A 125,410-nucleotide genomic window follows, 5' to 3' on the forward strand; every position below is an offset into this window, starting at 1 on the left:
ACAGACTCTGTACAGTTATGGCAGTTTTGGCACTAAGTCTTTCTGGTACTGTTAACTACAGCGTATGTTAGGAACTGCAGTATGACTGTGGGTGCCAGCACCACATCCATCATTCTTAATACAATGCTACTCTCGGTTTTGACCTGCCCTACAAGAGCTGTCTTGGCTAATAAGGGTATTGGGAAGTAAAGCAAAAGGAGGTTATTTCCTTACATTGTGAAAGGATATGTGATAAAGAGGTATGGACAGAGGCAAGCAGCCTTTCCAGCTTGCTGCTATTTTCATCTGGCTATGAATAGCCTGGTGAGATCAGTATTATCTGTTCCGGGTTTTGTTATGGTTTGAGTAGAGATGTTTTCATATCTTTATTACATGGACCTATGTGCAGCTCCAGGTCTTAAAGGGTGAGGTGGGTCTGGATGTTCCTATGCTGACCTAGGTGATGAAATTGGAGTGTTAAATACTGTCATCATTAGTGGGTCCTGACTACCAAATTGGCAGGTTAAGGTTCCTAAATTCATCCTCTAGTCAACGAAATCTGCTTGGCCTGTGGTGTATATTATTAACCTGTGCACATCCAAGCGCTGAGGAAGACGTGCAGCATTGGCAAGGAAAGATGCGTGCTGAGAAATCAGAACCGAGACTAGAGTGTCCTAAAGATGGTCTATAGATAGTTCATGTCTGTAGGCAGGCGACAGCAAGAGCACTGAGCTGGTACTGTGCATCTGAGCAGTTTGTGCTCAGGTTACTTACGAAGAGCATTAACATAGTTCTGTTTTGAGCTGGAGCTGAGTTAAACCTCCCAGAAATAAAATGAAAATGCAGCACAAAGGTGGCAGCAGTCCCTTCGGCATCTGCCTTTCCAAAAGGGGAGATGTTTCATGCCTGCTAGGCTAAGCAAGCACTTAATTTTCACTTGATAAAACGAAGGAAAGTTATTTAAAAAAAGCTCCCAAAACAACACCCTTCTCCACTGTAATATAAAGAAAAAACTGCGAGAGAGAGGATATATTAATTGAGGCAAGAGGTCTGTAACATAGCTTCTTTCATAAATAGCTCTTACTGCTGCAGAAATCCTTCATGGGATTAGTCAAACTATTTATTTTGGAAAGCGCTCCAGAACTACACCTTCTCAAGTTTTTCCTTGAGGGCGCAGCTGCGTGCCCATGACCTGCGTGGCCAGGAGACTCTGACTGAGAGGAGGCAGGACCGTCAGCACAGGTAATTCAGTTGGTTTTGATCACACGTGCGGGGACGCGCTGCAGAGCGCCGAGGAATGAAGAAATGAGCATTGTCCAGGCTGCGGGCTGCCCGAACGCACTTTCACTCGGTGTGCCCCAACGCAGGTATGCTCCCTGCGAGAGGATGTTGCACTCTGCTGAAAAAGGTTGGTGTTTATTTGCCCCTTCACTTTTCGGGGTTGGATATTGGGTTGGTGCAAGGGGAACACGTGTTACACCGCCGCTTGATGCTTTGCTGAAGGGGGAAAGGGACGGTTTTGAATGGGTCACAAATTTCCATGTCTTGGCTGCTGCAAAGGGGAGTCTCCCTGGATCCACTCTCAGCACCTGGCTTTTTCCTGGCTGCCAGCTCCGAAACATGTGGGACTGCTGTTCTTCCTGCGTGGCACTGCTCTTTGCTGGTGCATAGTCCAAGCAGCTGACAGTGGGAAGGTTTATCCCTTTTATTAGTATCCTCCTTAGTTTTTCTGCCGGTGATCAGAGCTCTCCTCCCTCCAAGGGGTGGCAGAGCCATTAGCTGTGCCCCTTTGAAGCCTGGCACTGCCTGTCTCCCTCCTGGCTGCGGAGCTGCAGCCGGGCACGGCTTACACCGCCGCTGCTGGCACTGCAAAACCAGTCTCGCAAGTGAAGATACCAGTGGTTGCAGCTATTGGGAAAAGCCTTTTTGCACCTAAACACTGCTAAGCGGTTCTGTAGTAAGCTAGATGGGGGGCAGAGAAGGGTGTGAGGAATGATCGAAGTTCCCCGAGTAACACCTGGAATGAGCAAACAACAAACTTCTTTCCTCTGGAAGAGAAACCGTGGCTGTGACACAGGTTTGCAAAATGACCGTAATCCTTACTGGGTTTTCTAATAAAATGCCTGGGTATATTAAACTAAGCAAGCAAGTGGCGGGTCAAAACAAAACGAGGGCAGATACTTTTGCATTTAAAGCATAATGAGGCCGTGGGACTGTGGGGCTTTGAGGGTACTACAAATGCTTAAAATTAATGTGAGTTCAGAAAGTAATTAGAAAAATCTGTGAAAATGCAGAGACATTCTGCCTGTTCTGGGGAGTCCCTGCCCTGTACCTTGCAGGAAGCTGGAGCACAGGACGGCTCGCTGTACTCTCCTGTAGCCCTGTGCTTCAGCCCTTCTTGAAGGTAAACTAGTGTGTTACAGGGACCCCCAGTTTAGCCGTGTGTGGCCTTTCCTGTATTGTTAAACTGGACGCTGAAAATCTGTTGGGAGATAAGATGCGCGCACCCCAGTGTCATGTTTAACAGAACAGGCCTCGCTCCTCTGCCCGTGCTTGGGCTCTGGGTTTGACAAGCTGCACAGCGGCTTAGCACACCGTCACGGATCTTAACCGGTGACCAGAGCATTTGCTGCTTCTTGGAGTGGCAGCCGCAAGAAGTCAAAAGCTATCACAGTAAGAGATGCAGCCAGTTATGCCACATGATAGATCGTACTTCTGCTTGTTTCCACAGCCCCTGCACACCCAGCATTTGTCAACACAGCTGGGCTTGCGAGTTGATCTCTTTGTGCTGTTGTCTTCCTCAGAAGAGCAGTTAGAGGGAAGAAAGTCTTCTGAACATCCAGTCTGCTCCTCTGCTCAGATTTATGGTCTTTCCTGTAGCCGTGATAACCCATGTTGCCCATCTGCCTTCTGTGACAAGTGGCAGGACGCAGCGAGGCTGCTCCTCCTGCACTGGGCCATTGTGGTGGTGCAGCACCTGAGAGCAGCCTGTTTGCTCTGCATGGTGTACGCCGGTCTTTAAGCAGACGCTGCTAATCTGGACGCAAACGATTTGCTCTTTCATGACTTTCCATCTTGCTCCTGTTGCCAGAGAGCAGTCCTGACCTAGGAGGGGTCTCCTACCCGCAGCAGGGAAGGAGAATACAGCTTTCTTTTTGCTTGTAACAGTTTGTCCAAAACTTAAGTGCCTGCACTTAAGAAGTCCTACTCCAGGGTAAAATCTGCCCCGGCGCTGCCCGGTGACTCCCATCATTGCCCTACGAACTTGCAAGGCTTTTGTGTTTCCCTTCCCTGCTGCTTGCAGAGGTGGTGAGGCGAGGGCTGGGCAGGACGCACAGAAAGTGGCCCTGTCTGAGAGACCCACGGGGGTCCTGACTTTCTTACGGATCTGTCGATTCATGTGTTTGTACGGAATCATCCCTGTGGATTTCGAGCTGTTCATTAACAAGGCTTTGAGAGGGGAGAGGTTTATGTGCCATCTAACAAAGCAAATCGAAGCTGCGTGGTGCTGCTTAAGGAGCGTAAAGCCTGAGCTCTAGGATTAAGCAATCTGGGGGAGCGGATGGTGGTTAGGTACAGCACAGTGTCCCTGCCTGATAACATACTGTACATGTCAGTGGATTTTTATCCCTCATCTATTGTGCTTGCAAACCCAAGCAAACGATAACACACTCCCCCTTACCACTGTGTACCCGGGTGGTTAATGGTGGGGTTCTCCTGCTTCAAGCCTCCGCAATGTCCAAGACACGGCAGCATGGTGCACCCATCAGAGGCTGCAGTGGCTCAAGTCACACTGGGGACAGCCCCGTGGCCATGGCACCTATAGAGATAATTTCCCAGCCTTGTTTTCTCCTGCAGGTCTGGGTTGACAGCTTTGCAGCTCCTGAGGCTGCCAGTAAAACCTCCAGGTGGAGCGGTCTCCTGGAGCAGCTCGCTTTCCCACAGCCACTGCATTAAGTGGTTTGATTTTTAACTATTTAAAACAAAAGAAGGAGTTGGCTGTTTGGTTTCTGTTAACCTTTTCCTTCTAATGTAACTACCCCAGTCAGATAAAACGTTCTCAGGGAAAAAAAGGCTATTTACAAAGAGGTAGCTTTTATTCTTTTTCTAGTTGGCTACCATACTGATGAATAAGTATTTTGCTGAAAATGTTTCCTGAAGTGCTTTCAGCCCACATGTCATGGGTTTGTTAAAAATAAATAAAAATTCTAGAGAAGCAAATACTGTGAAAACTGTGTCCCTAGATACTTCTTTAAAAATAAAATCTGTCCCAGAAATTTCTGTAAATGTCTTTGTAGAAGTAGGATTGTGCCTGACAGCCAGAGAGAGTAGATCATTGGAACCAAGCATGGAAGAGCCATGCCAAGCTGGATGAAACATAGGTTTAAGCAGTAGAGATTCATCAGGACTTTTTATTACTGCTTCTGTTTTAACTATTTAGAGTGGTATTGATAGTTTCTCAGATGATAAAGGCTGTAATTGTAGTGTGACAAGCACAGCCTTACTTGCCTCAAAGAAATATGAAATGTTGTTCCCTTCCCTCCAAACATTTTTTCCAAATAATTAGAGTTTTTATGACAATGCTCATTCCTTCTACGAGCCTTTTTATGCGGTGTTCTGAGGTAATTTTTCGTAAGCTTTAAGGTCAGATACCTATTCTGTCTTCTAACATGTTACACCATTATGAAAAAGGTGAACATTTGGGAATGTATCATCCATAAAATAATGTAAATCAGTGAAATGCTGTCAAATGAGCAAAGTGCAGCTGAAATACTTGTGCTCAACTTTGGATATGCCAGTTGAAGGAAGAGGTGCACCATGTGGAGACTGTCCAAAGAAGAGTGACAAAAGTGATGAAAACCCGAGCTCTGAGGAACCTGAAGGAGCCGGGGTTGGTTAATGTGGAGGCTGAAGTGTAAAATCCTGTGAGGATGGCTGCAAAGGGAGCACCCCATGGCGGATAGGACGGGCTGACATCCACCAGGGAGATCTGGGGCAGGCAATAGGAAGCAGTTGGTTACTGACAGTCAGCTAAGCACTGAAATAGGTGGCCCGGGAGGGCTGCGGCTGCCATCCTCAAAGGGGTGGATTCGACAGACAAACTAGGGGTGATACAAGCCCTGAGGTTAGGGGATGGACCCGATGACCTTCAGATCATGTCTGCTGTGAAAGCTGGGATTTATTAATTTTTAATGACCCGACTCCCAAGGCTGTGGCTTTGGGAGAAAAAGCCAAGTATGATGAAACCCACAGTCAGCTGACGGGCCTTGAAACGGTGGAAAAAGCCCATCTGGTGAGCCAGAAAATGCCTATATGGACATGAGCAGAACTTGTGCTCCTTCAGAGGTGTGCCTTACTGCCCTCAAGTTGGCCAGGAGAGAGGAAAAGGAATGAAGTAGCAAAGCAACGCATGATTTACTCTTTCTCTACGCCCTGCAGCCTCTGGCCATTTTCAGTGTCTGTTGAAACACTAAGTGATCTGCACCTGTACTGTTTGAATCGCAAATATCAGTGCAACATAAAGCAAAATGCACACATATTAGAAAATAAGCAGCCTCTGGTATTTTATAGCATAACGTGCAGCAATAACGCTTGCAGGTTGCTGTTCCGTCATTTTCCAATTGCTTTGCAAAGGTTGGCTGCTTTTCCTTGGTCTCCTTTAGGATAGAAAGAAGTGAGGAAAAGAAGAATGGAGGTAAAAAGCAAGCAAGCAGTTTGGTAATTTATATGCATATTTTGCTTGTAGCATGCTGAGTCAACTGTTTACCTGTTAGTAGGGAAGCGGCTAAAATAAAATATTGTCTTGGTTAGGTTAGTACCGCGTGAGGAGCTGTAGGACAAGGAGGAAAGTAGGGCAGCTTGTTTTGGAACTTGTGCTGAAGAACAAATACAAACCTCCAATGTACACATTCGGTTACCATATGTCGCGCTTATCATAAAAGGCATCTCTGTGTTATTTCTTTGCAGGGATGCTTGAACTCCACGGAGGCAGACTTTCCTGCTGAAGAAAGCGCATGCCAGAGGTGCTGGGGTTGCTGGTGGTGAGACGAGCTTTCGTGCCTGCTGAGGCAGCTAAGGCGGGTGGCAAGCTCTCTCCTTCCCGTGCTTGCCTGTTTGATTGACGTTGGCTTCCAAATTGCTGCGACTGTGCCTGAAGAAAAGCGAAGGAGCATAATTTTGCTCAGAGAATTTTCCTGGCAGGGGAAGGCATGCAGCGCAGAGAAACGTGCCAGCAAAGAGCCTGGAAGCGCAAGTCCAGGTGCTAACACAACTTCCACCCAAGCTGTGCTGTTGTGAAGTCCTTTTTCTCCAGCCGCGTCTTGCTCAGCACACCAGGGCAGGCTGCACAGGGCTGCCCATGGCATTGCGGCAGTCTGGGCTGGATTAGCTCCTGGTGTGTCATTGCTTCAGCTGTTTGAAGAACTGAAGAAGATTGCAGGGAAAATGTTGGACTTGAGCTTCCTGACCGAGGAGGAGTATGAGAAGCTGATGAAGGTTCTGCAGAGAGATGCAGAGCTGAAGAAGAAGGATGGGGATCGCATCAGGTGAGAGAGCGTGCGGTAACAGCAGGATGTGAGCTTCCCGGGCGGGGATTTTTTTACTTTTAGAGAGGAGTGTGAGTGTGTGTGTGTGCACAAGGAGAGATGTAGGCTGCGGCAGTGCTGTCCCTTCTTGCTCAGATCGTGACAGATCTTTTCATTGCACCTCCTGCTTTCTCAGATGTCCTGCTGTTGCTGCTGTCCTCCCTCTGCAGGTTTGCAGGGCTGGACTCTCCTTTTAAGTTAATCAGCAGCCCTCAGAGACTCCATGGGAAATCATCCCTTTCCTGCTCTGGGGAGGAAGATGCTGATTTCTCGGTGTCAGAGGTCTGAGCAGGGGAGTAGCTACTACCTTGTTTTCCTCACTTGGTAGCACAGAAATTTCGTAGAGTGTTTTTAAATGAGACTTTCCATCCCCATCTCTGCTTTGTGTCCCTCCAGTGCTCTTTGAGGTGGGTATGCATGTATGCAGCATCCACTGCGCAGGCAGAGAGGGGCAGTGAGAGGCTACACGATCTCCCAAAGGTTTGCGGGGAGCTACTGCAGAGCCAGGAATCGCTCTCAGTTCAGCTTACTTGCCACTGGCCATCCTGGAGCTCAGGTCTGGCTGACTGGGCTTGCTTGTTGCTGCTGTCACTTTTTAAATGCCAGCCATTAGACCATCTGGGTTGACAGTATGCCCCGGGCTCAGGAAGCTGGCACCAAACTCTCCCTGGCAAGAAATGAGTAGCCAGTTTACCCCTGCTAAGGATGTGAGTCTTCGACTTGCTGTTGAGCCAAAAAAGAGTAAGCCCCATGTAGGAGGGATGCTCAAGGCTCGAAGGGGGAGTGGGTAGCTTTGCAGCAGGCTCCGGGGAGCCTGTGTGCCCTGGCCTCTGCTTGGGACTGCGAGCTGTGGAGACAGAACTGGTGGTGGCACGCAAGGAGCTTGGGCTTAGGGTCTATGTGTCTGTGCGCTCTTGTATCTGTCCTGAATTGAAACGAGGTTTCAAAAAGGTTTTCTCTTTTTTTTTCTTTTTTTTCTTTTTTTTGTTTTTTCTGAAATGCAGTAAAATTTCTGCTCTGCAATGGAGGTTTGGGAAAAAGAGTGGATTATTTCAATTTTGTTTCAGGTCTCTTTGGAAGCTGTTGCACAAAAGGCTTTGATTTGGGAGCAAAGTGAGTTAGATCCCACCTGGGGTGGTGCCAGGTGCCCCTTGCCGTCAGTATGGCTATATGCACCTTTGGTGCAAGTATGGACATGTTTGGCTCCAACACAACCTGCCTGCTGGGCGAAATGAAGTCAATGCCATTAAACTGATCTGGCGTCAACAAGATTAAAATATGTTCCTACATCTCCTCTGTCCCAGCACCTCGAGACCCTCACGGGGGCAGATGTAGCCCTGAGCTCAACGGGAGCTGTGCAGCTCCCTGGCTGGCAGTCCTGCTGGGCACCCCAGCGCTGCCTGCGGAGGCTTGATCCCGCTTTCCCGTACCTGCTCCCTTCTGGCACACTGGCCTTTAGGCAGGCAAATGTGACCCTTCGAGGATCCATGGTTATCTGAGGTTTTGCCCCCTTTTCCTGCTGAGAACTGGATTGAGTGGGAGTTTCCTCTGGCCTCTCGGGTCTCACCGGGACCCTGAATTGTGGTGAGCTGTGGGAGGCAGTGCCAGCTGCAAGGCAGCTACATCAGCAAGCTGCGGTGTAAAAACAAAATAACTGCAGGAGGGTTAAAACTACAGGCTAGCAAACAGAACACTGACAGGTTTAGGTGCCAAAAACCAGCCCTGGGTGTGCCCGAGTGAGTTGCAGTAGGAGAAGCTGTGCTCAGGAAGGAGAGCTAACTGTTTGAGTGCCAAAATCAGCATGGCAGGAGGAGCAGGGAGAGGAGCAGCGTCCGGGGAGAATGCTGCAGGGACAGGTTGCTCCCCTAAAAAACATGATATATTTCCATGGTTTGCATCACATTTGATCCAAAAGGCTTTGCTGCTTATAAAGAGATTAATAGACAAATAAAACGAAGTGCAAGACCTGCAAACAGCCCCATCCTTTCCCAAACGCTCAGCACTGCAAAGCAAATGGACAAAATCTCCGTGCCAGGTGACTCTGATTTTGATTTCTAAAATTTGGAAGAGGTGATAGCCTGTGTTTACAAGGTGCTGCTCCCATTTCAGATAAAGAATAAATCAACTTTTGTCTTAATGCTGGTTTGGTCCTTGTGATTGCCGAGTATAATCTCTGGATCCTTCGTAGTACCAGATAGGTGAACCATACAGACAATTGCTATGAAGGTAACTCAGGGAGAGTCAAAACCTTGAAGATCTCTTTGGTGTGTAATGTTCTCATTGACTTTCAGGCGAATACAAGGCTCCATCAAGGATGAAAAGAAGAAGAAGTTTGTGACAGGTGAATGGTTTTCAGAAGTGAAGGCAAAACGGTTTCAGGAAGATTTAGAGGGGCCGGATCTACTTCGGGCATCGATTAGAAGGAAAAAGGGCAAACTAGAAAGTAAGTATGTTAGTGTGCATCTTAAGAAAAGAAATTGATGGACCAAAAGAAAGTGGTCAAGTATTCTCCCTGTATTGGGAGCCTGTTGGGGACCAGCCTCTGTGTTGGGATAAGGGGATTTTCAGCTAAGCTTTCAGTACTAGAAAAAAATACCTGATATCAAAATGAGGGCCCAAAGAAAAAGTTACAGTGTGGCAGAGGACCAAGGCAAAAGCTGTTCACCAGCTACACACAGTTAAGTGCTTTTTCCCCACTTCAGCTTCTTTCTTCCGAAATGGCTGTTTGTCAGATGTCACTGGTATCATTTCTTGTCATAGAAGCAAAAAATCGGGCAATTTCTGGCATCAAACTGGTATGTGTGGGTCAACCCCCCCCCCCCCAATTCCTAGATTGGTCTGACAAAAACAGACAGCCGGCTGCTCTCGCAGGCTGCTGGGGTGGTGGGGTCAGTCACATCTCTGCAAAGGGAGGGGGTCCCTCTCTTCTCCTGGCAAATATTTGCCCACTTGAGAGGGTCCAGGCCTAGCTTTTTACATCAGAATAATTTCAAGGCACAATGTGGTTTTCAAAGTAAAAAGGGCTTTGGGGCCAAGTGTGAATGGTCCCCAGGCTGCTGGGGGATTCAAAGCAGATGTATTGCGTGTTGTTTGACGTGCTGATGACCTCTCATGGCGGTATGTAAACCAGATCAAATCAGATTTGTCAGCTCAGGGCACTGAAGAGAAGAGATGAGCCTCGTGTGAAACAAGCAGGACTGTGTTTTTGAGTCCAAATGTAACCAGCCTGGATCTGGCACTTCGTGCTGAACATTTGTGCAAAAGCAGAACTGGGGATGATTCACATCCAGTCCACAAGATGAAGAGAGGCCAACCGGTGCCGCAGCAGGACTGTGGGACTGCAGCCCAGTCTCACACAACCTCCTTGATTATCTGTCAGGGTGGGTAATCGCAGATACTCAGAGATGGCTGGTGAGTTACTGGCTGATGCTGCTCTTGGAAAACCATAGCCCGGATAGACAGCTCTAAGCAAAGTCTGCCACGGTCCCTAATATAAGGACCCTATAACTGGGCCCTGTTCTTTTGCGGTAAAGGCTACTGTTAGACAAAGGGTTATATTCCATCTGTCCAAAACTCGGTCATCCCCACCAGTTCAGTTCAGCGCTCTTTCCTAGGCCCAGCTGCCCATTCCTGCTATGGGATAGCAGCAGTATAGATCACTCCTTTGTTTGGTGGGCCTTCTTGGCCAGGAAATCTCAGTAATGTTAATTGCCTGGGTTTAGTATATCCCTCTTAGCTCCACATTACTTTCCCAAAGCCAAATGGTGGCTAGGGACTTCGCTAACTGAGAGCCTCATTTCTTTCTGCTTTTTACTTATCCCTGACAGCTCTCATAACTTAGCACAGATTCATTGGGCCCTCTGATGCAGAACTGGCCCATCATATTTCATATGAAGTTGCTTTTATCCTTGGTATTAAGGATTCATGATGTCATTAAATTTACTATTTTATCATCCCTCCAGAATGCTAAAACACGTAAAATCTTTTCCAGCTTGACAGAGCTGCCTGGCCATTTCTGCAGAGTATGCTCTCTGCTTTTTGAGGATGTGCATTTGTGCTCGCACCCTCTTTGCATGACAGACACTTCAGCAGCCCCTCTGCTGGGGCCCAGGTCAGACAAATGCTCTGTCGTCTGCAGCCCAGCTGGTAGCCAGCAATGAATTGTATTCAACTGCCTGTTGCCTTGCCAGAGGCATCTGCACCCTTAGCTTGCAGCCCATTTCAGTAAAGCAAAATTTGAATGGTTTTAGATTCAACTTTTACTGCTGTTGTGCACACATGAGATATGGTCTCAGGATATAATCTAAAATAATCTCCTTATTATAGCAGTAATATGCACGTTATGTCTTTGCATGTGCGTTACTTGACTAATGCTGTTTTAAGAAGGAAGAAGCAAATGTATTTTAGTAATGTAAATTTAGTAATTTAGTAATTATGTTTAGATTTAGCCCTCTATTTTTTTTCCAACTTTTTTTCTTCCTTTTCTTTCTCTTTTTCTATTCTCAGATTTATTTTGGTAAAGCAGATATAATGCAACTTTATTTCTTCCTCTTACTTTTCCCACTGCCATTTTACAGCACTGGTTGAAGGTCAAGGTTCTGCAGCTAATATTTTCACCTCGCCGTTGGCTATTGCGTGCTCAGCTCCTGCAGTGGTTACCATACAGATTGCCTCCCTTCACACATGAGGGCAAGCACTCCTCTCACTGACTTGTTCAGCAAGAGTATTGCACCGGTGAGAGCAACGCTTGGCCCATTGGGGAGCAAGGATGAGGCCCCTTTACAAACGGTTTGTCCATGCAGCTCACGTTCAATCCGCAGTAGATGAGATAAGGGCCTTTGCTTGCCATCTTGACACCTTTTTTTCTTCTCCTGGAAAGATCAGAGTCATTCACCTTCTGTTGGCTTTCAAGGTGATGTCCATTTAGCCAAATCAGTGTAACATGTTCATGACTCCAGGTCTCTTAATCCTGATTTAAGTCTCTGATGACTGTGTTAGGGAGTGAAATGAGAAAATTCCTGCATGGAAAAGCCCTGCTGAGATAATTGCTGGCATCCTCTTTGCATGGTAAACGGGCTGAGGCGGGGTGGAAGTTCGTGCCTGCATAAGAAAATGTCCAGTGACCTTTTCTGGAGGAGAATTTTAACCTTCAGAAGGGAGGGCTGCATGGTCCCTAAGGGTCTTCACAATTGGTATTGATTATAATAGAAAACACTAGTAATCAGCAATAATATAAACCTATAAAATAGATAGATACCCTGTATTTAAACTACAGCCTGCAGAACAGCACAGATGGATGAATTTGGTGCTAACTTCTCCTTGAGCTTGTGTACAATGGATGAGAGCTAAAAATCATCTAGGAGAGAGACCATTTTATCCACCTGCCAAGGCAGGTCAGCCCTGATGGCACGGTTAGCCGTGCTTTCCCCAAGCGTTGAGTGTCTATGTTTTAGAGTGATAGGAAATGAGTGAAGCAGCTAAAGTGTTAGAGCAGGAGTGACTGTATGCATACGTATATAAATATATGTATGGACAAGTTAAACTGGTCAGGCCACTACTAATTTCTGTTGGAATTTGCTTCTTATTCTGTCTCATCCTAAAGTTATCAAGGGCATTTTACTTGTCTTAATGGATTATAACACACTAATAACCTATTTGTTTGTGGTTATAGAAGCCAGGTATAGCTGTGTCAGGGGCTGAGCCATTTGAAGGGCAGCGATTTGGATGGGAGGAAGCGAACGCCTCTGGCTGCCTCTGCCAGCCAGGAGCGGGGAGCTTTGTCTGAGGGGGAAGTGTCAGGGAAAAGCAAGTATGATGCAATGCCTTTGGAAGTGGAAGTGAGGCGAGACATGAATGCAGTCGTCGGTTGTCAAGGTCTTTTCAAACATGACAGGCAGAGAGAAAACGTGGGAGCTATGTGCTTGATTCCTCTACTTCCCAAGCAGCTACCTGCTGGCGTTTCCCTCGGGTCTGGGGCAGAAGAGGAGGACGTGGCTCACTGTATAAATAAACGCTCCTCAGTGTGCCTTCCCGTGCCTGCACATGACGTGGCCTGCACGTGCCACCAGCCATGCCACAGCTTGTCTCTCCCAAAACGATGTTCAGTGATGCGTTTTGCCCATCAACCTTTACATGGACAAAACGCAGTCCCTCTCTCAGAAAAATGCTCTCTAAAACCAGCTTGTTCTTACACAATCAGACTCCTGTCTTCCAGCAGGAGCGACTCCCCGACGTCCTGCTGCTGCAGAAACCACGGGGCCGCCCAGCTGCCATCTCATGCGTGTGCCAGACACCGGGTCCTAACGCAGATGTCCCCGAGCAGCGCCTGCCGTGGTCCCCTGCACCGCAGGGCCAGGCGCAGGGCGGGGAGGAAGACTTGGGACTGCAGCATTTTTCTCCATGGGGATGCACAGGCAAGGGGCAATGAAGCTCCATCATGGGATATCCCTGTTACCTGCAGGCTGGCTGTGCTGATGCTGGATGGCAGCGCACGGGCAGCACCAGCGTGACATTGATACCGCAGCCCATCCGTAGGACCGATCTGCTCTTGGGCTTAGTGCGGTTTTCTAACTAGATAACGAGCGAGGTTGTATTATTTAATGTCACATCTGAATCCTTTGAGCCTCTGATTCTATTGTATTGTGTAATGAAATATATCCTAAAGAGATTTGGCAGTTTATGTGACAGGTAGATTTACTCTTTAAAATAGAGCGAGCTGCCTGTGAATAAATATGTGCAGATCTTGTTGACGAGACTACTTTTTCATCACTGTTTGAGAGTTTAATCCCTTTGGTTTTGCAGTAGCAAGAAAGCCTGTTTGCCAGCAAAATGTCTAATGCAACTTTATACCCTGGCAGGCTGCTCTAAAGGTTACCGTCTTCTATTGTTTTTTCTTTAGGGTCTTTGAGAGCTTAGAAGACATAGCTGAGCCTTGTGCCAGGAAAAATAACAGGGATCTCCTCATTAACTGTATTGGCCTCCTCCTTTGTTTGCCAAGATCGGATGACTTTGAGTCAAAACAGGAAATGGCTGAATTTAAATCCTGGTACGGATTAACTTTATTGACAGTCGTGGCAGTGTCCTGCGAAGGTTTCCAGCGATGCGACAGCTCCTGGCGTGAGTCAGGCCTTGGGCAGCTCGCCTTGGCCTCTTGGACCCGTGGAGCCTGGAGGTGCCTTTGCCGCGTAGGGAGCACGGGCGATGCTGCCCTGGGGCCTCCCCCACCTCCTGTCAGCCGTCTCCTGTTAAATCCCATGGGTTTGTGCTGGTGGGACTCATTTAACAAGCCTTTTCTTTCCCCAAACAAAACGCACCTACCATTACAAGCTTAATAAAGTCATTTCTCAGTTGTCTCTGTTATACTACAGATGAGGCCAACGAGCACATCCGGACGGGTCTGGAAAGCAAAGCTGCGCCGAGTCCTGCCTTCCCTGAGCACGCTGCTGGCGCGGGAGAGGAGAGGTAACCGCCGCTGCTCGTGCAATGCTCTGGCTGCTGCTCTTACTTCTAATGAAAATTGAATGCTACCTCTTAAATCCTGGTCTTTAACTGCGTTTCCAAGACTGAATAAGTAATAGGTTATATAGGATATTTTTAAAATCCTTTTTCCAGGAATTGTCAGAATACTAATCCTCCCGTAATAACTAAATGCTAATGTGCTTATCCCAGAAAGGTCTTTTCCTGCATGATTTGATAAGGGGTCACTAAAATGGAAGGTGTCTTTAATGTCAGGATATTCTGGTTAGTTTTTCAAAGTAATTATGGTTTTATTTGTTTAATTTTTGCCATGGAGCAACACTAACAAAATGAACTGTTTGAGGAAACTGCTCATTTCCTGCTAGTGCCAACCTCTGTGTCCAGTGCTTACCATTCTCCATCAAGGCTTGGTAGGATTTCACGTTGTGCTGACTGAGCAGAAACACCCATTAAAAGCGCGCCAACAAGCAAATCAGTGACCTCACTCAGTATTCATGGACTATGGAGAAGCCATTAAAATATTCACATATTCATTTACTGTTGCTCCCATCTCATTTGCATTTTTTTGTCAGCAGAATGAGGAATTGTTCTTCACAGGTGGCAATTGCTCCAGTTAAATATTCAATATGGGCCTTGACAACACTTCCAGATCTCTTGCAGCTGGTCATTGGGTGTTGCTTAATGAAGGATCCAGAGTCAACAAGCCTGAGATGCTCCTGCTTTACCAGCACAGCAATGGTCCTAATGTTTTTTTGGGGGGGTTGATTAAATCCTGAAAAACTTGCTTTGTTTTTCTCATTCATCCCTGGGCACAAAACATCCCCGTTTGAAATCTCACCAGCTTGACTGCTGTTCTCCATCTGGAGAGCAGTCACCGTTAGACACTCCCAAAGATGGTGCAAACAGTCAAGTAAACTGCCTGTGATACGTGTTTCTTCCATTTATTTACCGGGCAGTTAGTAATTAACTTACATTCCAAACATGAAGATTTATATCCTGCACTATAGTTTTGCCCGAACTGTTGTCGTAGTCATTCCCATAATTTCTAAATCCTTCATCAATCTGGTTATGCCTTTGGCCTGAACTGGGAGGTGTGGCCTGTTCCTTCCTGGGCCATAGCATGGAAATTATATCCCTCCTGCATGGCTCTTGGGCCCTGCTGCTTCCTGTGCTTTTCCCTACGGTTTTCTCCCAGAAGGAGAGAAAATAAACCTGGAAGTTGACACCCTTGTTTTTACTGAGCTAGTTCTGTACTGACTGCTAGTTCTGTACTGACTACTCATCCTTACCCCAAGTTCAGGCCATTTAACATGTTCCCCAGTCCTTCCAAGCAGTAACAGAGAAAATAAATGAAAGCGCCAGCTCTGGGCAGCCCTATATTGGGCTGGGTCCGTAGATAAAAGCGGCAAAGTAGCTGAGCAGAACTGAGGTGATGGTGAAGACTGCCTGATCACCCTCCCAGGCACACCACTACCACTGATCTCCTTGCTCAGGTGTTTCCCCTCTCCCACAGATCCAGCACATCTGCTCTTCACACCACAGAGGAACGTAAAATCTTGCCAAAACCAAAGCCAAGACTGCCTGTTCCGCTGTCTGCATCGCACAAGGTAGTATAGGCACAGCCTCTGCACTTTGTTTTGTTACTCCTTGGACCTTCATGCAGTCTGTACCTACTGTCAGGGGCTCCACAGGCTGCCTGCCCTGGTGTCTGTGCTCAAATAAAATACATTTTTTCCAGTCTTGCCAGTTTATATACACTGATAGTGGTTTGTTTTCCATTCAGAGGTCCAGTATACGTGATGTCTCTTCCTCAGAGAGTGACACTGGAACCAGCCCGTTTGTGGCTGCAGCAAACAGCTTGCATTTCTCTAGAAAAGGTAAGATTTTTGTTCAGTAGGCCATTGGCGTGTTTGTTATTCAACATCAAACACCAAGAAACAAGATGCTTTTTTGTGTATGTACAAATGAATAACAAAGAGTATTTCTTACCTTGGCTGTAAGAATGGGCTGCCAACATTTGTATGAATTATGCCCAAGGCAGCAGGGACCAAGGGAAAAAAATCCAATGACTAAAACTTCTCCTGGCTCTCAGAACATTTAAACTGAGTGCTTGGCTCACAACTCCTTAATCCACAGATGCGAGTTACCTTCTCTTTCCTGCCTTGCATGTACAGTATATTTTTGGTACATAGCAAATAGCCAGTAGGAAAGCTGTCAAACTGAAAGGAAAGCTGCAAACAAATCCCCAACTCACAGCAACAATTTAGAGCTCAGTGGATTTTTTCCGTGTCCTGTCTCTTCCTTCTGGAGAGAAGGGCTGGGGTTTTCGGGGCTTTCTTCAGATGGAAGGGGACTTGCTAGAGTCTCAAAATGGGGAAGAATTAGCAACATATTGATGGTTTCTGGGAACTCCCCCTGGCTTCCCTTTGAGAAGCTGCATCCCAGATCTTCCAGGGAAATACGAATGTGACGTGGCAGGACAGGCTGTGAGCATTTGTTGTTGTTGTAGGTCATGGAGTATCTCCGTTGCCCACCAAGATTTCAGAGGATGCTGTGCCTCAGCCTAGCAGTGTGGCTGGAGGAGAAGCTGTTGATGGGGCCACTGGCTCCACAGTGGGGCCAAAAACTCCACCTGAAGAAACTTATGCTCCCAGCAAGATACCAGTTAAGAGGAGACCAAGCAGAACTTTCCCCAGATCCAAGCAGTTTGTGAATCACGTGGGGCTGGCAGAGAACAGCCTTGCAAAGAGGGAGTTGTTGGCAAGCCCCAAACCACTGACCACAGAAGGGGAAAGCAGCCAGGCTGTGAAGCAAGGCGTGAACTATACGATTTCATCAATGAGTAACAAAGAGGAGGGTATCGGCCTCGATCGTGAACACTTCAAGAACTTGAAGAACTTCTGGGAGAAGGGAGCAGACTCTGTGACGGTGGGAAACGTGCCGGAGGAGCCGAGCTGGGTGGAGGCAGATGGCAGGCATTTCAAGCTGTGCCGCTCACTCTCTGCGCAGTCTGGGCAAGGCCAGAACAGTGAAGAAAAACCTGGCATCTTCACCAAAACAAGAACCCCCTACAAAAGGACAATAACCTTGTCTTCTAGCGAGGAAGAACCAAGCTGTGTAGCCCCTGCAAGGAAGGGCTTGGTTTCTGTCATTCCTAGGTCCACGTACGCCAAGAGCAAAGGCGGCCAGCTTACAAGAAATGACTCGATGAGTGAAAGCAATGGGAAGCCGCCGGTGCCAGAGGAAGAGAAGGTGGCACAGCGCTGCTCCAAGAATTCCAGATTGCCTGTGCGAGCACTTTCCGTCAAAATCGAGTCGCCTACCAAAGAAGTGTCTGGCAGCACGTTTGAGCCAGAGACGCCTACAGACGAGTTTATCGTGGCAGAAGAGCGCAAGAACGCAGCAAATTCCCTGGCGAGCAGGGTGCAGATACTGATCGAGCCTGTGCTTACAGATGGTGAAAACGATGATGACAAAGAGGAAGTATCTGATTTGGGCACTCATGACAACATGGAAATAAATGGAGAGCTACCTGAGGAAAAAACGTGTGAGTCTTCAGACAAGCCAACACCTGGTGAAGCAGCCGGAGAGAGAGAAGCCATTCAGGGAACGGACTCGGCTGTTTACTCAGGTACTGAGGACTGTAACTGCACCCTCTGAAATCTGTTTTCTTCCCTAGCTCTTTTGCATTTTGCGCATTTTCTTCGTTTGTCCATTTATTTTATATTGCAATTTGTGCAGGTTAGCATGTGTGGAATGCATTTAGCCATCAGCTCTGGAAAAAAATCTTGTGTAGCGCAGCGCGAGTGTAAAAGGGGGCAGCGCCGTGTTCCCTTGCCTTCCTCCCTGCTACCAGCCCTCGTGCCTCACCTGCAAGCACCTCAGCTCGGGACAGCCCTCCATTTCTTTAGCGCTCCGCTAGCGTCGCGGGAACTTACTTTATTTCACTCACTGGAAAGACTGTACTTTCTTCAAATGTGGGGCTAGAGGAATTCCTTCTGGTGGTAGAGATAAGTGTGACACAAACAGAAGAAATAAAACGTGAAGCAAAATGTTTAATAAATACATGGGCTGTTAGGCTACCTTGATATAGCAGCTGGCTGTCAGTGTTTAAATGACATATCGGGTCTTTTGGGAATCCACAAGTGAATTTGGATATTAAATTGCAACCGAAGTGGACTGAACAAGGAGCCTGATCTTTCTGGGTTCTGATACCATGTTCTCAACCGTGATGGTGTCAATAGTATCACCACTTTATTGGCCTCTTCCTCTGGATTTGATGGGCTCTTGTAGTGGCTGTTACTATGAGCAACAGTTATTGTTAATTGCAATTCATTTTACATGTGGTCCCTGATTGCCCACAGCTCGGCTCTCTGCTAGGCAAAGACCTAGGAAGAGAGCGCGTCTTATCTCCTTTTTCCAAATTTCCTGTCCTCATGTACCTGGGTAAGACCCGTTTAAGAGGATTTTCCATAGACTCACCTGATTTTGATTTTTAACTGTGTCATTTCTTGGCTTGTTTCCTACCTCGTGTAACATGTGTATGAAAATCTTGAGTTTCACTTCAGGTAAATATAAATATTTCCTTTCTATACCAAATCATTCTTACATTTCTCAGGATTTTTGCTTTATTACATTCATTTCAGGATGGTATTGGCAGATGGCTGTGTTGCACTGGAAGCTCTTTGCGAGTGCTGGTCTGTTTTAGGGGCTGGGTTAATCCAGTATTTACATTTCCCATCATAGTGTGAAGAGTTATTCTCAGGGAGAGACATAAAAGCACCCTGACAATTTGAAAGCAGCCCTGCATAATGTAACTGTGCTCTAAGCAGAGTGAATGAGCCAGGAGAGGCACACACACGCATACTTGTTGACACACTGCCCATTTTGTTTATTTATTTACCATATTGATTTGGCTTTTCATGTATTCCAGAGGAAGATGGGGATCATTCTCCCGCCGCTCAGGCATTGGCCCGAGCAAATAGCATTAATCTTGCAAAGAGCATGGTGAACATTTACACAACCACCGAGAGTGAGTAACATCTTTCTCTCTCCTTTTTGGTTTACATTCCCTGAAGGTAATATATTATGCCTGAGTTCTGCATCCCGCATGCTTCTGTGCATGTACCAGGCAGAGAAAATGACATACTGTTTCATCATCAAATTAGAGAGCTTATAGTGCTTAAAATTAAATTCAGAGCCAGGAAATTGCAGATAGATTGATGGTACGTTACTCAGTGTCTTCAGCAAAAAACCACAAGGGCTTCAAAGGGTTGGCAAGAAGCTTGTACCCGTCTCTCCTCTTCCCACACCGAGTACTGTGGGAGCTACGTGGCAGCCTGCGCAGTGGATTAATCAGAGGTGCCAGAACTCGCGTCCAGCGTGCGAGTTGTGCCACAGACTCCTGTCACACACTCACTGGGCTTGCAGTGCCCAGCCTGGGCCTCTCACCTCAGCCAGAACAGACCCGGTTTGCTGGACGGATCTCCCCAGCTACCAGCTGGGACGTATGTTATGGTGGCAGTTTCTCACTGAGAAACCAAGAGAAGCTAAGGAGAAGGCAACCAGGAAAGCAGCAGCAAAGCTGAAGAAACCCATGGCCAAGAAGCTTGTCTGTGCCACCAAAAAGCCCAAGAAAGCTGCAGCTGAGGAAGGGGGACTGAAGGAAGGCAGCAGCAGCCTCTGTGGCCAAGAAAGCCAATAAAAGTTGCCAAAAGGTGAAAACTGGCAGACCCAAGAGGACAGCTAAGAGCTTGCGTGAAAGCGAAGCGGTAAGGCCAAGGCTGCCAGGACTGAGGTGAGAGGGCTGGGAAGTCAATGCCCGAGGAAGGGTAAAGCCGCTTAGAGGAAATGATTAAGCCCGTTTAAGTAAACCCAAGCCCTGGTTATGGGAGGGAGGAGAGTCCCCTTCGGGGCCGTGTTGAAGGCAGCCTGTGGGTGGGACACGCTGCATCGCCCTGTGACCGTGCCCACCCTGTCCCATAGCCTCGTGCCAAGCGTGTGCCCTGTTGTATGGTGCAGCAACGTACATCACACGGCACGGTGGCTTGAAGCTTCAGGTCCCACGTGCATTGCCGTTCAGTGACGTGCTCTTCACACAGACCGATAAGATTTTAGCCTCCTCTTATTAAAGCCTGTTTAGAGCCACAGAATTCATCCTCGGAAACCCTCCTCTACAGAGTTGCACTGACTTGTTTGCAGTATAACAAGTAGTCTGTGGAGAGGGCTAGATTTAATGCTTGGCTCATGTTTGGAAATAAAAATAGTAAATGTCAAATGAATGGTAAATCATATAAAAGGAAAATACCAAAGAAGCTCTTGGGCATTTTGAGCACTGAAGAATGTATCATCATGGCTAACATGCTAAACAAGCGTGTACATGCGCATGCGTCTTTATGCACATATAGCTTCTATAAACAAGTTCTTCTGGGATGAAGAGAGTCATCTTCAAGGAGGTTATTGAGAAAAGATAAAGATAGAACAAATGCATTTTATTTAGACGTTTAAGCAGTCCAGTAACCACCTTTCTAAGTTGATATGAAGTTTTCTGGCTTTTTTTCTTTTAGATATCAGGCTATTGTCCACCTCTTTGTCTAACAAGAGTATTTGAGAGGTATATGCAATGGTGAAACTGTAGATATAAATACTTTACAGCTCTTTTGTACAGGGTAACATGCTATGAGATGAAAATGTGTGCATGTTTGGTGTCTTTGACAAGGGGGCAGATCTGTATGGTTTTAGTCTAAATTAAATCTACACAGAGAAAGTGGTGCAAAGATGATGCGCATCGCTAGGCTAGTACGTGGATTAAATTAGCCACTAGAGGGAGTGTGCACTCTCCCACACATTGAACGAAAACACTTTGAAAATAGCTTTAAGATGCCAGCTAGCAGTTTTTGTCTTGGGGAGGGTCACCTTCAGTGGCAGATGACAGATGTGGGGCAAGTGGGTGGTACTCTGGTGCCTCTCACAAGCTTTTCCTCTTGCCCTTAAGCAAAAATGTGACTTTCTTTCCTGACTCTGACAAGATATCTTGATGTTTTGTTTGTACCTGCAGCATACAATAAACCTCATTTGATACCCCATCAGGTTCTTGAACCTGAAAGAGTCAAAGAGCTGAGCAGATCCTCTCCTCTCCTGTTGTCTGAGGTAGGCTAGATGCCAGAAATGGCTGGAATAATGTTCACAGCATCCCCTGAATGGCAATCAGTTTCACGAGACTGTTTCTCCTGGACACCAACAGTACTTGCTCTAGAGCATGCCTTGGTCATGTCATCAATAAATGAGAAAAGCCTTAAGAAAAAAGCACCCCCCCCAGCCCAGCCCAACCCTTCTAATCCTGGAGGAGTTTTAGTGTTTCCCTCTGTCTCAAACCACGCTATTCCGTGCCCTTCCCGAGAGCCCAGGCGGTTGCATGCAGCTCTGTGTGGAGGCAGTTAATGATGACGTTCGCCGCCGGTCGGAGCGAATGCCTCTGGGGAGACTCCCTGCACTCTCCTCCACTCTCCTAACCTGATCGCTGCTTAATGGGACTCTGCTGAGCTATTGGTTTTTCTCTGTAGTGTTGCAAAGTGCTCATACAGCAGGGCTTAAAGATGCTTGTTATTTTCTGAACAGACTGAATCGGACACGGCTTCGGAAATCAGCTTCCAGTTTAACAAGCACAAAAAGACGCCTAGCATTGGCAGCCACTCGTCCGACATGGCATCTGTCTCCTCGGTAGGTATTTAACGCGTACATCTCGCTAGATAGGGTTTCTCAGTCGGATGTGGTCACACTGCATTTAGGCTGATACTGATGATGTGGCCTCCGGAGTATCCTGCTGGTTTCTGCATGGTGCATTACTAAAAGAATGGTGGTGGTTAATTACTTACTTGGGTTAAAGGAGTGTTTCCAGGTACCATCTCAAATTAGAGACCCACTGAGTCATTGTCAGACAAATTCACAGTAAGCGATAGCCCCCGCTCCAAAATGCGGATGCTCTGAAGCAGCGTGGAGGAGCAGGGGGGCTTTTTCTAGGTGGGGAAGTGAGGCACACAGCTATTAGGTGACATGTTTGTGGTCCAGCTCCTGGAGTGCTGGGACTGCAGATGGGTGCCCTCTGCAAGCTTATCCTTCACTTTAATCAGCAAATTTGGGGGAACTTGGAGCTGGACAGCAAAAGCGTGGTTTAGAACTTCAACTTCAAAGGAAAGCTGAAAAGAGCTGAGTGTGATTAGTTGAGCATTTTTAAAAGATTCCTTAGAGACAGTGTTTTGTGGGTGGCTGCTTAAAAGTACTTGGATTTGCTATATCACTGTTAGAGGTATCTCCAAGGTGAGATTTAAAGAATATATGTGAAACAAAGCTGGTAGGGAGGGGTCATGAATGTTAAATATGAATGATAAATATGATAAAATATGTTATATGATAAATATGTTTAAAAAACCCTTGAACTTTGGGGCACATGAGTCCTCCTCCTAGTCTGGAGAGCCAGGGAGCCATAAATGAGCCTTTTGTGTCCAAGTCACACAGGTGTTCTTGAAAATCTCACTCAGGATTCTCTGCCGGGGTGAGTATCCTGATGGGATGGTAAATGCAGCTTCAGGGACTGAGGAAATGTTTAGCAGGTTCTTGTAGCTTATAACAGAATGACATTCAGAACCAGAGGAAGTAGGGGAAGACAGAGAAGAATTGGGTTAATTACTAGGAAAGTTTTTTTGGTAAATGTTCATGACTGTACCACAGAGAAGTGCCAAGAGGGTTAATTATTTGCTTTGTAAACAGCATTAGCTTTTATATTATCCCGTCAGCAATCATGAGTGATTGGTGCAATAGAAAATTCTCTCATCTTTCTGGAGCTGTGTTTTGTTTCTGCTTCATCACTTTCTACCAGTGAAAGACAAAGCCTTGAAAAAAGAACCCCAAGGCCTATGGGCAAATGCAGTTTGTTCTGAGCGCGCATTGTGAGCAAGCAACAAGATAGTAATAGTTTTTCCTATATTTTTAGTCTGACATGGATCTTACTAGCCTGTTTTAAAATGGATTGACGATTGTGTGACTATATCTACCAGAAATAGTAAGTTCAGGTACAGATAGTTCAAGTTCTCTCGATGTATTTCTTTCGTAGTGATGAGACTGGGTCAGGATAGCAGCTGTTTATACTATAAGCGTAGGGAAAAGTTAGAGACTTGTGTGCCTCCCCCCCAGTAATATTTGACTCCATTTCCCAAAGTTTGGGGATTTAGAGGTGAAAAATCTTCTGCATTTATTGAGCTTTCAGGACAATAGTGCTTCTAAGTCCTGGTCTAGGATAGCAGGTCCTTGTGGGAGCCTTGTTCGGGTTCCCCAACCCTTGCTCGTTTGAGCACAGCTGCAGATGTGTACCATTTCTGTGTCAAGGACACAATACTACACGAGGACAGAAATTGCAGATTATTTCTCTGGAAATGCACTTTTCAGACTATTGTCTTTGTCCAGACACCAAGTCAGGAAGGTGCCAATTTCACTGTCCCTGACCTTGTTCTTCCACCTGGTAGGTGAGTGGCAGTGTGCTCAGTGTCTACAGTGGCGATTTTGGGAGTGTGGATGCCCAAGGTACTGTGGAATTTGCTCTAGACTATGATGAGAAGAACCGGGAGTTCCAGGTTCATGTGTCCCAGTGCAAGGACTTGGCTGTCGTGGATGAGAAGAAAGGCAGATCTGACCCGTGAGTGACGCTTTGGTGCCTTGTGACTTCTACATTGCTGAATTTTGTGTTCTGGAGGATTTTTTTTTCTTTGTTTTCTCTTTTTAAATGTCATGGTTTCTTCCGTCCTTCAGACTTCTGGTGCATGCTTACTGCTGGGACTTTCCTAGCTGATGGTTCTGGAGCCATCGGCATCAGTAAATATGTTGCCACAGACTTAAATTTGAACAGATTGAGAAAGCTTTGATCGCTACAACAACAGTTCCTGTTATCATTGGAATATGTTCTCTCTGCATCTCTAGTTTGAAAGATGATGAAAAGGAGCTTGGATTTGAATGCTGAGAGAGAGTCTTAAAGAAATTCCACCTCTTTCTTCCTCTGTAATTTCACCATGATTTTGAATGCACAGAGGTGCTATAGTTAGGGGCATTTCAGAAAATGGATATATGGCCTTGCTGGCTTCCTGTATTGCCTGGACAGCTGCCTGTTCTGACTGTTGGTGGCATCCCCCCATCTCCAGTGAGATTTATAACTTCACATGCAAACCAAGTTAATATGGTAGCAGGTCTCTTAATTAGTTTTGCCTTCAAAGAGTCAATTCCAAGTCTTTTGTTCCTATGTCACGGTTCACAAGTGTTGCCTGCTTATTAGAGCTTGGCAACACAGAACAATATCCAGCTGGAGTTTGTTTTCTTTTCCAGATATGTTAAAACTTACCTGCTCCCAGACAAAGCTAGAATGGGTAAAAGGAAAACTTCAGTGAAGAAGAGGACAGTGAATCCCATTTATAATGAGGTGTTACAGGTAAGAACAAATACATGCTCTGAAAACCTGTGTTGTAGCAGGCACCCATACCAGGTCAGATCTGCAAACATCCTGCCTTCCTGGCCAGGCTTCTTCACCTGCCTCCCATCAATGTTGCACTGCTCTTCCCTTGAGTTTGTGAGGGCAGAGATGTTAAAGGTTTCTCTGCACCCGTCTGTGTGGCACCCAAGATTTCTGTGTCAAAACTGCATAGTGAACTCTGGATGAGGTAGGGACCTGCAGCCTGTGCTGTCTTCAGCCAGAGCAAGGGCTGTTCTTCTTCCCTTCCCTGGCACGCAGTCACGAGGCGTGGGACTCAAAAGGTCTTCAGTATGTGATCTTACTCATCAAAACCTAGAGGATTATTAAACAATGCCCGGGCCTGTGTTAATTCTTGAGAGAATATTGGGTTTGCCCTGTGATGAATGTAGCGCTAGGTTCCCCTGTGCTCAGCAGAAAAGCTTTGTCAGGGTAGTAGTATTGCTGCAGGAAAAAGAGATGTTCAGAGCGGGGCCAGTCCATTAGTGCGTGTGTGGAGTGGGTTTGAGTGTCTCAGAGCTTATTCAAGCTTTTGAGTAGTTTATTCCTGATTGTGAAAGAAACAGAAGAAAAATTTGAACAACCTGACTCCTTTTTCTTCCTCTAGTATAAAATAGAGAAAATGGTATTGCTGATCCAAAAATTAAATCTCTCCGTTTGGCACAATGACCCACTGGGACGTAACAGTTTCTTGGGAGAGATTGAAATAGACTTGGCCAGCTGGGACTGGAGCAACAGGAAACTCAACTGGTACCCTCTGAAGCCCCGAGTAAGTGCGTCTCAGCTGCAATCCCACTTCCTAGCCCAGCCCTGAAGCTTTTAGGGGTTGAAGAAGTCCTTCCTGACTCCTCTGAGGTCTTTGGGTAGTGTGGTGGAGCAGAACAACCAGAACTGTACCTGGGGAAGTGCAGTAAAACACCCACAAGCCCTGGACACGTTAGTGCAATATTCAGCGCTCTGAACACAGGCCTTCTCAGATCTGGTGACTGATCTGTAGGGACACTTTCATAAATGTGATCTGACCCTAATCAACAGAAACTTTGACATGACTTTGCCTCTCTCTCTACTCACATAAAGACCATTCCTTAAAAATAGGCAGCAGAGTACTCTGTGATGCAGTTGAACATGCCTTGCGAGGTAGATATTCAGGTGCCACTTTTTGTAAAGCCTGTACAGCTTCCTGCGTGCTTCTGGGTTCAGAGGTCTGATTTGAGATCTCTTTTCAGTAAATAAAGGACATTTGTCTTTCAGAACCAAGATGCTTAATTACATCCAGCTGGACATGTCTGGAAGGGGCAGCCTTGCTCTGAATCCTCAGGCCTTTGGTTCTGAGGGACTGAGTTTGAGAACAAAGCCACAAAAAAAGGAGCTGCCCGAGAATGGGCTGGCCCAGCCATGCAAAATCAGAGTTTGTCCATTTGTGCCCTTCCACTGAACTCAAAAGCTGTTTTCCTTGCTGTGTTTACACAATCCCTCATTTAGTCAATCATAACTCTTTCTGTTTCAGAGCCTTTCTGCTGTTAATGGTGTGGATCATCGAGGAGTGATGAATTTGTCTATTAAGTATGTCCCTCCAGGAAGCCTAGGTAAAATGTGTTCCATGCATTAAGAAGCACTGCCTGCATGCAGGCATGCAACGCCTTATCTGTTTAAGGGCTGGTTAAAGAGTAATCTCATTAGAGCAAGATCTTAGAGATCAGCACAAAGGCACAACCAGCAGTGCTTGATAGCACTGTCTGCAGCCTACATCGGACTTTCGCATCTGGGTTTATAGGAAAGTGTTGGGGAGAGAGGAAGGGCTCAACAACCTCAGGCTCATCAGCTCTTCTGAGCACTGTGGGCACTGTAGGGTGCTGTGATGTGGTAGCAGCAACACACAGCCCCTCTTGCTGTGGGGCAGGCACATGGCTGGGTTTGCCCAGCAGTTCCTTCTCCTTTTGTGTTTGAAAGCAGCACCAGCATGTTGTGCCAGGAGCCCTCTGCAGCTGCAAGTCTGGCCGGCTGGTGGTAGTGCTGTGGCACCCAGGCAGAGGCATGCAGAGCTCACGAGGGAGTGAGTACGCAGAGAAGTCCTGTAGCTGCTCCTTCAGGTCCCTGGAGAGGAAGCCTGTCATTTTGCTGGCTGTTGTAAGGACTGGTGTGACAGTTTATCTCTTCTAAATGGCAGGTCCCAAGAATCCTCCCTCTGGTGAGGTCCACATTTGGGTCAAAGACGTCAAGGACCTGCTGCAGTTGCGTCCTTCTGGAGTTGACTCCTTTGTGAAATGGTAAGTGCATGACCATGGTCTTGACCTTGATCCTGGGTCTGTGCCTCCCCAAAGCCGTATGTTTTCTCCCCTTTTCTCAGGCTCACCTAGCTGTGCCTCCATACTGTAAAGCCTTTGTGTTGCTCTGGGCTCTGTAGGAGAGAATTGTCCTTGTTATTCACTTGTGGCCAAATTAGGAAAATCCTAGCTGTGCTAAAGCTCTTGGTCAATCACTGTTTGTGACTTAGTGATTTGCCTCAATGACATGTGAGTGAAAGCAATACATGGGCCCTGCACCTTGGCCCAGAGTGTTCCCATGAAGTTGTGAATTTTGCTTTGGTACAGGTGTGTGTGCAGAATTTGGGAATTTGTTAGGGACTCACCAGAACTGACATACAGACAGTTGGATCCTGCTTTGATCTTCTCTAGAATTTAGTATGTGCATGTTTTCTGCAGCCTGCAACATCAGGTCTCCCGTTATGTGGGGAAAGGTGCTGCAAATATTCCAGAAAATTAAAAATCTTTTAAGGAGATTTCAAGATCTTTTCAGCACTTTGAAGTGCTCACCATGTTTTTTGTATACTTCAAATCCTTACAGAGTTCTCCTGCAGAAAGATTTGCTGCTTCTTGAGGTCCCTAGCTGCCCATTTTGAAATGGCCTCTTGGGCATCTAAGTGATGAGAATTCATGAAAATAGAAATATGTGAGAATAATGTCCATTTTTTAATGTAAAATGTCCGTTTGCAAAAAAATTTGCCAAAGGCAGGAAATTTTAAGCAAATACCCTCTTTTCTGAAAATGTTTGCTTTTAAAATGGATCTTCTTGGCAAAAAAAAAAAAGGTTTTATCTGGGAATTATGAACATTTCCCATTAAATCTACTGAGATTTCTTATGTTGAGACCCAACTACTCCTTTCTTCAGAACTACGGCATGTTTAGACTGAGGAACTTTGTGGGAACTATTCAAATCTCAGGTGATATTCTGTACTACATGTTGTATTTTTTTCTCCTCTCAAAGCTATGTGCTTCCAGATACCAGTAAGAAGAGTTACCAAAAGACCCGAGTCATAAAAAGAGACACAAACCCTGTTTTCAATCACACTATTGTATATGATGGCTTTCGTACAGAGGATCTAAAGGATGCTTGTGTTGAACTGACCGTGTGGGACCATGAAAAGCTTACCAACCATTTCCTTGGCGGAATCAGGCTGGGCCTTGGGACAGGTGAGCAATTTCCTTTACTTTAAATGAATAGTTACCCCACTGCTGAGCCACAAGATACAATGGGAAGTTGCAGAGCATTTTCCTGTTGGGGAGAAACCAGGAACGGGGACTCTCAGGAACTGGTGAGAGGCTTGGTACTTGCACTGTGTCTGGGATGGAGGAGGGCTCTGGTACCGTGATAGCAACCCTCTATTCCCACGTTTTCCGTCAACATCAGCTCTGAGGTCTGGCAAAATTCAAGAATCTCCTTGGGTCCATCAGAGAGTTTTCCTGCTGCTACAGGAAAACAAACTGCATTACAAGTCAACATTATATTGCTGCTCCTCCCAGGGAAGAGTGCTCAGAGATGAAGACAACTTGACTGCCATGTGGGACAGCACCACCTGGTGACTCTGTCCACATCACCGCCTCCCGTGAAATGCTTTAGTAGCAGGAATAATATTTGAAGAACAGGGCATGCTATGCTACTTGATCTGGTAGGTGATCAATACTGAGAGTACATCAGTACAGTAAATCACAAATTGGAAGAATGGAGTTGTCCGGGTGTAGACTAAGGTGGTGTTATTGGTTTTTTTGTTTTGTTTTTATTTGGGCAATGTAATGCTGAAAGACCTCAGCAGAGGTTGCCATTTGCTCCACTGGGACACAGTCATTGTCTCTGGGAGTTGATGGCAGGAAGTTCCAGTTCGGAGAAGGATTTAGACCTGTGCTTAGCTGGAAGTGTTTTACTTCAGTGGGGTTACTCATCCCTGAAGTGAGGAAAATTCCAATGTTTTTAAGCCAAGGTTATAAAGAGCAAATGGGATTATCTCCCATTGTCCAGCTGTCCGTCATGGAGGTTTGTCCCTCCCTAAACATCCTCTCCTAGCTTTCAGTGTGCCCCGTATCTAGGCTTTAACAGATAGCATGTTCATCATGTATTTTTGTAAGTGGGACATCTAAGGTTTTCTAAACTGTTTATTGTTAAGCAAGAGAGCTCTCTGAGGGATGAAAGGCAAACAGAAGATTTCAGAATGTTGCAATAAAGGATAACTGTTCCTTGAGGGTATCAAGAAAAGGTTTGTAATAGCTGGAAGGTTTGCCTCGCACATGCACTTATGTTTATTGGATTTGCTTGTGTGTTCTCTGTTTTCAGTCTCAAACATGTCACCAGGAGGGTTGTAAACTATTCATTGGGAAGTGGCAACCAGAATAAGCTCAGCAGGTCCAGAGAAGGGCCGCAAAAGTGATCAGAGGGATGGAACATCTCTCCTATGGGGACAGGCTGAGAGAGTTGGAGAAGAGAAGGCTCCAGGGAGACCTTACTGCAGCCTTCCAGTACTTAAAGGGGGCTTATAAGAAAGATGGGGACAGACTTTTTAGCAGGGCCTGTTGCAATAGGACAAGAGGTAATGGCTTTAAACCAAAAGAGTAGATTTCAACTAGATATAAGGAAGAAATTTTTCACAATGAGGTTGATGAAACACTGGTGCAGAGAGGTGGTAGATGCCCCATTCGTGGCAATGTTCAAGGTCACGTTGGACGAGGCTCTGAGCAACCTGATTGAGTTGAAGATGACCCTGCTCACTGCAGGGGGGTTGCGCTAGGTGACCTTTTAAGGTCCCTTCCAACCCAAACTATTCTGTGATTCTGTGTAAAAATACCAACCCCAAGATAAGTTGTGATCCATATTTAGACCTTCATCTCTGACAAGTAGTTGGCACATGAAAATTTGCTTGAGTAATTGACTTGGAATTAATGTACGCACTTTTCCGCTATCGTATGTTTGATTCCCATACAAATGAAATGTAGAGCAAGAGAATCTTGACAAATACTCCACCCTGTCCACAAGAAAATCTTTTAAGGGGAAACCCAAGCCTTTTCGACCTTCTTTACCATTCCAGAAGATGCAGAAAGGGCTTGAGCCCAATATTATTTTCCTTGGCAGGTTATGTTTAGGGTTCTTGCATTTTGTGGCTTTTACATTGACTTCATTCTGAACTCTGGTGTAAAATGGAGGTCATTGGCAGAAGAACAGGAGGTGCTTAGGGTGCAACTTGCTGAGGGGAAGTCAGCACCTTTTGTGTTAAGGCACTGCCTGCAACAGTTACATCCTGTTGAGTATTTTTGTGTGGAGTAGAAACTCTGTGTAGCTCCCAACATTGTAGTTTTCTTATTCTTTACAGGTTTGAGCTATGGCATCTCCGTGGACTGGATGGACTCCACGCAAGAGGAGGTGGCCTTTTGGCAGGAGATGGTGTCAGCTGCCAATGAATGGATTGAGGGATTGCTGCCACTGCGCTCACTGGCAGGGAGGAAAAAACTGAAATAACCTTCCATTTGTGCCATGGGAAGGCTGATTGTGTTCATTAGAATTAGGAAACCTCCTGCACCGAGACCATCCACAGGGCTGGCAAATGTCAGGTTAATAAGGCAATTGATGGACAGCACTTTGGAGATGTTAAGTGTTAAGTACTAATTAATTCCCTGACAGAGGACATGGAAGGTGCCAAACTGATGCTATACTTGATTTTGACTGAGAAGAAACTTCATTTGCCTTTTTATTTAATGATTTCTATTCAGTATCTTTGAATTCCATTGAGCTCTGGGAACGAAGGAAAAGGAGATATAGTTTTTGGGGTTTTTTTTACTGTTTCTGGTGCCATTTTTTTTTTTCCTGTGCAGAGATGTAGTTGTACTAAAGCAGCAGCATGGTATTATTCATATTCCCCTGCAAGTGGTACACTTTGTACTTGGTGTAGAATTGCTCCAAGTCACCAGCAGCACAGTCTGAGAATTGGAGCTTTGCATTTGTCGCTGGTGATAACACATCTGTAATGTGAGGAAAATTGAGATCCAAGGTGAATCTAAAGAAAGAGGGGACTATTTGAAGCAGAAAACGAAGCAACCTGGGGAGTATAGCAATGAGGGATTCAATATATTAGTTTCTTCCTGCTTTAATAAGAAAGAGGGAACTGATGGTCCTGCTTTAATAAGAAAGAGGGAACTGATGGTCCTGCAGCTAGTGGGATTTTGCAATGCGGGGCTCTTTTCCCTGCTTTCCCACAGACTTCCTCAGTGACCTCAGGCAAGCTTCTCTGTGAAAGGACAGTTTCAGTGCAATATAAACTAAAGTGCTTGCCCAAATGTAAGATAGGGTTATGTTGCTAATGGGCTTAATAGCACGCTTGAAATGCCTTGTGTGCGAAACATTTCAATACGAAATAATGATGCAGGAAACAGTCTCATGTTAGCCTGGTGTGACAGGTCAGGAAAGGAAGGTCGAAACCAGACGGGAACGCAGGAGGTGTTGGGAGCCGGTGGGAGAGGTAAGTAAGGAGCAAACGAATGCGAAGGGTAGCTGTGGTAGTTGCCTGGGGTGGTCTCCTGCCTCTGCTTCCCCTGCTGCCCTGCTAGTCTTCCTTTCACCTGCCAGCGAGTTGTCCGAGGCTGGAATTTCCTTTTTGCCAGTAGCTTGCAAGAACTTTGCATCTGGCACGCTGACCGCGGTAGAGTGGCGTTGTGAATGCATTTTCGAATGCAGCTTTGTAATTTCTATTTTGGATGTACATATTGTGATTAAATAGAATGTTTTTTTCTTTAGTCATCAACTGGTCTCCTTGCACCTATTTTTAGCATGGTCTGGGTAACAAAAAATCAAGCAAAAGGGGTGTTAAATTTCGTTGTGTCAAAATGAAACATTTTTGCCCAAGGGCAAGTGAAATGTAATGGAGAAACATTTCTTGTAGCTATCCTACCCTAGATTTTGGCTCTGTGAATATTTTGATATTCTTCTTTAATGTATTGATTTTATTTAATTGGAGCTTAGCGTGAATTTTCAGCTTAGCAAATAAATGAATGGGAAAATGTATGCTTAAAATAACAAGACTTTTTCATTAAATAAAGACATTTGGGAGATAATCATCACCTTTCAAGGGAAAAAATCAAGGAAAAAGATGGTTTTGCAATTGGAACAAGATAATACATGGAAATGTACCAGTCGTAGTACTGAAAGCACTAAGAGAGTCCACAGAGCAGCAGAATTAAATAATGACTATCTAATGAAGGACCCGATATATATATAGCATGTCAGCCCAAAGATACTTTGTATGGGCTCCAGCCTGGCATGTTTTGTTCACCAAGGTTTGGTCATTTATTAACTTAGTCAGATAAAATAATATTGGGCCTAAGATGAGTTTTTATATTATCATCTTTACCTGTTTAGGTGCTGAGCATGTGAATATTTATGCACACATATAACTTACCTGCTACAAGGAGCCCTGCTCATCGGAGCGCTGGCCCGTTGCAGTGAAGGTACCCGCAGGACCTTGTCCCGCAAGGCGCTCCCGGCGCGGGGGGAATTTCTGCCGTGGCTGTGAAAGCGGTTGTAACGCCGGGGGGCTTCGGCTCGGGCAGGTCTGGGTCTCTTCCTGGAGGGTTCAGCTGACTTCTCTCCATCGCAAAAATGGAGTCATCCCGCTGCCTCCTCTTCCTCCTCCTCCTCACGTGCCGTGTGAGCACATGCGGTTGTGACGATGTTGCCAAAACTGCTGCTTGCGTCAATGGAATGCTGGAAATGTTTGAGTTGGTGTTTCAGAAAATATCTTTTTCATCGGTGGTGCCAATAAGGGGAGAAAAAGGGTGTCAGTGGGCCAGTTTCATCCCAGGGCAGTTGCTTCTGTGAGCATGGCCCAGCTTTGTGAACAGGCTGGTTTTGCATTCAGATTCCATTGAGGATTTATGTTAATCTTTTGGTGGCTTGTTTATTTAAATTAAGCCCTGATTAGCTTAAGAAGCTTTCTTTGGCATTTAATAGTTTATCAGAGTAAAAGATTACACTGCCGAACCACACTCGCGTTTGTAACGCAGCCGTATCCGAGGCAGTAAGATCTGCCATGCCGTATCTGTTTCACTTTACTGCGCAGAAAGCACTTTATCAGAAAAAGATTTAAGGCGCTTCTATTGTCATATGGAGGAGTAGAGAGGCTTGTGAGTGCAAGGTTAACCATCTGTTTGCATGTGGCTTATGATGTTGACATTTGTTCTCTGTGAACGCTACGCGTAACAGAGACGCAGACCCGTAGGCATGTGCCGATGATAACCTGAGTTGGGTGGCAACTGGTAAGGAAAACCAGATGGAAAGTTTTCTGACTGTATCTACTAGTTCGTTGTAGAATGGGTTGCGCTCAGTTCCGTAAGAAGGTAAGACTCCGTGCATGCAGTAGATGTGGTTTACATCTCTCGTTTCCCTGAAGATGAGTGTGCAGGTACCAGTGACGCAGCGGGAGCTGACTGCGGTCACTGAGCTCTTGCTGGCTACAGAAGTGACCCCAGGGACTGAGCAGGCCTATGAAATGCCAGGTTACCCGCCGGGACCCTTAGGCACTATCCTCTTAGTGTAAAATACAAACCTCAGTGTCTACAGTAGAGCTGGGCAACTGCTTTCCGTGAGTGTTCTGCGTTTGCGAGTGAATGTGCTTTGAGTATACGCCTTATTTATGTAACTTCATATGGGGAACCTTAACAAGCAAAAAAAAAAAAAGAGAGAAATCAAGAGACCAGAAAGTATTTCTGCCCCATCAGGCATATATAATCTGTGGCCTATGTCCATTCAAAACTGTTCACATTACAGGTATCAGAAACTACTGAAAATAGTTTAGAAGCTAACTAAAGAAAAGAAAGAATTGTTGAATCTTGAACAACATCCAGCGAATGAGTGTCTCAGAGGAGATGAAAAAGAAGTGGTTGAATTAATTATCCATTACTAAATATTTGCTCAGCTTTATCCTTCACCAAGACAGGGAAAAAAAAATTGAAGTACTATGGAGATTCGGGGAGAAAATTATGCTGCCTAAATAAACCCATGTAATAGCGCGATCTATAGAAATAAGAAATGCTGTATTTTTGCAGGCTTGTTAAGTCAAAAAATTTATCAAATAGGTATATCAAAAACTGAATAAATAACCACACTTCGTTCTTGATAACTAAGAGCGAGCATATTCAGCACCAGCTTTGGCTGGTTGGTGTAGTTGGCTGTTTTGTACTTTAATCTTTCATGGCTTGTTTTCCACCTGCCTACTTTCTGCCCCTCAGGTGTCCTGGTTGTCTGCCGTTACTGTTAAGACGGATGCCTGGGAGGAGATGTCCCTCCGAGTCGCAAAAGGTTGTTGGAAGACATTAGGAAGCTCCCTGTAAAGCACCATGCAAAAGCATGTTTGCAAAGACGCTGTAAGGTACGTGTTGGTGGAGCCGTGCTGCTCTCGGCAGCATCGCTACTGCGCAAAGTCCTACTGACCTGTGGAAAGCTCTTGAAACAGAAATCCCTTCCCCTGGGATCGGCCAGGAGCAGTCACTTTTTCCCAGGAGCTGCACTTTTTGGGAGGCTCCTTGTAACGGGTGGCTCTGCAAGGAGGAGCGGCTCTCCCAGTGAAGGTCAGGGTGAAGTTTGTGGGGCCACAGGAGGACTCTGAGTGTGTTTTGGTACTGCAGTACCAGCTCCTGGCCGACCGTGAGCAGGAGATGGCTGATTTGTAGCAATGAGGTTTGAGCAAGAGCAGGCATCTCCAGGGTGGCCATTCCCACTGCTGGGGCGTTTGCCAGCTTCTCCCATCCTTCTGAACATGTTGGTTGGTTGGAGGGTGCTGGGTCAGCTTACAGCAGCACAAAACCAGCATCGGTCTCCAGAGGCCCATGGAGAAATTGCTATTAATGGCTTGTATGAGATCTCTTTCTTCTGAGAGTGGGATGGGCATGGTGGAGAGCTGGAAATGTCTCCTCCAGGGGCCCTACAAGTAGTTCAGCAGCCCTAGACCAAGCTCCTTTTGGTTTTGCATTAATTTCCCATTCACTCAGCTGAAACGCCTCATGTCAGATAGTAAAATCTGAGTGAAGCTGGGTGAAGATAGCAGCAGGCAGCAGCATCCTAGGAGTGGAGAGACGCAAACAGGACCAGGGTCTGAGCTTGCCAGGTTTGCTGGTCACACCAGGTTCCTGCCCGAGGGCTCCGGTTAGCATTCCCGCTGGAGGGGAGTGGGTGGTGGTACAGTCATGGCCCTGCAGGTGACCTGAAATGGGTGCTCGCTGAAGCAGGCAGATACTTGCTTTTGAAAATGCTGTAAAATCATATTATGGCTGGACTTGTCTCTGGGCTGTGGCAATCCAGCCTCCCTTGTAGACCCAAACTAGCTAAACCAGCCCTGCTTTAATGCAATGTTTTAGGAGGAAAGGAAGGAATGTCTGAAGGCATTTCTGATGGTCAGTTTTCCTTTTTTTTTTTTTTTTTTTCCTCCAGGACTGCAGTCAGGGTTTAGCGAATTACTTGGAAAGTATACAACACCACAGAGCCACAGCCCTACCCCCTGCAGCACCTTAAAGACCCCCACAATTAGTCCTCAACAGGCGTTGCAGCTTCTGATAAAAAGGCATGTGTTTAGTGGTGTTGAACCGAGCAAACGCAAGTATATTTTGCCTTTCCTCATTCTACAGACCTGCCCGTGCTGCTGCTAAACTTGAGACGCTACCAACAGGAACAGAAATCAGATTTCATGCATTTAACAACCTGTAATGCCATCCTGCTGGTTATTAGCAATCCAAAGTAGCTCTTGAGCTGCGAGGAAGCAGTCTGAGCTCTGGACTCGGAGTGGAAGCTAGGGACCTGTTTTCTGGCGATGTGAGTAGCTCAGATACCCGCTCTGTAGGAAGAAAAATCACAATAACCTCTTTTCCTCTCCTCCTCCTCTCTCTCCCACTCACCATTACTAATTCATCCCGATTGTAATGGCTCCTATTTGCTCTAAGCAGATCCTGTTCCCTTCCTGGGAAGATGTGAACAGCTTCAAGGACATAATATTCCCAGTAGAGGATCTGTTCTTGGATTCAGGCGGATTCGGGCAGATACAATGATCTCTTGATGGGAGCCCCCCTTTTTCCACCGGCCAACCCATGACCGTTTTAATGTGATCGTAGTCTGAAATAAGACACGGAGCTGCATCTGGAGTAAGCCATCCCACGGTAATGAGCTGACGTTTAATTTATTGTCACAGGGAAATGTGCAAATGTTTTACATCTCTTCAAAAACCCAGCTGACTCTGGCTCCATGCGCAAGCCGGTGGGGCTGGAGGCGACGTGTGTGTGTGTGCGTGGCACCAGTGTGTGGCCCTGCCACTGCCAGGGATGCGGGGACAAGCTTATCCTCCGTGCGCATCCACCCGTGTGGATCACACTGTAGGAGAGTTCAATCTTCCCTGTCTGTTCAGGTTGCAAAGCAAATGCTAACGCTGCCCTGGAGCACTGCTATTGACTCAGAAGGCCTCTCTGGTTATTTCAGAAGTTCCTCTGCAGTTGTGTTTCTCCTGCATTCTCCCAGCGGCATGGATCCTGGCTGGCTTTGCAGCCCTTTGTGGTGGTGTTAAGCTCCTTTGGAGGAGGCAGAGCCTCCTGCTCAGGGGATGGGGCCATTCATGCTGTCTAAGGCAATTCACATCTGCTCTGTGCTTGGCCCTTTGTTCCTCTACGGCCAAAGAAGAGAGCAGTGGTGGTGGAGGACGGTTCTTCCCATCAAGCTGAGTGGGATAATCTAAAGATGTTCCTGCCTCTCTCTGTTGGCTACAGGAGTCTGGACACCTAATGTAGGAGTCACGTAGGTAATGTGTTCCTGTCTTAATGGGGGATCGTTAATGGGACAGCCAGCATCACTCGGCCATGACTATATTCATCAAGCCTGTGTCTGCTGTACTGCTTTTGACTTGATCCCAGGGTGACACTGAGGGACCAGTGGTACCTCTGCAGGATGCCACCTCTGGAACCCCAACCAGGATGCTTGGAGCTGCCTTGGTGTGCGCTACTCCGTTGCTCACTAGAAGCATTTTGCTGACAGGTTGGCGCATGGGGAGGGAGGTTAGACAAGTTTCTTGGGGACAGAGGCTGCCAGTCTGCCACAAAATCCACCACTACAAAAGGCACCTGAGCCCAGCCAAAAGCCAAGGTGGGACAGAAGCTTCACCGTGTGCCTCCTGGCATTCAGCCCTGCCTGTGCTTCCCTCCTGCTACTGCTCTTGGAGGCTCTAAGGCTGTCACCTCATCACAAAGTCCTAAATTATGCTCCCAGTGCCTGCTGTCAGCTGGGCTGTCAGTTCCTGAGCACCGTGTGGTGCCCTTGGCTTTACGCTTGTCTGCACCACCCTGACTAACTGTGGGCATCATACAAATAATAAACATTAATTCGCTTAATACCTTCCCTCTGTCATGGGTTTTACAGTGGCACGCATCAGCTAGCGGGTCACAGCTGCAATCACGTCCCTGTCAGCAGTGTAATCTGTCTCCATGTCACATCTCTTGGACAGGCCTAATTTAACAGGGATGTCTTTTGGAACAAGCTAATAAATTGTTTGCTACGTGTGGTTAGCCGGCCCCGTTCTCAGCGCTCCCGTCACCCTGGTGTGTGGCCCATAACTGTTTTCAGTAAGTAACTGGTCGCTGGCCTGTTCGGTAGCGTACGCTTGCAGGGCTCCCCTTTGGGTGCAGTTTATCGCCGCGGTGATGAGCAGCTCCGTTGCGAGTGGGGCTGGGATGCAGAACCTGCGAGGCCCGGGGACGTCAGCCTGGGGGTTTCGGCGCTCCGGTTCACCAGAAGCGATCTCTGCACCTCCCCAGGCTGGGGCGCAGGCATGGGCCGTCTGGGGCAGCTCCCGGGCAGCCAGCCCCGCAGCGAGGGATTGCGTCCGATTGATTGGGTTTTGTATCCTTGGAAACTGAAAGGGCATTAAAATTGCATGGTGCGTGCCGTGCTGATGCACTCTCCTCCTCGCAGCGCTGCCGGGGGCTTGGAGATGGCTTCAGCCTCCAGCCGCCAGCTACGGGGTGTAAAGGGCACTGGCTGGTTTTGGAGAACTAAAGTACAACTGAAGGGCAAACTATTTAGAGGGAGGTACCTCTGTGAATCGCAGTGCTGGTGTCCGGGGCGGTGTCCGACTCCTGGCCATCCCCGAGCATGGCTCAGTACCTGCTGTGTTTGTGGCCCAGCCATGGCGAGCCTGGGCCTCGCGGCAGGGAGCTCGGGCAGGAGCTGCCCGCCTCGAAACGGGCTGCCGAGGCTGGCGCCGGGCTCTTAATGCGGGGTTGCATGGCAGCGGTTCCTGCCGTTGAGAGCACACACAGCACTCGCCGCCCACCAGCCTGAACTGGGCTGGAACTGGGCTCGCAAAAGCCCTTCCTAAGTATCTGCTTAAGGCTTTGTCATCTAACACTAAAAGGAAGCTAATAAAACTGCTCTGGGATAGAGACTACAGGCAGGGTAGCAAGGGAGTCGCTCTCCAGCCCTCGCCCCCTTTTGTCCCAGCTTTCCTGCCTTAAAATAAATTTACTGAATAAGAAATACCCGCTCCAGTGGCTGATGTGTGGATGTTTGCCACCTTGTGCAGGAGCTGCACGCGCAGGTGTGCAGAGGCGGCCCTTGGGAAGGGCTTTAACCCGCGTTCGGCTGTACGCGGTGCAGGGCTGTACGGTGGTGCTGCCTGCACAGGAGCTCCCCTGGGCCCCTTGAGGCAGCGCTGGCAGCTGCCTTGGACCCTCGGCAGCTTGTGGAGTCCCACAGGTGCTGCCAGCAGATGCAAGAGCTCAGCCCCTGAGCGCCAGCATGGGCTCAGCCGTGCCCTCACCTGTGCTGAGGTCCTGTTTGGGCAGCTCTCCCCCAGCACTAGCAGTTGCAAGGAGAAAGGGGCTCCTCTGGGATCACCCCCAGACCCACGGGAAGGAGCACTGAAGGGTTGCCCCGAGTCCGGGGCTGCCGACAGCCCGTGGAGGCTGCTCCGAGCGCTGCCGTCAGTGCGCACGCTCCCGCGGCTCCTCACCAGCACCCGCCGTCCTGCTCCCAGCCAGCAAACCTGCTTTTGCATCAAATCTAGGTTACTCTCTGTCTCTCTCTCAGACACCAGATTTTCCATTTGCTAAAGCGGTACTAGAACAAAGGCTCTCCCAGGATCTCATTTTCTCCTACCTTCTCAGCTGCTGCTAATTACCATCGTGGCTGCCTAGTCACGCAGCGTGTGCTCATCTATATGCATGTGTTCAGAGAAGATGAAAATAATATCTGCATTCTGGGATCCTGCGGGTTTATTTGCTGGGGAAGACCGGTACCTGATGCTCCAGGAATTCCTCCAGCTACGACAGTGTCTGCTGGGCACCAGCCCACCCCTTGGTGCTCTCCTTGGCTCCTCACAGCCCTGCACGTCTGTGCAGCGGCACTTCTGCCTCGAGATACCTCCTGGAGATGCTGCTGATGGTTGACTTGCAGGGTGTGTTATGGAGCACCTTGTGCCTGCTCGAGTGCAGTCAAACCCGTGGGAGAAAGGGAACGGGGCCACTGTGTGTGCATGTGCATGGGGAGGAGGGACAAACAGCCAAGGGAAACCACAATTTGTTGTGGGCTTGAACTAATGGGCATCGAATACTTAGAAATCATACAGTAAAGTCCAACAGATCCCCACAAAGACTCGTTGGCAATGAGTCACTGGTTAATGTAAGGTACTGCTAACTCAGATTTATAGGTTTAATATTTTTCTGTTGCACCGTTTCTGTTACCGTGCAGATTGCTTCATCAGTTTTTGTTCCTGTCCTGAGGTACGTTAAAATAGGATCTTTTTGGGTTGTTACTTTTTTAATAAATGTATTGTATTTCAAAGGATATTGAAAAAATTCCTTGCCATTTATTCTTTAAGACTTTAAATGGTCTCTCTAATGTCCTAGTCCAATTTGCAAGTTGGCTAACTAGCTCAGTTATGTAAATGTCCTTTTTTTGAGAATATAATGAATATAAGAGCCTCTGTGGATGTGTTTATGTCAATAGTGGTCATGCAGGAGGAGCTCTTAACGAAACCATTTAAAAAAAACCCAATGCTTTTATTTTTAAAAAAGTGTCGTCATCTGCTTTTATATTTGATGTAATACACACATTTTAGTCACTTTTTTAAATTATATACATGCTAATTTTCCCTTCCAGAGGTCCAAATTCTGCTCTGGCAAGTGCTGAACAGGCAGGCACTCGAGCTGAGCCGTGCCCCACAGAGCCAGGCAAACACAGCCGTGTGCTGCTGTGGCGGTGCGCAGTGCTGCCCGTTTGGGACAGCCCGGTCAAAACCGGGACTTAACAATCTGAGGTAGCCCTGTATGTGCTGTGCGACGTTCGCTGCTGCTCGGGTTCCTGAACACTGTGCTTCGCTCTGCGGAGCCAAGAACCTGCTTGAGCAGAGTGAGGGAAAATGGATTTGTTAAGATTTGTGGTATTTAAGTTGCTGGGTATTTAATGTCTGTAAGCTATACATTTTTGAGACGGCACACACATCATCATATACACACACACAGATATATATGTGGATGTGCTGGGTTTCACGAGTCTGTTAGTAAGATACCTCACCGTTACCATTGTCCCTTTCCAGACAAGGCTCGCACGGTGCAGGTGACCCAGTGCCCAGGGTGGCGGTGCAGAGGCTCTCCAAAAGCGCCAGGAGCACTGGGGCTGCCTCCGTTAGCTGTCAGTGCGAACGAAGCCCCCGGCGCAGCGGCGACGAGCCCGAATCCCTCCAGAAATGAGACTCGGGTTTAAAACACGGAAAGGCGTCGTGCGCCCTGCTCACCCGCCCTCGCCCTGGGGAAGAGCTGAAAAAGGTTAGCCTGGGCTTTGGGGTCCGCCTGGCCCCCCGGCTCCGCCATGGCCCTGGGCTCGGCACAGCCCCCCTCAGCCCCGTGTCCCCCTCAGCCCCGGGCTCCCCCCGGCCACCCCCGCCGCCCCGCACGGTCCCGCCCCGCTCCGCCCCCGCCCGGCTCCCGCAGCGGCCGCGTTTCGGGGGTGGCGGCTCCTCCCGGCAGTGCGGTAGAGCGCGGCCGCCATTGCATCACGGCGCGCCCCGCGCTCGGCCGCGCCTCCATCCCGCAGCCCGGCACCGGCTCCAGCACCGACACCGGCGAGGGCGCTGCAGCCGCGGGGAACGGCCGCTGCGGGGAGAGCGGGCTGCGCGGCATTGGGGGAGGGACCCGCGGCCGGGCCCCAGCGTCGCTGCCGCGGCTTCGGGGGCGCGCCGGCAGGGCTGAGGCGGCGGCCGGCGCCCGCCCGGCCCCGCGGTCCGCGCAGCACCTCGGCGGCGGGGCCGCGGCTCAGCGGGATGCGCCGGCGATGATGGGGCGGCGGAGTGCCGGGCAGGGGCCTGCGCTGGCCGCCATGGGGCCCGCCTGAGCGGCGCGGCCGGCGGCGCAGACAGCGGGGCCGGCCCGCCCCGCGCCCCGGCGGCGGGGACCAGGCCGGGCCGCCGCCGGCCCCCGGGGCGCCGCGGTCCCGGCCTAGCGGCGGCGGCGCCTCCCGGCCGGCGCGCCCCCTGCGGGCGAGCGGCGGCGGCGGCGGCCCGCGGGCCGGGCATGGGCGGCGCGGCGGCGGGCGGGCGCTGAGGCGGGCGGCGGCGGCAGCATGGAGGCCATCTGGCTCTACCAGTTCCGCCTGATCGTCATCGGCGACTCCACCGTGGGCAAGTCCTGCCTCATCCGCCGCTTCACCGAGGGTCGCTTCGCGCAGATCTCCGACCCCACGGTGGGCGTGGATTTCTTCTCTAGGCTGGTGGAGATCGAGCCGGGCAAGAGGATCAAGCTGCAGATCTGGGACACGGCCGGGCAGGAGCGGTTCCGGTGAGACCGGCGGCGGGGGCGGGCTGGGCCGGGCCGGGCTCCCGGCGGGGCGGCCTTTCCCGCGGCGCGGGGCCGGGAGCTGCGGGGCTGGGGCCGGCGCCCTCCGCGTGTGCCGGGCTCCGGCTTGTGCGGATGAGACAAAGGATGAGACCCCCAAATGGCCGCGGGTAGAGAGTGTAGGAGGTGGAGAGGAGCGACCCCGCAGCCGCTGGGGCGGGGGACGGAGCCCGAGGGCAGCGCCGGGGTTCGGAGACACTGCCCAGCCCTGCGCCGGCCGGGAGTCGGGCCGCGCCGCTGCCGCTCGGCCGGGAAAGGGCCCGCTCCCCGCTGGTGCGGAGAGGCAGTAACCAGGGTGTTCGACAGCCGAACACGCTTCGGCTGAGGCTCGCTAAACGCCGTGGAAGAGGCGGTTTGATTCTCGGCGGCGACAGCAGAGAGGAGCTGTCGGCAGGACAGGGAAAGGCCGGGCCCGACCCCTGGTCGTGGCTGTGCGGGGACGGCAGGTGCGTCCGGCGAGCGGCTTCGTGTCGTCACGAAGAATCCGTGAGGAAAAATAACGGCGGCGCGTGGGACCGTGCCGAGAGTTCCCCACAGAGCTGTGTGGTAAAACCGGCGGTCCTGGCCGGAGCAGGCTGGGCCCCAGCCGAGCGGGGGTTGCTGTTGTCAGGCATGGCGCTCGTTCGGAAGGGGTGCGAGTGTACCCTCAGCCCCTCGCCTGCTGTTTGCTTGTATTTTTCATGCATCTTTAGGCCTCGTCCGCTCTTTCATCCTGCTCCCTCTGAGAGCGCTTTCCTGGCTCCACACCTCTGCGCAGCTTCAGGTAGCTTCTACTTCTGTGCTGTAATGACTGGCCTGAGGAATGTTTCGGTTTCGTTCCACAGATGAAACCTCCCCTACCCCCACCCCTCTCAACCCCCTTCCTTCGCATCTGTGGCGCTGGCGTCTGGCCCAGGATGTGCAGGAGTCGGTCCTTACCCACTGACGGGGGTTTTCTGCTGCTGCCTTGCAGCCTTTCTGGGCGAGGAGCTGGTGCTCTGCTCTGCTGAGAGAGGAGGTGCTTTAGCTTGCAGTTGCATCAGCCGCCGGCTTTGGATCTCGGGCTGAGGTCTGTAAAAAACACGCCAGGGTGCCATCCCCTGCTTCTGCCTTTGCTGTGAAGAGCAAAAGCTGTTGGATGGCTTCAATTTCCTTTCTCTTGCACATTAGGAAGTTTGGGGGCCCTGGAGGCTGTTTACCCTTAATGCTGGTGCTTGACCCGGCTCGGCGCTCGGGTTGTAAGCATGATGAGCAGGCGACCTTCAGCGCAAGGGCAGGCTGCGCTGCTGCGATGGGCAGCAGTGTTCAAAGGCAGGAAGAGTGCAAGGGGCAGGAAAAGCGAGTGACGTAAAAAAAAACACATCGCACAACTGTGAAATGCCCTTGGCAAAGTGCAGACCTTAAATTCCCAATGTGAAGAGCTAGAGGGAAGTGAGCAAACCTGGATGCCTTCATGGTGCACTCTGAAGTATGAAAAAAATCAGGCAAAAAGTCTGTTTTGTGTTTATCCCTTTCAAATCACTGTTAGCCCTGTGACAAATTGTGCCCCATAAAGACAGCAGCTCTTGGGCTCCTCCTGCAAGGTGTTTTTCTTGGCAAAAGGCAAGATGTAGCTATTACGGGAATCAGCTGAAGCCTCTCAGATGGGTGGGCATAGGCAAGAAGCATGATGGTGCAGGTGCTCTCCAGAACCCTTAAACTTTTTTTGTCATAGCACAGGGAATTTCTTAGGAAGGAAATTCGTAAGAATGAGCTCAGCTTTTTCACAGAGCTCTCCGATTTGAGCATTTCCAGTCTGCTTTGCATAGTTTAACAGCTGCCCCACAAGGAGGAAATCACTGTAGTTATTTTGAAGACACCTTGTTGGCATTCTCCGGTCTGCAGCTGTGATGATACCTTTCTGCTCTTCCTGACCCCTGCTGTGAGCTCTTTTGCTCTCCATAAATTAGAAGCAATTTCTGTGCAGTCAAGGCTTAAATTATAGTTAAGCATGTGCCATTCTATTCTGCCAGATCAGGAGGTATCTATTTTGCCAGATCACTGAGGCTGCTTGGGAGCTGTAGAAGAGCAGGGTCCAATTCTTCCTGGATCCAGCAGGTTTTGCCCATCTCTGGTTGCTCAGATACTGTGATTTCCTTGTCTGAAACGTGATGTCGTGTAATGCTAACAAAAGGAAAAGCACGTGCAGCCTTTGCTCCCTGGAACTGTGTACTACTGCCTGCAGAAGAGCTGTTTCCTTCCAGCCGGCAGCTCTCCCTTGGCTGAGAGGGAGAGACTCGAACAAACAGGCGCGGACCCCGGCTACAAGTCCCCACCGCGGGTACAGAGCAGGGGACAGTTCCCAGACAGAGGCAATACCTTCATCTTGAAACGTGGCCAAATAGGTGCAAATCCCCATACTGCTATGTATGAGCATGGCGGGAGGAGGGGAGGTGGGAGTCTTTGAAGAGAATTGGGGAGTGATGTGCAGCGTGAAGGCAACGTAGCTCGCTTCCCGTGAGTCAGTAAGGAAAACAGTCTGTGGAAAAGGCTTTAAGAAAAGGCACTGAGACCTTCACCTAGTTTTACCTCAACGCAGCGTTCAGCTTAGATCCTGTCATGTCTTTCAGAAGTACCTGAGGCGTTGTTGATGTTGGCAGGAGGAGCCAGGACTGATGGCACGGAGCACAAGGGAGAAGCAGAAATGCCTGGGACCGTGTGGGGGTGAATTCAAAGCGCCAATGTCTGTTTGCAGCTGGCTAGATAGCAAAAGGCAGATCTAATTCCCTCAGTGCCAAATGTGCAGAGCTACTGTTGTCCCTCAGCCAGATAATTGGGAGAGGAGGAATTATCCAAAGGCAGGCAACTATCTTTTTTCCTCCTCTTCTGGCTTGCTTCAGTTTGGACTGTGGATTTTCACCTGTCACTGCATGTCTGTTGATAAAGCAATCTTTGAAAACTCCCGTTCATCCTTTCTTGAGGCAGTTGTGCTAGATAGATACACACATTACAGGACCAAATAGTCCCTAGCAACAGTCTTGCATGTCCAAAAGAGGAATTGTCTCGAGCTAAAAATGCAGCAGTGCTTACATTTTCCCAGCGAGGAAAGTTCAGGCTCAAGTGTGAATTCCTCCAGGGACTGAGATCGATCACTGCTTCTGGATTTAGAACGAATCCGTGACTTTGCAGAAACACCACAGTTTTGCAGCTTGGTTCTTCCACGTGCAGTAGTCCTTGAACTGTAGCTCTGCTCAGCCTCATGGTCTCAGCTTTGCTCTAACCACCCTGTGTTAGCTGATTTCATGTGCTGCCTCTGGCCGCGTTGAAGTCTGCCCTTGCTCGGAAGAATTATGGAAGATGCGCTCCATTTCTCAGCCCGCGGTTCGGGGGTCTTTTTGGTTACTGTTTAATCTTGTCAGTATTTGGCAGGAACAAGACCAACAGTAATGCCGATTCCCCTAGGAAGCTGTTGTATCGTTTTGCTGTTACTCGGGAGGTTGGGCTGGCCGCTCCTCTTAGTGCGTCGGCTGTAATGGTGCGTGCCGTCGGTTTGACCAGTGGCGTAGTGGGAGAAAGCGTAGGGGTCAGTGGGTGTCCCTATGCCAAGGCCCTGGGGGTATGGAGGGGAGCTACAACCCCATGGTCTGCCTTCCAAACCTGTAGCCTCCTTCCTTTATGTATCTGTCAGAGAGTGCATGTTTGGTTTCAAATGAATCCTTTAATTTCTTATAGTACTTCTAAACCAATGGGTTAGACGAGATATTCAGAGAACTTACATGGCAGGAGACAGGACTCCAGCTTTGACTAACAGCAAAGGGCATTCAGAAGTCCATGACAGAAAATAGAGACTGAAAACACTGACGGGGATTTTGAACAGAGCTGTAATAAATCAGTGGGGCAGTTAGTTACCCAAGGATGAAATCTTTAAGCCAAGATCAGTTGTCTTTTTGAATGACAAGCTCTACAGAGCACAAGCTAAAAGTGATAAGACATTGCCTGAATGGCCCCTCTGCTCTGGATTCTGCAGGGTAGGCAAGGTAGTGGTAATGCTGCTTTCTTAAGCAAAGACGTGTTCAGAAGGGCTACTTTGGCCTTAAGGGGAAAAAAAATCAGAGAACACAAACAAACAAACAAAACCCCACCTGAAACTTGCTCTGCCCTTCTTCCCAAACAGCTGTAACTTACACTTTTGTTGTGGCTCATTCATTTCCAGGTCCATCACCAGAGCCTACTACCGGAACTCGGTTGGCGGACTCCTCCTCTTTGACATTACAAACCGCAGGTCCTTCCAGAATGTCCACGAGTGGCTAGAGGAGACCAAGGTGCACGTCCAGCCGTACCAGATCGTCTTTGTTTTGGTAGGTCACAAGTGTGACCTTGACACACAGCGGCAAGTCACCAGGCACGAGGCTGAGAAACTGGCTGCCGCATATGGTATGAAGTACATTGAGACTTCAGCTCGGGACGCCATTAACGTGGAGAAGGCCTTCACTGATCTGACTCGAGATATATATGAGCTTGTTAAAAGGGGGGAAATTTCAATCCAGGAGGGATGGGAAGGGGTAAAGAGCGGGTTTGTCCCAAACGTAGTGCACTCATCCGAAGAAGTGGTGAAATCAGATAGGCGATGCTTGTGCTGAGCTCTTCTAGTGAGGCGAGTGGTGATGAACTCTACTAAACAAACATACTTTACTAAGTGAACTCAGTGTGACAGAAGGGAGAGCAACACTCCTGTTGTGAACAGCCTCCCGTGTTGTTTTGGACATCAGAACAGACCCCGGAAAGAAATGTTCTGTTCCAAATAACCTTTCAGAACTGGGGGCTAAAAACCTACAGGAGAGTGAGTGAGGGTGCATGTAGATGTTGTAAGGAGACAGGAAGCAGAAACGCGGGGCTGCGCGAGACAGGAGAGAGCATACAGAGAGCTGAGTGGGCTGGCACGTGCCAGGGTACTGTACGTGTCCTCTTTTAAGTAAATCCATAGCTCCATGCTGGGTATTGAAGCCACAGTATGGAGACTTTAGTAGTATGACAAACGGGCAGACAGAGAGAAAGAGGCCAGCCATCTTCGTTTGTGTCAGCTGTTTATTACCAGGCAGTGTAAAGGCAGCACAGATACCATTTCCTCATAAGGCCAAGTCCACAGGAAAAGTGTACTGACATGGTGTGCACACTTCTGAATTTTCTGTCTTATGTTCTTGAACCTAGTTCAAAAGCAAAGAATATTCTGTGGGATTTAAAGAGGAAAGCAGTAGTTATTTAACTGGTAATTAAAATTTAACTTATCCCCCCCCAGTAGTGCTTTCCTTGCTGTGCTGAACTGGGATTCTAAGTGGCAACTCCTGTTCCAGTAGTAATTATTCAATGCGTTTTTACCCATTTACTGCCTAGGTGAGTACCTTGCAAGTACCCTGAGTTCAGGGCTTTCCAGCAGAATTAAGTGATCGAGAGCATAAAGAGAGAACCATGTCCTCATGTGTTACATCTTAAGGCTGGGGTGTTGCAGCCGGGTGGGACAGGCCAGCACTTCTGCCTTGCTAACAAACAGCCCCGTGCCGACCTTTTGGGTGTCTTAGCAGCCAGGCCACGAGGAGGAGTGGAAAGGGGAGGGGGGGGAGCCAACAAAATAAAAAACTTGAAAAGCTTAACTCAGGTGCATCAAACATCCGAAATGGTGAGATTTGCTTTTAAAGTTAAATAGCATGGAAAGCACCAGCTTCTATCAGTACTTTCTGCTGTTAAAGTCTCATTTTCTTTCTTGGCATCTGTGGAAGACGAGAACTAGCCCTGGGAAGGAGGCGCACACACCAGAAGTGTCTGGCAGGTGGAAAGGAAAGCCACAAGACAAGCTCAGGAGTAAAGTTTGTTTTCCTCCATGTTTTAATTTGACAAAAGAAGATCCATCTCAGGTTGGTCATCATGGGATGGTAGCCGCTGGGAATGCCATTCACCACTTACTTAGAGGCTTTGCTTCCACAGTTTTAACTGAAGCTTTTGAAGTGCAGCAGGGTAACTGGGCTCCTGTAGCAAACTATGGAAATTCAGCCTATTAAAAGCAAACAAACAAAACTATACTGACCTTTTTTTTTCTTCTTTTTTTTTTTTTTTTTTACTCGAGTTTGCAAGCTTTATACACCAAACTGCTAATGGGCAGGAGGGAGGGATTAGGTAAAAACCACAGGAAGCATCTAGTGTTTGATTTTAGGCCTCTAAGTAGCAAAGAATAAAATAGCTGTTACAGCTTTTTAAGCTACCCCACCTTTAAAAGTGTGGCTCTTCTTGATTGCTGGTGAGTTCAGCCTATTTCTCCTCTCGAACCTGGTCTCACAGTTTGCAGCACATGGGCGGGTCTGTATGAAGAAAAACCCCTGTGTTAAAGCTGTAAAAAAACCAACAACAACCCAAACAACAAACCCAACAACCAAAACCTTGAAAATAAGTAACATTTTTATTTTCAGTGTTTGAGGAGCAGTTTCTGTTCCTGGGCTCTGCAGGGGTGCAGCAGTGTAGCACCTGCTGGGAGGGCACTGGTAGCAGAACAGAGGAAGGGAGGGCGGCAGTGTCAGTAAGCTTGTCACTGCTAAGCCCTGATCGCTCTTGAATAGGCCATAAACCTACCAAAAAGCTTGTGCTACAGCACAGTGAATTCCAGGCAGCTTCGGTTGTGGTCGAGTTCAGTGCCCTGAAGATGTAAAGAAAAAAAAAAAATCAAAAATCCCTTTACAAAATCTCTTTCTAGGTAAGCAGAGCTGGAGAAGATTGATGCAGGGACCGCCACAGGAACTTGGCTGCCATGGGCTCTCGTGGGCTGACGCCAGTGGAGAGCGCAAGGTTTGCTCGGACCAGGTCTGTTAGTCCTGTTGGCACAAAGGCAAGGACAAACGAGTGCGAAAGGGTCAGGTTCTTCATCCTTGGAGTGGAAAGTTCCGCCAAGCAACCACTTTGGTCTTTCGGGGTCCAGCTGTTCAGGAGGTGCAGCTCGGCTTGCCTAGCTGAGGGTAGCAGAGCTGGAGTGCTCCGTGAAGGGCAGCTGGAAATTGGATCAAAGAGTGTTTTAGCAATAGTAAAATTCTGTAATTCTCTGTGCAGGAACCTGGCCAGCAGGGGAAGGATTACTTTTCACGAGACAACCAGTATTTTATTTAACGGGTTTTGGACATTCCCCTTTACTGCTCCCAGAGAGAAATTCCAGAAAGACTAAATAAGAACGGTCAGGCCTCCAGAGTAAATCTTCAATTTAAAAATACAAGTGTCATAATTCTAAAGGGGAACAGTGCAGAAGAAAATGTATGCAGTCTTAACTACTTAGAGGTGACAAATGGCTATAATATGAAATGATAAGAGAACTCATTATATACATCTTTTTCTAATTCCTTGCATTTTCTGGACAGCTTATTAAAATATAGGAAATGTAGATTCATCTGTACAAAATTTGGAATGTTTTTTCTAAGATGAACAACTTATAGGATATGCTAAGAATTCTTTTCTAACAACTGGTTTTAATGCTTTGACTTCTAGTGCAAGAGGGATTTAGAGAAACCGGAAGGTGATACCTTTCACAGGATAAAGGTCAGGAGCTCTTTTACTCTAGGACTAAAATAAAAAGAAAAAGAAAAAGAATAAGCTAACTTTCTGTGGTCTTTACCACATGTTAAAAACATTCTGCATGTTAGACTGTAATTGCTCAGAACCTCCAGAATAAAAGCATACTATACACTTTCCTCGCTTTCTGTTATGCACTGTAACAAAATGTGAAAATAATGCTGTATTTAGCTGTCTGTACGTGACTGAAAATATGCTTGTATTTAGCAAAACGGTTACTATGTGATAATGTGAAATTTAAAACTTGTAAAGAAACTTTGGTGGGGTTGTTTTTTTCTTTTTCCCCTTCCCCATTCTCTATCCGTAAGCGACCTACCACCTGTACCACTTCCAGTGGAAAGCCTGTGGCCCAGCGAGGGCACGCGCTGTACATCGCTCTCTGAAGGCCCCACTGCTTTGCTCTTCAGAACCAGCCAACTGCCTTGCTGAGAAAAAACCTCCAACTATAGAAACACTGGCCATTCTCGAGCAAAACCAAACCGCCCTGCTCCCTGCAGCAGTAGCCAAAACCAGCCTTCGCCCCTCCAGGTGGCCCTTCTCAGCAGCAGGCAGGACTAGTGTCACAGCAGCTGAGTAAGGGAGACTTAACAGCAAAGGACAGAGCAATAGGAGACAGCGATCAGTCACAGGCAAGCTCAATTTCTTGTCTGTGAGTTCTGTTTTGGTTTTTTTTACTTAATATCAAACAAACAAAAACCCACCCCAAAGAGGAATTATGGTGGCTGCAGCCATTTCCCACCCCCCCGGCCAGATACCTTTTGCCCCTGCTGAGCAACGCCAGCTCTAACCCTGTCCCCCCGCACCCCAGCATTAGGTCACGGGCTGTCGCACACAGCGCTTATTTTGCTTCTGCAGAAACGCTGAACTTGCCCTTTCATTGTGCCCCACAAAGGCAAGCAATGGCCGCCTTCGGCCCAGCCAGCGGGCGGGGGGAGCATGGCTGTAGCCTGCAGGGCTCAGTAATCCAACTGAAGAGAAAATGCCAGGAGGAATGGGGACGTGTGTGCAGCTGCCCTCCCCGTCACCGCTGCTGCTCTTGGGAAGGGAGAGGAGCAGCCCCAGGGGCAGATCCCATCAGTCAGGTCGTACGTTAGATCTAAACGTTTCTCTGCCACAGCCAAAGACGCGGGGCCCAACGGCATCGCCCTGGGGGGAGGCTGGGCCAAGGCCAGCCCTGACTTGTACAAGGATGTACCCGTTCGATGCCACCCCTGCAGCTCTCCCCCTTTTACACCCATGGCCCTGTCAAAGCCATCGCTTGTATTCGCAAATTGGGACGTGCTGGCTCACGCTCCCCCTTTCATTCGAGCCAGTACTCGCAGCTACGCTCTTCCCCGCTTCCACTGGGTTTTTTCACCTCCCTGCCCCCCGTTAATGGGAAGGGAAACATAAAGAGATCACACATCAGAGGCATGACTCTCACACAAAGAAAGATGCACAAAAACAGGTGTTTGCCACAACTGTTTAGTTTTACTATTTTAATATCGTGAAATAAAAGTACAAAAAAATTTACAGGTATATTGTTTCTTACATGAAGATCGAACAGTTAACATTTGCATTTATTTTGCAGCGAAACCTGTATTCTCAGTCACAGAATGTGAATATTAGCCACTGACATCACCACTGAGCATTTCATTTTAGAAAGAAACTGCAGAGGTAAAAGGCAACAATCTTGCAAGGCTTCCTAAGAACCAAAAACCTATTCCAACTGTTAACACCAGAAGTCACGCCTCGGTAAAAACCATCCTCATCTAATACAGGTTTCACCACCTGGGAGGCTGAGAGTGTTAAGACATTGGAACTGGACGTCTCGTCTAAGGGATCGTAAATAGGGGGCTCCTTGTTTACAGGCTACCGGCATTTTGGTGTCCTGGTTCGACGCATCTGCAAAAATAAGCAGCCTGTGCACACGTATGAAAAAGAACGGGGCGAGATCACCTGCAGTCGTGACGTAGCTTGTGCTGTTTACCCCGTTTATCGCTCTTTGAAGACATGTCACAAAACTGTTGTATGTAAAGTGCTGAGAGTTCAGTAACGGGCAGTTAACTAAGCAGTAATCATTAAAAACAGGTTTATCCGAAGTGGATATCCAGGAATGCTTGCAGATTGGCGCTGCCAATTAACTGACTGAAACAAAATCCAAGACCTCACTGTACTTTTTCCGTTTCCTAGAGCATTACAGCTGCGTGTCTCCCCAGCCCAAGTCGACTTTAACTTTGTTGGCTGTACACACTGATGAAAAAGTAAACCCCTGCACTACCTTAACCTGCTAAAATGTCAGACTCCGTTTCATACACGCCCCCCAACTTTTCAGACAAGCTTTCAGGTAGAAATTTATTTATTTATGATCAAAATACTATGTCCTTTGCTGGACTGTGTGGTGCCTTTTCAAATAATTCATTTCATGAAGCATGCATGAAACCAAATTTTGAGTTTACAAATAAATAAAATGGTGCTCACCATTAGTTTTTATGTATTTTACCATTTACTGAAATGCTTAAAGTAACTCAGTCCCTTAAGAATGAACTTGGGGGTGTTTAAATAAAAAATATTTGGAAATTGAAACCACATTTAAAATTGGCAAAACTATGCTTTGTTTTTGGAAGGGTCTTGCTTGTTTCTTCTCTTTACATCCCAGTTATAAACTCTAGCCATATCTGAGGGTGTGGAATTAAGGAAACAGCTCATGCATTCAGAAAAGACAAAGGAAAGAAAAAAAAAGGGAAAAGCAGGTTTTACAGTTGGCCACACTTCACTTACGTGTAACAGTCAATACAGAAACCATTTGATGAAAGAGCTGACTTGCTGCAAAGCCTTAACACACAGGAATACTAGTAACTGGTAATAACTGCAGCATTCACACCATTTACTTAAAAACCTCCAAAAAGATATTACAAAGAAACATACTGTCAGTTTTGCTACAGCTACCCTGTTCTGATTTCAGCCAGCCTGCCGGGATCAGCTGTATTTGCCTATTTCAGGCATCCATACGCTGTCTGAGTGCTGCAGGATGTTAAGTATCAACTTGAAAAAACAACTAGTTGTGCCTTCATTTACTAAATCTAACGCTTCCGTTGACAGCTATCCTCATCATTACAACAGATTTTAAGTATAAAAAAAACTACCAAACCACACCCTCAGAGGTGGTCCATCATAGCATAAAGAAACAAAAAAGAAGGGAAGCGATACCTAATAAGGTAGCACCACGCTTGCTGCAGCCAGGTGTGCTGCTTGGAGAATATTGCGATGGCGGCTAAACCGGGTGCGATCAGTGACAGCCCCAAGAACAATATCCACACGCTCTAGAGAGGAAGGAAGAGTCGCTTTGCTTTGAAACGGCCACCTGGCCGTCAATCCACAGCACCCACCCACGCTTCCAGCTCCCTCCCAGTCTCGGTTTGCAACCACCACAGCCGGTTTCACAAGGACCCGATCACAAACACGAGCTTTGCTACATCTAACACACCAACCCTCACCGTGGCACCGGAAACAAAACATCCCATTTCATTGCCAGAAAAGGTTAGGTTCCTGAAGAGCTATAGAATTTTAAGGGCAGCCAGTCAAAGATAAAAGCATGTCGGGAAACTAGTAGTTACCTGTATGTTAGCTTTCACATACACCTCTTCCCCGCAAATAATAAAAAAAAAGGATACTGACTTCTGTAGTGGTGAACTGATCTCTAAGAAAATCCAGGTCTTCCTCTAGAAGATCAAGGTTTCTTGTGGCTGTTGACAAATTCTTCTCTAACAGAGCCTGAGCTTCATCAATATCATATTCAAGCATCACATTGGCCTAAAAGAAGAAAGATTGAGAAAGGTTTTTACTCTTGTGTTGTAAGGAATAACCCACAGCAGGCTTATTTCAGGCTGTTGTTTATAACCTATCACATCAACAAAGGCTGTCCTGACAGGCCAAGCCAACAAGATTCAGGACGAGCAAGGTCAGAATCTGCTCGAGGCCTCCACCACTTCAGTAACTGAGTAATAAACCGCTTTAGTGACTTAAAAAAGTTCTCTTCCTACAGCTAAGCAGCAAGGGATTTCTCTCCCTGTGTACTGCATTCAGCCTTTCAGGTATCAGTATCTCATCCCCATCATATTTGAAAAGTGAGAGAATTCATGTTTCTTAGCAGCACCTTTCAAGTGCCACACCACTCTAATAAACAATTTTTGTTGCATTCAAGATTAACGTTAAGATCTCTATGTGGGACGCTGACAAACAGCCTAATGGCACTGGTCGTTAACAAGAAGCATCACAGGTATTTAAAGACACAACATGCATAAAAGTCCTGTCCTATACCATGGTGGTCTTTAATCTACAAATCTTTATTTCAGTAAGAAGCTACCACATGAAGAGATAAAAGAGCAGTATGAAGTGAAAATGCACCAATGAAGCTTTGTCCCATTCAAGAACTGTGCGTCGAGCAGAGCCACATACCGCTCGCTAGCCATGATCCCAGGGAATGCTACACAGAGCTGCAAGAGTGAGATAAGCCATTCTTCTTTTAAAATACCTGGAAGACGTAGTTTCCCCAGTAATAGTAATAGGCATAGCCCAACATGCAAACTGTAAGCAACAAGGACGATAAAGGCAGAAGGCCAAGAACACCTAAATATAATAAACCGCTCGTGGCATTTCATTATAGCTTTTCTGTATGAACCATCAATAGGATGAACTTTCTCTGACATTCTGTCCCAAAATAAACCTGGGATGCTCCATGAAAGTCAATGTTTGTGAACTGTGATGACAGTCTCCTGAAAGCAACAGGCTTCAGACAAATCTTCTCTTTTTATGACAGAAAAGAAGTGGGAGTGGCTGGGAGTAACAGCCCCATCAGTCCAGAAGCTGCACATGTCAACAGTGTTTCTGTCTGAACCAAGAGGTTTTGTTTGGCAGCCAACACAGGGATTTGGGAATATCCAGGATTTACAAGTCTCAAAATAAACATTAGCAGGTTATCTCCATGTATGAGGAAGACTCTGAATACAAAATATCCCAACCTGGTATCACTTCAGTACTCAGAAACCTGCGTTCTGAGCTCTGATCCCCCCAGTCTTTAGCACAAATTTCACTCTAATGCTGGCAGGTACCTGCGAGTAACAGAAATCCCATCTTTCCCTAAAAACATGCATGAAAAGAGAAAGCAAGATGCTAAATACAAATAACGTAGAGAAGATGGGAAGCTACTTGCCAAACTAAGTTATTTTGCTGGGCACATTCCCCCCCCAGACAATGCTGGATGGCAATTTGAACCACAAAGTGATAGAAGTGACAAGGAAAACATTCATGAATATGCTTTTTGGAAAGAACAATCCAGCAAAGTTAACATTCTCTGAAGTCTTACTGTTTTACTGTTCAGGCACCAAATAAAACCAAACATGAAACCCTCACTAAACGCGTTGAAATTGTCTTGTTCGGTTTGCCCTGCTGACAGGACACAGCTCCATGATGCACACATGAACAGACTCATGCCCGTAGCCACTAGAAGAACAAATGAGACAGCAAGACTGTCTTCTATAAGTTATTTAAACAGTTTCAGAGAAAGTTCCATTTTACTTACCCCCAACCACAAACAAACTTTATCTGTAGGAGGAACTGAAGCTTTGCAGTAGAGATTATCTGCCAATAAAAATCTGGTTTCCATTGGATTTGTGGAATCCTTAAGACAAATGATAAAACTTAAAATTGCTATTTTCACTGGAAACTTATGTCAAAGACATAAAACTTACAGTAAAGAGCACACTTTTCTGCTTTTTGCCATTGATACAGTACTAACTTCGGTGGAACTCTATGTAAACTTAATTCAACACGAAAGTTAGAGCTCCAAGAATAAAGCATTTTAAAAAGATGTATTTAAAAACAATACAGAAATCTCTATAAAGAATAGAGATGAAGTCAAAGCTTAGCTGCCATCTATACACTATTAAAAGTGAAGTTTGCATTACAAACATTAACTGTTTTTGAACTAGCTTTCAAAAACTACTACATACCTTTAAAAACAATTCTGTTATTTATAAAGGCATATTAATATGCTCTCCAAAACATTTCTTGCAATGTGTTCTGTTAGGGTGGAAAGGTAGTTAGCTTTTCTCATACTCATTAGATATTCAAAATAGTTTACCTTTTTCTTCTGCATGTGTTTTAAAATTTCTAATGTCTGTTTAATTTCAGGAATCTGACTTTTTAGCCTGTGAATTAACAACAGTCATAATTTATTATTTTACAGAGACACAAAGTTTCCTAAACAAGTGATCAGTTTTATTACACAATCCAACCTCCACTTTAAAACGTGAAACTCTAACAGCTTTCCAGGCTTACAAATGCAGATTTGAAAGATATGGCATGTAAAGGCATCTCAGCTACAGCTTCACTTGCCTCTTACTGTGCTGAGGCTGATCGGTTTTCTGAAGCAGAGCAACACATACAGCTTTCAAACTGGAACAAACACGTATTAACAGCAACGGACACCTGTTTGCTAAAATGGTGTATTTTTGCATATTTCTGATCTCCCCGGAGGAGAAGGAAACCTCAGCAGAAATACAGATAAAAAACACCGTACGTAAAACAAAACAATTGCGTTTCTTCTGAGGCCCACAAACTATTCTAAGAGTTCAGAGCTACAAGCCTTGGCACTGTTAAAATGCAAGCTCTCTGCAGCGCCCAGGGCATCCCCCTCCTCGACAGCCCTTGCAGCAGCCTAGCAGAGATGCTGGCATCCGCCCGGCCTCCCAGGCCGCCCTCCTCTGCAACCAGCAGGCTCAGACAGCGGCAGCTGCCTCCAGGCGGAGATTATGAGGGGTATTTGTCCATGAAAGAAGTTTAGTCTGAATAAAACGTTACTTGAGGCTTTGATTTTAGCTTCTAAAAATTTGCTTCTCGCCTAGCTCCAGATCAAGGCCAAAGCTACTGAAGAGAGATGAGACTACCACACCAAAAGTTACAGGCTTGATACAGCAGCCATTTGACAAAAATGTATTCTTATTTACACTAGGCTGACAAAATTAAGAGACTATAGCAGTACTTCTTGGCCTTAAAGGCTAAGGACCAATTCACCAATACTGTAAATTCTTTTGCATGTAATTCTCAGGAAGAGGAAAGAAAAAAAGCTGGGCTTTCCTGAGAGTACTGCAAGCATTAGCATTCCTAACATCAACGTTTTACTTCTCGGGATACTTAAAAAACCTAGACTTATTTTTAAAGAAATAGAACTGTGCTAAACATTTCCCAATTCTGCAAAAATGATGACTTACCTCCTTTTCTTTTGAGCAAGATTAAGTTCCAAAAATTTATACTTCTGATACTGCTCATCCAACTTCTTAAGAACTACATCTGCTGTCTCATTTCCAGGCTGTTTCATAAAAGAATCTACATCTTCCTTTAAGGGGAGAAAGAAACCCTCAATGTTAGAAGAGTTTTACAGAAATCCTAGATACAGTCATGCTATCATCTTACTGCAGCTAAGTCTAGAAGGGGTTTTATATGTAAACAACCTTCTTTTTTCTTCCTGAAGTACAAAATCATATTGTTTCCTTCCTTAGTCATCTTTTCACTCCCCCTCCCCCGCCTTTTTGGTAGGGAACGAAGGATAGGTGCAAGGATTATTTTATAACCATACTTGCCAGTACCTTGTTAAGTGGTGCTTTCAGTCCTGGCCGATGTCAAACAACACCTAACGGGGATGGATATCCTCAGACCACGGCTAAACTTTGGTTTCCTATCTGTAAAGCAGGGATAATGCTTCTCTGGGGCTAATCAGATTATGAACTATTTAGGATAAGACTGATGAAGGAAACAAATCACGGCCTGATCAAGCATGTCGTGGCAGAGAAAGAGGCAAATGAGGGAAAACTGTGGTATCTGCTCAGGCAGGCTTTATGGTAGTAAACAGTTTGTCTTCAAAAGCTCCTTCTGCAGTCAGCAGGAAGCCATGGAAACCTCTAGAGAACAATTCCAGCCAGTCCTACCATCAACTGGAGAAGTAGCCAGAGAAGACAGGCCTGAGCAGGCCAGGATGCTGACCTCCGCAAGTGCCTCCTTCACACTCCCAGGAAGCAGTTCATCTGCCTGCGGGCAATGTTTTCAGCCTTGGGAAAGGCATGTCGGGCCAGATGTCAAGCATGTGCTTCTGACCTTGACAACATTCACCTACGTATAATTCAAGATGACCACACTTGTCCACTGTGGCAATTCTGTCCTTATAATAGCTCTGTAAAACCTGATGGAAGCCTACCAAAGGCCTCTTCAGCTGCTCCTTTTTAACTAGGTGTTTCCATTCCAGTAGTTTCACACCAGAAAAAGACTATAATACATTACTAAAGTAATAACAGACATATAGCTGGTTCCCTTCATTATGATGCCTAAGCTCTCTTGGCTAAAAAAACTTACTATGAAATTACTGAACCCAGTAAGAAGTCACCCACCTTCCTTATCATTATGGAAATCTGCAGTAGAAATAGGAACTCCACAACAGACCAGCAGGCAGCATGATCCAGCTGGTACAACAGAACTCAAGAGACCGTGCCTCAGACTAACTGCCTGAGGAACGCCTTAAGCTACCTCACCGACAACAGAACGAGAAGCACCTCTGCCTCCTGATGAAGCCTGTAGAGAAGCTTTAACCAAAGAACCCAAGGACAGATTCAGGCAAGTGTTGTAGAAATGAGGCCTGAGGATGTTCTGAAATGAAACTCCCTCTTGTGGAAGCCATTCTGCTCATGTAAAACACCCAAGACAGAAAGAAAAAGCAGGTGGGCAACAACCTACCCCACCCACTGCCCAGCACCCCACCTCTGCCTCAGCTAATGTCTGTTTGTACAGACAGACCCAAGTCCTCCTGAAATGAAGATGCTGAGAAGTGAATCCAGGCTGCCAGTATACTGGTGACCTCTTCCCACTACATAATGCCCCAGAGTCCAAAGTGGGCTCAGATTTACCACCTAGGTTATCCAACTACAACTTCCGAGTCCCACTGTTTGGGTTTTTGGCCCATCTTGCCCAGCTGCAAGGCTGAGACACGGTCACTTCTTTGAGCCTGAACAGAGATGGGCGCCAACGCTATTAGGACCCCTGCTTCATGGTGTGTCACGCAGTATCTCAACTGCAGAATTACCTTACCTGTTCTGCAAGGACCTGCCAAAGCTCGTCTCTATCTTTTTAAGAGGAAAATTCACTGGCAAGACACCACTGTTGTATACCGTAAAGGCAATGTAGTCTTTGCAAACTTCAAGCCAAGCCACACGAACACTCTGTAAAAGCCCTGAAATACAGCAGGACAGCACACTCCTGTGCAGCCTTATGTTTATCTTTTGAGTGATGACACAAAGAGCTGCAGGCCCTCGCTCTGCTGCTGCGGAGAGCCATCATCACCTATGGGCATATACAGAGAACAGGACAAAAGAGACATGTTTCCAGATTTGCATCCCCTGTCCTCCCACTCACACGCATGCTAAGGCAGGCAGAATAAGGAAAGGCATTGTATTTGGAAACATCTGGACAACAGCTCAAAAGAAAACAGAGTTGAAAGTTCTTTATAAACCCCAGTGAAACCTTGAGTTAGTGCTTAATGTCACTTGAAATGCAGAGAGGCACAAGAATCAACAGATCAATGCCTAAGAAAAGGCATCTGCCATAAACTGTCTGAAGAGCCTTTACTGAATCGAGACACTTAAAGAAAACATCTCTGAAGACAAGGTTCACAGTAAGACTGGCCATGTGGCAGGTGGCGGGGGAATGTCAAGCAAGTGATCAGGAAGTCTTTATCATTGTGATAACATACAATGTTTTTGAAACAAAAACCTATTTTCTCAAGAAAAAAACCTGTAATAAAAACCAGCCTTCGACACCAGCGTTTTCACTTCATGGAGCAGAATATCATTAAAAATTCCTTAGCATATACTTATTTTGTCTATCTTAACAACTACATCCAAGTACTCTATGATCATCATCAAGTATCTTTTCTTCAGAGACATCTCTATTTGATCAGAGCACTTCTCAAAACTGAGAATTAGGAATCTTCAGTGGGTTTTAGATCCAGACCTAAGGTTACAAAGAATTGAACAGAAGCACAAAACTAAGCCACAACCCCCAGAACTCCCCCAGGTCGCATGGTACAGCACATGAGATACTTCAGATGCAAGTATCAAACGGGAACAACGTGGAACCAACCATGCATTGACAGCTATCAGCATGAAAATGAGGAATGTGACAGACACCCTCAAAGTGTTCGCTGAGGATGCTTATCTCCTGTTCCCTGCCAGGGTGGCCACCTCCACTGTAGAGCCAGCATAGACTACAAGTTCTTCTCTGTCACGATGATCGAGGTCTCACAGGGCAGCTGAAGCCAGGGCCCTTTCCTTTTGCTTGTGTCTACATTAGTTTCTCATAAGGCGGTGGAAGGAAGTTGGACACAGGCAGCAATGCGTTTAACATCCCAGTAAGATCTGCCAGATCCCAACAATCATTAAACAACCTTAAAGAAAAAGTAGGGTCTGGATGCACTGAAAGCAAGCATACTGTACCCATTTGTTTACACCCTATGTTCTAGGACGGCATGTACGTAATACAAGCGCTACACTGAGAAATATCGAAATGCAAGTCAAATCAATTTATTTCTGTAAGAGCAGTCATAGCTGATCAGTCCAAACAGTTCCGGTAAAGACATCAAGACAGATCTGAGAAATAGAGATTTCAAAGTTCAAGAAAAACTCAGTAATAAAGCAGCATGACAAACAAAGCATTCAGGGCAGCCATGCGATGTTTCAAGATGACACTGAGGCTGCTGGGTATAGCCAGTTTGATCAATACTTATTGATCAAACGAAATAAAGTAGCAATCAAGACAGCACACCAAAAGCTAGCTTATAGCAGAAAGGGAACAACAGATAATTTTGACATTAAATCACTGTGCAAGTTGATGAATTTTTCTTTTCAAGGAGTCAACAGAATTATTAATGCTTGGTAAATCACTTTTTAAAGTTGGATAAACAAGTTTAGCCTGTTTTCTGAAAGACACGTGTTTTTTTGTTTCTGAGAAGTCAGGAAGCCTAGCTGGACACCGCAGTCGTGTCTGAGAGGGATTCTGCTCAACAGCCAAGAGCTAGACTATGAGGGAAGATGCAGGGAAAGGCACTAGGAGTGCCATACGGCATTATCTGAGATGAGACACAAGCGGCAACGCTGTGCTCTGTGCAGGAGGAACCCCTATAAGGAACCATGGCTTAGTATGTACGACAGGAGAGTTCACTCACAACATGCTCTTCATTGGCATGTGAGTTGGCCAGTGAAATAACACGATAGTTATTAAAACGGGGATTTGAGTTTGCTGTAAAGCGTATTAATGTCTAATAACGCCAAGGCAGAAACCAAATAAAGCAACTCGGCTATGAAAATCCTCAGGACTAAGGCACCCCGCCCCGCCGGGGCACAGGGCCCTGCTCAGTTTGCAGGAAGAGAAGCGCTCCGGTACGGGGTTCTCAGGCCGAGACCTTGGCGCGGCCGGGCCGGTAGCTCCCGCTCAGCCCCACAACCCAGCGGGGCGGGCCATCAGGGGCAGCCCCGCCGCCTTCCCCGCCGCCGCGCTCCCTCGGGCACCGCCCGCCCGCCCACCAGGCCGAGGCCCCGCCGCAGGTGCCGCCTGCACAGGAGATGGGCCCGGCTGCCCCCCCCCCCAGCCCCCCGCCAGGGCGCGGGGCGGCCCGGCCGGCGCAGCCGTCGCTCACCACGAAGACCGCCTCGGGGATGCCGAGGGGGCCGCGCTTCTCGCCCGCCGCCGCCTCACCGCACCCCGTCTCGCTGCTGGTGGCCGCCGCCATCTTGGGGAACCGACTGTGCGTGCGCGGCCTTCGCCGGGACGCCGGAGTCGTACGTCATCACGTCAGCGCCAACGACGACTCTATCCATTGGCTGCCAGGCTTTGAGTGACGCGATGACGCGTCCGCAGAAGTGAGGAGGGTAGGCGGGGCAGTGGACGGTCCCAAAGCGTCGCCCATTGGCGGGCTGGGGCAGGCGGGGGCGGGCTGGCTCTCGCTGAGGCGCCGCGCGCGGCTGCTGTTCCCGCCCGCCCGCCATGGCGGCGGCCAGGTAAGAGATGCTGAGCGCCCTGCCCGGCCCCGGCGGTAGCCCGAGAGAGAAGGGAGACGGGCGGGTTAGTTTTTCACACTCTACTCGGGCCTAGGGAGGAAACACTGTTGTTTCCAAGAGCAGGCGTTTACTTCTGGTCTGCCTCTCTCACGTTCTAGTACAGCTCGTATAACACAAGCAAAATGTGCATGTGTAATACAGAAAACAATAGGAAATAAAAAGGCAGGTTTTCCTGTTCCTATTTTCACACAACTGTGTGAAACAGTCGGGCCTGGTCCAGGAACTCCACAGCTTATCCTTGCTGCCTAACTGCTGTATGACCAGGAGGAAGCTTATGGCTGGCAGTGACACAGCAAGAATTCACTGTTAAAGAGCCCAAGCTCCTACTGAAAACAAATCGCTACAGCTCAATGAAACAAAAAAAGCAGCCATTAAAAATACTGGTCTTCAAGGCTTCTATTTCAGAAATACGAACCATCTGCAGAAGGCAGACCTTAGTAGCATGTCTCTTCCAGGCCCTTAGCGCTCTGCTGAAATGGTGCCTGGTGAGGGAATTACTATAGGCAAGGTAAACCAAAACAAAAACACCTTCCCAAAATGCAAGAACGCCCACCCGCGGTCATCAGAAGGCTCTCGAGCAGCTACAAGCAATAAACACTCCACAATTAAACGTTTTCATGCTGTTGATTTCCAATCTTGAGCTGTTCTACAGTGTAAGGTGTAGCTCCATGATAAAAGCCCTTACACTTGCTACACTATAGCAACTCTACAGGTACAAAATTTACGAGAAAGCCAAATATTTAACTTTGTGTCGGTTAAGGCCTATTTCCCATTTGGATGCAGTGAGACACCCCACAAGTCGCCCCAACGTGACACACAGAGCTTTGTGTCTTCCCCTCCATTGCCCCCTCAGCCATGTCCCATTACCCTGCACAGGAAAAACCAGTCACTACTTCCCAAGGGAAAACTGCATCAAAGGAAAACTTGTCAGCTGATGAAGTTAAGCTACACTGGTCACTTAAGACATAATACCACATGAAATATAAATGCAGAAGAGTGACAAACTAATCAAGCACCCCCATTCAGCTGTTGCTATTAGTATCATGGAAAGCCTTAGGCCTGAGAACACGTTAAAGAATGATCACATACACACACACACACACCTTGTATGTGTCAAAGTTTATTTTTTTCCAAAACTTGTTTCATCAAATAATTGGATATGAGCAGTTTTTAAAAAACAAACAGTTTGTGTATTAACAAATCATGAAGTTCCACAATTAAAATATCACCACAGCCAGTCTTGTGCTTAGGCTTCTTTTTTAAAAAATTATTAATTCATAGAACATAAACCTTCAAAATTTTTTTTCCAGTTTGTGGCTAGTGTATTTTCCACACATTGTGTATTCTTATAAAATGAAGGAACTTATGTAAAGGAACAAGCTGTACAAGAATACATCTGAAAAAAAGCCTGAACAACCTAAATTATAGTAGCTCCTTTTAAATAAATATCCAATAAAAGGCACAAACCTGTTATGGGGAAAAACATAACATACAAAACAAGACCTATTAAATAAATAATGTAAAGTGTGGGTTGGGGTGAGGGAAATCTGTTCCAGCACCTATTTTGTCATTGCTCCAAGATGAAATTCCAGCCAAAGGTTTGGTAAAGGATTAAACTTAATCACAAGGATACACATTTGAGAGATACTGAAAGATTTGATGTTACAATTCCTGTTGTAACTGTACCAGTTACTACAATCTCTTTAAATAAATGATCATGAGAATCTGCATAAAGCAGTGATGCAGCGATGTATATATATATCAATGCAAGTCAGATACATCTTCAGAGTAAAAGCAACAGGTTTTCTATATTCCTAGCTATCAGTAATGTATAAATGATAACATGTACAGTTTCCATTGCTCAAAAATATAATCTTTTAAATGGAAATGACTGATACACAGTGCCTTTAGATGTTGTCCTTACAATACAAACTACCCAAAACAAAGTTTTCCTTTTTATGTACAAATTAAGCACCGATCCACAGTGCATACTATTCTAATCATAACCCCACCCTCCCTGCCACACATCAAAAAACCCAGATGGGGATACACCCTGTACTCAATCTTTTAGTCACAAGTTTTTTTGTTGTTGGGGTTTTTTTGTGGTTTGTTTTTTTTTTTTAAACAAAAGTCCATTTGTTATTTTTACCTACAAGTATTCCACCACTACGTGCACAGAACTGAGATTTCTCTAGGACATGTGTCCAAAATTAAAAAAAAAAAAAATATAAACTCAATAACTTCTTGGAGGAAAAGTCAAACTATATCTAGAGAACATTAGAAAACCCCAGTCATTTAAAAAGAGATACACTTTCAAGTCCAACAGGCTTAACACAATCAACCTTTCCAAATTCCCCCAAATTATGGTATATCCCATGAAAGACAGCCTCCCCGCAGCAGCATGAAGTCCCAACAGTTAGGCTTGAATGACCCACTGAAGTACAGCAATGCAAAGTGCACAGCATACTTCAAGTCTTCCTCCTTGTTCAGACAAACATGGAATGACATCTTAGTTATCTGCTTTCTGAAGTATTCAGAACAGGATTCTGATCAAACGAGTCAGAAGGAAACAAAAGGGAAAGTCACATTTATATACAACTCTTCAGTGTTTTACTCATCACAACTACTATTCGCAACTCTTGCGGGCTACTACAGTTACCCTCAAGAACAACCTTTGTCTTCAAAGTGGTTTTTTTTAGAGAACGAGTTCTGAGCCATAAAAGCCTTGACAGCATCCTAAATCCTTGGTTTTTTTACTTCTAATGTATGAACTATGTTATTTAAAACATGGTACTCTGCCATTTTATGCATTCCAATATGTGCACAAGGAAGAGGTTGGCAAAAAGCAGTCCTGTGCACTTCTGTGCAGAGAGAAGTGTGTAAAGCATTCTTTCCTTCATCAGGGTAAATCTAGAAACCTTGTTTTAATGTATCAAACATTCTGAATGAGACTAAAGGTAGTTTATAAAGTTTTTAGGATGTACTTTGTGGCTGTTTCTCCTTTTTTAATACTAAATAAATTGTTATCAGACAGCTTTCCTACAAGAAAGCATACCAAAGAACCATTAAAAAATCCAGGGCAAATCAGAAGTAGTACAAACTATACCTAGTACTAAATCCATTTCTGAGCAAAGTGCATTCCAGATACTCAGAATGATCTGAAATAAAGTTGTAACAAATATATACTGTTTGCCAGGCATGTATTTGCATATTTTATTAAAATAACAGATTATTACTGTCACAACTCAGTGTGAGAAAGAGACCTAAGAGCTTACAGTGCTAGAAACTACCTGATTGTAGCGCACTCAGCTCTGTCATTAATGCCCAGACATTTATTACTACATGTACTGGTCTAATTTGAACTCAAGACTTCTCAATCCTGAATAAATCAATGGAATTCACTATTTCTTAAATAAACAGTCCCCTCAACACAATGACCCATTCTAAATGGCATCTATTCCCTCATCATATGGAGGGTAACGATAGGCACTGAAGAACTCATTGGCTTAAAATTGTACAATTGTTCAACCCGGTAAAGGCGGATTAAAGCTTGAAGCCCTTTGCAATTCAAATTTGAACATTAAATTACTATATACCAGTCCAAATCCTTTAAAAAATAGTAATAATAATAATAAAAAAAAAATCAATACCCATTCAGAAACTCCGAGTTTTAAATTTCTGCAAGGTTACATTACGCAGGATGTTAGTGGTTATAGATTCCAAGGGTTGGAGGGTGGTTTTTAAACTTTGCTTCTTTTGAGTTGTTTCAGTTGGCAAAAATATTTCCATAGGGTTAAGAAATACTACTTTTGCAGTCTTTGGACAGAATTAAGCGTTTAGAAAACGGGAAGGCTTGTTCCCACTATGAGGAAAGTGCTGTATTTTAGAAGTTCTCTACAGGACAGTTTGACAAGATTCTCAGGCCTATTTTTTTTTTTTTTTTTTTTTTTTTTTTTTTTTTTTTTACAGTAAAAGAGTCAGATATCTTTCTCCAATTACAGACTCCCCAAAAGATAAAAGACATGCTACTCTGGAGTTCTATTTATTGTAACAATAGAAAACTATTCATGTTTTTTGAAAACTCAGCTTTAATATTAATCATCAGTAGAAGTCATTTTACAGGAGATCTTTTCATTGTATTATGCCACAAAACTTCTGGAAGAAAGGTTGCTCCCAATTCCACTTACTTGTTACTAACTTTTTTTTTTTTAATGCTATCACTTTTTATCAGACATTGAAAAATACAAGATAAGGCATTTTCACAGCCGATTTCCGTTTTGGAGGAAGATTGTTAAATACAAAAGACGTGCCAGAAGTCTATACACATCTGGCCCATCATGAATAGCATACTTCATAAATTAGTTGATTTAAAAGATTTTCATCTCAAAAAGAGTCCGGATTTCTTAACATAGCATTTTTACCTTGGAATTACTACAGAAGGAAAAAAGATTACTGCAGCATTAAAGAAAAGATTATCTCAAAGTTTGCACATATTTACACATTTAAAAATAATTACTTTTATATGGTTTACAACTAGGTTCTTATTTCAGAAAAGCAGCACAAGCTATTCTCTACAGCTGGATAATTTCAATATAGTTGCCAGTTCACAAGTGTCAGCACTATTGCAAGGTTTGCTTCTTTTCACCTAATGGACTTTAAAAAAAAAAATTGGATCTCTTGCCTCTTTTGCAGTTAGCAACAAGATTTTCAAATCGCTCCCATTTGCTGCTATTGGGGATACCTACATTCACTGGCTCCCAAAGCTACTCTTCCTGGAGCTATGAAAGGTGCTACCTGCAGAGAAGATACTCACTGGAAGTGCAGCTAGTATCATCTGCAACTATTACCTGCACATGCTGTTCTGTAACACACTTGTTTCTCCTACTCCATCACAGACTTTCAACCCCTATCAGAGCCTGGCTCTTTCAACTAGCCGTCTAACACTGACATACCAATGGAGCAATTTATTTTTTTTATCTCTATATATATGTAATATGTATATATCTTGTTGATTCACAGCATTTCAAACTCACATTATAAAGTCTGCAAATTACTATAAGCTATTTTAATGTGAAAAGCTGTCTGATTTCACACAATATTGGCCTTATGATAATGCAAGCATTGCTCTATCAGAGTATTTATTAGAGCACATAAAAATTTTATTGCTCAACTTCATTTGTGTTGTGTCTTGGTTACAACAGCCACAGAATTTATGGAGAAAATAAATAGGTTTGTCATCCTTCCTAACGTAATCCACTGATGACTAAGGTTGTAGAGCAATCATGTAACCCCTCTTCTCAGCTTTAAAGGTGATAATCCAGCTTGCACCTTCTGAGTCAACCTCAATAAAATACAGTTTTCTGCTGAGCAGTTAAAAAAAATAATCAGTGAACAAACATGACTTCACACTGCAGTGACTGTTATAAACAAGAATCTCTGAAGCATTGCAATTCAAAATACTATTGTATTATACAGGGAAGAAACAGTTGCCCTGTTCAGGAATATGTCATGGAAAGATTGAAATTCAGTCTTTTCTTTTTTTACCAGTATTTGGTTGTTCTCACATCTTGCTGCTTTGGCGGTTCTACATAAACTGTATCTGTGAAGTAGAGATTACATATTAATGCCACTTACATAACACATGGTTTCTCAGTGTTTCAGAATTATGAATCTATTCAACTGCCTTGTTACTTGTAAATTAAGACTATAGGTTTTGGCACTTTAAAAAAATCCCCAAAGAACATTAAGACCAACATATTTGGATGACAGGAGTACACAGTTTCTTCAACTTGAATGATCTCTTATCTGTGCATTTTTCACTTCCCCACTACCTGACCCTTCAGAAAGCTTTCACCACTGCACTAAGCCAGGGATCCAGCTAATGTGTAGAATTTAGACTTCCTATGACATCTTCACCACTCCCATTTTCTTAATATTGACACATATTAAGAAGTTAGTGAGTAAATCTCAGATTTTTACTTTCTTCCTTGCTTCCTACATTTGCATGGTCTCACCATCTGAATTTGCTTCCTTGCCAGCGAAAGCCGTTGCCCTTGACTGAGTAACCCCTCACTTGCAAATGCAGAAATACATTAGTAGCACGTCAAGAAACACTTGGTTGCTTTTTACCAAGACTGAAGTTTCAATGTGATCTCAAGATTAAGGAAAACAGTTCACCTGAGTTTCAGAAACAGGTGCAAAAGGATTTGTTGGCCTTAGACCAGGCTGTGTATACATCATTGACTGGGGTGCCATCAAAGGAGCAGCTCCAATCTGAGGAGGTACCTGTTAGAAAAACAAAAACCCCACAAAACATGTATATAAAATTCAAACTAATTATGGAACATGCATCTTTGCAAATTGTAGACACATGCAGACATAGTAAAGTCAAAGCTTTAAGTTTTATACAGCAAGTTTTTTTAAGAGTAAGCTCTTCCAATGCAGAGTGTGGAAAAAGCTATCATATTTCACACACTACTGACCTGAAGAACATTACATATACGTTGCAGGATGCTTTGAGCATAATGATGCCTGCCATGAAACTCACTGGAGGACACAACTAGGTTTTTCAGGAATACAAGACAATCACATTTCTTACCATTCCATATACAGGCACTTGAGGTGTGGTCAATGGGTATGTGATAGGAGCAGGTACCTTCAATCAAGAAAATTTTAATGTATTTTAGATAAGCTCATGCAAACTACTAATATACATATAAAACTGTGAAAATACATACTTTTCAATACTTAAAATAACCAACATATTTACAAGAAATTGACTTACATATCCAGGATAGTGTACTCCATTCTGGCACAGCAAAAGGAGTAAGGACAGAAAATTATTTAAGAGGTATTAGAACTGGAAATTCTAACCAAGGGGTGGATTCAAGTCCATTACCATAACTGTCTGTAACTATGCTCAATTCGCTTATTAAAACAATTAAAGTGGGAGGAAAAAAGTGCAAGGACAGTAAGATCAGTAGCTATGCCTGTTAACTTGGTTAGGCTCCCTGCCTAGAAAGCTATCACTAGAGTAAGACTTACAGCAAAAATAGATGTTTTACTAAAATCTAGCCATTTGTGTAAGAAGCTTTTAGAGGGCATGTGATGCAATATTCCTTTTTCCTCCCATTATGTGTGAGAAGGGCATAGAAAAAAATGAGGAAGCCAGTGACCATTCAGCTTAAGAAACAAATAGCAATAGAGGCTTAGTCTGGTAAGTGTTGCTCACATACTAATTTCTGATGTCTGTAACATATCACGGTACGAAAAAAGAAAAATGAAGAACATCTTAAGCCAGCAAAATAAGTTATACCAGGCTATATTCACAGGCACAGTGACGCATGCACTTCATATTGCCATGCATTGTTAAGTAGTGCTAATTATATTAAAAATGGAGTGCTAGTTAAAATACTTCACTGTGAAAGACTATGCAGACTATACGTGAATTGGAGGGTTAGTACTCTTAACTGTCCCAGCCAGGTCTGTGGCATTCAGACCTTTGTGATACTGGGACACTGATTTTAAAGATGCTTATAGCTGAGCTAGTTCTTTGCATCATTAATTGTTGGAATTCCAAGCAAATGAGTGATCAGATACCTGGCATAAAGCACTCAAATGCTTAAACCAGAAAATATTAAACACAAACACATGAAATAAAAACACACAACCGAAATCCAGTGATCAATGTGTGCTAAGGTGCCCTCTACCTTTCAAAAATAAGAATGCATCAGCACATGTTCTAGAGCACAGAGGGGCTAAAAAGATTTTATGGTCTCAGAAGTCTCTCATAAAAATGCTATACAGCTGAGCGATCCTCTCATCTGAATTTGTGAGTTTCATTTTTTAGTCCAATACTGGATTGAATATTCTATTCAACTTTGATAATTTTGAATAAGCATAAGATCATCACATAAGATGAGGAAAATAGGCATTACAGGCAAAGCTATTCTTATTGGAAAATAAAGTCAGACAGCAGCCCAAAATTCATAGCAAATGTGGCAATTACCCTATTTGTACATATAACTGAGATGACCATTCTACTTCCCTCTAAGGCAGCTATATTTCAGAAGTGGTTTGTATTTGTATGAATATATATGAATAGAAGATACTTGAAAAATCCCCTTTAAAGGCATAGGAAAAGTCAGATTCCTAAAAATATCCCTCCAAGAAATGAAAATTCTTCATTTAAGTAAAAGAAACTTCCACTTAGTATTTTGCACTGTATTAAAAATATGAAGTTCCTGTTGAGCATTACCAACAGACCGAAGTGCTGCCTGACCTGATAATTACGGTGCCTTGTAGGGGTTGCAGCATTTCATGTGGTAAAACTGAAAAAGGAGCGAAGACTGGAAGGAACAGCAGCTTTGCCCTTGAAACACGTTCTTACGATTCTTAAAGGTGCAGGGGGGAGAGGGTAGTAGCATCTCAAACATGCACATCAAATTTTCTGGTTTGGGGTTACTTGTTTCAATTCAAAAAGAACTTATGAACTGAGATAAATAATCAGCCTTTCACTTGAGATGCAAGTCTTTAATGGACAAGTTTTAGAGTGAGGGGAAATAAAGCATACTAAAATCTCTACCTCATTTAGTTTGAAAAATGATCCCACAAACATTCCCCCCTGCACCCAGTCTTGTCCCAAACAGCCTTTGCTATTCTTTTTAAACTAATTCAAGCACGGAAGTAGCATTTGCTAGAACGAAGCGTGATTTCAATAGTACAGGAATTACCACGTGTGGAATAGTGGGTAAGGGAGTAGGGTTCCATGTGGTCGATGTGCTTGTTTTTGCTTGCCAGTTTGTTCCACCAGTAAGTTTTTTCTCTGTAGGCTGTGTCCACTGCATATCTGATCTGAAATGAAACTGTGGTGTTAGTTTTCAGAGAGTCTGGGGGTTCTGTTTTGTGTTAAATGTAAACTATCATTACTGCACTGTACAGCATAATGATTAATCGGAGTTTTATGCAACTGCAAGATCTTTTATAGTGTTTCATAAAAATACTTAAATAAAAATATGACAATTGCAAAACTAATTAAAGTGAATTGCTTCAAAAGTTAGGGTTGACCATGTTATGGTGACTGACCACAAACTCACCGTTTCAGTGCTGTTCTTGGTACCAGATTACTCTAAAGAGTTGAGACTCTTTCCATGTTAGTGGCTGGTAAACTGTGCTAGAGACTACCAAATAGTTGTGTAAGAATATTATCAGTACATATACGCACTTACTTTTTGGATGGAGTTCCTCCAAAGCCAAGGTCTGGGGGGGAAAAAGGAACAGACAAAATAGCCCTAAGTATTTTTGATTGGGGGGGGGTGGGCGGGGGAGGTAGGGGAAGCTTGTTTTCAGTAACAAATGGTAAAGTTAAATTTAAAAGCTTCACACTTACTTCCCACTAGATTAGCAAGTGAAGAATCAAGATCATTTGCCAAAATTTTTCCGCTTTGCTGGTTGGCTAAAGCGGCTCTTTGACTTTGTGGTGGCACTGTAGGTTGCAATACCTCATCTAGAAAGTTAAAAACTAAACAAAGAACATAAACAAAACAGTTACATTGCATTTAATGAAAGACATCCATAAGCCAGAGACGTATTTTCTTTATAGAACACATAGTTTGAGTATTTATATGTGGAGGTTCAACGTGCTGGGAGTGTTTAAGGCTGAGGTAGAAGCACAGTTTAACCTTTTATTTTTTTATGGATTACTATATTGTAGCTATTAATCTAGTAGAATCTTTAATTTTACTTCAGCAGTAACTGACGGTATTTTTAAATTAAGATGAACCTCCCCTAAAACTGAAGAAAGAGCTTGTTAAAGATAGTTTCAAAGCGTTCTTGTAACACAATATACCAGTAATTTCATGATACAGTTAGTATTCTGAACGTACACAAGAATTCCTTTGAGACATGTTCCTAAGGACTTTAAATATATAGCAAAATAGCACCAATCAAGAGAAAGATCGTAACTCAGCTATTCTCCAAGCAACACAAAAATACAAAACTAGTTGTGTGTATAAGTGTAACACCTCTCAATTAAGTTAGAGGAAGTCATTATCATGTATCAAGAAAGAACACTGAAGTCATAAGCACTGAAAACAGATTAACATAAGCTTACCAGTTAAGAGATATCCAGCGGGCCATGTTCACAGAGTTCATTCCCCCAAAAAGAGAGGAAACCATTATTACACAGTATATGAGATTACTCAAAGCTATTCTTTTAAAGTAAATAACTACAATTGAACTGATTGCCTGTTATCTTATAAGCTCTAAAATAAGCTTGCAAGTATTAAGTTATTAAATTTTGAACTGCAATAGCAATTAAAGCAACTGTTGCCTGTAGGGTATAAATTAGTCATAAGCTAGTTCTTACCACTTGTACTCTTGTACTCTGGTGCTGTAGATTTTCCTCCAAAAACAGCATCAAAGTCCACATTAATTGTTGAAGAAGTGGTACTCGAAGGAGCTGAATGAAGAGGAAAACCTGAAAAAAAGTTTAGAGTATTCAAATACATCCATGCAATAATACCACTTATTATAGTGAAACCATAAAGTTTTAAAAAGAAATAAAAATCAAATTACCATCAACAGTCAGAGGATGATACACAGAAGGATATGTAGATTTATGACTACTAAAGTCATCTTCGTAAAAAGAGAAAAGAACATAAGATCAGATTAAAAGAGAAAAAGGAAGAGGGGATGCAAAAATTAAGTCTGCAGTTAAAAATTAAGAATTTTCAGTAGTAAAAAAGGATTTTTTTAAACAAATTTGAAAAGCTCAACTCCTGCATTCCCCACTACAAAAGAGAAAGGAGGTTGCAGTTTGAAAGAAATCAGCAAAAATTCCAGCAACATTGCAAGCCTTAAGATGTCTAGGTTGGGCAAGCTGAACAAAATAATGAGTTATTTTAAGCTTAAGAGATAAAACTTTAGGGAAACATATAATTTACTACATCTGGAATTAATGAACCATTTTCACTTGTTAATAAAAAGTGAAGGTCGGTCCAAACCGCAAAAAGGTTACATGGCCCGATTTATTAGCATTATTAGCTCCAGTTGCAAAGAAATTACATGGGTTTTGTTTGTTTGCTTTTTTACCACTAAACAGTTCCACCGTTTGTTTGGAGGAAAAAGTAGAATTGATGAAAGGAGTGGTAGATTTTACAGCTTCTTCAACTGGCTTCATATCAAAGATGTCCAGATGAGGTGGAGAACCAACACAACCATTTGAGGACGAGAAAGGACCTTTCAGATGCAGAGTGAAGGAAAGAATACAGAGTACAAATAATGGAAAAGAAAAACAGACTGAAATGACTGCATATGAGAATCTCTAGACAAAGTCAAACTGTAAATATTCCACCTAGTGATCAGCCCATTAAAGATACAAATTCTTAGTTTTAGATAAAAATCCTGACAGCTCTCATTATTTAGGGAAAATAATTCTAGTATTGCCATTGGGTGGGAGGGGGGAGAATGACAGAACATTTATCAATCAAAAAAGTTAGATACTACGTTTTTGGCTTCAAGAATCTACTTTTTAAATAGCACGTAAGGGTATAAATTCCCCTATTAAAATACCACACTTACAATGGTGTTAACATTGTTTTAATTCAGCATTTAAGACATTTCTTTGACATCTATCCTGATTATTCTTTGGAGGGATGGGTGAAGGTACAGAGAATGCTGTGCCCAAGAAACTGGGAACGACAGCTTTGTTATAAGAACTTTGAAGTCACCACCACATTTTAAATGAAAAGTATATTAAATATCACTTAATGGAATGGAAATACTAGTCCAGCATATTTGCAGTTACATCTGCTTAGCTTATATTTCCCAGCATTTTTAAATTTTGATTTTTGGTTACATTTCCCGTCCCCTTCATTGAATAGCTCCTTCATTCCATTTACTGCACATTGACACTACTGCCATGTGTTAAAAAAAAGTAACATTTCAATAACAGTTTGCCAGACCTTTCAGATAACTTCTTTTATATTCTTTCAAGGATAGACACATTTGGATGCAAAGTAATTAAGGTTTAAGATGTAGATTCAATGAAATATGAATCTGTGTTTTATTTTTGTATTCTAAGAATTCACCCATCATTTAGACAATCAAATCATCGCATCAGCTCACCTCCCCAAGCGCTGCTTGTTGATGTTGATATAGCTGGAGTACTCTGCACAGTTGGAACAAACGCAGGCTGAAGATCGAAAAGATCACTAGAAAGGTTGGGCATGCTGAATAAGGAGAGAGAAACTGTGATAAACATGATACGTAATAGGCATTGTATTCTTGTGTTACCTGAACATTCATACCCATCTCCCTTTCTCTTTTTCATTAGTAGCCCATCTATAATAGTGGTATGAAATAAAACTAGTAATTAAGCACTTCTTATTGACCGATACCGAAATTCCTGTGAATACACCAGGAAAGCATCCGCCAAAGGTTATTCTTGAAAAGTACTTGAGAAGTAACCAGGATCAGTGCTTTGCAGTTGATTTTGGAGCCAATGCAGTAATTTCTGCTTGGTTCAGAAAGAGTAGGTCTCTCTCACCTATTTGTTGTGGGTGCTGGTACTGCAAAGAGGTCAACAGCTACAGTGGTATTCACACTTTTTCCTGATAAGGTGCTTGGGGATGCTGATGTGGAAGTGGAATTTGATACTACAGAAATCTCTCTTAATCGCTGCTCCTGAAAGATGAGATATACAGTTCGCATTTTAGTTTTATTACTTTATTAACCCTTCAGTCCTGAAGACTTTTTCCAAGAAGAAATTTTAATTATGGTCTTAATAAATAAAACACTTATTCTTCTGTAAAGTCCTGAAAACAGAAAGATGATTGAAATTAGAGCTGAGTTTTTTTTTTTTAATAAAGCCTTTAAAAATCAAGGTGAGACTTGAGGTTTTAAGTAATTATTTTTTTTAAATTATAACTGCTTAAAAGTAAAACACTTCTAGTCAAGCTACATGTTCTAGGCTCCCTTCACAGTCACTCAGAGAAACAAGCCAATGGACTTTTGTTCAGGAAGACACATCTCTACTGTTAGGATCTCTTCATAGTTCAATTCAGACATTCAGAAGTCAAAATGACAATGTGCATCCTATTAACATCCATGTGGTGCTGCTCTTAAACCAGTAAAACAAAAATCTAGTTTACATTGTTAATTTTAGGTTTACATCCCTCATTACTTCTAGATATACCTATTGCATTTATACAGCACAGGTGTATGTTTTACACTGCTTACGTTCCTCAAGGAAAACATTGCGTGAGCTTGCAAGCTTCCCCACCCCCTAAATGAAAATTTGTATCAACCGATTTAATTATTCAGTTACAACAGCTACAAGTCCTATTATAGTAGAATTGGGACAGTGAAGAGGGGAGACATCTGATGCAACTCCTGAAAACACATACCAAAAATCCAACCCAACAAAAACAAAAACAAAAAAACCCCAAACAACATCACAACACATGCTGAGATTCAAGTGAGGCAGCAGGCAGCAAGGTACACTAAGACTGTAGTCTAATAGCAAAAAAACCTGCTTCACATTGATTTGAAAAATATGCCTTACACCAAGTCAGGAAAGTGGAAAATCTCCAACAGACTTCTGTAACTCCAGAGCTAAAAATCAACTCTGCATTACCATCAAAGTTTACTTTCACACTCCAAATAGTGTTAAGGCTCTCATAACGTGTCCTCCAGATGACATGAGCAGAGTTGCTTCATTGTTTAGCTGTGTCTAGAGATGTTAAAGCAACACAAGAAAAATTCCCAACTGCCCCACTTTTGTGTGCCTGAGACATGACAGAACTACAGATTTAGCTTTCAGCAAGAGAAGCATCTTGCCTTGTTTGAGATTTTATACTGTTACTGTATACGTTCTCAGGAAACAAAGTATTATAAGCGGGTTAAAAGGACCTGAAGGACCAGCATTCAGGCCTTAAGAGAGGGATGTTACTAAGAGGACTACTCAGCAAGTAGTAAAGCAAAGCAAAGGAAAGCACATTAAGGATCCAAGAGAGAATACACAGATTTTCAAATGTGTAACTCAAAGTCCATAAATTATACCTAAATACATATGATTTCAAACAGTTGTTAAAACTAAATCTTAGAATTATAAATAAGAACAGTTAAACGTGAGCAGAACTATAGCATATATTCTCATTATGAGCAACATCACTGAAGAATCACACTTAAACGATATTCCATACATCATGGGGAAAAATAATTCCCTCGGACCGATAACCAGTCTTACAATAGCAATGCTGTCTGTTCAGCTGCTGAGATACGACCTAGAATTCTTGTATACTCATTTTGTGAATCTTTGAGATAAATAACAATCTCTTTTAAGGAAGAATATAAGTCATTTTTATCAGCTGTCTGCTGTTCAAATCATACTCCTGGTAGAAGGGTCACCACATATTGACAGCCATCATACCTGCATCCTACGGAATCATGCCTTAGCTTCTCTTAAGACAAGAGCTCCCTCACCACACACCATTTTAAGCCAATCTTGATTTTTTTAAAAAAGTCTCAGAATACAAGCTTGTAAAAAAAAAAAAAAAAAGTACCTTAAGTGCCTGCAGTCTAGCTTGTTCCTCTTCCAATGCCTGCTGCTTTTCTTTCTCATCCATCCTGCTAAATGACATTCCTGTATTGGCAAGCGTGGAAACAGCACTGGATAGGGCACTAGCTCTAAAAACAGTAACAATTAAAAAAAGTTTTATTAAGAAAAAAATCAGGTATACATCACATAGTTTAATGACCAAGTGCCTTATCTACTTGCGTGTCATTCCCCCTCCACTCCAGTCTCTTCTTCACTTGCTCTCTGACACAGAAAAGCTGACACCCCAATAATGAGGAAGTTTGGTGAAAAAGCGGCATGGGTACACAGGATTACTGCCTCAAGTTTCAGTGGGTAGGAACTGGAAAGTGCAGAACACCAGTTGTCTTTTTTCTTTAGGGTCACACAGACTAGACTGGAATTCTATTCTATTCAAGTGGCAGAGGCACAGAAAGCTTGCTTCTATTTATTATACGTATAACAGTAAACAAAGCACAGAAGTTATTCCCTATATAGTATACTTCTTAGCAGAATACTGTGGTAGTAAATCTTCAGATACTTGCAGAAAAAAATAAATCTGAAGAGCAAGACTCACAACTCAGGAACGTCGCTTACACTGATACATTTATCAATATATACGAAGTGTCTGGGGGAGAATGCTATGCCAAAAGATCTCTCTCACCTTTCAGTCCGAAGTACTGTTCGTACATATTGATACCATACTTGACAAAAAGAATAACACAATTCCTGTCAGCACAAAGCATCTAAGTTGATATGGCTGTTCTGATAAGGTACTAGAGACCTTTTATAAGCAGGTTAAGATAAATTCATGGTCTGTCAGGTAGATAAAGATAAATACTGTCCTATCTGGGTAAAAAGAGTCTCAAAACCCAAATACCTTAGAAGTCTTATAAGCCAAAGGACAAGTAAAAGCTAAAAAGAATAATATACAACGTCTCAGCTCAGTGGTTTATTACAGCATAGTAAGTCTGTCAGAGACATAGGCAGACATACCTAGATTTCAAATGTGACTAAGCTATCAGACTACTCGCTAGAGGCTTCATTTACACTTCTAGGTAAATAGATTTGGAACACCAAATGACTGAATCCTCAAAATTCCTAGTATGAAGATGACAAATCCTAAGTATAGGCATTGTTGCAATTCACTGGGTGCTCACCTGCTGGCAGCAGAGACTTCTTTTGTTTTCTTTCCCTCCACAGAAGCCAAATGCTGTTCCAGTGCTTCAAGCAAGCTGCTGGGTGCCTAAAGTTAAAGTATATATAAAACACTGCTTCTAGACAACACAGCATTGTTTAGTACACAGATTAGTTTCCTCATCCACTAAAGACAAACAAAAATTCACACATCAATAACTGTGCCTTTGGGTTTTGCTACCATCCTGCACACCTATCTAGCCAGTTGTGGTTCTTTAAAAGAAGTGGTGCCACAGAGACATGAAGTAAGGATTCCCCCAGAGTAGGTCTGCTTCTGTGTACACAGTTGCGTTCTTGTTTTTGGCAATAGTATTCGCTACCTTAAGATTAATCCAATAATCACAGCTGATTAAGCAGTACGCCCTTAAACTCAGCGAGGTACCAAAATGAAGTCTTTGCACTTTTGATCCCCTTTCCCCCATAACATAAAAAAGTCAATCACTTTCCATTCAAGTATTTACAGTCAAAGGTTTGCATTAGAAACACTTGACTACAGCAGGATGTTGGGTTTGATAAAAAGGTAACCAAATTCAACCTGATCCCAACAACACTATTGCAGAGTGAGTAGCTATTCAACACCTGACTACAAAATAAACCAACTCAATTACTTCAAAGCCTTTGGCAACCTAAAACATTAGAAACTAGCAACATCACTTCAAATAAAGTTGGGTTTTGGTGGCTCCCCCCACCCTCCCAAAAAAGTGTTACCCACTTTTTAAACATTAAGCTCTTTTTAAAGCAGTGAAGAAGATTCCAAAAAACAGGGTTCCTGCTGAATTTAAGTGGCGAGAAGTCAAGCACTAGACACCTCAGCTAAGACCTGAGACACCTAAACGAGCTTACCAAGACTTTTGAGATCACATCCACAACATTATTCAGTACCCGAGACAAAAATTTTTAACTGGTAAGTAACAGAATAGAGCAAGTTTAAAGTATACAAAGGCACACCAGAGCTGCTTTGGTTCCTACAGAAAACAAGAAAAAAGTGCCAATCATAACCTGCCTTCTTTCCACCAATGTACTTCTATCCACTACAGAAATACTTCTTCCATACCAAAGGAAACAGCTTTAATGCTCAGAATAAATTTGAGCTCATCTTGATTATGCAGTCTTAGTAGGAAGTAAGATTTCTCCAAGTCACCCTATAAAAGCAACCTCCATCAAGCAGAATAATTAGGCCAACACTTTTGGAAGAGTTCACTGCCTTGCTATGCTAGCCACATTGCTGTCATGGCTTTTAACTACAGTCCATGCTCCATAAAACAAGTGAAATAAATCCTACTGCAGATTCAGATGAAGGGAATAGACCTCTAAAGTTTTAAGCTACTTGCCAGCTCAGTCTTTCTCATCTGGCAGTGTTCAGAGACATTAAGGCTCTCTTACCACTTGCCAACTTTCAGTAGGTAGAACAGATCTGATAGGCATTGTTTGTAAGAAAAACAAGCTTGCCCTTGCTAGCCTTTCTGTACCAAAAGCTAGACCAAAGTATTTCCCGGAAAGAGGAAAAATATTAATCACACAAGGCTTTGGCAAGCTCCCCTCTGAAATACTGAGCACAATTCTAGCTTTCCACATCCAATGAAGACCAATTCAAGATACAACAGATAGGAAAAAAACCACCCACAATTAGAATAATCCTAGAAAAAGGCTTGTCTTAAAGTTAAGGCCTGAGTTGGTATTTCTTTCTATAAATACAGATAGACAGAGTAGTTGCCTCAAAACTGGTCATGAATAAATTCAGCGTTCAAACTAGACAGCTAAACCCCAAGGGGGAACATTCTGAAATACCCTTCTAGAAATGTATCAGGGATAACGGGGGGGGGGGGGGGGGGGGGCGGAGGCGGAGAAGGAGAAAAAAAAAACCCCATACTTCTACCTTTCAGGAGGAACAATAGTTTGCAAAAGGCATTGCATGACACAGCTAGATAGATAATAGCAGGAGACTACACCCTAACTCCAGAAAGTTTTTCCTAGACTTCATTGTTTTTTCAAGGCACTCTAAAACTTATCTGTATGGAAAAGCATATCCTATACTTATTGTTTCTAAAACCCTCCAAAGCTCCTCAACCACAAAACCTAAACCAAACAAACCAGTAACTTCTCTGAGCTTTCTCATTGCTGCAGACATCCAACAAAACATCAGAGATGAAATTTTGAGCTAACAGTTCTTAGCTGTTTTATATCCGAAAACATGCCTGGGCTAATACAGACATTTTGACTTGAAAAAGGCTGTATTTTACGACCCAGTCTCCCTCCCCCCACCCAAAGACATCTGACAGCCTAACATCCATACAGAGGAAAATGACTCTGCTGTTTGTGAAAAACAGTAACAGAAAGTTGTAAGCAGAAAGTAAGCAACATCATTGTGAAACAGGGCACCTACAAAGGAAAATATTTTCTTTATAGGAACTGGCAAGAGTGCCAGTAGTGTGAACATTATAATCAAGGGAGAAAAACAGTTATACAGCAGCAGTAATAATAAACTGCTAAAGATATAAAACCACTGTTTTCAGGAACAGCTTCAGGAAACTCTGAAATATGCATAACCCAGAACAGAATATATACCAGAAGCATAAACAAAGTTTTGGGGAAAAAAAATTAAATATGGTAGACCAGAATAGAAACAAAAGACATGATCCTGTCAGAACTTATTTCAGAAACATAGGCACACTGATAATTAAATTTTTGTGAAAGCCTAGTATTAAGAAATTTAGCAAATTCTTTTAACATAGCTGTAAATGGATGTAAAATTATTCAACTCCTATTAAATGCCATGAAATTTACTATGGAAGTGGAATGCTTAGCAGTGGCACTGAAGTTGCCAAAATACAGAGGATGCTGACACCTACCACCACAGTTCAGAGAGTTGCCTTTCAGGTCTAAGTGCACTTACAACAATATAGCTGAGCTACTAGAAAAAAAATGTTGTGAGAATGGTAGATATAAAGGGTTTTGCTCACTGAAAGTGTCAGATATAAAAAGCAGCAAAATGAAGTTAAATCCCCTATTCTCAGTAAATCAAAAAACCTTGCTTTGAAGAGCCATCTAATGACCCAATTAACCAGACAAGTGCACACAAACCCAGTGAAGTACAACTTCAGACTTGAGTATCATTTAAGTAGCTTAACACAGACCAGCTGAATACTGCAGTACTAATCAAAAGACAGAGCAAGATGCTAAGATCAAACACCAATAAAAACCATCAAACTACTGGTTTTACTCATCGTCTGCTCTTACCATGCTGGTTACAGTCATATTTCTTTCCTACCACAAAGGTCTAGAAGTTCTCTAAAGGGGTTAATATTAAGTGCTAGGAGCAAGTATTAGAGGTTTGTACTTTGAAACATGTATGATTTCAGATGGAAATCATACTATAGGCAGTAACAAACAACACTGACAATGGAAGTTCGTGGTTTAGATTTGATTTGCATATTAAAAAGACACTGATGAAGTATATGCAAATCTTCATACTTGATATATTTTTACACGATTAACCCATGAAATTTCATTTCCTGAAAGTACTATAAGATTAGATGCGACTGTTCCAAGTTTACACATTAGATTTTAACTGTTTCACACTGACTCCTCTTGAACAGCTTCAGTACTCTAGACCTCTAAGGCACTTGGAGTTTATTGCCCGAGTTTCCCCGACAGATTACCATTTATTCTACCTATCAGGTTACTCTGAGCTACAGAAAGAATAACAAATACCTCTGTCCTGTTGGGTTAGTCCTAGGTTAGAAATACAATATCCCTATGAACCGAAGGAACTTGCAAAGAGTAACTTTGTGCCCCTCTGTGGACTATCAGCGTTTCCTGTTCACCAGGTCAAACCACCTTTCTCACCTCCTTGCTGCCCCTCAATTTATCCTCACTAGAAGGTCTTCCCCTGCATTCCGCTTTTTAGACTAAAAGTTCCAGTGCACAACCTGTATTGCACATGTCCCTCATACTACTGAGTAATACTGAAGGCAGTGTTAAATGCTGATATAGAAACACCAAATCTATTCAGACCTCAGGGGAAAAGAAAAAAATTATTGACTGAACTAGCTAACTGTAATGTTTAAGTGTATCAGAAGACATTAAGTTACAGTGAAATGGAAGGTTTTCCTCAAGGCATGGCAAGGTGCTTGTGGCTTCCATGCCAGTGAATCCTCTGTGATAAAACACAGAAGTTCTTGAAAAATATTTTCTGTGAGTTTTATTGCTTTAAACAATCAAAAAAGTCTTATTATCTTACTGCAAAGTGCAAGTACTGAGTACATTCAATCAATGGGAAAAGTCACTATACATATTTCCCCTATATCAAAACATAGAAAGGAATACATTTGAGATGAATGATTACTATGATACACACCAACTTTTAAAAATGGAAAGAACAAAATAACCACGTTAATCAGTATGATATGTACACTGACCTGAGTAAGATCTGGAATGTCACCCTGATCAATTCCAACTTGCTGGGTTTACAGAAAAAAAGAAGGAAAAAAAAAAAGTACATTACTTCATGGCCATGAAAATAAACAACAGTGATGTTACATAGAAACTAACGTTAAGAAGGGATATTTGTAACTCTTTGAACTGCTATGAGTTTCACTAGGAATACACCTTAGAAATTAAAAGTGCATTTCATTGCATCTCAAAACAAACCCAAGTTTTCATCCAGCCTAATTTTTTCATGCAGAAAAGCTTACAAGGAGCATTAGGAACACCCACATTGCTTACTGGAACTACTTTTCCATTTTGAGCAGTTACAGTAAAGGAGATACATATATACACTGTAACATTCTGTTCATACATTTTGGGTCATTCATGACATAACAACACTTCAGAAAGTGTACTGTTTTGTCTGGCTAATAAAAAGGATACCCACGAATCTAATCTCACTTCATGTTAATGAGTCTCCACAGTCTGTAAAATACCTAATCTGTAAAATACTTCCTTGTATTGTGAAGTTAAGCAAACATTAATCTGTTTGTGAAGTTGTTGTTATGAATATAGACTACCGTAGCAGTACAGACAGCTGAATGATATCTTTTTCATAGACATAAATTTATTTACCTCTGCTACTTTGAGGAATTCTGACAATTTGGTCATTCTGGCTAGAAATTTTTTGTAAATATCCAAGCCTTCTTTGCACTGGTTCTTCTTCATATCAAAATATCTTTCTGAGGATGCAAATAAAACTCTTGTAAGGTAACAGCCTCCCCAGCAAAACCTGACACAGCATTATAAAAGTTAATTCAAGACAAGCTTTAGGGAGAGAACTGATATTATTAACTCAGAGTTATTCAGATTTCAAAGTTTAGAAGAATACCTGACACCTTTTGTAATAAGTCGGTCAATAGAAAAATAAATGTTTTTCTATTTCAGTACATTAGAATATAATGCGAAGCTTTATTAAGCATGGATGTGAACCACTGCAATTGTTAGATTAGGTATTTAGGGGAATATTTTCAAGAAGTCATCTTATTAGCTGGCAATGAGGCAAGTTATTTTATAATTTAAAAACATTCCTGGTATTTATTTACATTTTTAGACCCTGTATCGACATGTTTTGATGTTTCTAAAAGGTCTCAATATCCAAAAGACATCAGAATGGCTACTGAAGTGGTTCATATACTGAATTGACATACCAAAAGGAGTATCAACCACATCCTTCACTTTTTATGGTTTTGCTGTATATACTCATAGATAATTCATTGAGTAAAAACTAGTGGATTAACAGAACAAACTGATCAGATGTTTTCATTCAGAAATTTGCTTAAAATAGCCACTGTATGTCTTTGCTAAGAAGTTATCACTTGAACAAAAAACCCTACGTGTCATCTACTAGGTTCATGTAGATTCAGGTACCAGGTAAAAGTGAAAAATCAAGCTACAAAGAAAGTATGGGAAACCAGAAGTCAGTCATACTGTGACTATACTAAATACTCAAAATAACAGGTACCTCCCAAATACTTTTACAGTCCAGTTGCCAAAGGTTATCCACTGCACATTTGGTATTTTGTTTTAGTCTCACCAGTCACCCCCTCATGTCAACTTCTGTTTCAAGATGCATTCTTCAAGGTAGAAGCGTATATTTAAGCCTATGCTAGTTGCCACTGAAACTAAGACAGGCTTAATGGAGCAGAGACAATCTATTAGGAAATTGCAGTCAGAATCTTTAGTTCTCTCAATATCTTTCACAAAAGTTAAAAAGCTAAAAAAATTCTCACATACCTAAAAGATTAATAATCCCCTCATTGTATGCTGCAAAAAGTCTAATGGAATCTTTAAAGAGGAGCATAAAGGCAGCATTTATAACACCATTTGTTAGTTCATTTGGATTTGCCTGTGTAGAAAGCAATGAGAAAGTAAATTAGTATTTAATAAAATAATGAAACTCTCGCTTCAAAACGAGAAGGTGTTACCTAACATTGGGCTTAAAGTACTTACATCAAAATCAAGGAGTGCATCAAGCTGGTTCTGTATGATTGGAAGGGTTTTCAGAAGTTTTTCAGCATTCATGGTTCTCATCACTCCATCTATCCTACAGATTAGAAGACACATGTTTACAAGCTACCAAGAGACCTCAGCATATTACGCTGTTTCAACAATACTATATTGTTCAAAGGGCCAAAAGGAACACCAAACTATGATAAGCTCAAGAACAACTGGTACCTCCCTCCACACCCAGTATGAAAGATCCAATAAAAGAAGCAGTAATAGTCTTACCCTCTTTTCATTTTGGTGAAGTCAACTGCTACAAGTCTATATGAAAGTGCTTTTTCATTCAAGTATCTGCTATATCGCCTAATGAAGGTAGACATATCATAACCTAAAAGTTAAGCATTTGTAAGTTAAACATTTTGGAGAGGTACTGTTTCTTTTAAGCTTTTTTCAAGAACTGTTCTCCTACTAGCCCATGTTACATCAACTTGCATAAAAAGCCCTTATAGGCACTTTCCAGAGTCTTGAGATTCACTACCTTGAGATGTAATGTTACAGTTTCTTCCCAACTTGGTAAGATTAGGAAAGCGTTCACTGCAATTATGAGACTAAACACACTGAAATATCAGGCAAGAACCAACCATAAAATATTAGGGAAGAACCAAGCAGCTCTTATTGAGATGTTCTTGAAATCCGACTAAAAATGTATTCCTAGTAAAAATGCCAAAGACTTCAGTAACTTATCTGCAATGCCTCAAAAACTGCATAAAAACACAAAAGTGTTTTCTACCATTGGCAAGTAATTAAAAGACTTCTCAGAGATTTGAAAGAGTTCTCACTGTTTATGTGGCACATCCTAGTTATCATTCCATGCACCTTAACAGTAAACATTTACTCCTACGACACTAAAATGCAACAGAAAAAATGTATCATTGTGCTAATATTAATCAGATTTATTCTAGTCAGCATTAAGAGTTCACTTTTTAAAATTTACAGGTGTGTATGCACATGATACATACATTACAGACAAATTTCTAGCACTCAGCTAGCTAACTCAGAATCTCACTTTCCTTATGTCTGCATTCTTGGTTGTTTGGTGCCTCATGCAATATAAATTGTAATGCCCTTTCATTTAGATGTGATTTGGCTCCTAGAGTACACCGCCACAGGCACTATCACAGACCTGAAAATCAGTAATTTCCTTCAGTGAAAGATCCTTACCCTGCATGGCACTTTTGTCCAGGTAGTTATTTAAATTGAACAAAGTGTTTCGGGATGCAAGATACTGGATAAAGCGCTGTTGGTGAAGAAAAAAATAGAGACCATCATTGTTGTGAGAGTCAAAACATTTAAGCATATTACAAGAAAACTACACTTACCTGGTAACTGTTTCTAGTAACGTCTACCAACAATAGAAATTAGTTAAAAGTGAAAAATTTCAAGGAAAACCGGAAGCTACTCATTAGCAAAGCCTCTGAAATCCCAAACTCTATTTGGCAAAAATACAAATTTAAACTAAATAAAAAGATATCACTGCCTGTGAATAGAAGACCAATAGTCCTAAAGGAAGCTGCTTAGGTTAATTTTGTAGTTCAGAACAGACAAGCTAGAAAACACAAAACAAAATTACCACTCACATTATCCAAGCTCCCAAGGTTTACATAGCTCTACTGCTGTTGTAGAAGCAGGAGACAGGCTTAGTTACAAAGTTTAAAAGTAATTAGTTACAGTAATGCTTCTGGAGCTGTGGTGAGCAGCAGCACTGGGGTTGTAATTTTATATATATCTATCTTAAAAATAATGCTGTCATTTGACTAAACAACGTTTAAGTTTGTCAAGTAATAGCTGACTCCATTAATAACACAAGACACAAACACATCCAGATGGCAAGGTAGTTTTAAAAGTTCCTCTGCCACTGTTCCACACAGATCTCCAATGATTGTGCTTTCTTGACTTTCTTACTTCTTTCTACGTGTTTTAGTCCATAAAAAGAGGATTATGATCAGTATGGCTGAAGAGACTTGTTACATCTTTGATCCAAATCCCTCTGCTGCTACAGCACACAGGGCCTGTTTCCTCCACCCTCCACGGTGGAAATCCACCTGTCTGCCAGTTTTGGATATTGCGCTCTGCAAAACTAGCGTTTTTTCAGTCAGGCTCAGTATAACACTTGCTCTTTGGGAATTTTAATGAGGGCCTAGCACAGCAACAGAAAATTCTTCTCACAAGTACTATTCAAACTGAAAGCAGTACTTTCACCTTGCAAGGGGCCCAAATGATTGCCCAACTTGTCGCATACCACCTCATGAGTAACTCCAAATGTTTTCTCAGCCTATAGCTACGGATCTCACACAAGTTTACAACAGGCAGCTTGCCTACCAACAGTTTTGGCACTGTTTTAACTTCTTATTCTGTTTTCCAGTCGATTTATCTGGTTTTTGTACATCTCAGTACTGCATTCAAAGAGATATAGAGGAAGAAAAATAGTTGGAACATGATCAAGAACAGAACAGTGACATTCAAAAGGTGTCTATACACATTTCAAAATTAGCTACTGTTCTGAATCTCATTTTAAAAGGGACAAGGCTAACTCTGACTCTCCAGATGTTAGGGGTCTTGCATTGCACAATGAACAGGTGAGAGGAGTTTTAGCCTGTTTCACCCAAAACTTCTTCACAAGAAACAGGTAATCATGTTGAACAAGAAACTGCAAGACAGTGATTGCTCAGACAACATTTTGACCTTCTGCTATAATTACTTGTGCTTAAAATAGAAGTCAAACACCTGATAATTTTTTACCTGTTTAAGAAAAAGGCCTCTTAATGTAAAGGCCTCTTTATTAGAAGAGTGAGGAGTACACTCATGTTCCACCTGAAATTACAGTACCAGTGTTCCAGCCCCACTATCTCAGCAGGCATAAAGGAATTCTTTTTCAAGTTTCAAACACACCCATTCAAAGCTGAGGAGCAGTTTTGGTACAGAGATAAGAATTCAACTCTTCTGCCACTACAAAACACTGTAGGGGCAAACAGATACTGATTGGTAGCCCATAACTCTAAGTTTTGTTTTTCCCCCCACCTATGGTTCCATTGTGGGCTTTTTTTCTTCCCCCCCAACTCTCAGTATGTAGATATGAACTGTACTGAAAGAAGAGAGAATAAAATATACAAACTGATTTACAGCATTCAGTTTAGCTTTACACTTGGAATAAGTAGTGAATTCCAAGCAGTGAATTTTACTTTGTTTTATCCTCTAATTTCAGCCTATTATCTGTTGAAACTACAATTTAAGCACATAAATAACTTGGGAATGTGTTAACAAAGAGCACACTATGTTTTACAGGTCATTTCAAATACGTTTACAGAGCTTTGGAGAGAGGAAGTAACACTAAGTTTTCAGAGCAGTTTAATGGCTGGAAGCGCCACCTTTAAGAATCATCATTTCAATATTACCAGTAGTCAACAATTATTTGTTAGGTGAATGACTACACACAAGTTCAGGACTAAACTGTCATCTGACAAAGAAAAAATTTAGTTTTTAATGAAAGGACTGTGTAAGAGAGGCTACATTTCTAATGCCATGTTATTGTCCGGGAAGCTTTTCATAGTGATGAAACAATTTAAGTAAACTAAAGGCAATAGAAACCTGTTTCAGAGGAATGTTAACGGCAACAGCATATGAAGATTTAGCCCATTAGATGATGATTTGCAAGATCAAATATTCTAGTCACCATATTCCGCCCCCCCTTTAGTAAGCATTCTTATCTGTTAACAGGTTGGCTGCACATTTATGGAGTGCTAACAAGGCTCTTGCTGTGCTCTTACTGATAAGCGCTAGCCTAATGAAGTAAAGCCCATTAGAAGTTTTTCAAGTCTGTACTCTAGAAAGGTCACTCATCATTCTCTCACAACCCAATCCAGATACTGGCAGGTAAATTGCAAACACTGATGTACTTCAGTATTGAAATAATGAAGGAATTTTTTCTTCTCTGGAGAAGTTCTTTACAGCCATCAGCAGAGGAAAAACAAAGACATTTGAAAAATTGCAGTACATATCTAATGCTTCATAGATTGAGACAATTTTTTAAAACACTGTCAAGGACACTTTAACAGACCTAATCATGTCTTACCTCATTTCCGTACATCATGAGGTGGTGTGTTGTAATTAGAGCTTTGAACACTACAACCCAGCTACTGTTTGCAGTTCTCTCAAAGAGTGTGTCTGCCAACTGCGGAATATTCACATTCATTTCATTTGTGCACTGTATTAGATCTAAATTAAAGAAGAAGAAGAAAAAAAAAAAGTCAAAGCATTACAATTAGTTATATGCTCAAAGAGGATATTTTGTGGTTTTACATTGAGAATTCATACTGGCTGCATTAACTTCAGTTCTTTGTTTAAGGAATAATTGAACTATTTTATATTCCATGCTCAAATTCACTGCATTTTACGGAAAGATTCCAGGTATGAACTTCAAAGGCATTTCAATAATTTTAGAGAGTCCCAATATCTCATCAATAAATAACCTGTTCCAGTGGAAACTCTATGTCCAAATTATTGTCCAAAAGCCAGTATAGACCTTCTGGATGCTCAATGCCTGAAGCCACTCAATCTAACAAAAAAAATTAAGATCAGAGAAGCAAGGAAAAGCTGAGACATCTATACCTCATGAGATCAGCAAGCAGTAAGTATCCTGCAACTCAGACCTAAGCCAGAGTACTAACACACATGACAGCAAACGAGATGCTACAAACGTGTAATAAGCCTCTTTTCTATAAGAATTAAGAGCAGGAATTTGCATCTACACACCTACTGAGTGTTTTTCGGTGGGTCATGGCAGGTCTCAGGCTTTTGTATTAAAAAAACCCCAAACAACTCTTTGTGTCCAAGACTGATTATAAACTCAACAGTAGAACATTAGTTTGCGAAGTCAGAGACAGAGAACTTCAAGTCTCTCCCTAGTATTGGTACAAGACCATAACAGGCTCCAGCAGATACATGGGAAAAAAGCCTACCTGAGAAGGCTAGTGAAGGCACTTGCTGAGAAGAGAGCAAAGAACTGAATCCAGGACTGTTCTAAACCCCTCAAGACATGCACATTAGACATTTATTCTCTCTCTGAGCTAAATTTGGCTCAGGTGTGATCAAAGTACACCTTAAGGACTGGGCAAGGCCAGTAAAACAAACATCTAGTTTGAAAAGCTTCCTTTGTGGCCTCTTGTTTAAGCCAAGTCTGTGAGCAGTCTGTTGGTTGCAGATGTTTATGTGGTTTGTCTGTGTCAGTACTTGAAGAAAGGTGGGTGCTTGGGAAGTTGGGCAACAAGTGAATACTGAGGTGTCTGCACCACTGAAATGGCCAACTTATTTGTCTTATTAGCAGTATGTAGAGGACAGACTACATTATCATCAGCAATTTAAACATGAACTTAGAGATCACACATTGATAGTTTAGGACAAAATATTTCATAGAAATATTTGCACTTAGCATTTTTATCTGTTCTAGTACACAGAATATATTACAGATGTATCTTAATTAAAGATTTGTTTATTAAGAAAATGAAGTAATTTGATCAAGGATTACTGTTTAGAATAATTTAATAACAAGAGTTAATTTTAACAGAGTAAAAAGTTTTAGATAGTATGTTGTCAAGGTAGAAAGCTATAAAATGCAAATTCTAAGAAGTTACTAATTTCATTCTGATGTCAAAGGTTTCTAAATATGCAGAAAACACGCAAGTTGGGATGAAAACTTTCTTCCTTATTAGTAACACAAAAAAACCACTGAAATAACTGCACAAAAAGAAGAGCACTGAAAAGAAATTTTAAACAAGCTATACTACTCAACAAGAAGGTTTTGATGTATTAAAATATTTCAATATTTACATATGTGAAAATTCTCAATAAACAAGTCATCTGGTAGATGCTGCTTGCTACTCGTAGCTGTACCATCATCAGATGCTGTGTCAAATTAAGAAGTGCTTTAAAATTTCTCAAAGTCCAAACAGTCCATAGACAATTATTGCCCAATATAATGAAGCAAGTCCCGATTCCAGAATTTATACATTGAGAAAACTTGAATTTTAATTCAATAGCCTCATCTACTGAATGAGAACTTTGTTATGACATTTCTAAATAATTCTCACAAAACATTAAGGCAAATAAGTCTTCCTAAATCGATCAGTTTATAACCAAGCATTATAAAGACACTGCTGTTAGATCTTGCTTGGTATTTTTCAAGTAACTGAACTGTCTGTAACAAGCACAGAAATGTTACAGAACTATTACAAGTTATAATTCCTATTCTCAGTTTATAAAAGCCAACCGAAAAAAAAACCAAACACCCCAAAATATCTATACAGAGCAATGCCTATAACATTATCACTAGGTAACAGTTAAAGAAATTCCATTGATCTGCTGAGGTCAGAGACAACACAGCCTACCAAAAATATTATTTCTGCACAAAGTCCTTTTCCTTCACATGACCACTAAGCAAGTCAAAACCTTCACTGAAGATTTTCAATATTAAAAGTGCTTATTAAATAATACATTAAACCGAAAGGGAAGATCCAGGTTAAAACCAAAAAACCTTCTGCTCTCAAGTCAAATTAGCCAAGCTTACTTCATGTTTTGCCAGCACTCTCCACAAAGATTTCAGTCTTGTCACCTTCCCTTAAGCTAAGGCCTGCCAGCAGATGTTCCAGTAGACCCTAAGATGATGCTGAAACACCTGGAAGATCCCTTGCATATACTTATGTCTAAGACTGCTGCTAAATGTGTTCTTGTAGTCCTGGCTCAGGCACAATGTGACAGAAATCCTGCTGTTAGCAACTGCATCGAATGCTGTGACTGATCACCTCTCCTTAAGCCACAAATCCATAAAAAAAAAAAAAAAGCTTTGGCTTATCAAGCCATCATAAAGGTTTACCACCACAAAAAGCCATCCAGATGTCTACCTTCAGAAGGGAGCAACTGCCTTCTGCTTTGGTACACAAGACTAAAAGAAGTCTTCTGCCAAGTGACAGTAACAGAGTAGAAGTTGATAGACCTCTGGTGCATTTGAGAAGCTCATATATTACTGTTTTATTCCACAGGTGTAGTTCCACGTGACTGAGAAATGCAGTTCCAGTAATTCTGTAAAAGTGCTAGTAAGGTTTTCCAGCATGTGCTACTTGCTTCTGTAAGACATGAGCCTGACCATTTTAAACAGCAACCAAAAGGAAATATTTCACACATGTAGGGCTACTCAGAGTCTCATTCAAGCTGTGCTTGAGGTTGGAGGGCCTGAGTGAGCTGCAAGTCCCATGCACTTCAGACACCTGCTGAGGACGACAAACACTGTCTCCCCTGAAGACCATTTTTATTGAGGACACTTACCACAGTGGTGGTCTTTCGTTTCAAAATCTCCTTGAAGGCACAAACACATAAGCCACAGTTGCCAATACCGAAGAACACATGCTTAGGCAAATGAAACCTTTCTAAAATACTGAACAAAGAACGAACAGTGGAAAAAAAATCTCAGTGCATTTCATAGGCCAAAACTGGACTTTCAGGAAAGCATATTGCAAAAATATAAATTTAAAGAGACTCTTTAATAAGGCTACTTAGGGCATTCTTTTTAATTATTATTTTACAACTAGTAATAATAAAGCTAGCATCACATTTGAATTCTAGCAATTGAGACACATAACCAAAAAAGCAAGTGTCATTTATCTAATATAATTCTTCTAAATCTGCAATAGGAATATCTACATCGAAACAACTGTATGGGTCTGTTACAGCTGGCAGCAGAGAAGGAAAAAAGGCTATTAACACCACACATCTGGAAGCATAAAGGAATACATGCACCTGAGAGACTGACAGCTGGGCAACCATAATATGGGTGTCGGCAGCAAAAACTGGAATGAAATGCGTAGGGCAAGTGATCCTCATTTTCTTATCGCACTACTTACATAAACACTTTGCAACTCAAAGCATTTTGCCAGTCACCCAGAGGAATCATTTCAACTGCAAGCGAAACCGCGGTGCTATTTCTAGAATGGAATTTAGAAACATGTTAACAACACACAAGAAGGGAAAAAGAAGAAAAAAAAAAGAAAAAGGCAGGGGGAGGAAATCAAACAGCTTTAAACCAGAAGAGTACTGTAGGGGTTTTCAAGCAGCCTGGAAGAGCTGTGGAAATCTTACTGTCTAGAAAGAGTAATGAGGATTTCTCTTCCACAGCTCATCTGAAATACTAGCACATCATCTATGAAACCATACAGCTCTTCGGAGAATAGCATGCATAAATCCAGATATTAACAACAACAAAAAAAAAATCAGGTTTTTTGAAAACTCCCAGCCAGGCACTGATCAAGACTGAACTGACATACTTTTCAACTTTCAAGTAACAAGAAAATAATAATTTTCTTGATTCAGGAATATCTCTTGAGAGAGAACTGTAAATACATAAAGACAACCATAATGGTTTAACATTCCATATTTCTCCCATTTTGTCACAGGACTGAAACTGCTCTAAGACAGATATAAGAATTAAGAACACTTTCCTTAACCATGTCAGTCTTGGGAAAAAATTACATTTTCTTTTTGGAAGTTGCACCATAAACTATGGATTACAAAAACATAAAACAGAATAGCCACTCCAGCAAACTTTTTTAACGTAGCTTAAGGAATTCTTGCTGGAAGACTTAATTAAAAAGACAGCACCTGGCTGCTGCAAATATTTTTATGCCTATGTGCTCTTACAGTGCAGATTTGATAGCAATCTTTAAATTTCACTTATATAATCACTAAATCTGAACTTAAGAGCTACTTTACCAGAAGCAAAGCAATTGTCCCACTCCCCCACTAAACAATGATACATGATGGCCCATCAAGGTTTCTAAAAAGCTTTAAACAATTGCTAAATAAAACCCATGTTTACAGATTACAACAACATTATCGATTTTTTTGTTCAAGTTAAATTTTCTCAATTACTGTACTGAAAATTTCACAGATTACTAAAGAGCTTCAACTTAAAGACAGCAACCTCACTGCCTGTGGAAGAGTTCAAGAATTTTTCTTACAACTTGCACATCTCCACAAGAACCACACTGCATCAGCATTCACCCGACAGTCATGAGCTCTAGCTGCCAAAAGTAAGAAGGGGCAGATACAAAAAAAACCCCAAAACTGTGGTAGTCATAATGTGGTATTATTGGCAAAACTTAAAAGTTTGCAATGATTTGGAGGAGACCTGAACTTTCTCCTAAAGCAAAAGGCTTAAGAGCCTAATTCTGTTACATAATACAATTTTGTAGAAAGAAGTGATAATACAAGATTTCCAAAGCTTGTGTATGTATAGGAGTTTTAAGTTTTGATGAGTAAATAAACTACCTTCCCCTCCCCTGTGCTTCTTAAGTGGGCTACATACAACAACAGAAGTTGTTTTTTCCTTTATTGCTGTGTTCACTTAGAAGTTTAACATGCAATTAATTTAGGGGTTTGTATTTTTCTAAATTGTGGTCTACACACAAGTCTACTCTGCCAATTACCGACTTGGTTATAGCTTTAATTTATTCTTTTTTTTTTTTTTATCATGGGTTTTCAATAGTTAGCCAAGAAAAGATATGTCACCAAAAGCATAATCTAGCCCCACTCCACTGCAACCCAAACTCAGAAGGCTGAGGGAAGGTGAGAGAAGCCACACTGGGGAAGAAGAGACAAGACCTGCAGGTGCTTCACTAAGAGAAAAGATGAGCCTCTGTATAATATTTTGTGTTACCCTAAAATATTACAAAATACTACAGAAATAGTTCTACTGACTTATTTAGGACATCGTGACCTACTTTAAAAGGAAAAACCCCCAAGTATTCCCATTGACATTGCTTAGATGTTGTTTTTTTGTGGGTTTTTTCTGCTCTTCAAGAAAAGATGACTGTACTACTCAGCAGTTAGCAGCCAGACAAAACCCAAGACTCTTAAATACTAGTTCACACGCTGCATGTGTAACATCTTCCCATAAATACCCAACTGTAATATTATAGTTTTTCTTGCTGAGGAAACTTGGTAATAAAAGGGATTTTAAGAATTAATCTCAATAGAGTGCACAAACTGATACTCCTCCACAATCCCCAACAGCACTACAGCAACTCTCAAAAACATGTGTTGGGGAAGCTTTTTCTTGAGCAGCAATTACAAGTAATACCAGATGGTGTAGTATTTTTAATGACACACACATGTAGCGAAGAAGGTACAACCAGCAGTGTTGCATTAAATCCATGCCATATTTTCCTGTATAATTTGCTCCTATTGGATAGTACTTGCACTGTATCTTTCAAAACACATTGTGTGGTTTTCCTGGAGATTACAGTATTTAAGCTAGCATGTTACCTGCTTGCATTTAATACAAGTAAGTTTTGTGTACAGTGAAAAAATAAGAAGTGCCATGCAAAGGCTTGCAGATGTTTGAAAAGCAGAGCCTGAGTATGCGCAATGAAGACCAGAGAATGTTCATTGGGATTTTTTTTTAACCCCTTACAGAGATATTTGTGATACCATACATGTATTTCACATCTTTTTTTCCCCACCCCACAAAAGTATTCCTCTACTTCAGATACCAAGTCAGAATAACAAGCTTTTTGTCTGTCTTAGATCAAAGTGAAGAGAAAGTGTCTGAGAAAGTGAATTACACCAAAACACAGAACTCATCTGGCACGGAAGGGGTCCTTCAGGAGACTGACAGCTCTAAACAGGTTTGTATCAAAAGATATTCAAAGGAATCTGATAATCAAAAGGCAACCTCAGTTTATGCTATTGTCACGCTGAGTTTTTCCAGGTTTCCATTTTCTTATTTTGTGAGAGTAACTTGTAGTAGATGACACTATTTTAAGGATATTTTCAAACAATACACTATATTTTTCAAGCTTTAGAAGCTTTCAAACTATTGAGCAAACTGTCACCACTTTCTGGCTTCCTGTTATGTTGCCACTTCTGGACTCAAGGATTGCCTCATCAAGTTGTTCTACCACAGGCAGAACAACACAAGATAAAATAAGGTAACTTTGAAAAGATATCTTTAAAAGAGGAAATTATCAGTTACTCAGTTTTAAGGCTTTTCATTTCAACATAGTAGCTGCAATATTCACTACTGTAGCTGGATTCCACTCATTCAGATCAATAACAGATGACATATATAGATCTGGTTGTTTTTAACTATTTGATCCGCATCAAAAGCTCTCACACAAGAAGTCTGTATTAACAGACAAGTGCCCTAGTGTCAGAGAGGCAAACTATCCTCAAATCGTACAACTAAGTGTGCTTCTTCTGAGCGCTTGAACAGTGGACTCCCCTTAGTACCACCAACTTGAACGAGTCCTGCACAACTATCAGCCTGCTCCCTTGACTTTGAAGAAATCAGCATAAAGCTTCATGTCTTCTTTCCTCTCACTAATGGAAACACACACACTTATTTCACTTTTAATAGATGGCGAATGGGTATATTGCACAATGTACAAGGTTTGAAGCATTCAGTGCACTTTCGAGCAAACAGTAACTTCAATTGCTATCCAGTTACTAAAACCTGACGCAAAGCAACGCCACTGATACTTTTGTAGCTATCAATGGTAGCTTTCTGCATCTTTTGGTATACAAAAAAGAGTTTAACATATTAAGTTTAAATATATCAGCGGCAACATCCTCTCATTCTGGAGAGATGTATTGGTCCACCTTCGCCCTTCCCCTTACCTCGCTGCAAGTCTTTTTACCTCGTTTGAAGAGCCGTAAGACAGAAAGCTATGATACTTCGGGAAATGCTAGAAATACTTAAACGGCTGCACTCCACCAGATGCTCAGAAGGACGGAAGCGAACTTAAAAATATAACTTCTCGCTCACAACGGTAAAGCCACACCACTTAACCCACCTCTTCCCCAGGTGCCGAATTAATAAGCACTACTGTATCCACAGCACATAAGCTATGAAGCTCTCACCGGGAGTTCACAAGGTTGGAATATTTTGTTTCCCGGGCGCGACAAGGTGTTACAAAGATCACTCCCCCTCCACGTGTAAAATAAGTTTTGAAGAGCAAACCATGCAGGTTCACCCAGCTTTAGGCGGCACACAGACAGACACAAACGCACCCCCCCCCCCCCCCCCCCCGGTGCAAGCGGCTGCGCTCCGCTCTCACCTCCCCTCCGCCGGCAGCGGGAGGGGAGCGAGGCCACACCGGCCTCCTCGCGGCTCAGCGCGGATGCCCTGCGGGAGAACCGCGGGCCCGCCCCGGCCACCCCCCGCCCCGGCGCGCAGGCCGCCACCGCGGGGTCCTACTCACAGTCCAAGTGTTTCTTCTTGGGGCCCATCACCTCGTGGGTCGTCGCCTTGCAGACAGCTTTGGCGACGGCCGAGCCGGTGACGCTGTGCTGCGCCGCCGTGATGCGGTCGGTGATCGACTGCCCCGACATCGTCGGCGCGGCCCTGGCGGCGGCTCCCCCCGCGGACCCGCCGCGGCGGGCAGCAAGGCCGAGGCAGCGGCTCCCCCGCGGCCGGGCGGCGGGCGCAGCCTCCCCGGGGGAAGGGCGCCGGCAGCTCCCTCCGATGCGGCGCCGGCGAGGGCGACCGGGGAGTCCTCGCCGGGCTCCGCCTCACGGGCTCCTCTCGACCCCCGCCGCAGCCCCGCGGTGCGGCGACGACCCCTCGCCGCCCGGTCCCGCCGCTCGGCTGGCCGCGCCCGGCCCGGCTCTGCGCTGCCTGCGGCCGCGGGCTGCGCTCCGGCTTTCCCTTTCACATTTACGCTCCCAGACAAAATGGCGGCGGCCGCGGCGGCGGCAGCGTCAGGTGACCGCGCGCCCGCCCCGCTCCGGGGCCTCGCGCGGCGCTGGGCGGCGCGCGCTGTCGCCCCCCGGGAGGACGCGCGCAGCGTGTGGCGGGAAGCTGCCTGCGGCGCGGCCGCGTGCCCCGTGGGGCTTCTCCGTCACAGGCGGAGTCAGCGACTCGACGTCACGTCGCGTCAGGGAGCGTTTGGCGGCTTGGGAGCGGGTGCCGTCCCTCCCGGCGGGGAACCCCTGGCACGCGGGGGGCCCTCCGGCTCATGGCGCGACCCTCCGCCTCCAGCAGCTCGTTGCTCTTGGGGTGGATTTACAAGCGAAAATAAAAACTCGCCGGTCGTCATTGCGTTGCCTCTGGTAAGGGAAGCACCGCCGGCGGACCAGCACAGCCCTGCGATGTCAGAGCGGTGGAGGAGATGAGCTAACAGGCCTTGCTGTCGGTTTTTGGCGGGACGAGTTTCCCCATGGAGCCTTGTCCAGCGACGTCGGCGCCTGCAGGGTTGCAGAGGCGTGGGAGGACCCCGCAGTCCTGCCGCGCTGTGGGGAGGCTCCCCCTCTTGCAGGCTGCGGGGTAGGAATAACGCCGCTCTGGAGGGGAGCGGCTTGCGTCTCGGGCGGGGAGCCGAAAGCCTGTTAAACCGCAGCGGCGGCTGCCGGGCATGGGCCTGGTTTTGAGGAGATGGGACTTGTACGTTTAAAATGACACCGAGGAACCAGGCGGGACAGCACCCAGGTGATGGGTCCAGCCAAAAACGGCGGGGAGGAGCGGTGGTTCACTCGACATGCGCGTTCGCTTGTTGCCGTTTCCCGGCGAGCAAACAGGAGCCTGGGCGCAGGATTTGCCAGGTGTGGCAGCGCTTTCCCCGGTGCGGACGCTGGCCCGTTGCAGCTGGACCTTTATCAGGAAAACGTTTCAGACCGCCATTAATCGCATGTTAACGGTACCGTGCAAGCAGGGGTAAACAAACAGCCGAGGAATGACGGGCTCTGCGGCTCCCCCGGTCATCCTAGCCTGGCTGTCTTCATACCAGCTTACTACTTGGCTAAAAATACAAAGGAGGTTTTGTGGCGGGTTGACCTTGGCTGGGCGCCAGGCGCCCACCGAGCTGCTCTGTCACTCCCCTCCCCAGCAGGACGTGCCGAGGGGGGGAGAAAATAAGATGGAGAAGAACTCGTGGGTCAAGATAAAGGCAGTTTAACGAAGCAAAAGCAAAGGCCGCGTGTGGAAGCGAAGGAAAACAAGATTATTCTCTACTTCCCATCAGCAGGAGATGCCCAGGCGCTCCCGGGAAGCAGGGCTCCGGCACGCGTAGCCGTGATAGAGAGAGAGAAGATCTATCTTCTTCTGATAGAGAAGATCAGCAAATACAGCAAGAGTTATTTTAGGTTACCACTTTGAAGTAAAAACACAAAAAGTAAGGAGAGTAACAAGGAGGCAGTTGAATATGAGCGTTATAAAGGAAAACCTAGCAGCTTCTGACAGTCAAGTCATATTTCGGGGTGCTGATTAAAGCTTTATTGCTTACATTATCCCTAAAGTGAGATGCTCCATAAATACGCGTGCTAGACCGCCAAACACCCAACCGTCTGTTATTGCGCTACACCTATTTAAAGCGACAAAGCAGGAAATGTTTGCATCCACAGTAGTGTGTATTTCACTAATACGTAACATTCTCCTGTCTTTTCATAATATTTTTACAACACAGGCGGCATTTATTAAGTGCTTCAGCACATTCCTTGCAGGCAATTAGTTGACCACAGGCAATGAGGACTACCGATACGTAATCTTGCTAGCGCTTACAACTTATGCTATATAATTAAATCATCTTTATACCCAACATGCAGATTTACACATTCCCATTAACTACTGTCCCCTGTCCTTTGACAGATAGATGTTATTCTCCCATGCTGTGGGCTTCTTCCACTCCTCCAAATGTTCATAAGAACAGGCTATGACTTGGGCCCCATCTGCCAAGATGGATACTCAGGAGAGGAGAAGCAGTAGGTTCGATCATTGGGCACCAATACCGGCGTGGTTTGGGTCATCACTGCACTCGTCCGGTTCCTTGCGAAACTCGCTCTTTATCGGCTCGGGTCGTTCCTGCTGCATTACTTCCTGCAACATACAACTCACATCACAGATTATTTTTCCCCTGAAGGTTAAATATCCTTGAGGCACACACCAGGTCTCCCCAGCGTTCTGCACTACCCACCCAGTAAACCCGGGTCCTTGAGCAAAAACTGTCCCACGAATGCGTTTGCCTTTTCCCACGGGAGGAGCAACCCACACCGCCTTCCCCAGCCACTTCCCTGTGTGCACTACAGGGACCTTATCTCCTCCCACAGTATGTAGAGGTTTTGTCTGGGCAGGACCAGGACGGTTAGCAGATCCTCTGGTGTTAACCAGCCAAGTGGCTTCTGCTAAATTTATGTCCCAGTGCTTCCATGCCCCGTTGCGCAATGTTCTCAACATAGTCTTTAACAGTCCATTATATCTCGCAATATTTCCAGAGGCTTGTGCCTGACAGGGGATGTGATACACCCACTCAATGCCGTGTTTCTTAGCCCTGGAGCTTATGAGGTTCTTTCAGAAATGAGTCCCATTGTCTGACTCAATTCTTTATGGGGTACCATGTCGCCACAACATTTGCCTTTCAAGGCCTTCGACGGTGTTTCGGGCAGTGGCGTGGTTTACAGGGTATGTTTCTAGCCAACCGGTAGTTGCTTCCGTCACGGTGAGCAGGTAGCGCTTGCTTTGGGGTATTCGTGGCAGTGGTCCAATACAGTCAATTTGCCAGGCCTCACCATATCGAAAACCCAGCCACCACCCTCCCAGTTCCAGGGAGACTTTACTCGTGTGGCTCACTTGATTGCGGCACATGTTTCACATTCACGAGTGACCTGTGTGATGGCCTCCACGGTCAGGTCCAGCCCTCGATCACAAGCCCATCTGTATGTTGCATCTCTCCCTAGATGTCTTGATGTTTCATGGGCCCATCAAGCTACAAATAGCTCACCCTTATGCTCCCAGTCCAGGTCCACCTGAGCTACTTCAATTTTGACAGCCTTCTCTACTTGATCGTTGTTTCCATGTTCTTCAGTGGTGCGGCTTTTGGGCGCGTGAGCATCTACATGACGTACTTTTAGAGTGATGTTTTCTACCTGGGCAGCACGGTCCTGCCACAGTGCAGCAGCCCAGATGGGTTTACCCTTGCACTGCCAGTTGGTCTTCTTCCACTGCTAGCCACCCCCACAGGGCATTAGCCACCATCCAGGAGTCAGTACAGAGATAGAGTGCTGGCCACTTTTCTCATTCAGCAATCTCTAGGGCTAGTTGGATGGCTTTCACTTCTGCAAACTGACTTGACTCAACTTCTCCTTCAGTGGCTTCAGTGACTTGTTGTGTGGGACTCCACACAGCAGCTTTCCGCTTCTGATGGTTTCCTGCAACACAACAGGATCCATCAGTAGGCAAAGCGTAACGCCTTTCGTCTTCTGATAACGCATTACGTGGTGGTGCCTCTTGGGCATGAGCCACCTCCTCAGGCAATGCTCCAAAATCTCTGCCTTCTGGCCAGCCCATGGTCTCTTCCGGGATTCCTGGGTGGTGGGGTTCCCCCAGTCAAGCTCGTTCCCAAACTCAGCAAAATAAAGAGGTGAGCAGTGCAGCCGACAAACTGCGCGACCCGCGGCAGAAGCTCGCCACTTAACAACTACTGCAACGAGGGCACGCTTAATACAAAACTGCTGTTGCCTCGGGCCCCAGGGTGGGTGCCAAAAAGGACTGCGGCGGCTTGGCCTTGGCTGGGTGCCAGGCGCCCACCGAGCTGCTCTGTCACTCCCCTCCCCAGCAGACCCAGTGCAGGTTTAAACAGAACCGCACAGGCGAGCAGGGACGGCTCCCGAGCGGAGCCGTCTGTCTTGCGATACCGTTGAAAAGCACGATGGCCCCGTAAAAATATTAGTGGTCCTGTGATCCAGCGTGGGTAATGTTGTGAACTCAGGATTTCTATCGCCCTCAGGGCATAAATGCACTAAAACATGGTCACTCCTATTAAAATATTGAACATTTCCTGTGCTGTAAAAAGTTACAAACTCTGTAGTCTGACTAGCTGCCTTATTTTTGCCTTCAGACTTGTAGTTTCTGGGAAAAAAAAAAGATCTTGAATCTTTAGAGCCTGAGGAAATATCACAGCAGTAAAAAAAGAAGAGATGGAAAGATTAAATATGGATTATAAATGCCTACATCTCTTAGGGCTTGTCTAAACAGGGAAGCTGTTTCGCAGTAAGCGAGGGTGTGAGCTGAAGCACAGCAGCTATTCTGCACTACCTCCACCCCCAACAGGGACTCTCTTATTTTATTCTGTTTCAGAAAGCCTAAATTTCGCCTAAGAGTGCCTGAGTTGAGTGTTTCCCTCACGGTGAGGCTCTGTCTTTACTCAGTGTGCTAGTCAGGCGCAAATGCAAGCTCAAATGTTCCTCGGCGCGTTGACTTGCTGCCGGCTCAAGCCGTCCGGTGCGCGGCGTGGGTGGCTGCGGACCGCAGCCCTCAGCGCCCGCGTCTGCCCAGGCTGACACAACAAGCCGAGCACGGTCTATGAAGCTTGGAAGCCGACCGGTGGGAAACACAGGTCTGTTTTTTATTGACGTTCGGGCCATCTCAGTGGACTGCTCTATAGGTGTGCTGTCTTTCAGTTTAATTCGTTAAGAGTGCCTGTGTAATTTCCTATTGCGGACAACAAATTATGCTGGGATGGGATACTCAAAAGAATTATTCCAAGTCATAAAACGTACCATAGGTGCATTTTCCATTGTCACAGAAACATAGGAAAATGTATTTTAGGACAGACTGCTGGAGGTCATGGGGTACAGGTGGACCTCAAAGCAGGGCTAGCCTGGGGTCAGTCGGGTTGCTCGGGTCCCCGTTCAGAACAGCACTGGGGATCTCCAAGGAAGGAGATTCTCCAACCTCTCTGGGCAACCTCTATGTTCATATCCATTGTCAATCTGGTATTATTCACCATTTTCAAGACTTGCACAGAGATGAGACTATTGAGACATTGACGTCTTATGAATTTATTGCTGAAGGAAAAGGAATTGTTGTCAGTATAGAGAGGAGGAAATCAGTGACAAACCAGTCTGGGCCATCATCTATCCATCTTGAGAGATACATCTACATTTCTGATGCAGTGCAGAACTTTATTTTGTTAGCAAGAGAGTGCGTCTGGGTGAAATTCTACACCTTTTGAATCAGATAAGGACAAAGAAGTACAAGCTACCACCCCCTAGGGTGGAGCGGCAAGGTGCATTCATCATCCTAAATTAAAGATGTATTTACAGGTTGTGCTATGACACCATGAAAGATGCACAATTAGCTACGCAAATTGTTGCACAGAAATTTAATTAGAGAAGTACGTAAGTAGCTCCTAGGGAGCGATGGGGCGATACCTCACCCACCTCTCCCCCAGCTCCCCGCTGCCAAACGCGTTGCTGGTCCCGGGGAGGCGAGGAGGTGTCGACGTTTTTAGGGCTGAGGTTTCTCCCTCACCTCGCCGCTGCAGCACGGCAGAGAGGTGAGGCTTTGCGTGGTCCTGCAGGAGCCGTCCCAGCCTGTCCGCTGGTCACTGCCTCTGTGGTCCTGGCAGACGACAGCCAGAACGACAGCACATCTTACACCAGGGCAGCGCGTGTGTCCACACCACATCAGCACCTCTCTGTAAAGCTCCTTGCCCATCTCCCTCTCTCCTTCATCCCTCTCAAGCGAAAGCGGTACGTCACACCGTACAGTTCAGGTTGCTCCACTAGCAAGTTTTAGCTCTTCGCTGCTCTTCCTGCACCGACGGGCTTTAGTTCCTATTTGTAAGGATGAAAAACTGGACGTGATGCATACAGTTTACGTCTCGTTTGTCTTGCTGCGCTGTGTTGGCTGTAAGGCGGGTGATGGGGGCTTCGGAAAGGAGACGGGAAACGTATTCCAGGCGTGGAGACACATAAATAGTGCTGGGGGGGTGGTGGCAGGGGAGGGAATGGGACATTTCTGAGCTTCCGCCATGACTGAATGACACAGATGGTTTTCCAGGGAAATGAGTATTTTAGTAATGAGTAGTGAATGTGCTTTGGCCTGGCTGCACCTACAGCCCTGGGAATGCAAACAATTTAGCAGCAGGTTTGTCAATAAATACCATCTGCTCAGCAGCACTGAATCCAAATATTGCAGAACGAACCTTACCGGTGGCTGTTGTTTTGCGAGATAGAGGTGAGAGAAAAACCAAAATCGCTACTAATTTTTTTTTTTTTTTTAATACGGTGTTTGATACTACTCAGCGCTTCTCAGGCCACCCCTGGAATACTGTGTTCAGTTTTGGTCCCCGCTATGCAAAATAGGTGCGGACAGGCCGGAGAGGGTCCAGAGAAGGGGCACAAAGATGATCGGAGGCCTGGGATGCCAGCTGTATGACGAACGGCTGAGGGAAAACAAGGCTTAGGGGAGACCTTATCACCATGCTCCAGTATTTGAAGGGTGGCTACAAAGAAGATGGAGACCCCCTTTTCGCAAGGGGTCACATGGAATAGATGGGAGGTAATGGGTACAAGTTACTCCCGGGGAGATTCCGACTGAGCTCAAAAGGAAAATTTTTCACAATAAGAACAACCAGCCCTTGGAATAACCTCCCCAGGGAAGCGTTGGGTTCCCCAATATTGGACACTTTTAAGATTTCGGTGGACAGGGTGCTGGGCCATCTTTAGAACGTGCTTTTGCCAGGAAAGATTGGACCAAGTGATCCTGAGGTCCCATCCAACCTGGTATTCTATGATTCTATGATTGTTATCTAAAAATCAGAAAACTCTAAATTTAATCAGACTTGTTCAATCCCAGTTTAAACCTGGGAGAATGAAACTGCTGCCGTTAGCTTTTTTCCTGGCGGACGGTAAGGCGTCTCCACGGAAGGGTGAGCTGTAAGCGAAGCTGGTTCCCGCACGGTTTAGGACGCTGAAGTGTCTGAGAAACCCCTCCCTTCCGCGCCCGCCCGCAAGGGAAGGAAATGCGACTCGGTGAGCAGCGGCGGTGGCAGCAGAGCCGGGTTTCCTGGGTGCTGCCACCGGGGCGTGAGGCTGATTGCCAGCCCCCGACAAGGGGCGAGCCCCTGCCCCAGCCTTTCTCCCTGCAGGGGCACTGAGCGTCCTTCCTGCCCGGCTCCCTCTTTTCCAGGACTTTTGCCGGAGCACAGCGTCACGGGGATCTTCACTGCTGTCAGATGTGGTTGGAATCGGCTACTGGATGTGAAGGTTTCTGGGAGAGAAATGAGACACAAGCATCGTCTAAAAAGCCTGAAGCCAGAATGAGTTTCAATGCTAATTCTCACCTCAGCAGAGACATGAGAAAAAAAAACCCAACCCCAACCCACACTGTTGCCCAACTTGGATTTATGGGTACCATATTCTGCCAGTCTCTTTTAAAGCTCTTCGTTTCCCTCTGAGTTGTAAACTGTGGGTAAGAAGTATAGCTCCAGGACTGGGACTCTCTACGGCTAAATTCACCCCAACCTTGCAAAACTGCAAAATACAATTCATGAGTCTGTCGTCGGAGGTTGCCTGGCTGAAACTCAGGCTCGGCGTTATGTCTGAGTTGGGCTTTTAGTGTGGGATCAGAGAGAATTCCGGGCAGAGACAGGCCTGAATAAGCAACTCTTTAAAAGAATAATTTAAGAGAAAAAAGTAGTGTCAAAATAATGAAACAAGGAAAAAAGTGAAGATGCAAAGGAAGACGAGTGCCCAGGAGTGAAGGTCACGGCTTACGTTCTGTGTGGAAGAAGTGATGTACAGAGAGGAATCGTGGAAGAGCTGGGGGAAAAAGAGAAGTTTGCTGGGAGAATAAACCATAAAGTAGCCTTTTTTTAATGGAGCTTGCTTATTTTTGTGTGAACCTGGAACAGCTCCGCTTACCTTTATGTTTCATTGACAGCAGTAAAGTTGCTGAAATGTACAGTGGCAAACAAATCTGGCCAGAAAACGGCAAGAGAGAAATAGGTTGGAGGGAATTTACTCTTAGAAAAAATTGCATCTGCCGCTGCCTGCCTGTGCATTTGTTTTTCCGAGAGGTTTTATGACTGATACGATGCATCATAAGGAACAAGTAAGAAATAAAAAAAGGCTGCAGTAAAAATAGATAATGACCTTTATCTGCACTCTCTTACTACATTTCCTCCAGGTAGTCTAGTATCTGGTACGGTTCCCGGAATAAACGAGGGGGGACTTGTGCTTCCAGAAATCAGGTCCATGCTCGGGAAGGTAGAACTTGCCGCCGTTGAAAAGCTCGGCGCCGGGAGACGCGGCGCGGCTGGGGAGGCAACGCCGAGGGGAGCCTGCAGCTCTTCCCGAGCGGGCTGCGGTGCCAGGGCCGGCGAAGGCCGTCAGCCCTGCTAGACTCAGCCTGCGCCCGTCGCAGACGAAGCCCTTTCCCCCCGGGCGACGGCGAGAGCCCCAGCTGCCGTCGGGCTTGCCTCAAGGGCTGGCTTTGCAGCCCGCAAGCCGCGCAAAGCCGGGCGCGACCCCCGAGGCCTTCGAGGCCCTTCCCGGCCGCCCCGCAGAGGCGAGACTTGCCCTCAGCGGCGCGTGGGTGGGTGGTAGGAGTCACGCGCCCCACCCCCTGTCACGTGAGGGCGGGTCGCGCGGCCCCTGCCCGCCCCGCCAGCCGGCGCCCGGCGCGGGGCCCTGGGGCAGGCCTCGGCCGCCTCCCGCGGCGGGCGAAGCCGGAACTCTTAAATCGCTGACTCGGCACGGAGGCGGGGGAAAAGAAAGAGGAGAAGGAAGAAGGGGAAGGAGAAAACAACCTGGAGCTGTGCCACAGTTGCAGGAGCCCCGCAGCTCCCACGGGCCGCCGGCCCTGCCCGTAGGCTAATGGTATTCCCTGCAGGTGTGTTGCTGTCGGTGACACCTTGTGAGAAGATTTCTCTATTATTTCTGAAATGTTCCCTGCAAAAATTTTCTGTTGGGTGCAGAAGCTGTTCAGATTCTTACGGCGAGCACTTCACCAGGGTTAATGAAAGTCCCTTTTCTTTGACTTCTCGATGTTGCAATTCAGTGTTTTTTTTAAAGGACAAAGCAAAATAAGTACTACAATATGATGTAATCAGTGTGATATAATTACTTTAACCTGCTCTGGTCTGGTCTGTTACGTTATGAATTTAATAAGGGCTCGTAGGCTCTGAAAAGCAGGAGCTGGCTGAGGAATCTCATGCAAATTCAGGATCTGAGGTTTAGGCTTGGAAGATTAGTCTTGGTTTAAGGGGGTGGGCAGAGCTCTGTTTTGGCTTTGGAACTGCCCCAGGACAAGCCTTGTTTGTTTGCCAGACCCCAGCGCGTGTGTGTGTGCGCGCCTGTGTACGTACGTGTGAGTGGTTTTGACACGGACAGTCGCCGCCGGCGTTAGCTGTGGTCTGAGAAGGCGGCACGGCGAGCCCTGCGCCGAACGTTTCGGAGGGTTTGGGTTGACGGCCGACCGATGTATTAACCCGCTCTGTTTCCGCCACCTTGGCGCTCATTTCAGGGGGTTTCCTTGCGAGAGGCATTTCGGGGTGCTCGGATGAGGATGCCGTGCGGGTGCCGATGCCGCGGCCGTATGCCGAGGGGGCTGATTTGGCCATGCTGGCAATAACTAGTGACATTTTGGAAACTGTCCCAAGCAGGAGAGCAGAGCCTGGTTTATCGGGGGCTGCGAACCCCTCCACCTGCGATGAGCTGGGCACCGCCGGTTTGAAAAGGTCTGGTTTCCGGAGCAGAGCAATCCAGCTTTGCCCCTCAGAGCCGGAGAGGGAGGGACAGAAGCACAGCCTGTGCTTTATAGCAACGCACAGAAGGAGGATTTTTGTTTTGGCCGGTGATATCAGCATTTTGGGTGTGCCTTTGCTTTCTGGCTGGGCTTGAAGGTAAGATTTGGAGCTTGGAGGACTCTTGGTCAGGACCGGGAGAGCCGTTCCCCAACCTAACACTGATCATTTTAACCACAGACTCAGTAACCCTGGAGAAACAAGAAAGCTGAAATCATCAGCCTAATAAAATTACACAAATTATTGCATTAGACCAAATAGGTCCCTGCCAAGGAAGAGGAGCGTACCGGGTTTTCCGAAGAAGGATTTGGGGCAGGGGCACTGACTGGGCTGTGGGTCTGCGCCGTGGCAGCAGGGGAAGGAGCCAGCAGCACAGCCTCCAAAAACATATAACACTGCCAATGAAAAACAATCTTGTATTAAAATCAGCTGAAAGCGGTCCTGGAAATTACAGCCTAGTGGGCATTAGTTTCATACCAAATAAATGGTATGAAAACAAAATGGTATGGAACAAAAAATGATGATAGACATGAGTTGGCTAAGCATGAATTAACAGGGGCAAAGTTGTGGAAGTCTATAAAGGACAATCTTCCATCTCAAAACATATAAAATTCCCTAAGTGCATCAGTGAAACAGAAGATAAGGGCAAACCAGCACATAACCTTTTATCTAGACTTTAAAAAGAAAAGGGAAAGGAGATGGACAAACGAGCTAAGGCACTTGTGAAATGCCCTCGAGGCATCCCGCTGTGTAACTAGGTGCTCACAGACCTCTGAAAAGCTGATCCTGAAAGGGAGAAATGGAAGTAGATGCAAACGGTAGAGGGTTACAAGTGTCTTGAAGCCAAAATGCTTGTTTGAGTTACCTGTCATTGCTGGTGGAACAAGCACTAAGTCAACGCCATTGAAACACAGTGGATTCAAAATCATCCAGGAGAAGGAATTTTTAATACAAAAGTAATTTTTTTAATACAAGCTAAAACGAACCTGGTCAAGGTACTGGCAACACTAAGAATTTAACCAAAGCTGGGGTGTTGATGGAAGTAGCCGAGAGCACCTAAAGACAGATGAGGGGCTGGTGGCGGTGGGGGAAGGAGCCTGAGCTAGTGCTGCAGTGGGTGCTGCGGGACGGGACGGGAGGGGATGGGACGGGACGGGATGGGACGGGATGGCTCCCGCCACGCACAGCCTGCCTTTTCCTCTTGTCCTTTCATCTGTTTTTATGGGAAAATGCTGGATCTAACAAGCAGCCCCATGTGCCACAGAACTAATAAATAAAGTAGTAAATAACTTTCGATGGGTTTGTGCCTGGGGACTGACAGACTGGGCTCTCCAGGGCTGCAGCACAGCTCTGTTGCTTATAAGACATCAGAGAAGCCACGCGCCACAAATATCCTAACCACAGGAAAAGCTTTAATGGGAGTTCGCGCTTCATTAAACACCAGCGAATCCACATGAGAGAGAAAGCTTGACTAAAGAGAGGATTTTCTGGTGTCTAATACGGCACAGACTCCCATTAAGGTTTTTCCCAGGGTTTAATTCATTCTGCTGCCTCTCCCTTGTCTCACCCCGATTACCTGTTCTCACAAAATTTGCAAGACCTCAATATTTTCCAGACATTCGCTCCTTTGAGAGCGAGGTGAGCAGCAGGTTCGGGAATTACTGGGGAGGGGACGGACGGAGTGTGACCTTACAGGAAAATGAGTTGAAATTCAGACCCCATCAGCGCGGCAGGGACGGGAGGAGCTGCCGTGCCTACCACGCAGATGACCGAGCCGTGCGCGGTATTTTTAGAGAGTCGGCCAAGCAGACAGCGGCATGTTCCTTTCTGGGCTCTTGCCTTCTTTTTACACAAGCCGTCATCATCCCAGAGGTCGGAACGGGCGTACAAAACGTCAGCAGTAAAATAGCTCGTTTCACTAACTCGCGTCGCTACGGAGGTGATGTTTTGCTATCAACCAACTCCGTTGCCTGGGAGGTAAAAAAATGGCAAATAACCTGCACAAGCCCCCCTGGGTTTTTTTTTTGGGGGTCCCTTTTTTGGGGGGCTGGAGGAGCGCGCGGGCGACGCCAGAGACTTTTGTGTGCTGAAAAAGCCGCTGGCTGCTCCCTCCGACCAAACCGTCCTGCCCCTTCAACAGCATCGCCTCTCGCGGTAGGTGCCGTGCGCGGGGGTCCTCGCCGGCAGGTGCCCCCGCGGCCGGCGGAAGGCGCGACCAGAGAAGGTGACGGAAAACTCCGGCCGAGTTGGCCCAGACGACGGAGTCTTGCGGTCGGGGGTGGGTGCTTATCGCGGGCGCCGCCGGTCGAGCCGTCCTGGGACGGGGCGGGTCGAGGGTGGGCGCCCGACAGGCAGCGGGGTCACGGGGTGGTCGTGGGGGGCAACGGCCCAACCTCGTCCCGAGATGAGCGGCGACGGGCACCGTGTTCCCGGGGCGATGGGCACCATGTTCCCGGGAGCGCCGCCCTCCACGGGGCGTCTGGGAAGAGCCCGAAGGCCGCCGAGGTCCGTGCGCCGCAGGGTGAAGACAGCCGCGTTGCCCTGGACAGTTGCCTGTCTTCTTCAGAAGGTGAAAAGTGGCAAAACTGACCAAAACCGGGGGCCGCGAAGCTCCTTGCGTGCAAAACTAGCAGCAAGGGGAAGCGGGGGCCCGGAGCGGGCCTGGGCACGGCCGGATACCGCCGGCCGCATTATCTCCGCGGGCCGGAGGGGAGGTGTTTGTGCCGAGGCCGGACCGTCAAACCCCGGTGCCAGGAGCCGCAGCGTGGGCTCAGACCCGCAAGGTCCTGAGCGCGTGGCAGAGCACGTTTCCAATAGCGAAAAAATAAAAATATGAAAATAGAAAGTTGTTTTCTGTTCTCCCCTGTGCGGCTGAAAACAGAAATCACCACGGCCGGTGACTTTGGCAGCATCCCCGGCGCGGCACACGCTGCCGGCCAGGCATATACATCTATATGTTCTCGAGCTATGTATACACTCGCTATACAGATATATATAATTTTTATACAGGTACAGGTGTGTGCGTTTTTTAATTCCGGTACATGCTGTTTCATTGGCAACCCCTTGGGGTTGGGTGTCTTTTTCGGGCGGGTCGTGAAGCGAAGAACAAGCGCGCAGGGAAGGCGCCTGGCACCGCGGGGCACGGGGCAGCATCCCAGGGAGGAGGGGGCAAGCCCCGCTTGCTGGCCGTCCTCGGCCGCTGGCGAGCGCTCCCCTACACGTCTAGCCCGGTGTTTCGGAAGAACAACCCGCATCGGAAATCCTGGATTGCTTCGGTGAATCTAAAACCGGGGTTATTCGGTGTTGGCAGAAGCCCCCGGGCCTCGCGGAGCTCGGCAGCGCTCGCCGCAGGGGCTGTGAACGGGCAACGGCAGGCAGCGACTTCCCCCCGAGACAGCGCTTGGGCCGATTCCGTTACCAATGGGTTGATGAAAAACGTCCTTTTGCGAAAAGAAATCCAGGTGAATTGCTTTTTCTTGAGGGTCTGAGCCCTGGATTTCCCCTCTGCTTTGTGCCAGGCTGCCCCAGTCGCTGCTGCACCGTCCTTGACAAAACGTGGTCTGTGGCAACGGCATTTTGTTTACTTTTCTAGAAAATGCCCTCTTCAGCACCGCGGCGTAACATCTGTTTGGAGGCTTCCATGAGAACAACTCCGATCAACGGCGAGGGTTCGACCACTTCCCCCTGGAAGGTTTCACAAGCCGAGGTGGAAGATCAGCCTTCGAGGAGGCAGCGGTCGTGGTCCCTCCTCTCCGCCTTGGCAGCAGCAGAGACTTGTTTCGAGGTCACCTGTGGTCCCCCAGACCGTGGCACTGGCTCTCCCCTCTGGTTTTGCCTTCTGATACTTCCTGAGGCTGGTTATTAAAATAAAATAAAATAAAAAAAAAGCCATCAGAGCACAAAGGAGAACCCATGACAACTGAAAATCTTCACGGGGGCCGTTCGCTAGCACCGAGCTCCTTCCTTCCCCAAAGCAGTTTCCCTTTTTTCCCCCTTCCCGTTTGGGGTGGCGGCTGCGGGGCCACGCACGATGGGAACCGCAGAGAAGCAGAGGCTCTAGACCTTTTGAAGGACAGCTGTTTGCACGCTTTCCAAGCCAAAATAAAAGGTAATGTTCTGGAACGTGGAAGGTGTATTCCCCTGAGCTCCCACCTACTCAGCTACGGACGTCTTTGGACCCCTTGTGCGCGTCCTAAAGCTTCTGCCCACCTCCTGCGAAAGCGTGATGGAGCGTGCTGGAGGCTCCTGGGCTGTCATTTCCCCCCGGGAGCAGCAGCCAGGTATCGGGCGCAGCAGGGTAGGGCTCGCTTTTGCCCAGCACCCTCTCACCCTGGGGCCAGGAGCTTTCCCGGCCGGGATCCTCCCCGCCTGCCCTGCCCTCGGCCCTTCGTACCGCGCAGCAGCCCCGAGCCCACGCCTGGCCCCAGGGACGGCTCTGCTGCCGGAGCTGCCGAGCTTTCCCCGGCAGAAGGGCCTCGGGCGCTTCCTTACGCCACGGAGCTCCTTGAACCTGCGGCTTCCCCGGGAAGCGGGATCAAAGGCACCCGTAAGGAAAAATAACCCCAGCCGGAAGCGTACAGGCTACCATACCTGATGGGATTACAGCAAAAAGTCCCTTTCCCCCAGCTTGATCCCCAGCGGCTGGCGCTGAATGACAGCATTCAAGCGCTTTTCAGGCCAGCCCAGCTGCAGGATGTGGAGGGAGAACCGGTGTGGTCACCGGTGAGAGGGGCGCAGGGAAAGGGGCGCGTCCGCAACAGAAACAAAACTCTTCGATGAACCTTGCGTATCGTTTAACAGTCAGAGCTGCTTAGAGAAAAGCAAAGCCTGGAGAGGTATGCGGATGGTAAAAGATGCTTTTGTGCTGTATATAAACATGGAAAAACGATTTACTGACATTTCTGGAGGTATTCCAAATTTTCATTTCGTGCAAAAGCCAGATTCTGGATGTGCCGATTGTGGAAATCCACCTTTATTTTGTATCTCTGCCATTTTTACTTAACACGTCACGCAAGTTTGCTCCTGAGCTGTCTCCGCGGCATCACTCGGCTCTGCCTGGGAAGAGCCAGAGCCTTCCATTGCCGTCCTCCCCTGCGTGCGCACATTCCTTGTGCTGACCAGGCAGAACAGGACGGATTTCCTTCGGTGGCATTTCCTGATGATTTCTGACTAGTTGCAGAGGAAGTCAAACCAAAGAAATGATGAATCTTCCTTTTTTTATTAAAAAAAAACCCCTCAACCCTTTAAAACGGACATCTCTTATTTCGGAACCGTAAACAGCCTGCCTACGACCCTGCTGACCGCCTCATCTTCACGGATAAATATACACCAAAGGCCAGATACATTTTCTGCTGGGAAGCTCTTACCCTTTTTGGGGAGCTTCCTTTGCCAGCATCAGTACGTCGGGCTTGCTCAGTGCTTCGAAATACATAGTTCATGGTCGGAAAGAACATACCCTAAGCCGTGAAAGGCAGCAGGGCTGCCTGCTCCCGTGGCCACGGGGAAATCTCTCAGGCTCTGCCAGTCGGGATTTGCAGGGCCCTGGGGCCTGGGCGCAGCTCTGTGGGGTTTGGTGGGCGTCAGGCAGGAGAAGCAGCGGTGGGAGACGGCGGGAGAGGGTCGGTCCATCCCCGCAGCCCTCCCGGGGCTGCCCGCACTGGGGCGCGGCCGCCGCCGGACGGCGGAGCCCCTGGTCGGGCATGTCCTAAGGCACTTGGGTTTTGAAGGGGAACGGCTCAGCGTCCCCGAAACCCCGGCTGTTGAGGGGGATCTCAGCTGGATGCCCCAGTGGTGGAGGCACCCAAACCCGACTAGGACTCCTGTTTGAAACCTTGGTGCCCTTTGCCTGGCAAGCCTGGCTGCTTCCCAAAAGCTGCGTTAATACAAAACAGAGAGACCAAAGAGTTACCGAGACCTCAGAGGTTTTACGAGTGCCTGTATTGCTCAATCCTCCATCTCTCTCTGTAGAGGAATTGTCTCTCTCGGGCTGTACAAAAGGTTGCATTGAAAGCTCGTCCTGAACTTTGATCTGGAAACATACAGGCAAAAGCAATGTTTGCCTCCTGGCATCTCCTCCAGCGCTGGCAGACGCTTCATTTGACATTTTGCCTTTCCCATCGTCCCGTAACTCTACGGAACGCTCCGTGCCAGCCCAGAGAACGCCGAGGCACTTGCAGAGCGGTGTCCTGGGGTGGGCGGCAGAACTTCATCTGAGGGATCTGCGGTTTCTTCCTTGTGGGGAAAAATACAGCGTGGGTCTTCGCCATCGCTCTGTGCTGTTCATGTGGGGAAGAACGCTAAGAAGTAACAGCAGCAGTGGCAAGCCAAGCATCTCTAGGTCACGGCATAGCCAGAGGCTCTTCCAAGTAGCTGAGCTCCTGGACTAAGCGCTGGACATTTTTGAATGAAGAAGCGAACCAAACTGCGACAGCGACCACCAGAAACACACGCCAGGAAAACTTGCGTTAAGCTTTAAAGCCCTCGATGAGAGCCCACCAGCAGAGCAAGGGCGTTCCAGGCTCTTACCCAGTGATGAATTTGGCAGCGCCGAGATCCCCGAGCTGTCAGAGCAGGGCGTGTTGGGGATGTATAACAATGAGCTTATGCTAAAATCGGACGTGAAGGGAAAATCAAACATCAAAGTAGAGCAAAACAGGACAGTGACTGCAAGCTTGGGTCGCTCCCCGCTCGCTCCTGCATTGCAACAGGGCCCAGGACCAGCTCCCCAGGTGGGAGGGGGCTGAGCCTCCACCAGGCGCGTCCCTTGCGGTCGAGCGCTGGATGCGGTGCTGCCGACACCCCCTGCGCCCCTGTAAACAGGTATTACCGGTAGAGCGAAGCCCCTCTGCACTCTCTGCCCTACACAACTGGAAGAGGAGCTTTAGATGCCATTTCACGGGGAAACGCAGCTCTTAAGACCTGTCAAAACACAGCGTGCAGCCTGCATTAGTTGCTGGCGAATGGGCAGGACTAAGACTCCGCAGACCCGGTTGTCGTCTCTGCTGCTGCTGCCGGCCCTGGGGGGGTCACTCTCCCTCAAAGCGCACACGAAAAATCAGAAATGAAGCACAGGTCCCTTCACCGAAGCCCCTGGAGATCTACTGGAGAGAAAGGAGGTATCACCACTGTGGCCCAAGACCTGTATCCTTGCGTTGATGCAGTCCCCAGTGTGGACACGATTACAGGGCAATGCCCATTTTTAAGGTACTGCTCTATCGAGCATCTCAGGCTAAAAAAGACCAAAGCCATTGCACTCAGCCAAAAGAGTTGAAGAGGGAAAAAGCACCGGGGCGATGGGGGGTTACTGCCTTTTGGGGGGGGGTTGTGCTTCATGCCCCGTGAAGATCACAGAATCACAGAGTCACAGAATCACAGAATCACTAAGGTTGGAAAGGACCTTCAAGATCATCAAGTCCAACCATTAATCCAGCGCCACCATGTTCCCTAAACCATGTCCTGAAGCGCCACATCCACACGTTTTTTGAACACTTCCAGAGATGGCGACTCCACCACCTCCCTGGGCAGCCTGTTCCAATGCTTGACCACCCTCTCAGTAAAGAATTTTTTCCTAATATCCAATCTAAACCTCCCCTGGCGCAACTTGAGGCCATTTCCTCTCGTCCTGTCGCTGGTTACTTGGGAGAAGAGACCAACACCCTCGTCGCCACAACCCCCTTGCAGGTAGTTGTAGAGAGCGATAAGGTCTCCCCTCAGCCTCCTCTTCTCCAGACTAAACAACCCCAGTTCCCTCAGCCGCTCCTCATCAGACTTGTGCTCCAGCCCCCTCACCAGCTTCGTTGCCCTTCTCTGGACACGCTCCAGCACCTCAACGTCCTCCTTGTAGTGAGTGGCACAAGATGACCTGGGTTTGGTAACTGGCTGGCTGCTCTGCCACCGTCTGCCGCGGGACGTGTTCTGCGTGGTTTGAAGCTGCGGATGTGACTAAGGGGCTAGCCTCTACCAGAGCTTGCACAGTCACACTTTTTGCTATCAGGTTTTTCCCCTTATTATTATTATTATCTTATCACCAAAGTACTTTGCACGGAGGCGCGAGAAGGCCGAGGGCTTCCTGAATTTTGTGCAGCCTCGTACCGCTTCGTTTCAGCGCCGCAGCTCGCAGAGCCCTTGATCGCGAGCTCAGAGGGTGCTGGCTCCACGGGCTGGGCTGCCCCTGCCCGCGGGGACGCTCTGGGTGCTGGGACCCCCCGTGACGGCCACCTCTGCAGCTCTGGGAAGCACCCCACGGAGGGGACATGCCGGGCCATTGTGGCGGTGGCGGCGGTGGCTTTGGCACGGCTTGCTTCCCTCCGAGGGTCGGGGAGCTGGTGCAGGAGAGGGAGTCACTTTTCTGGGGGGTACTGCCTGCCAACAGCACCGTTCCCGTCTCCGCCGGAGAGAGGATGTGGAAGCAGCCTGTGAACCGGCAGTCAGACTTTATCTGACCTTTTATTTGTCTGACCTGCCCTCCCTGTAAGACCGAACACAAATGTCACGCAGTTCCCTTCTATCAAGCCCCCAGGCGTAGGCTTATCCAAATTACATGTGCCTGTGCTTCTTGAGTCCTGCAGCCAAGTTTCCATCAATGGCTGTTGAAGCGCTACAAGTCCCTTGGTTCACCACGGCGGGTGTCCAGCCAGGATTACAGAGCACGCAGATCCAGAAGTGACACTTGCCTGAAGCAATAAATAAACTGTTTCCCAAACTACCTTGCTGGTTAGCAGCTAGGCTTGCTCCGCTCTGCTCCCACGGAATCCCGAGGCGTGCGTGTTGAAAGGATCCCACCTCCCCGGCTCGCTGCATGGGGAAATGACATTAACAGCAGCTACGCCCCTCGGCACAAAGCAATTAAAGGATCAGGTTAAAGAACAACTAGTCTTCGTATCCAAGCCCGGAACATATGCTGAACAAATTTGTGCTTGTGGTCTACGTCTTCGGTCAGCAAGCGCGGCCCCTTCCTGCCCCTCGGCTACGGCAGCGGCAGGAGCTGGGGGGCTGCAGCTTCCCCAGGCCCCAGGAGGACGCAGACACGAGCCCAGGTCACAACTTCATCGGTCTTTGTTTCTCAAGTCACCTGCAAATAATCTTTCTCATACACAGGTGGATGAAATTTGTTTGCAAATCTGTTTGAATTTGCATCCGAATAATTTATATGAACAAGCCACAGCCTAGTAAGAGATTTTAAAAATGGAAAAAGCATTAAATGAAAAATGTGGAAGTTGTCCCCATGAGCACCTTCGCTTATCAAAATAATTAAAGCTCTCAGCTACATTTTATATTAATTTATTAGAAAAAAGATACACAGTTTAATGTGCAAATATATACAACAAACATTACAACGAAACATCAGGAAGGCGAGCCCCTTCCCGCTATCAAGGACTTACTCCTTCGTAACAGAGATGACTCTTTAATGCTTCCTCACAGATTTACAAATACAAAAAACGTATAATGCTTCATTTGCACAAAACAAAAGTTTCTTTTTATTTGAACAAAAAATATTCTGGCTTTGACATGGCAAAAGTCTGCTATTTTGGTGGCTTTTTTTTTTTTTTTTTTTAAACCTGAGCAAGTTTTGCGGAACAGGGGAACAAAGGAAAGGCATTGCCCTGTGCTTCATTCTCATCACAGCATCTGATGGTCTTTGAATTACTAAACCACTGAATCACTTCAAGTGAACGCGACCCCAAAATCTACATCTACGATGTAATTAGTGACACGGAAAAGAGCGGGCACTACTGTTAGCAGAAGTGAGCTGGCAGAAAACACCTTAAATGGCTGTTGACGTCTCTCAGGTAAAGTGTTCCTATCTGCCTGTAAGGAGTTGAATGCTGCCGCCTGCAATGAAGGAATTATAAATGGAAAATACAGTTTAGTCCAAAAAGCAAAGAGTCTTGGGTCCTGCTACGCCTTGCTCAAATGCACGATCCTTGAAAGACTGCAGGATAAGGCCGTATTAAACCCCAACCGAGTAAAGACTTTGAGAATACGTGTAATTCCCAGGAAGCACTGAAATCCCGCTCGCTCCGGGAAAGAAGTTCAGATCAGACTGATTTCTTTACGATTCTTTAGGATGTGTTTCAAGCAGGTGTTTGACGCAGGCTATTTTTGTATTCAGTGGCCACAGACAATTTCAGTAGAAGAGATCCATCTGATCTCTGACCTGCTGGGTGCTGGCACGCTGGCTCACTCACCGGCCGTGCCGACAGCGGGGGGAATCCAGCTGATCGCCCTCACAATAACCACGGGACTGAAACCACTTGGCTGCTTCGCTTTCCACATCATCCTGCAACCGAGCTTCATCTGGCCACAGCAAAAAGACGACGCTACCGGGAGTGTGCCTGGCTGACCCCGGAGCCCACCAAGGGCTCTTGCCCGGGCTACATTTTCAGAGGTGATGCTGTCAAAAGCTGACTCAGTTTTCAGGTGCTTTCACAGGTTTTCTTTCCTCTTTGGCCAAAGGATCAGTATTTCAGAACAGACTTAATTAAACAGCGACTCCTTTTTGCTGTGTAACATCCCTCCTCTCCCCCCGGCAGGCTCTACGGGTGCCGGCCCTGGGCTGCCGTGGTTGGCAGCGTGGTAGCCCATAGGTACGTCAGTCGTGGATTACAGCAGGGGCTGCCGTGGCTCTGTTCATAGCAAAATCCTTAGCGATGGGGTGGCCGCAGCAGATTTGGCCTTTGCCATCCTCCCACCATTCTTCTCCTCTTTACCCTCTTTGGAGTATTGTGGAATTTAACTAAAACAACAAAAAAAATAAAAGCCTTGGGGGAAGACTACTCTGCTTTTAAAACTTTTTTCGTGTGCTTTTTTTAATCGCTCCTGTTTTGTGTGTTGTGCTTGCACAAGAATGCATGTCACAGACCTTGGAGCAGCAGGTAAAAACAAACCTTAAATGAAAAACATGAATAAACACCCAAACTTAGCTTTTAGTTAAAAAGTGAAAGTTAGAAACCAGTGAGCAGTGTTTGATCAAGGGAAGAGAGCAGGGGGGCAAGCAGGGGGGGAAGATGAAAGGGGGCCATTCTGACCTAAGGACAGTCCCCGCCAAGCTATATGTTTATGTCCTTTGAGGGAAAAAAAACTATCAAGAGAGCTCTTTCTTTTCCGGATTTCTGAATGATTCGTTAGCCAGGTTTGTTAAAGTTTCAATATTTTTACAACAGACTAGAATAACAAGCGAGTCAGTCGTCTCCAATAACTTGGTATTTTTCCACTTCAGAAGATATTCTGACAGCGTGAAAAGAAAGACTCCAGGCAAACACGAGCTGATTTGTATGCTATTGCAATCCGCATCGGAGGCTGCCATGCCATCACTCTGCAATTTGGGATCTGCAAGTAGCATAGCATAATTTTACCAATTTTACCTGCCCTTTGTGGAAGTTTTCTATCCCCTACTGTAATACACGTCTTAGCTGGTCTTTTAACTCTTTCAGCACTGCAGCACACACCAAAAGCTTGCAGTGACATGTATTATTTGTACACCTTGAAAGAAAGGCAATTCTTTTGAGCAGAAACGCAAATGTCTCTGTAACCGTGGCCCTTCCTTGCTTACCTCTCTCTAACGCTTCTGTGCAGGCGCAGACCTCCACCGTCTCTCCCCAAACCCACTTCCCCTGTAGCAATACCACACCCACGGCACGGTTGCTCAGAGCTCTCCTAAATCAGTTTCGTGACAAAACAACTGAGTTTTAACAAACTAAATTTCACACCCGACGGATAAGATTTATATGGAAAAGTCTGAATTCTTTTCGAAACTTTTATGAACATTAACTTTCATTTTAGAGCTTTGGAGGGGGGAAGCAGAGTAGGAGAAAAGAGCAGGTCAAGGCCAGCTATCTGCAGTATAAACCCCGGTTTTCCAAGCAGCTCTAGTCCAGGACGCTTCATCCCCGCAGGCCTGGGTGCCCAAGCTTGCCTCAGAGTCGATAAAGGCGCTGGTGAACCTTGTTCTCACAGGGAAAGCAAATAATAAGAGCCTGGTCACCACAGATCCCCAGTTTTGTATTTGCTCTAAAGAAGCAGCGAGACTTGCAAGCACTTCAGCTCTCTTGAGGTAGGAGAAAAATGGTGTTTCTGTTAGCTGCGCCGCCTCTCCCAGAGGACGTGCTGCTCGGCCGTGACTCTCAGCCTCCCAGAGCGCCCGAACGGCTGAAGCAGAATGGATGCATGGAGGACAGTAAGTAGGAGCCTTGAAATGCCAGTGGTTTCTGCAATGACATTTCTATGACCTCTGTTTGGTAAATCAGCATATTTGGGATGTCAGATTACAGTAATATAATACGGCAGCAACAGGCACGTGAAGGGATGGCAGTGACTTGGCACTGTCAAAGAGGAAATCCTTTGTAAGGGTCCTGGCCGTCTGTCCTTGCTGACGGGACCAGACCTCTTACAGTGGGACTTACCTGCGCGAGCAAAGCCTGCAGGATCGAATCCAGTGTGGGTCACTCAGCGGTACTGCATACTTCCATGATGCAAGGGGCTGTGTGCCACCTTGAAATAATGATTGCAGCCAAGCTTTTAAAGTTAAATATGTTATAAACTATACACATATGTGGTCCTGAGATAGTGCCTGTAACAAGTCCCAAGGTAGATAAGCTTCCTGAACACAGAGGTCCTCATGCCGCGTAAGCACATTGTTGTTTTACTTTGGCAGGCCTGCTAGCCTCTCTCGGAGCACGCTGCACTTCCTAATTCTCTTTTTTTTTTGGGGAGGTGGGTCTAACGAAACAATCAGTTTGACGACTGCTACCAGCAATTCCAATTACATTTCTCTGCAGCTCAGATGAAAGCATTCTTGATCCTTTGCCAGTTCTCCCAAGACTTGCAGAAACAGGCTCACAGCTTCCCTTTCTATTTTTTGGCCAGCCAAGAGCTGTGTGCCTGCAGCCTCCTGCTAGAGGAGCAGCTGTGCTGTGCCGACGACACCCCTCAAGACAGGGAAGAAAACATCAGTAGGAATCGGACAGAAAGGCAACAAGCATGAGCCACAACGGAGAGAAGAAGCTTAATATGATGACCATCGTCCAGAGGGTCAGAGACGGCGCGTTCCAGTCCCATCAGTACATAGTCCTGTTTTGAGTTTCTGACAGCATCAGCTCAGAGTCAGACCTTTTAAACCCGGGGGAAAAATATTTTCCAAAATTCTCTTTGCTTAAGCACTATATATTTGAAAAGTTCTTTTTATTGTTTCAGTATTTTAGCCCTTAGTTGATTAGTCACCCACACCTGTCAGATGCCTGCTGCCATAAAAGCACTCTAAGCACCTGCAGTATTTGTAGAAATATCAAAAAATAGCTTTAGCAACTAGAAATTACACAACAGAGGGAGATGACGGGACTAACTAGATTAATGCAACATGTAGTGGATTTTTTAACATTAAGTGTATGACTCGTCGCAGAATCATGCCAGAAAATGGTACCATGTAGCTTACTGGTAAGGGCAGTAAAAAGGGTAATGCATTACTTCAATCATCAGTGAACCACTCACTCATTCAACATACTGCTCCAGCTGAAATCAAAGGTTTCCATTAAAAATACCATTCCTCTAGAGACCTTAAGCATCTTAAACTCACTCTGCCTTTGAACTCTACTGTGAGAGCTGCTTCATTAACATTGTGGTTCCAGTGCAAAAAAAAAAAATCCTCCCGGTCCCAAATCTTCTTCCTTTAGACTTTCGATTGCCTCTCATCTGTCCATTCCTGCTTAGTGTTCTGTAAAGCTTGAGTCTTCTGTTCATCTACCTGGACATAGTCCACTCTCTGCTCCTCAGAGAGAAAAGGTTTCTGTGGGAGAGAGAGGAAAAAACCCAACGTATTAATTTTAGGGTTGAAAAGGGATGCTAGTGAAACTTGGCTTGATTTTCTGTTCTCCCTTTCCCTTGTTCCTTGATTGCTTCACTTCACCTTGAAGCTCACAGTGACATCAGCTGACAAAAGCATTGCTTTACAGCCCGCTTTAGCTATAATTATCCATCTGTCACCCTGTCACTCAGCCCAGCGCCGTGAGCGAGGGAAACGTGCTGTTCTGGCTATTTCCATGCAGATAATCATTCTCTTCTCATCCGAGTGATCCTGCTGCAGGGATAACCTAACCGCATTTTAACTCAGGGCGGGTCTAAATACGGAAGCTTACGAGTCTTGAGTCTTTTGCATCCAGGAGTATTAGCTGATGGGGAAAATGATACACAAGGCATAAAATGGCCCAAACTGACAACAGCTCATTGCTTTGCAGTAGTACCTGCCCACCAACTGGGCAGATTATAAGCTCTTTGGAACATATAATGTATTTTTTCAGCATTACTAAGGAAACTGAAATGCTTCTAATGATGCAAGAATAAAGATGCACATTTTGCCATGTTACAAGAGATGGTACAGTTTTACCCCGTGAATTTGTTGTGGGCTGTAAACTTGTTACTGCAGAGATTTGGGGGAAAACTAGCAGGAAAGGGTTTGTGGAGACTCGATGAGAATGAAAGAGCATGCGGAGATCCTGCAAGCACTAACAAGCTTGCCCACAAGCCCTCATGGCTGCAAATCCTAGCGCAGTCTTGTGCCCTCTGCCAAGCCCGTGTTAATGGCATCCCTATGAGTCACACTAAGGACACCTTGTCATCACCCTAATAGCGCTTTTACTATATTAATCTTGAGCCTGCCACAAATGCAGTCAGCTGGAAACATGACTGGCTTCATCGTGATACTTAGGGCACCTAGCAGAGTCTGACTCTCGGTCTTGTTTTCCTCCCAACAGACAAAAAGAGGAGGCTGTGGGGTTTTTCAGATGACTCATACCTTCTGTACAGGGGATGGGGAAGCAGAATTAAAATCCAATGCTAAGTAATCAAGGTTAGATTTCCTTGTCCATGGAAAAGCACCACTGTATGGAGATGTTGCCTGTCTGTGTTCCTGTCGGGAAAGAAGAGAAACTTTTAAAGCTCTTAAAACATGATCCCAAAAGGAAGCAGGACTACAACTGTGAGGTGGGAGAGTCGTCTGGCAGAACGTGAGTGAGGAGGGTCAGCACCCAGGTAATTTTCTATGCCAAGGGTGGTTCTGGTGCCTAACCGCAGGATAACACTGATTAATTGCAGGATGGCATAAAGAAATTGAGAGCGCCTTTTTCTCCTGGTAATTACGGTAAAACAAGCAAACCTGGCTGATTTTCATTCAATACTATCAAGAAGGACTTGTGTCCAGCTTCTCAACCCAAGCCCTTGGAAGGCTGAGATTTACAGGAGTGCCCTCTTAACCATCATTGTTCTAAAAATTTGAAGAAATTATGATAATTCTGCTCAAATCTAGCAACTGAAAATTAATCCTAGGAAAATCACAGATGACCACAAATGTATGGAAGGTTTTTTTTTTTACTAGAAAAATCAAATGGGGAGTAGTTGTAACTGGAACTGCTCTCCTGAGCAGGTTAAAATTTGAGACTATGGTTCATGGAGACTGTGGTCAGTTTTGAAATATATTTCCATGGCTATTGCTGTTGGGCTTTGGCTATGGAGCCAAATCTGTAGACGTTGGCTCAGATCAAGGCATTTGAGATCCATTTCCACCTAAATTTCAAAGGAAACTGAGATTCTGGTCTTTTGCAAGATATGGCTAAGGAGTGAATGAAGAAAAGGAAGCCACAAAGCCAGATGTTCTTCTTTCATGGGATGGGAAGTGGGGTTAGTGCCACCAGCCAAAGCAGAAGCAATAAGAGACTTTAATGGGAGTTCTGTTTCTGCACAATATTTGGTGTGTTTCTTTAGGAAGTGCACTAACGGCTTTCTGTCATTTCCTAGGAGATTTTGCAGGGCACACTTTTAAAAGGTGAAAAGATTTAATTTTCCTTTGCCTTAATGAGTTCTCATGTAAATATGGCTGATCCCTGTGATCTCTTGGAACTGCTCAGCAACATTCGTGGGTGAACAGCTGAGTTCTGCAGAGCAGAAAAAGGGCTTCCCTTATCTCTCTGTAAATTGGTCCCAGTGTCTTTGGTTTAAAACCGTTTCATCATTTTTTTAAAAACAGAAGGCAAAGGACAAACCTCCTCAACATTTTTTTTCTTAGAAAACAAACTTCTGCATTCTCCATCAATGTGACAGAGCAGAATAAAGCAAAGGATGGCTGTGTGAAAATGAAGATTACCATATGAATGTAACTTTCTTCCTCTTCTCCGGAAACTGAATTGGCAAATATTCTTGCTGAATTAATACCGTCTCTTTCTGGTGAGATAAAGCTCATTCGATTGCTATGAAGAAAAACACAGGAGAGGTTAAGGAAGCATCTTACAGATGCTCTGAAATGAAGCCAAAGCCTGACACAGTCCATATGGTGAATAAACTCACACTAATGCTGCAGCCTTTACAGAGAGGATGTCCAAAACCACTCCTTAGTTCTAGAAAAAGTGTGCTATATTCCTACGAGAGGTTTTGTTGATTTTTTTTTTTTATGGGATTTATGAAAGTTTGCCATCTCTGGTATGACAGAAAGCATAAAACATTGGAGCAATTCTCCAACAAGGGGCACAGAGACATATCATTCATCCGGGTAATATGTGCTGATGAGGCAGTTAGTTATTTAGTTGTGCGGGTATCCACGTTTTGGAGATCGATGTGAATTAATCAGCTACTGGAGGTGCACGCAGAGGAACTTGTCTGGCTTTGAACACGAGGTAAACACATGCTATCTGTGCTATGGAGATGGCTGCGACTCAGCCCTTGTAAAAGGAAATCTCTTCCACTAACATAACTGTCGGAGGTATATCATGAGTAAATTATTGCAGGCTAGCAGCACAATGGGGTTAGTTATTAGGAAATTAGATGGCCACTTTGTGCAGCATGAACAGTATAATTCCTTTTGCTTTATTAGTTCCCGGCATACTTCTTTTTTAGGTTTGTTAATGTAAAACATGCAAACTCCCTCTGAGCTCGTTATCCTTCAGGACTCTGCACTGTGTCAGCACTAATTAACCACAGCGCTCTGGCAGGGATGCTTGGGAGGCAGGCTACTGGGTGTCCCTAACGGGCAGCACGTGGCAGGCAGTGCCGAGGCTTAACTGGCTTTGGACTGTACAGCTGAGAGCGGGGTCTGCAACTCAGAAACTGCCCATCTCGTGTCCCTTTTGCCCTCCAAATGACCACCCGAGGCAGGGGAGTGGAAATACCCTGTCTGGCACTCATGCCAAACCACATTTTCCAGAATGCCTGGGTTATGCAGAGGAGGTTAGTGGGAATTCCTGGCTTTTGTGTGCACACTCCAGCACAGCTGGGTCTCCTGTCAGCCTGTCCCTGTAGTGCCAAGATCCCCCCAGCCAGCAGGCTGCAGTCCTCCCCTGCTCACGAGTTCCCCGAAGACGTCTTTCACGTGGGGCCCAACAGTATCATCTGTTCATACTACCTGGGCTTTGGGACCAAAAGCATTTGTTTTACCCCACAAATAATTTCCAATGACAAAAGGTGGCACCAGTAACTGAAGTCTGAATTGCTGTGTGGTGGTGCAGAAGTCTACACTGAGGCTACAAGTCAGGCAGATCTTTATCATATCTGCTTCTCCTTTGCTATATTAATTTTCAGGAACAAAAATGGCTCTATCACTTTAAAAAAATAATAATTAAGGCACGTGAAGCTTTTAGCTTTCGCAGCAGCCACACCAGAGTGCAGGCCAGCTCCAGTCTTTTCAAAAGGAACCTTCAAAACAGACTGAGCATCACTGTGTGCTGCTGAACGCACTGGAACTGCCTGTCATGAAAGGGACCCTTGCTTTTTAGAGACAGCAAAAGCCTGGGGGATGCTGGAAGGAGCCCTAGGGAATTTTTGTTTGTGGACTTTGCCAGGAAACTGTGTCTTGTGGGATGCGATAAGTTATTTTTAACTCCATTCCACAATGTTAATGCTTAAAAGATTGGAACGGCAGGTTTCTTGTTGACTTACTAAGGCACAGTCCACATCCTGGTCACGGCAGCATGCTCCCGGATTGTGGAGAGGTTCCTCAAGTCCAGAGGAGGTGGCCGTGCTGCAAGTAGATACAAAAGGAACTACATTTCCAACAGCAGAGCTAATGAAAAGTACACACTGTTTAGAAAAATGCAGTTTTATATTAAGAGCACAAAACTAACAGAGTATTTCACAGAACATAACTGATATAACCAAGACAGAAATCAGTAACAAATGACCACTTCAGTCACCGCTGGAAAGCAAGGTCCCTCATTCACCCAGAGATAACAGAATAAATACAGTGGGCATACGGACAGCAAACGCCCCACAAGATCTGTGTGCTTGCCTCAAATCTGCTCTGCATATGCTGTCTTCAAGAGGAGAGGCCAGTTCAGCCTACAGGTCAAAACAGGTTTGGGGTCTCTTCTAAACAAAAAGGTCCTACACATGGAGGTCAAGATCATTCCTCTCACCAGTCAATGTAAATTTTCCACTCCATTCTCAAAACCCGCTATGAAAGCACCTGAGCTTGCTTTGCCTCCTGGCAGTGGTCTAAATTTGTCCCCACTTCACAGCAGCATTTCCTGAACCAATTTCTAAGTAGACCTGTGGCTCTGCACAAAAGAGCTTTAACGTAGCCTAGGTTTAGGCAAGTTCTCCACTGCAAAGCTGAATTTTGTCCCCAGCATACCTTCTGGAAGTGCAACCCAGATTTTGGAGAGGCCATGAAAAGGAGGAGTGGAAAATTACCATCAGTAAAAGCATCTGCAGGAAATTCCTAATTAAACCAAGACAGCTGCGCCTACCCAACAGAGGTTTAACCAACAGCCCACACATCAAGTCTGAGTATTTGAGTGTTTGGATGTCCTGTTCCTGGAAGGTCAGGGAGCTGGTGAGACAGCAGTACCATGTACTTCAAAGCTGCAGAATTTAGTCTGCTGTCTCTCCAAGGCTACGTCCATTTGGTCATTTGCAGACAGAGTGGATCTGAAGCCGTGCACCATGCTAATGCAGCCACCCGGTCTTTGACTGCAAAAGTAGGCATGGATGCTCTTCCTTTGCTTACAAACCACCCTGCAGATGCATCCTATGCCACAGTACTATAGGCCACTTACACAGCAATTCAATCCCTCTTCTAGAGTGGAAAGCTCTTTAAAATGTGCCAAGGACACTATCAAAGGAGGTCACCCATATCCCCACTATCAGGACTCCTTGGCTGCCAATTGCGCTTTAGGTCTGGGCTTA

General features: G+C 45.4%; 5 protein-coding genes across 5 annotated transcripts in view; 2 read left to right on the forward strand and 3 right to left on the reverse strand.

The window, feature by feature from the left end:
- Window positions 1–6,423: 6,423 nt before the first annotated feature.
- On the forward strand, window positions 6,424–31,078 carry LOC309408292 (synaptotagmin-like protein 2; the record flags this gene model as incomplete). The annotated part of the gene is made up of 16 exons (XM_082004087.1): window positions 6,424–6,524; window positions 8,855–9,006; window positions 13,931–14,024; window positions 15,553–15,646; window positions 15,823–15,916; window positions 16,549–17,670; window positions 18,973–19,071; window positions 21,097–21,188; window positions 21,657–21,758; window positions 23,558–23,727; window positions 24,408–24,510; window positions 25,157–25,318; window positions 26,057–26,135; window positions 26,717–26,816; window positions 27,814–28,019; window positions 30,185–31,078. The coding sequence occupies 16 exons, from the start codon at window positions 6,424–6,426 to the stop codon at window positions 30,328–30,330; spliced, it is 2,916 nt and encodes a 971-aa protein (XP_081860213.1). The 3' UTR covers window positions 30,331–31,078.
- A 10,361-nt stretch (window positions 31,079–41,439) lies between these two features.
- Window positions 41,440–46,321, forward strand: RAB39B (RAB39B, member RAS oncogene family; the record flags this gene model as incomplete). The annotated part of the gene is made up of 2 exons (XM_082003972.1): window positions 41,440–41,666; window positions 45,895–46,321. The coding sequence occupies exons 1-2, from the start codon at window positions 41,452–41,454 to the stop codon at window positions 46,319–46,321; spliced, it is 642 nt and encodes a 213-aa protein (XP_081860098.1). The 5' UTR covers window positions 41,440–41,451.
- A 5,443-nt stretch (window positions 46,322–51,764) lies between these two features.
- Window positions 51,765–61,092, reverse strand: VBP1 (VHL binding protein 1; the record flags this gene model as incomplete). The annotated part of the gene is made up of 6 exons (XM_082004224.1): window positions 51,765–51,940; window positions 52,937–53,075; window positions 54,844–54,942; window positions 55,405–55,471; window positions 56,534–56,658; window positions 61,000–61,092. The coding sequence occupies 6 exons, from the start codon at window positions 61,090–61,092 to the stop codon at window positions 51,870–51,872; spliced, it is 594 nt and encodes a 197-aa protein (XP_081860350.1). The 3' UTR covers window positions 51,765–51,869.
- Window positions 61,093–67,579: 6,487 nt separating this feature from the next.
- LOC309408359 (phosphatidylinositol-binding clathrin assembly protein-like) lies at window positions 67,580–96,059 on the reverse strand (the record flags this gene model as incomplete). The annotated part of the gene is made up of 21 exons (XM_082004170.1): window positions 67,580–67,705; window positions 68,019–68,075; window positions 68,205–68,228; window positions 70,153–70,273; window positions 70,648–70,678; window positions 70,809–70,925; window positions 71,787–71,897; window positions 71,996–72,055; window positions 72,512–72,658; window positions 73,547–73,650; window positions 73,968–74,104; window positions 75,985–76,108; window positions 77,156–77,241; window positions 81,611–81,652; window positions 82,254–82,360; window positions 83,415–83,526; window positions 83,631–83,724; window positions 83,910–84,012; window positions 84,846–84,921; window positions 87,754–87,896; window positions 95,930–96,059. 21 exons carry the CDS (start codon window positions 96,057–96,059, stop codon window positions 67,580–67,582), a joined length of 2,052 nt encoding a protein of 683 aa, XP_081860296.1.
- Window positions 96,060–119,483: 23,424 nt separating this feature from the next.
- Window positions 119,484–125,410, reverse strand: part of GAB3 (GRB2 associated binding protein 3) — a gene marked incomplete at its 5' end in the record, with an annotated part of 65,028 nt that continues 59,101 nt past the window's right edge. Inside the window, 5 exons of the mRNA XM_082004171.1 lie at window positions 119,484–120,029; window positions 121,035–121,148; window positions 122,379–122,481; window positions 124,163–124,244; window positions 124,972–125,038. Of these exons, the coding sequence (XP_081860297.1) occupies window positions 119,913–120,029; window positions 121,035–121,148; window positions 122,379–122,481; window positions 124,163–124,244; window positions 124,972–125,038 (483 nt within the window). The 3' untranslated portion in view covers window positions 119,484–119,912. The remainder of the gene's footprint in view (window positions 120,030–121,034; window positions 121,149–122,378; window positions 122,482–124,162; window positions 124,245–124,971; window positions 125,039–125,410) is intronic.

Source organism: Phaethon aethereus (genome assembly GCF_964289735.1).
Source record: "Phaethon aethereus genome assembly, chromosome: 10".
NCBI lineage: Eukaryota > Metazoa > Chordata > Aves > Phaethontiformes > Phaethontidae > Phaethon > Phaethon aethereus.